Source organism: Lutra lutra, chromosome 7, assembly GCF_902655055.1.
Source record: "Lutra lutra chromosome 7, mLutLut1.2, whole genome shotgun sequence".
In the NCBI taxonomy this organism is placed as follows: domain Eukaryota; kingdom Metazoa; phylum Chordata; class Mammalia; order Carnivora; family Mustelidae; genus Lutra; species Lutra lutra.
The window spans coordinates 2153727-2297475 of record NC_062284.1 but is presented as its reverse complement, the minus strand read 5'-3'; the positions used below and the strand labels follow the sequence as shown (position 1 = coordinate 2297475).

The following is a 143749-nucleotide window of genomic DNA, read 5'->3' as shown; positions in this document are numbered from 1 at the left end:
CCTCCCTGTTCACCTTCTGAATGTGCATTCCTTTCCTGTGCTGTGCTATATATTTTCATGGGCTCCTTCTTGGTTTTCTCCTCTTCATTTATCCACAGATATTAAGAGAATTTTGTTTCCAGACTTGGAAGTAAAGTCTATTAATAGACCATGTCGAAAGAGCTCCATGTGTCCCTCTCTGCCCACTGGTACGAACAATTGCTTTAGTTCCACTTACCACCCTTCTAATTCCTGATTTCCGGGAGAGTCTCTATTGGTGTATTGCCAAAAAAAGGTGGCTGGTAGTCTGCAATTTTGAACTAAGGAAATAATTTTTTAAAAAATATTCCTAATATGAACACGCATTGGCAGTTTCCCACTGTCAACTCTTTCTTACAACACTTCATTTGAAAGGCACGGTCCTCTGAACATAGGCAGAGCCTGTTTTCCCTGCCGTCTGACTGCTCTCTGACATTTTGAAGAAGGGCAACAGGTAGCCCGCAGATCTCACAGGACGGTGCTCTGGTTATCCCACGGAAGAATGTTGCTGAATGGTGTCTAGACGCCATCTTTTCTTTACTTTTCTTTTCTTTTTTTCTCTTCTCTTCTCTTCCTTTCCTTTTTTCCTTCCTTCCTTCCTTCCTTCCTTCCTTCCTTCCTTCCTTCCTCTGTTTGCACAACTCTTGGTTTGGGAGACAATAAATTAAACCTTCCTGACTTTTTAGAAAATACATATTTTCAATTTCAAGAAACAAAAGCAAATTGTACTATTAAACAAATAGAGAGAGCTTTCTCATTTCAACTCCATATGCCAGGCTGTTGCCGTCCAGTTTCCCCAGATAGCAGTGAGAAGCCACAGAAGGCGGCCCTGGGGCCGGCAACCCACAGGGCATTCTGAATTATTAAATCTGGCTCTGCTTAGCAGACTGCCCCTTCTCCTTATGTGCCACTCTCTCTTTCTGGATTCCTCTTTTATGGACACTGATCTCTCACATTCAATTCCACATGTTTTCTCTTCCACTGATTTTCATCTCTTTATGCCCCCACCCCTTCCCCAAGTTCTGCAGAATTAAATAATGATGTGTTCTAATTCACTGACATATTTCTTGGCTTTTACAAAGTAGCACTTTGCAGGGAATATTGCCCAGGGCGAGCATTAGAAACTCTTGCACTTATTCCGGTCCTCTTAGGAACTTCTCATTCCCATCGAGTGCCGGTGGGTTGTGAATTAAGGTACCAAACTCCAAGCTCAGACCCAGGAACGTGCCTCTGACAATCACAGTACTGCATCCCAACGGACTTAGTGATATTTTCAGAGAGGGGTATGCGACATTTTCCCAGGCCAGAGTTTTCTCTGGGATATTTTGGGGGAACTTGAGTTTTTTTCTTCTCTTTCAGGATTATGAGCTGAAAGCATATAGGCCTGGGACTTCTGAAGACGATCTTGCCAGATACTCTGAAAGTCTCTATAGGGTAAGAAAGATCTGGGGCCCAAGTTAAAGAAAAGCAGAGACAAGTAGAGCTGCAGAATAGATAAAATGGATGACATCATATGCGTTTCGGAAACAGACCACACCTGACTACTTGACATGAAACTCATTCCATGGGAATATCCAGTTACGTGAGCCAGTAAATGCTTCGGGTTAGTCCACTCTGTTTCATGAAATCAAGAATGTTCGTTATTACATTTAATTTGCCATCATTGCTTGTTACAGTCAACTTAATGATAGATTTTCCTTTGTACTGGGAGCTCTGTACTGGTCTTATAGGCTTCCTTCTCCATGACTCTGTGCTACAGGTCCATAAGTGAACTGAGAGGTTCTTGAACATTTTCTTTCAGATTATAGTCTTTCAAAGAAAAAGTATATCCCTGAGACATCAGATGGTTCTTTTCTCTATTACTGAATCTTTTCAAATGTCTGTTCACAAATGGGTTTTGTTGCTCACTCAAAAATAGTGAGTATTGGGGCACCTGGGGGGCTCCGTCAGTTAAGCATCTGCTTCTGCCCAGATCATGATCCCAGAGTCCTGGGATGGAGCCTTGCATCAGGATCCTTGCCCAGTGGGGAGCCTGCTTCCCCCTCTGCCCGCTGCTCCGTGTGCTTGTGCTCTCTCTGTCAAATGAATAAAATCTTAAAAAAGCAAAAACAAAAGAGTGAATATTGTTTGCCAGGGTTAATTCAAGATGTGTGTGTGTGGTTTTGGGGTTTTTTTTTTTTTTTTGCAGTTTTTAACATTCCTATTTTGATCTTTTAAGGATCGATGAGAGAAATTTGGGGGGAAATCAATTGATGAAACTTCTAGTTTGTAAAGTCAGGGATGCAGTGGCTGGTTCAATCAAGAAAAGCGTTCCTAACACAGGACTCATGTTTTGATTATCCTTTCTAGTTTTTACTTTGACGTGCTTATTTCGGTAGCCCAGACTTACCTGAGTGCTACTCTGACTCCTCAAGCTGTCAAAATCCCTGCCTAGTAACTGGTGATTCTCTAGCCTTATTCAGCGTGTTTTCTATACACACTTCTAGCAAAAAGTGAGTACTATCAGTGTATTCCTGTTTTCATGGAGTTTGGTTCTAGGTGTCAGAGCTGTGTTCTCTCCATGCCCCTGTTTAGAAGCTGTCATTACCATCAGTCCTGGCCACCCCAAGAAAGGTGTGTTAGTGGGTGGCTACTGAGAGTTGCCGCTTATCCACAGTTCATACCTGTAGGATTGTAAGTGCTCTTGGGTGGTCCTTCTTGAGTCCATTCTTGGTAACAGTGCATGTATGATGAATTTTTTATTTTTCTGATATATGCATTGTAGCTGTTCTTAGAATTGAGTATTATTACAAATGGTTTCCTGTTTCTTCCATCATCATTAGAAGAAGAAGGAGAAGAAGAAAAAGAAGGAGGAGGAAGTGGAAGAAGAAGACAATGAAGTCGAAGATGAAGAAGAAGACAAACACGAAGAAGAGGAAGAAGGAGGAGGAGGAGGAGAAGGAGAAGAAGGAGGAGGAGGAGGAGGAGGACTGGGAGAAGAGGAAGAGAAGAATGAGAAGAAGAAGAGGAGGAGGAGGAGGAGGAGGGGAAGGAAGAGGGAAAAGAAGAAGATGGGGAAGAACAAGGGGAGAAACTTCTCAGTTGAAAGTCTGAAAACAATAGTAGCTACATATATTTGCAGAGGTTGCTGTCTTGAACCTGAAGTACTGGGATCCAATTTCTCATGAGCGGTGTGGCCAAAATTATAAAACACAGCAGCAGTTCACTTGGTGGATTGTTGTGAGTCACCTCCCCTTTCCATAATCTCAGGCTTGCATTTTAAAAAATAGGTCTTCAGGCCATTTAGATAAAATCATTTTTCTTCTCTACCTTCCCTGTTATTATTCTACTTTTTGAAGGCACGTATTTGTATAATAGTCATAAGGGCTTCATCACAGAAGGTGACATAATTGGCAACTTATTGAAGACATGGGAACTTTCTCTGGCGTGCAGAGTAATCGTTCCTTATAACAAGAAACACATGTGAGAGTTTTTTTTTTAAAACTATGTCTAGACTTGGGATCTTTCCCAAGAGAGTTTCCAGGTGTTTATCTAAGCATAAAGGGCAAAATGACTACATTTCAGAGGCTGGGAAATGGGAAGATCATAACAGAAGCCTAGATGTGGCAGGACAGCCTCATAATTCTAACATTAATTTGGAAATCGGAGAACCTTGAATGAAATTAATATCCTGGAATCGGGGAGGGGGTTGAATTTCATGTGAATTTCTATTTGTTAATCTCTGTCCATACTGTTCTCTCGGTCCCTTCACATTTGGCTCTGCTCGGTCACTTGGGAAATGTCAACTTCCCTAACTCGGTGCGAATGTTCCCCGTAGCTCTGTGTTTGCCAATCTCCAATCAGGTAACACAAATGCACTAGTTCAATGCTAAACTCAGGTTCGTAATACTCACTGAGATCCTAATTCAGAAAAACCTGAACATTCCCCAGGTGACGTCACTGCAGGACACTTATTCATAAATTTCTCTTTTCCTCCTTGAATAAATAAATTAAATTTTCGGGATTCTAAAAAAAAAAAAAAAAAAAAAAAAAAAGGCCGTGGCAGGCATTTACCTGTTATTGTCTTTTGCCCAAATCCACCTTTCTTTGCAGTATCTTGAGATGGGGCTGTGGGGGTCTGTTTCTTTGCCAAGTGACTTCAGGTTAAGTCTTGCCAGCAGGGGGCACTGGGGAGTCTGGGAAGGACAGAGGAAAGAGCCTTCTTTGTTCTTTCCCAAGAGCTGCCCCAGGTCAGCAGCATTTCTCCCCAACTGCAGTGGACTCTGAGAAAGGATCTGAGGATTTTGGAGGGGAGGGGAGTGGGAGGTTGGGTGAGCCAGGTGGTGGGTATTAGGGAGGGCACGTATTGCATGGAGCACTGGGTGTGGTGCATAAACAATGAATTCTGGAACACTGAAAAGAAATTTTAAAAATAAATAAAAATTAAAAAAAAAAAAGAAATTAGTTCTAGATTTTGACTCTGTCCAATACTCCCAAACCTTTATCATCGTGAACCTTCAGAGCTATTTCAGCTACAGCACAAAGAATCCTCTTCTCAGGGGTTTAAGTTCAAGTTCAGTGGGGTCCTGCCTCCAAAGTCATATATTCTGATAACCTCAAATGATTTCCTTCCTTTTCTCCACCCCCAACCCCTGCTTATGGGTGATAACTACCTTTTCTGTGTCTGTGTCTGTGTCTGTGTATTTTCTAGGCTCTCTTTCAGCCACACCAATTACGATGAAACGAATTCCTTTATTAAATCCCTTCAGCTGAAATACCTATTATGGTTTCGACTTACATGACTAAACCCTAAGAAGATACAATGCTAGGAAACAGATCTTCACGGATGAAATGCTGGTTTGCAGCTACTGTTCTGGAGAATCATTTCCATCCAATGCCAATCTGTAAGAACTACCAGAAGTTTTCTTTCATCTGGTAGGAACGAGAATATATATTCATGGTCTCACCGCAAGAGGATCTCAAATCTCCCAAAGCTGTCCAGTAAGTCCTCAGAGATCCTAATCTTCTTCCTGTCCCACAATTATGACCCTGGTCTCCCGCTACAACGACATCACACTGATGGTGGGTGATGAACAACAATTGGCAAGTTCTTTAGATGTCTTACTAAGACACATGCCAGCCAGAAGGTGGGGAAGGGGAAGCCATAAATATTCAGATGTCTGTGACCTCAGTGAAGTTAATCAAAGTACCTCAAGCAAAAAATGAATGTTCTTTGGAGTCTCTTAGAAGCAGCACTAGGAGAATCACAGTGAAGACTGTTACTGGTTTGGTTCAAAGCCATGCCCTCATTTGTAGACTCAAGAACTAGAATTCTATTTCCACTTCTACACCTAGGCAACCTTGAAGTTCTAGAAGGTGTCTTGCAGAATGGGAGTCTTTCCTCTTCCTTTTCACAAAAGTAGGAGTTTCTCTGATAGGCACTTTCTTAACAGCTCAAATGAGCATGAGTCCCTTGCTGCAGACTTGTAAGAAAGAACTTCTCTTGGTTGAGGAGTGATCATCTGCTAGTCTCAGCAAGTGCACACGTCCCTTTAGAGCCACACAAGTTCACCATCAGGACATAGTCAGTACAAAATATACATCCTCACTTCCTTTCGGTTTGCACAGATATTTTTACCCCAACAGTTTTTGGTGTATTTGCAAGGGCTTTCCCTGTTTGGTATTTTTCTGGGCGATTCAATGGAAACTTTAAAATGGAATTTGAACCGTTTTTCATTCAAACTGGTATCTTCTCCAAAGTGTGTGTGTTTTAATGGAAGGAAAGTCATAGTTTAAGGTAGTGATGCATTAGCTCTGTCAATGATGCTTTTAATGTATTAGGTAAAATCACAAGCAATTGTACAATAGAGTCAAATTTGAGATAAGACAAAAGCTGTTTTTGAAGCAAATATATAAAGTCCCAAGGTGTAGGCATAAACTTGTCTGTTTCTTGAGAAGATAATGACCACTGAAAATGTTACTTTTTTTACTTTTTAAAAGATAATTACAAATTACTACTAATAATTACCAATCAGTGTGCACATGCAAAATCTGACCATTCTACCGTTGCCTAACATCTGCCTAGAAATGGTGAAGTTGAAAAGTTGAAACATCTGGTTTTCTGTCTCCTTCCCTTGGGTGACCTTAAACAAATTCCTGTGGGTCTCTATGCCAGTAGTTTTGTTGTAAAAATAAAATAATTTTTATTTGGATGGGTTTCATGTGGGTTTATTTCTGTAGATCAAGAACTGTTCCTGGGGATTTAAAGTTCCATTTGGGGGCACTCGTTACAATGGGTGCAGCCACCAGATCAGTGCCTGTGGCCGGTTAGTCTCTTCTCTGAACTGAAAACCATCCTTAGGTTGTGGAGGGGATGGATAAACCTTTGTTTCCCCTGAAGTCAATGTGTCAATAAATCTGTAAGCCCTCAACTAGCACCTGTGTGTCCTCATCAATGTTTTAGTTACTTTAAAGAACACAAGTGTTTGTAAGAGACCACTCTACTCTCAAGAAGGTCCCAGTCTAGCCAGGAAGAAAGAGCCCGCAGCTAGGAACAAATATGGCGCCCGCCTTTTAGAGCCACAAGAACATGACGCTTATTGTCAATTTCTCCAGTCTGATTTCCTGCAGGTTCCTGCTGCTGCAGCTCTCATCCCCACCCAAAAAGGCTTTCAGATTCAACAAGTCTTCTCAGTATCTCCAGGCTTCTCCTAAGCACTTGGAGATGGTTCTGCTCTGTCAACAGCACTTTGAGAATCAGAGAACCCTCTGAAGCTCTTGAGGTGTATTCTGCCACAGATTTCTCCATACTGGATCAGGGCACTCTTTGCAGAGACAGGCTACCAGAGCCAGGACATAGGACTCCCTTCTCTGAAATGCACCAGAATCTAAGCCTGAAGTCTTCTGGAAAATCTGCTCTCACCACTGCAGTATGATGACTGTCTCCTGGTCTCCATGGTTGGGGAGTTAAGCTGGGACCCATCAAATATTCCAAATGCCAGTAATTTGTCAATTGCTTTTTATATGAACACAAACACTTACCAACCAAAGGCACCTGCCAAAATACATATATTTTTTTATATTCTCCCCACTGTTACCAGGTGTGACCTTCAAGGAATTACACATATACAGTGTGAGGTTTACTGTTCATGGTGCAGAGTTTAAATCTGTATTTCTAATTGTTTTACTAATTTAAAAATTGTTCTGTTCCCCCCCGCCAGGTTGGATTACATTATCATTTTTAAATTCATGAGGTAGCTGACAGCTCATTTTGGGAGTAGGGGATGTGTCAGCTCTGGTACTTTGTTTCTGTCTTGTGCATATATTATAGTACTATTTTGGAATCAAAGTTTCTTCCAAAAATCTTTTAAAGCCACCTGTCCATTTTTTTGATGATTGATTCAGTTAAATTTAAGACATAGAATTTAAACGACCGCTAAACCAGGAACGCAGAAATGATAATGCAGACATACAGTGAAAGGAAGTGTGAGGCTGTCAGACCCCCTCCTTGGAGCTGACCCCACACACTGATTGTGAGCTCATCAATGCTGGTACCTTTGTACAAGCAAAGCTAATATTTTCTTCTCGGGGTCTGCCTTACATGATCTTCCTTAGAGATCACTGTTCTCCACCACGAGGACCCTTTAAGGCCTGAGGTTTTGGAAGACAATAGCCTGTTCTCTGCAGGAGTAGCCTTTCCATGACATGACAGATAGGGTGACCACGAAGGAGAAAGGTCACAAGACAAAAGGAAGTTCTGAGAAGAGAAGGGGAAACACATCCCTGTATATAAAGATGCTTTCTCACCCATGTAGCATTGCCATGGGTGACCAGAGGGCTTTCCAGACAAGGGGGACAGGTGCACACAGGTGCTGGACTAGGTGTTATCAGGTCGTAGAAAAGGATGGGGTTTCTAGGCGGGGGTATCCTGGGAGTTCCAGAAGTAAGACCCTTAGGATAAGGAAGTGCCACACTGGAAATCAGATAGAGAAACAAGTATCTGGCGCATTTGTGTAAGACATGGGATTTGTGTGTGATCTCCCCATCTCCTTTACCCCATCCATTAAAAATGTAACACTAGGGACTGCTCTGATTTTTTCCTACATAGGTCTTCAATCCATCCGCTGCTCTGTGTCTCCATACCGTCCCCAGATTCCTGCCCCCTCCAGCCCGTATCACCCAGGTAGGGAATCCCCTAACCAGTCTTCTAGCTCAAACCTTTGCCTCAAAGAGTCCCCTCTCCCTATCCCTCCCCCAGCTCACCTCCCACTCTGGCCTCCTCAGTCAGTTCGGTTCCTGGTGGCCCACACTGTCCCTGCCAGCACCCCAGGACTCGGTCTCTTCTGCTGTGTGCCGGAAACACTCCCTACCCTGTGTTCCCCAAGTCTGAACTCAACACCATTTCCTTCGGGACACAATCCCTTCATCCCTGAATGGAGTCAAACGCCCTATTATGTCCTTCCTGCCTACCTACATAAAGCTGTTGTCAGAGAAAGATGCATGGTCTTCAAAGCCTTTATTAATAAATGAAGGACATTTATATTAAAATACAATTTAAGCATTCAGTTCAGGAGGTTAGGAAAGGAGGGATATGGTTGATGGTGTTGTGACGGTGTTGCATGGTGACAGGCCGTAGTGTCACTTGCGGGGAGCTCACAGTAATGTGCGTGGTCATCACACCGCTACGTTGTACACCTGAAACTGTGTGACACTGTGTGTAACTGTACATACCCACGCATGTATGTACATACAAAAGACATGATAAAATAAACCCAAAGAAGGCAGAAGGATGGGAAGATACAGGCATGTAAAAAAAAAATTAAAGAACCCATTTGTAATTCCATGCAAGGAAACGAGAATCCCCATGGTGATTTCCCAATAAAATCTAAACGATAAAAACCCACCCTAAGAGAGAAATTACACCACAATCAGAGCTCCTGGGGGGCTCAGTCGGTGAAGCGCCTGCCTTCAGCTCAGGTCATGATCCTGGGGTCCTGGGACTGAGCCCTGCCTCAGGCTCCTGGCTTGGCGGGAAGTCTGCTTCCCCATCTCCTTCTGCCTGCTGCTCCCTGACCCATGCGCTCTCTCTCTGAAATAAATTTATAAAATCTTTTTTAAAATAAAGAAAGAAAGAAAGAGAGAGAGAGAGAGAAAGGAAGGAAGGAAGGGAGGGAGGGAGGAAGAAAGAAAAATAAATTACACCACGATCAATTACCAGGCAAAAAGTGGAAAAAGCTTCCTAAGAAATAGCCCCCAATACACATACCTTCACAGGAGAATTGCACGGGTGTTAGAATGCTGCCTCTAGCCCCTGCCGAGGTGGTGGTCGGGGTGACGGAGAACAGCCCCCCAGCACCCACAGCCACCTGCCCCCACACAAACACCCTTTAAGAATCAGATCGCTGTATTGTTGGCTCCTTGAACTCCAGCTCAGTACCTCTCTTCTACATAAAGTGACCATGTATTCTGAGTTTCTAAAACAGTTCTTTTTTTCAGAGTTTTCTAGGAGCAGTTAGATTTTGATTGATCATAATTAAAAGTAGCTCGATTTAACATATATATACATCGTAATTATATGCATAAAGTCATTAGATATTGGGACTCCTTAATAAATGGTAATTCATAAGGTAGTGACTACGTGATTACTAAAACTAATACATGTGCAATGATCAAGGTTGGATATGCTATTTCTATTTTTTTTAAGATTTTATTTTATTTATTTGTCAGAGGGAGACAGAGAGAGCACAAGCAGGAGGAGCAGCAGAGGCACAGGGAGGAAGCAGGCTCCCCACTGATCAGAAAGCCTGATGTGGGGCTCAATCCCAGGACCCTGAGATCATGACCTGAGCTGAAGGCAGAGGCTTAACCCACTGAGTCACCCAGGCGCCCCTAGATTTACTGTTTCAATAGCTAAAGTCCATGAAACTTACCAGCTGGTACCTGGATCTAAGGAATTGTGGCCTTAGGGCAGGAAAGATGTGCGCACCAGTGGTGCCAACAAGGGAATTTTGGCACACCGTATTACAATATTACGCTGCCAGAGCTCCAAAGTATTTGCATGGTTTGAAAATACATCACGACATATTCCATTTTCATGTCAAAATGACTATAAGTGATAACTTTAAAAAAAGATTTACTTTTTAAAATCTTTACCAAAAGAACTGCATTTGTTAGACGAGACATGACAATTCATCTCTTTGCTGGTGGGGAAGCCTGACTCAAGGCGGAAAATGGGACAACATGTTCGATCCCAGGGGCTGTCTTCACTGCTGATTCCACTGCGTCTGGCGCTTCGATGGACACATTTCTTAAGATCAAATTCAAAACAAGATTTGTTACAAACAAAGTGGGTAATTGTACATCACCCTGCAGGACCCATCCCCATCACTGATCTCACTATTGTACTCAGGGCTGGATTGGTAAGTGTGTGTTAAGGGGCTTTCCGAAAAGACAGTCTCGCAGTGTGACAAACCAACCCTGAAATATCGTGAAATACATTCTTACTCAATAAGATCAAGATATTTTATATTAGGAACTGGATGACATTTCATCTTTAACAACTATGAAACATCTACCTAGCCACAAAACTAAATATGTTCATTTAAAATGTTCATACAGAAGATCTTAAACACCGATAGGTTAACTGTGTGTCAATAACAAGTTGGACTTTATCAAATTTAATGTAGGTGTAATTTTGATAACATTAATTTTTTTGTAATTTAGTAGTTTCAGTTTAAGTTAAATTTATTGCTCAGTGTTTCCATGTTCCTTTTGCCCCAAATGGAGGGGCACAACTTATTAGTCCCAGTGCCTTGTATAAATACTTACACTTACTCTAATATTTAGAATATAAACCAAAAAAAAATCTATGCTTTCCTCACTTAGTTTTCTCCAAATAAGGAAGAAAATTGAGGGAAAATGTTGCATTTGGAATCAGCTTCAGCAGGTAAGTGAAAGTTCGACTTTTGAGTCTCCTGGAATCCATCTTATGGCCACACATTCCTGAGGGGTCAAGGGGCTCTGTTTGAGAATCTGTACGCATGTCTCTGAACGCTTCTGACCCACTGACGTTGGAAGCTCTTTCCTGTGTTATCAGTATCCGTAAATTTCTTATGTCAGAAATGGTCTTTTTTATTCAAGCTTGAATATGCTTTCTAATGTACTGCTGTGGTTCTTAAAGGTAAATTTGATAAACCTCTCTTCTTTTTTTTTTTTTTTTAATAGGATTTAGTTCAAAATAAGACCTTGAGGGACACCTGGGCAGTTCACTGAATGAAGCGACTGCCTTCGGCTCAGGTCATGATCCCAGGGTCCTGGGATCAGGTTCCCTGCTCAGTGGGGAGCCTGCTTCTGCCTCTCCCTCAGCTCATGCTCTCTCTGTCTCTGTCTCTGTCTCTCTCTCAAGTAAGTCAATAAAATCTAAAAAAAAATAAATAAATAAAATAATAAGAGTTTTAGTAGACTTTGCCCGAGGAAAAAGGAATTTCAAAAATGTGCTTCTTAATCTGTCATTTCTTTACTCATTCACCCATAAATGCACTTGTGACTCACACGTCCCTCTGCATTCGGCGTGCGGTCACTGACCCACTGCCGGCTGCCGGGTAGGGAGCCGGGGCTAGGGACACAGCTGAGACCAGATGGCCCAAGGCCCATCCATCCCTCTTGTGCTGCAGACGGACTTGTGGGAAGAGAGGCCGTAGCCGCCGGGTGGTCACGCGGGGCTTCTCTGAAAAGGGCTGGCCGGTCCCGAGACGTGCGAGAGTCCAATCTGGTGTCCTCCTGCACGAGGAGGATGGTCTTCCCGGACGAGTCCCGTGTAAGCCGCCCCACGAAGGCTGGTGCTTCTCCTTCAATCCTGTTTCCATTAGCACCTCCCAGGGAAATAGGCAAGGGCTGGTGAGCGTTAGACACCACGTTTTTATAGGATGTCACCAATCTGCTAGAAATACAGGCTGGTGCAAATTCCCCCACTTATCAGAGAATAGGGTCTGGTCTTGACAAGTGATTTGTGTTGATGAACGGCTCTCGAAAGTCAGAGGAACCATCAGTGACCATCGGAATGATTTTGTAAAACCTCTCTTGACAATTCAAATAATTGCTCACAGTCACTTACAAGGATGTTTGGAGAAATTGAGATGAAGGAAGATGGCTTGAATTTTCCCAACAACATTGTCAGAAAGTTCAGAAATAGGTCAAAGAGGTAAATGCAATGACCTTTCCCCTTGTTACCAAAGCCGTGTTTTAATTAAAAAAAAAAAAAAAAAAGTCGGGTATGCAAATAAACAGAAAGTAGAAAACAAAACTCTCTCTAGGTTCCACACTAAGAGATAAGCCCTGTTTCATCGGGTCAAGCTCTCCAGATTTGTTCATCTGTGTTTGCTGAAGGCGGAAGAAATGTGTCCCCGAGGACAGGTGTCACTCCACTGCCCTCCAGTCTTGCACAGGTGCCCCAGGTGTTGTGCCTTTCTCTGCCGCACTTACTTTCTCTATAAAAGGGGATACATTGTAACTGCATGATAGAGTTGTTGCCAAACTAACTGCTTTAATCCATGCCAAGTGCTCAGAATCCCGAGCTCCCTGTGTGTTCGGGCACTCAGACGTGCTCCCTGATTCTCTTTCTCTATCAGTGGGTTTCCAGCTGCAGGTTTTGAGTCATTTTAACTAGACATGACCATGATCTAGGTCTTGTGACAGACATTAAAAGGGAAGAGAAGAGACAAGATAGTAGGGATTCCACAAAGCTCTTGGTTCAAGGGAGAAATATGGAATGATAGGAGACAGAGCTTTACAGAATTGTTCCTGCAAGTGTGTGTGTATTTGCGGTGGGGGGCCGTGCACCGTGTCACCAATGTGTTTCTCAGGATGGAGCCCCGCCAGCCAAATTCAAGAAACACTGACCTTGTCCATCACACGGCCTCTGCTTTGGAGCCGCTTCTGTTGTCTCAGCAATCAGTGCACCACGGACACCCCTCCGTGCCATCAGAATGCTTCTATTCAATCTTAATGGCTGTGTAGTATTTACTTATATGAATAGAGCTTAAACTGTTTAATCAATACCCGATATTTTGGCTCAAATAGGGATTTTTTTTTTAATACAGAAGATTTCAAATAATTTATAGATTTTGTAGTCTTTAAAAAGACAATTCACTGAGTGCGTTACTATACCAGATTTAAAGTGTATGCTCTGGAGGGAACTCTGTTCAAGTGTCTTCGCAGATCAGAAAAAAAAAAAAAAAAAATATATATATATATATATATATATATATATGAAACCATTTATTTTTCGATTGAGACTCCAGAGACTCAGAATAAATAAGGTGTTTAAGATAGAAAAAAGAAAAGGTTGGGCAAGCTTTGTTTAGCTACTGCATTTGGAATAGGTGGGAAAAAAATGAAGGTACAATGTTTCCTGTTGGAACACAGAGACACGGAGACTTCTTACAGCCTTGCCGTCCTACGCGTTAGGATGTCTCCTGTGCAGTGTGTAGATGAATGCAGTTAGCACGCCAGCCAACTTTGCTTCAGTGTGCTTTCTTTTCCCCCTTCCTCCTCCTCCTCCCTTTCTCTCTTCCTCCCTCTCTCCCCATCCCCCACTTTAAAAGTATATTTACAGAGGAACAGTCCTTTCTCTACCCCTAGATGAACATTCCAGCAATCTCAAGACTTTCCTGCTCCACTAAGATAAACATCAAGCAAACAATAAAAAAGGACAAAATCTTTTGGTTCCTTATGATCCTAAATATAATCCCAGTTTAGTAGTTCCAATGTCTATTCTTATGCAAGAATCAAAACTCCAAACTAGAACCATAACGGAGCCTTCTCTGACCTCCCCCGCCGACCCAGCGGCTCTGCAAGGGTGGCGTAGAGTCATCCCCTCTTTACCCACAGTCCCCCTAGAGCCCCACTTCAAGCTTCAGGCCATCAGAGCCGGCGAGACCTGACCACGCCTCACATCCCGGGTCTGCTGGCTGGAGGGCTTCCCCCGAGAGTCTGCCTCCCCGGGGCACACCGTGAATTTGACTGACACACCTTTGCACATTCTTTTCGTTTGTTTGTTCGTTTGTCTGTCTATGTTCAGTCAGCCAACATATAGTTTCACTCCTGTGTAGAACATGAGGAATAGCGCAGAGGACCTTTGCTCATTCGTGATGTGGCTGGGTCACGCAGCCACTTTCCTCCGTGCTCCTTGACGCTGCCTGTAGTGTGAGGTTACGGGCATTGATGTGGCAAATAAAGGCAAAAGAAAAGTTATTGGATTTCCTTACTATGTACAGCCCATCGACAAGTCCTTGAAACAGGCAGAGTGACTTTCCGCTAAGGAGTCAGCTGCCTCGATGTTGATGCTTTGCCGAGGTAAGATTGAAGACAATCTTACCCTGACCCCCAGGATCCTGTAAGTCGACTTCAACGTATAAAAGTTCCTTTAGAAATTTCCTTTGTCAGCAAGTCCCCCAAGATATGTGTTGGCCATCATCCCCCAAGCATATGGCCCCCTGGAATACATTGAGGGTCTCATGACTAAGGTTTTATTAGACGGTAATAAATGACCTTTTCCCAACAACAGCTAGCCCCCCTCAAGGTCCTGGAACCTTTGCTCCCAAAATCCCTTAGAGACCTACGCTCTCTCTAACCCCTTCCCAACTTGAAAGTATGTAACGGGCCAGTCCTCATGACCCCAGTACAGCTCTTTCTGCCCCCAGGTCCTGTCCCAGTACTTTGAAAAAAAATCACTTTTTTGCACCAAAGACATCTCAAGAATTCTTTCTTGGCCATTGGCTTTGAACTGTAACGTTTTCTCCTACATCAGCCTTGTGTCTCACGTTGACTTTGGCAGTGGTCAGCATATCACCTCAGCTAAAATGGAGAGGGAGAAACCCATCTCAACACACCACAAGACTGGGAAGAAATATAAATGAGGGCGAATGGAGAGTTTGGGCAGGGACAGGGGTGGTCCGAGAAGTCCTCCCCAAGAAGAGGAGAATGGAACCGAGTAGACTCTAGCAGAAGTGAGCCCCGTGGACAGCTCTGGGGAGAAGACTATAGACACGGGGAACTATATGTGCAAAGGCCCTGAGCAAGGGTGGTTGGGAAGACACCAGGAGAAGAGTCCACAGGTCGGAAGGCAGGCCCCAAGTGAGAAGGAGCGTGAGGAAGCAGATGAGTCACAGAGAGCGACAGCTAGCTCATAGACGGATTCATCGTGTGGTAATATTCCTTAGACTGTGTTTGAGCCACAAGAGAAGCCTTTCTTCTTTACTTCAAATAGCAGGAAAGCCCAAGAGAGGAACTCTACCCCTGGAACCAAGTATAAAGCTTAGTAAAATGCACTACGAGCCGGGACATGAGCCCAGTCCATGAGCTGGCCACTCGGAATTTGTTCCAGCAATCTCATTAGCACATAAAAGAAACTCTTGACACAGGAACGGAGTAAGCAGGTGCTGTTGGGCTCAGGTGACGTCCTCTGTGGTTTCCCTTTAGCGAAGGAAGATCTTGTAGGGAGGCTCCTTCTTCTGACTTTATATGTTCTCTTCCCTAAATAGAGGCTACTGTTCTCTCATGCCTGGGCTGTCTCCCTCTCCTGAGCATCTGAGTCCCAGGCAAAATGAGTTGTAAGTGTTCAAAGCTTTTTTTACTAATGTGGGAGTAAATGTGGACGTGACGGAGGGGACCCAGTGGCAGGCTGGGGTGGCCAGCACGTATGGTCCGCACAGAGTGTGTGGCGAGGTGTGGGGGGATGGACAGGGACACTGCCCAGGGGGTCCAGCCCCAGCCGCTTGTGGAGCCTCTGCTACCTACAGAGCCCACGACACTCTGCCCGCTGGCCTCTCTGAGCCTGGCTCTGAGGACCAGCAGCCGCATGAAGGCAGGTTCAAGGGCGTCCATCAGCTGGTTCAGTCACGGAGGTCCGCCACGCCGTAGGGCTGGACGAAGAGAACACCAGCGTGGGAAGTCGCCTCCAGGACTGGGAGGAGCCCCATTTCAGCTGTAGTGAGGGGCCAAGAGGGAGGAAACAGCTGGTGGGAGCAGCAAGGGCAGATTATGGGAGTCTGTGCTTTAATCTAAACATGCGTCCTCAGGTGTGGGGCGGACATGAGCCGCGTCTTCTGCATTCCTGTGAGGGACCCGTGTGCACAAGAGGAGGGACCTGGGACACGCACGCGGGGTTCTTGACCGTGTCCCACCCTGGCATCACCTGCCAGCTGGGACCCACCGGTGCACGGTCTCCAGCCCCAGAAATTCAAACTTCACCAGTCTGGGGTGCAAGCTGACGTTGGGGACTTTTTGAAGCCTCACAGCTCATCCTCGGTCTCGGTCAAAGTCGGGACCCGCAGCTCCAGAGTCTGCCGGTGGACTTGAATATCGTTTGCCAGCTGTGTGCTGAAGGCACCCAGCAGAATGCTCAGGGCCGACTTCTCCATTAGGCACCGTGGGCGCAGGGCTTACTGCTGTGACCATCTTAAGGGGCACGCAAAATGTTACAATTTTTTTTTAAGTCAGAAGAAGAAAAAGTGAATAGGGTTAAATTTGCCTTTATACCCACATAGCTGTAAAATATAATTTTTAGGATCTTTTTGATGGAGGAAGGGGCCCATGCAGGAGAACGTCCCTAGAGCTCTCCAAAGTCCTGACGCAGCCCGTGTTGGACCTCACCTGGCAGATCTGTGAAATAGGTTAGCACAGAACCGCCGACCCCACAGTCAGCTATGAGAATACACAGCGCGCTTCTCCTCTCTTTCCTTCCCTGGCACAGGGATCTGTCTAAATCCAACCGCGCCCCTTAACAGCTGCTCTACCACTCTTTCCCCCAAGATCGCCTTGAGGTCGTACAAAAATACTTTATTCTTACAGAATCTTTTACCTTGTATGAATTTGCGGGAGACAGAAAGCAAATGCCACGCAGAAAAGCCAACCACAGTGCTCTGTGCCCTGCAGATGTTCAAGCAGCTTTAGTTCTTCTGAACTGGGGAGGGGGGGCCCTGGGACGAACTCTCGAGATCAAATCTCCACAGCCCGTGTGTTGCCAGCAGATGTACGGCAGGCCGGGGATGGCAGAGCTTTCAAAGAACATCTTTCTGTTGTCCCCAAATCTGTATGACCAGCAGGTGCACCTGGGGAAGCTCAGCCTAGAACCAGGTCTCCTCCATCAGCACACTGCAGAGCTGGCTGGACCCGTGCTAAGCCCCAGATGTGCGCAAGCATCAGCCACACTTGGGAACCACTGCTTTTTAGTGTCCCCCGTGCCAATATTCTCCACTGACACCTGCAAGCCCCCTCTCGTCCCCGCTTCTCTGTCCTGCTTAGCATTCCAGAGGCAGGCTCTTAGCAACGGCATGAGTGGGCTCTCTTGCCCTCTGAGGTCTGGGTGGGTCTGACCCAGGCATGCACTGGCAGGGAGGGAACAGGGCCTGTGCCTGGGCGGGAGGGGGAGCCGAGCCTTCACCTCCCTGCCCCACCCCCACCCGGTTCCACTTGTGCCTTCAGCTCAGGACCCCACCCCTCCAGCTGGAGCTGTCTCAGGTTCTGGCCAACATGCCTCTCCTTGCCCCTGTCAGCAGCTGGATACCCCGGGGATCCCCTCCACTCCTCCACTGGGCTCCACGACCTACAGGCACCTTTGTCAACAGGCCCCTCACCAGTCTCACTGTATCTGCCTCTTCCGGACGGTGCCAGCGTTCCCCCTGGGACTCTGCGTACCTTCAACCTATAGGGTAACCCCCTGCAGGGAGCCCCACAGTCCTAGTGGGGTCACCCTCTGGGCTGGGAGTGCACACAATTACCAGCACTTAGTTTTCATTATTACACTCTACTCTCAGCAGATTTTTCTTTCCTTTAACTCACATGTCTGCTCTGCTTTCTTGTACTGCTACCGTCTGTCCTGCCCCAACAGCAACTGTGGAGATGGTTAGCGGCAGCAGGAAGATGTTAACGTGCCACCGAAGGAAGGTCTCAGGCTTCAGGTGCACGGCAAGTCCATGCTGGAGATGGCTGCTCCCTCGCCCCCACCCCGTGATGATTCCTGGTGCCCCGGGGGCTGGGGGGCGGTGCATGGCATCCCACCTGGCACCTGGAATGTACTTCTCACCAGCTGGCTCACTATGGCTTCCAGATCAGAGTCTGCCTCAAGGGTACCCTCGCCTTGCTTCGAATTCTGAGTAGGGCTTCATTGAAACAGTATTTTCCGTGCGATCGATGGGCCTGAAACCCCTGCCATGAATCTGGGCGCAGCCAGCTCTTCTCGCTGCCAAGGCAGCACCATGAATACCGCGTGCCGCCACCCCAGAGCGGGAGTTTTCCAGGAAAAATGCTGGCTTCTACTTAAGTTGCATGGGGAACTCCTCTGGAGAGCACACAGAACTTTCCCGGCTGAATCCCCAGAGAAACCCAGCTGACCGAAAGCACATCATCTACTCCAACAGGTGAAGGGGAGGAGTGGTTCTTTTGGGAGAAGTGGTACACTTTTCCCTTCTCTGTAACTGTCTGTGGGCAGACAGGAGGGTGGCAACAATTACATCCCTTTCCAGGAACCGTGAGTAAACCCGGATGTTGACCCACAACCTGGTCCTTTCCGTGTTGCACAAGAAACACCGGACAGGATCTCCAGTCTGCCTCGCTGCCTTCCTTCGCTGTCCTCGGTCCCCTCATGCAAAGCTTGAGCCAACAATGTCCACTCCAAGGGAGGCCAGAAGGATTGCTCCAGGTAATCAGAGCGGACACTAGCTTTCCCATGCACGATCTCTTGGACCACATGATTAAAAAAAAAACTTTTGTGTTGAGTTTTCCTCTTTGATTCAGATCACGTGGACCTGGTCCCTTGAGCACGTTTCCGTCTTTCCCCTCCAAGTACACGATCCCAGGGAGGCTGAGCCCGCATCTTCGCCCAGTCCAGTTACTGGGGGCTGATGTCAGCATGGCACACAACTCCCCTCTTATGGGCTGTGTGACCGGGACTGGCCTTTTTTTTTTTCAAAATTTGGTAAGCTCTTCAAAATGAGGATAGCAGAGCCGGAAACAAAGCATAAACGGGGTGCTTCTGAGTGTGGGGCCCCGTGCGCCTACACGTGACCTTGTGCATGACTTTGAGGAGTTCGGTTAGGTGCTCTGGACCTTGTAAGTGAAAGGAGAATGACTATCAGGGCCAGTGGGCCTAGCACAGGCCTTGGCACAAACAGAAGTTCCTAACGCAGAGCTATTCCTCCATCATTCATGGTCCTTGCTGGTGGTGACATTTGGCTCCGGGTTACAAGCAATGCTGAACGTCCCCCCCCCACCCCTCAGTTTATTTCTTACATGAGTCTCTAGTCCTAGCACAAGGAGCAGTGGATTCAGTAGGACAATGGGACACTAGATCCAGATGGGGTGGGCTTGGGGTAACTGCCATTGCCAATGTTGATTATTATGAACACTTAGGGCTGAGTCCATGATAACTAGCATAAGAAATTAACATAGGGACACCTGGGTGGCTCAGTCCGTTGGGCGTCTGCCTTCAGTTCAGGTCATGATCCTGGGGTCCTTGGATCGAGTCCCACATCAGGCTCCTTGCTTGGTAGGAATCCTGCTTCTCCCTCTGCCTGCCACTTCCCCTGTTTGTGCTCACTTGCTCTCTTTCTGACAAATAAATAAATAAAATCTAAAAAAAAAGATTATCATAAAAATCCTTTTTAAAATGAGTTAAAGTGTAAGAAATCTAAACAAACAAAGAAGCAAGACATAACCTCTTTGAGCGTCACATTCCCAATGGGCAATGGCAGGTCACCAGTAACCAGCAGTTTGTAAAGTACCCCTGCTACCTGCTTTTATAAATAAAGTTTTATTAGAACACAGAACATGCATTCATGTACACATTGCCCGGGGCTGCTTTCACACTACAACGATAGGGCCGAGTAGTTAAAACGAGACCATTCGACCCCCAGAGCCCGAGACAGCTGATCTGAACATGCACACGAGGACTCTGCCAAGCCCTGCTCAACACCGTCTTGGCCGCGTGGCCGTGTGCACGGACAAGGGGAGAATTAAGGTGTCTTATGAAAGGAACCCCGGGCACAAACACAGGAGTCAATGGGTTCTTAACACTGACCCCCAGGCTGCTGGATCTGCTCTACGGCAGCTTCCTGCGTGAAAAAAATGAACACTCAGGATGTGAGTAAGTGACCGACCCGTCAACACCTTCTTGGGCACCACAGGCGACACACCGTGAGACCTGTCACATCAGGGATGCCATTCCCGGTTCCCTTTGCCGTACCGCTGGAGACCCATGCCAGGGCTGCTGGGGATAAAACAAAGGAAAAAGAAAATCAAGGGAAATGGGAGCTTCCTTCCAAAAAACCAAACCTTGTCAATGTCTTATTGTAGTTTCTCCAGCTGCTGAATAGTTAAAACCACAACTGGGCCTTCTGGGGTGGGGTGGGGGTTAGGAGATGGGGGTGGGAGTGGGTGGGAGGGGACGTCCCAGTGTTCCCAGTGCTCAGGCAACACTGCAAGTCTCTGACCCTGGAGCCCTTGCAGTCTGGGGGTGGCGATGAGGAGGCCCACATTGTCCTCCACCAGGAAAGGTTAAATTTCCAAGCTGCACTTTTTGGAAGGGCATGTTTAATGTGGCTGCTCGGCCCCAGAAGTGCTAGAATCCCTAATCAAGGTAAATCATGTGTGGTTTTCCAGCTCCCCCCCAACCTCCACCCCCTGTGTGCTTCCCTGTTGAGCTCAGGGTGAACATTCCATGGTGCACACAGAAGCCAGATTGCATGAGCGAGATGTCTGCTGCGGGGCTCTGGGCAGCCTTCCTTCAATGTTAGGACCGGCAGAGCCCCGCGGGGCGAATCACCACAAGGAGGCTGAAGCCAGGGTTTCCACCCAAAGTACCTCGAGTTCTTCCATCTCCAGTCACTTGACCACCACTGGCCCCTTCATCTGCACATCTGGCCCCCCCGCACCCGCATAGTCCACCATCCTGCCAAGCTCAAGTCACCAGTGCCAAAGCAGCTGCTGGTGCTGGATAAAGCACACCTTCCTTGTATTTCCTCTCTGGGGACAAAGCTACGAATGGAAACCTCCTTTCATCCTGAGAGGGGGCTGCGCCCACTGACGGTGACAACTCGCTTCTGAGTCTCTGTCAACGTATGCAAATGAGACGATTAAATTCAGGGAGAGCCACAAAAGTGATCGCCTTTGTCACACATCTTACAATCCTGTCTCAGTGATGATAGTCTCTTGTATTCAAGAATACCAATCCCTTCTTTGAGACTCTGTAGACCTTGGAGGCCCCTAACCCACCTTGCTATGTCCCCGATTACTGTAATAAATCCCCACCTCTCAGGAGAGGGCTTCTGACCTCCATGGACCTCCATGGACTTCGTCTCTCTGTCAAGGTCAGATGATGATAGCCACTTCCTGCTTGTCTTATGAGGATGCTATAAACACACATGAGGTCATGTCTCTGAACGGAGCTCCAGAAGTGAAACTCAGAGCCTGTTTTTACCTCCCCTTCTCCACTCTCTCCTGACCTGTTTTTCTCACTTGTGCTCCCGGAAGTCCATTCCTACTGAGCAGAAAGTCCCCAAGGCCATCTCAAAAGGCTTCCACAGGGCAGGGACCCTGCATCGTTTCCCAGGACTTGTGCACTGTAAAGCAAAGTTGCGCCCCGGCCGGAAGGCAGGAACCAGCACTCGCATGCTTACCCCGAAACAGGAAATCTTTGCTCTTAGCCGTCTTATTCATTTTCTCCAAAGCTACCCATCTGGTTGTGTCTTTGATTCTAACTGGAACACCACCAAATACATTGTGTCCTGTGTTCTCGGAATCTTAACCCTATCCCTCCCCACTGAGCCATCCGTCCGGCTTACAAGCAAGCTATGAATATGCACCTGTGCTTGCCCTATTCCCACAGCTAAGCCTGTACCAGGACCTTCTGGAAAGTTACAAAGCTGATTTAGGAAAACAACGTGAAGACGTATTAAAACACTGAAAAGGGGGTACATTTGGGGTTGATCATACTACCCGATAGAAACACATGTTCTAAAGCAGTAACACCTGTCTAATAAGACGACCCTATAGCCCACCAAAACTGTCAATGAATTGCGCCAAGTGGACGGATGGCTGTCCGTTGATACAATGTAATGAATTAGGAAGAGAATAAATGTCGAATCCGTTGTCACTATTAAGGTTGCTGGATAAAGCCAGATCGCATCTGATTGCACACAAAAGTAATTCTAAATGTGCTGACGGGATAAATTCTCAGAATGAAATTATAGAAACTGCAGAAAACAGAATACTTCCGAACTTTTGAAAAGATCAAATTGACCATCGGATTTCTAGGAACAATAGAGAAATCACAAAGCTAGAGCTCTCTGGGGTATGTTTACATAAAACTAAACTATAATCTATTAGAAACAATGAAAATTGACAAGAAAATTGAGGTAACTGAATATAAGACATATAAACAAACAAGACAAAGAGAATCCCGTACATATCATGAATAATTTTTGTTTCTTTGTGTCTGAGTCGAGTTACTTTATATGCTCTGTAAAGCCGATGGCTACATTACTCACCAACATTTTTACATTTTCCTTATTAATTTGTAGGCACTTTTAATAAGTACACTGAATCGTTGTCTGCCATATATTTTACAAATATATTTTTTTGTTATTGGAATATATTTTCAATTTTTTTAAAAATTACTTCATGGTTCTTTAAATGATTATGAATTACAAATCTGTGGGGTGCCCGGGTGGTCAGCCATTAAGTGTCTGCCTTCGGCTCAGGTCATGATCCCGGAGTCCTGGGATCGAGCCCCACATCAGGCTCCCTGCTCAGTGGGGAGGCTGCTTCTCCTTCTCCAACTCCCCCTCCTTGTGCTCTCCTGCTGTCACATAAATGAATAAAAAAATCTTAAAAAAAAAGAAATAAAAACCTATCAGTCATTTTGTTTATGATTTCTGCCTTAAAGCCCTGCCTTACTTCATTATTATATAATTCACTTATGTTTTGTGATTTTGTCTAAACTTTACTTTTAATTATTTAATATATTATATCGTATTTTCTCTTGTTGCGCTATTGAAGAGACACGCGGCTTCAGTCTTCCCCTGCCATCTCTGGCCTGACGTTTGCTTTGCCTCCCTGCTGTGAAATTCCATCTCTAGCCCAAGCTGGACTTCACCGACACACGCACTCAAACACTCAGACGAGTCTGATTTTTAGGATTTCCGTCCCGATCGATTGATTGATTTCAGTGCAGGCACAGTTGCTCAGTGTTTGAAGCTTGGTGATAAATTGTGACACCCCTCAGGGAAAGTTCTACTTTATCCTGAACGCTCATCCATGCTTACTTAGCAAATTGAGGTTCATTGTGTAAAATTCCTCCAAAGATTCCTTTAGGATTTTGATTGGGATTATGTGGATTTAACGGATTAAGTTGGGGCAGAACTGAAGAGAACGAGACGTGTTTATATGTTGTCTGTGAGTACAGGACTGGCTGGATTTTCTGGAGTCGTCCTCAGCACTGGGCTCAGCCGGGCTTCCCCCAGTGTGGTGGGAGCAAACTTGGGAACAGGAGCTTGCAGACCCATGGCCCCGTGCGTCTTCATTCCCCCTCCCCTTCCACGAGGCCAGCTTGCCTGCAGTAGGCACAAGACCGGGCGCCTTCATTTGAGTTTGCGGACTCAAGCAAAGACCCTGACCCATTTTTGAGGAGAAAAGACTAATTGAAAAGTGAGCTTCTGGAAGTTTCAAGTTTAATATTAACCCTCAGTTCCAACCCCCTCCTCTCCCACCAGCACAGATGACCTTGCCCTCCTACCTCCAGCCTGCTGACCCTGGCAAGCAGATGGACCTGGGAGTCCCGTGGGTCCTGTTCAGAGACCCGGCAGGCTTGGGATGGGGTCCCTTCTGCCCTCACGGGTGAGCCCCAGGGTGGTTGCCCTGGGAAGCTTGGGAAGTGGCCAGAGAGATGTGCTCATACTCATGACCTCCTGTGGTGTGCGGCTGTCACACTCAGCCATCGATGAGGCCCATCTCCTTGACCAGAGCATGGGCTTCCGAAGGGTAGGGTCCAGGTTGTGCGTCCCTCCCCAGTGTCTCTGTGCCTACAGACTGCTCGCTCGGAGAGCCGAGTCCTTGTCAGTTGGAGAAAGGGGCTCTGCCACCAGACTTCCTGGTCTGATGCCCCCACTGCAAGGTCCTAGCTGTGTGCTCCTGAGCACTGTGCTTACCTACTCTGAGCCTCGATTCCTCATCTGTAAAATGGGCTGAGAAGACAGGGCTGTGTTGCGTGCTTCTATTAGTGTTTGTTCAATAAATGTTCCCTTCTTATGAAGACTGACAATCTAGATTTTCTCAGGTCAGTGAGAGTGTGTGTTTGCTACTGCCTCATAATTAACGAATGGCTAGCAGGTTATTTCCAATGTAGAGAGGATACGATGAGTTTTATTATGTAAAGTACAAAGGACAGTACTAGGACACAGGCACTGAAATTTATTCACTCATTTATGACTCAGACAGTATTTACTGGAGAGCCACTGGACCAGCCTCTGGGGTTAGGACACCGAAGAAGCAAATGAAAGCCTCTACCTTCAGGAAGGCGTCATTTGGAAGGGGTCGGGGGTGGGGCTTGGAGGGAGAAAATGAACAGGTAAGTTAAGCACCTATACTGTTAGATGGACGCAAGTGCAAATAAGATGAATGTCAGGGAAGGGGAAGAGCGTTGGGGGTCCAAAGACAGAAAGGTCTGCTTGGAGAGGCAGAACTCCAGCAGTTGTATGCAAACCCTCCACGCAGCCCAGGCAGCCTGCCATTGCAAGTTCAAGGTCACTGCCTCCCTGCACCTCCTGACCTCGGATGAGACGTCCTGAGTGAGTCTCAGCTTTTGCATGCACCCAAGCTATGCCTGTAACTTGGAAATTCTTAGAAGAACATGGCTTCCAGGCCAGGATGGGCAAACCAAAGGGACCCAATCTACAAACTCCTTTTGGAGAGGAGATCTTCATCTCAAGTGAGAAGACTAAAGATTCCCCCTGGGGGCGACTGCTTACTGAACACTGCAGGAGGAAGGGAGAAGAGGGCCAGAGCAGAGGCTGCCCATGACCTCCCCACAGTGCTTGCACTGTGCAAAGCCCCAGGTGCGTGGGAAGAGGGAGACTCTGGGCACACGGAGCACAGTCTGCCGCAGAGTGCACTCAGCTTCCGAGACTAAGAGGAGCCACCCCTGCTGTGGTGACTGGCTAGCTCGGGTTTATTTATGATTATTTTTTACAACTCACACTAGGATCCCAGCTTGAGAACCTCTGCTGTTTGTGGTTGAGACTCAGAGCTTGTGGGAGGGGAGCCTGGTTGTGGATGGACGGGCTCCGAGGAAGGGCTGCTTGCGCTGGTTGGGGGCGGGGCACACGGTGCTCTCCCCCAGCTCCGCGACTGGTCCCCTCTTTGGAAGGCTGCTGAGGAAAGACAACAGCAGGACTGGAGCAGAGGTTGGGGGCTCCCCTCCACAGAGGTAAGCAGAGCGACCCCCCAGTTTGGCAGAGATAAACACCAGGTCTATGTCACCTAAATCATCAATTGTGTCTTCCTCTTTGAGAAAGCACAAAATTATCTTTTGAACACATGGAGCATATTTGTATCTTGTACCTTTAAAAGCCATGAGGAGCTCTGGCTTCTAGCCAGGTGTGTTGGTGGCAGAGAAGGAGACACAGGGCTCCCTGGAAGGACCTGGAAACTGGGACGTCACTTGCCTCGGAGACTCAGGAGGTTTCTTGCTGTTTTCCTGGCCGGGTCTGCCATTGTCTGTGAAAGCTCAAATTCCGTCCAAGGTAGCAAAAGAACTCACATTCCTTGGTTTTCTTTATAGCTTTTTCTTTGATTCAGGAACTCTGCATGGGATTCCAATTTTCTCTAGCCAGCCAAGTAAAACAAAGCCTGCATCGCACCTGCCCCTGCTTGTGACCCCTGCACATCCCCTGCACCCTCTATCATGAGGACCTCCTGCAAGGATCCTTCAGAAACTCTCGGGGAGCCCACAACCAGCCCAAAGCCGGCATATCCTGGACACGGCCTGGGATGGTTCACTCTGTATGTCAAGTCAGTTGGGCCACAGTGCCAGGTACTTGGCCCACTATTATTCTGCCTGTACCTGTGCAAGGGTTCTTTGGATGAGATTAACGTTTGAATTCAGCAGATTTTGAGTAAAGCAGATTGCCCCCCGGAATGTGGGTGGGCCTCACCCAATCAGTTGAAGGTCTGCGTAAAACAAACACCTGCATCGTCTGAGGAAGAAGGAATTCTGCCAGCAGATGGCCACTGGACTTGCTCTGTAATGTCAGCTCTTCCCTGGGCCGCCAGCCGGCTGGTTTACCCTGCAGATTCTAGATCTGGGCTTCTATAATCATGTCAAGCCAGTCTCTAAATTTCTCTCTCTCTCTCTTTCTGCAGTATCCTGTTGGTTGTGTTCCTCTGCAAAGTTTTTATAAAAACGGCACATCTGCTGTGAAGAGTCAAGAAGGCACATGGAGTACACAGGAAAACATCACAGGTATGTGTTAATTTTCGGCGAGCACCGTTCCAGACTGTTCCACGTGGGAATCTGCTCTCACTCACACACACGTGAACCACAACTTGTAAGAGGCCTCCCTGTGTGCTGCTGTTCCGGAAGTTGTTGCACTGAACAATGCACGAACCCCTTGCCGTGATGTCTGTTACTTTTTATCATTATTTGAGTTTCATTTAAAGAACACATAGATTTTTTTTCTAATTTTTAACTATTAAAACCCAATTCCGCGATGACCAGCTTTTCACATATGCCTCTCACATTCGTGTGTTTATCTGCTTAGGGGAAACTCCCTGACGTGGCTTGACGGTCACATCACGAGTGTATACATTTTTTTTTTTTTTAATTTTGAGGCATGACACCAGACCATCCAGGAAAAAAAAAAAAAAAGTGATGGTTTATACACCCACAAAGAGTACAGAATGCCAAGTTGTCCACATACTTTCTAACACTGGATAACTTTGATAAACCAAGTAAAGCCCGTAACTTGTCCCGTTATCTTTACACGGTCCCCTCCCTGCCCGCCACCACGCACACCCACCCTCGCTCTGGGCTGCAGCCCCTGTCCATCACTCCCCGTTGACCACGTGCCACCCCAAATGTGACTGGTCATTCCCCTTGGCCTGTCTTTACTGTTCTCCCCTTTTCAAGATCTTCTCCCCACTTCGAAACCCCCCAGGTCAAGGGAGGCTGATGAATGTCTCCTGACTGTGGCAGCACGGGCGTGTTCTCTCCTGGGTCCTCCAGCTCGCTCTCTGTTTCCATATTTGATCCTGGGTTTGCAGCCTCGTTCTGAAAACTTCCCAAGGGTGGAAGCCTGTCTCCTGGACCCAGAGCTTCGGCAGCAGCTCCTCCCCGGGCCAGGGACCAATGAATATTCAGCGATTCATCTTGATGGATGCCTGTCCCCAGCAGCCCATGCAGGCGTTGGAGGGTTTCTGAGCTGCATGAGCGGCATTTTTGGTGGGAAGAGTGGGGGCAGGTACAGGCTGGGGAGGGTACAGCTAAGCACACTCTCGGGAGAGTGGAGCCCCGTTCTGACCTTCTTCCCTTTGCCACCACCACAGGAGTAACTCACCAAGTCCCCAGAGTCTCTGGGCTGTCCGTGCAACCCAGAGATTTGGTCTGGACTCGGTCTGTGGTACGTCCAGGGGTCCTGGCACCACCCGACGGAAAGCGCTGAGTCTGAGACGACTTCCCAGTCGCGGGGCTTGCCAGGTGACCCCCAGCACGGGCCCTACTGGATTTCCAGGCATATTTTTGGAAACCACCAAAGAAGATAACCACTCCAGTGTGGAGGTAAATTCTGGCAGACGTCCCCGCCCCTCTTTAAGGGACAGGAAAAGAAAACCAGTTAATGAATGAGGCAAAACACACTACGTGCTCACCGAGGGCATCAAACTGCAGCTGGGAAGCGTTCGGCCATCAAGACAAATCTGATACTTTGAAGGACCCTGGAAAGCGAACATCACCATCAGAGGTGGCCCCTCTAGCTGGAGGCTCCAGGGGCGGGGCGAGTGTCCCCTCCAGGGCAGCTATGGGCCAAGCGACCAACCCCTCTGTGCAGGCCACTGTCCCACCTGCTGACACCGTCGTCCTCTGCAGAGACGGATTCAGGCTTCCAATGACAAATGCCACAAGTCTGGACCCAGTTCTGCATGTGGCCAAGCTTCCTTTTGACTATGCAAATGCTGTCCTCTGGTGGGGACTTGTGACAACACAGGACACAGGGCACCGTCTCTGAAACCTCCCACCTTTGTGTTTATTCTTGGGATCCTGTCCCACCCTCTCGCTGCACAGCTGAGGGAACAGAGGCCCAAAAAAGAAGAGTGACCATCCCAGGCTCACACATTGAGTGGCAAATTGGGGACAAAAGTGGACAGTTTGATGGCCACCTTGTGATCTATACCACCCTTGGTCACAATGAACGAAAACGTTCTCCTGAGGCAACTGCACATTTCCTGGAAGAAAACACTCTAGAAAAGGCCACAATCCTTTGTTTTGCTCCATCTCAGCGGGAAGCCTCTGGGGTTTATTGCCTCTGTGTGTGTGTGTGTGTGTGTGTGTGTGTGTGTGTGTGTTCACGTACCTTCGGGTGCAAATTCTCTCTGTGAACATCATGGTGCTTTTGCTGAGTTCTTCAACTACACGCTCGATTTTTCAGAATACTAATTTCTCATCTTTACAAAAGCCATGAAGGGTTTTCAATAAATAAGTCACAGTAAGCAAAGAAAACCGTATCACCAAACACACTTGATTTGTGAAAGTCACCATGGTTCAGTGTCTAAGGTTCGGGATTCAGCCAGCGTCATCCGAAGCAGGAGAAAGCAGAAGTCGGTATCCCGTGGACTCTTGTCTTTCACTTTGCTCCTTCATTTCCCATCACGTGTAAAGAACAATGGAGACAAGCCAATTCTGTTGTTGTCGCTTATCTTTCCTGCTGCTCTGCGGAGGTGCTGGGAGCAGAGGGACCCTGCCTGGGCTGGGAGCAGCGGGCTCCAGAGAAGGAAGGGGAGAGCTGGCTGGGTCTCTGTCCCACTCGCCCCAGCCTGGAGGGGCCCAGTCCCGGCTCCGGCTCCCCCTGCCCAGCTCGGCAGCGCCCCCCCCCCCCACCCGTTTCAAACCACAGGGCAAAGGAAACAAACCCCCGTCCTAAACCTTCTCCCCGGGTCTTGCCAGTGTGTTCAATCCTCTGCTCTCCTTCTGGCTCTTCGAAATTTTCTCTTCTCCGCACCCCCCCCCCCCCCGCACTAAACCACACCTGGGCTTTCCCTTCAGGATTAACAAGTCCCTCAATGAGTAAATGCAGAAAAGCAGAAAATCTACATCCAGTTGATTTTGCTTCAGAAAACCAGCGAAAACTTTTCTATGCCCTTAGGAAATTGTAGCTCCAGATGAGCTCTTAATAGAAATGTTGGTGTCATTTGCCAATTACTGTTTCCCAGGTTGGATTAGCAGCTTGGAGTTTGCAAAACACATTGGCGTGTGACTGGCCGGCACGCCTTTCACTGTTTGTTCTGGAGAAGTCACGTCTATGGAGCCTTCTCGAGGTCTCATCCAGAAGGCAGTGTCATTGGCTCCCTCTACAGGGTACCAGGGACTAGGACTAGGAGGCGTCCAAAGCCACATTGCAAGTATGTGGGAGGCCTGAGGTTTGGGCCAGCCCCGCTGCGTCCCTTCCTTCTGCTCCCCCAGCTCTGAGTCTGCCCGGACACCGAGGTTCGGAGTGCACCGGGAAGGGTGTCAGCATTTCCGTTCCACGTGCTGGGAAATGAGTGTTCAGAGAGTCTGGATCTGCCGTCAGACCTCAGATTCCCATTTGCACCCTTGTTTAATCTTTCATGAGCAACTAGAGCTGGAGATGCCTTCTCTGGGCCTCCCCACGCCCAGGCCAGAGCTCCCACCCCGCCCCAGGGAAGGGGGCTGAACACACAGACTGGCCTCTTGCTCCCCCAGAACAGGAAAGGGGAGTCTATTAGGCACAACCAGCCTTACTCACAGCAAGGCAGAGACAGAATTGTGGGATTTCCCCCCGTCCTCATTGCAATTCTGGAAATTCTAACCTTAGCAGATGGCTTCAGGACACAGCCAGCCTTGTATATGCTTATCGCAATGCAACCCCAGTCTCTGTCTTTTTTTTTTAATGGTTTTATTTATTTATTTGTCAAAGAGAGAGAGAGAGACAGAGACAGAGAGCATGAGTGGGGGGAGGGGAAGGCAGAGGGAGAAGCAGACTCCCTACTAAGCCAGGAGCCCAATGTGGGACTCGATCCCAGGACCCTGGAATCATGACCTGAGCCCAAGGCAGAGCCTTCACCCACTGAGCCCCCCAGGCGTCCCTGCAACCTCACTCTCCTGCAGCTTCCTCTCCTGTAAACCACGCCATGTTTCAGGGGAAAAAATAAATGTTGTTCATTTTTTGTTTGGTTTTCAATCCAGCATTTTCGGCCTGCTGCTGTCTTGTCAAAAAGAAAACTCTATATTTCTTTGTGATTTTCCCCTATGTTCACTCCCTCGATCAACACGTCTTCACTGAGCTTGTAGAGGTGCCTGTATTTCTTGCCATAAGTAAACGGGAGGTACGATTTTGTGATCTCATTTTGTTTGTTTGCTCCGTATGTTGTGGACACATTTCTCTGTTGTTAAATATTCTATAAAATCGTTGTCATGACTATATATCATTTGTTTTTACTCATGTTGATAATATACCCCATTCCAAATGATTAGAGAGTTGGATTATCTTTAAAAGTGGCCCTTACAGCAAGCCTTGTGAAGAACACCGCAGGGGTAAGACCTTTATGCACCTATTGCTTGCACAAGAACAGTTTACGTGTGACATGTGTGTCCTCAAAGGGTAAAATCAAAGGCCAAAAGGATGAAAATTCAATACATTTGAATGCACTCATAAATTCTTAGAATAGTTATATTAGCTGGAATAGGGAGAGACTTTCTGTGAACAATTCTCAAGAAAGCAAAATTAAAGAAAATTTTGCTTCCAATGAATACATAAAAATAAAAAATGTCTTGGGGTTCTTGGGTAGTGCCTGCCTTCAGCCCTGCATTGGGCCCCCTGTTCAGCAGGGAGCCTGCGTCTCCCTCTCCTCACCAGTCATTCTCTCTCTGTATCTCAAAGAAATAAATAAAATCTTTAAAAAAAAAAAAAGAAAGAAATTTGGATTTGGCCCAAGTCAAAAATGTGAGCAATAAACGGGGTCAAGTTTTTCCAGCCATGCAGGCCAGGCTCAGGTCATGATCTCAGGGTTGTGAGATCAAGCCCCATGCCGGGCCCCACACTCAGTGGGGAGATGCTGCTTGAGATTCTCTGTCCCTCTGCCCCTCCCACTCATGCTCCCTTGTTCTCTCTCTCTCTCTCTCTCTCTCTCTCTCAAATAAACAAAGAAGTCTTTTTAAAAAAAATAAAGCAGGTAATATAAATATACTAGCAAGTGATAAAAATGATATAATTTCAAATAGCCTGAAGTGTTGTGGAGATGTTTAAAAATGAGAATGATGTACCATGTTGGTTTGGGGACTAAGGTTATCACTGGCTGGGAGACTTTTGTCTGTGGTCCCCAGCAGAGTTCATATCGAGCTTCCAATCCTTACAATCGGGATGAGTTTGTCCTGTTTGGAGCAGATAGAATTCATACCACAGTGAAAAGCTGAGTGTGATAGTGTCATATGTATCCTCCTACTGTTATACCCTTCAATGTAAAAACAGTTGCATTTCCATGAACAATAACAGGTGGAAAAAGATTCTAGTCTATATATGGCTACCTAATTTAGTTTACTTAAGTATACTTCTACATTTAACAATCGCTCTATAAATTACTTAACACATTTGTTAAGTTTGAATAATTTGCTTCTGCTTTGGATTATTGTCTCCCTCACAACTTACAGAAGACGTTCTGTAGAAGGGCCTTATAGGTAACTCTTGACTTAAGGATCTTTTGTGGGAGGGAAAAAGTCCTAGAGGAGGAATTGCTAGATCAAAGAAAATTCCCAAGTTGAAGGCTGTTGGCATACATTGAGAAACTACGTTGGAGACAGTTCACAGCTATCTGCATTCCCTCTGGGAATGAACTTGATTGCCCATTTCCCTTAGTGCCGTGAAAACATCCAAACTATGCTCAGTGTGATGTGGGTAGATGTTATCTTTCACATTTTAGTTTCCTTGCTTTTAGTTCAGGTGAAATAACACTTATTTATATGTTTATTTGTATGTCTCCTTCTGAGAAATTTCTTTTTAAAGTCTTTGCCTAGTGTTTTTATATGGTTATTGATTTGGAAGAGCTCTTTACATATGAAAGATAGTAACCTCTTGTTTTCAAATATTTTCCCCAGTTTGTCATTTCCCTTTCATTTCTATTAATGATGTTTCTCAACAACAAAGTAAGTTTTTTGTGCAGTTAACCTAAACTGTTTTTATCATGATCTCCACCTTCGATGTCATTTGTAGAAAGAACTTTCCTAAGTAGATTTTATTTTCACCTAATATTTTCATTATAACTTTACCTTCTATTTGAATATTCTTTAAAAAAGGACTCAGTACTCTTCTAATTTGGGCTGTTTTTAATCATTTGTTATTTGAGATAAGGTTTTGTTTTCCTTTATTTTCAATTTCCAAAATAATTCTATTAAATTGTTAAATTTTTATTTATTTCTTTATTTATTTATTATTAGAGAGAGTGTGTGAGTAGGGCTGGGGGGAGAGGGGAGGGGCATAGGGAGAAGGAGTGAGAGAATCTTGAGCAGGATCCACACCCAGCCTGACATGAGGCAGGATTCCAGGACCCCGAGATCATGACCTGAGTAGAAATCAAGAGGCAGGCATTCAACCAACTGAATCACCCAGATATCCCTGAAATTCTATTTAAATTATAGATTTCTTTGGAGTGGATTGAGATCTCTATATAATCTTCTCAGGCAAAATGTCCATATATTCTGATCTTCCACATTCCTCAGTGAATTTTTTTTTTCATAAAAGCCCTACAGTTTTCTGTCAATGTGACCACAAGATGAGATTTTTTTAATGATTCCTGAATAGAATCCTTATTCCATTATACTTTTCAATTACACATTCCTGACATATAGCAAGTATATTCTTTTTGTATGTTCTTTTAGTTTCTTTCACGACTTTCCCTTTATTGAAATTTTTCATCAGTCTCCATCAATTTTATAGTAATTATTTTTAGTTTTCTATGCAAATAAGAACACCATCTACACAAATGTAATTTTTCACTTATTAAACATTTTCTATTATTCATTTTCCTTGTCTGATCACGAGGGACTGAAATTCCAAACCCATGTTAAGTGATAGTATTCACCAGGAGATATTTATACCTTGTTCTTAATTTCAGTGGTAACCCCGGTGGTTCTTACTATCAAATAGGGAGCTGACTCAATTTAAGACAGACCTCATTTAGGTTATAATGAGAGTTTCCTTCCATTCCTACTTTATCAAGAGCTTTTAATCAAAATGAGCTCTGAATTTTATAGTGTTTTGGGGGGAGAGGTGGTTTGCCTATCAAGCTAATTGTATTATTGTACATCTATGACCTTCTAATCTGACCCATTATATTAATCTTGTGAAGCATGTTTAAATGTTCCTATCCTGGGGCAGCTGGGTGGCACAGTTCATTAAGCATTTGACTCTTGATTGTGGCTCAGGTCATGATTTCAGGGTTGTGAGATCGAGCCCCACATCTGGCTCCGTGCCCAGCAGGGAGTCTACTTAAGATTCTCTCTCCCAGGATGCCTGGATGGCTCAGTGGGTTAAAGCCTCTGCCTTTGGCTCCAGCCATGATCCTGGGGTCCTGGGATCGAGCCCCACATCGGGCTCTCTGCTTAGAGGGGAGCCTGCTTCTGTATCTCTCTCTGTCTGCCTCTCTGTCTACTTGTGATCTCTGTCTGTGAAATAAATAAATAAATAAATCTTTAAAAAAAATATTCTCTCTCCCATGCCCTCTACCACTTCCTCCCTCCCACTCTCTCTCTCTCTCTCTCTCAAATAAATAACTAAATCTTTAAAAAAAAAAATCCTATCTTCATAAAATAAAACCTACTCAATCATGGTTTCCTTTTTTTTTTTTTAATGAATTCTGCATTCTATGTGATATTTTATTTAGGATATTTCTACATTTCTTTTTTTTAACACATTTCAATCTTTAATCCATTTGGAATTTGGTGTAAGATATGCAGTAGAAGAAAACTGTGTGTGTGTGTGTGTGTGTGTGTGTGTGTGTGTGTGTGTGTGTTTTAATAAAAATGTTTAGTCAACTGTCCAAAAACCGGGTACTCAATAATCCAAACTTTTGAAATACCAGATTTTCATGGAATAAGAATGGGATTGCCTTAGTTTGGGTTGCCATAATAAAATAGCATGACCTGGGGGCTAAGACAACAGAGATTTATTTTCTCCCCATTCTGGAGAGCAGGAATCTGGGATGGAAGTACCGACATGATTGGGTTCTGGTGAGAGCCCTCTTCCTGGCTCGTAGATGGCCACCTTCTCGCTAAGTCCTCACGTGGCCAAGAGCTCTCTCCTCCTCTTCTTCCAAGGCCAAAGTTCTCTTAGATTAGGGCTTCCCCCTTATGACCTCATTTAACCCTAATTCCTATCTCCAGATAGTCACAGTGGGGACTAGGGCTTCCCACAGAGGAATTTTGAGGGGTCACATTTCAGTGCATAGTGATGAGGTGATGACGATATTTGGATCCAAGTCATAGAAATCTGAGTTAACAGACTCCTCAGTCCATGACACATTGTCATCAGGTCTGTGTGTGGTGACTCTAATCTTCGTCTTTTCTTACTTTTGGTGCCATTTCCCCAGGCCTAAAGACACACGAGCTAATATGTGTGGCTAATCTTTCCAATGCATATTCTTTTTTAATACAAATATCTCATACTATCATTACTTAACATTGGCTTAGAATTCCCTTGTGATTAGACAAGGAAAATGAGTGAGAGATAAAATATTTAAGAGATGGAAACATTACCAGTATTGCATACATTATCGTCTACATGTTTGTTGTGTATCAAAAGTATATAAACATGTAGTATCAAAGACACTACACATCTCTAGGATATGTGTGTATGTTTATCAAAGACGCTATATATCTTATAAAATGTTAGATTAGTTACATATAAACATGCTTCTAATTAATTTACATAAATGGTATTAACTTGTAGATCTTATTGTGTTCCTTATTTTTTGAATCAACATTAGGTGATCAAGAGCTTTCCATTTCAATAAATCTAAGAAGAATTTACTGTAGGAGACATAAGGAGTAAGTTTGAACATAGAGCATCATAATCTTTATTACTATCTTAAAAAAAAAGGTGAAGGGAAAAGAAAATGGAGAAGTACATCTGTATTAACTTGGAATGGAAATGGACTAGCCAGCATGGTAACCATTAACCTCATGTAGTTATTTAAATTTAGATACAATAAAATTTGAAATTCCCAAAACATTACATTTTTTAAAAAGATTTTATTTATTTATTTGACAGAGAGAGATCACAAGTATACAGAGAGGCAGGCAGAGAGAGAGAGGGAAGCAGGCCTCCCGCCGAGCAGAGAGCCCGATGCGGGACTCGATCCCAGGACCTGAGATCATGACCTGAGCCGAAGGCAGCGGCCTAACCCACTGAGCCACCCAGGCGCCCCAAAACATTACATTTTTAATGCAATTCCTTAGTCACACCACCCACATTTCAAGTGCTCACTCATCACATAAGGCCAGTAGCTATCGCACTGGACAGCTCAGAGCTAAGACTTTCCTTATCGCGAGGCATTCTACTGGAGAATTAGGGATCGCTCTACCTAGACAGCATCAGTGCCGCGGAGATGGGGAGGAGGACAGTGTGCAGAACATGTGTTTCATTGTCAGAGATACAGTATCTTCCATGTCATTTTAAATTCAGAAAAAAATAGAGAATTTCTCAAGTTTATGTCTTTAGAGTCTGTTGGCTGAGTTCCCATGTATGCCTTTATTTATCCATTCACTCATGACAAATATCTGGGTTCCTGCTCATTTGAGGTCTTCTTCTGAGCACCTGGACCAGGCAGTGAACTCGTCAGGGAAAAAAACCCGCTCTGCCTGATGCCTATATTCTACTGAGAGGAAACAGGCAGTGGACAGAGAGACCAATGACAGAGTGATTTTAGAAGGAGATTAAATGCGATGGAAGCTAGCAAAGGGTCAGTAGATGCAGAGTCAGTGTACGGGGTGAGAGGGTCTCTCCCAGTCTGGGACAGGAAGGGTGCTTCTCTCTGCCGTGATATTTCCAACGAAGCATGAGTGATGAGGAAGTGTCCATAGGTGTGGGACCGCTGGGGACATCTCAGGGCAGAGGGGACTGGAAAGTGTGAAGGGCTCCAAGTGATAGGAAGTAGTGGCTATTGGGGAATCCACAATGTCCAGAGGGACTCAAACCCGGTGAGAACAGAGAAGACCAATGGCCAGTCACACAGGGTCTTGGAAGCCACGAGGAGGAGCATGGATCAGGTTCTTACTCAGTGGATAGAATTCCTGTATGAGTTTAATAAAGTTCCATATAGAACCCCTTCAGTTTGAATTAATCATCTTCAAGTTTACACTGAGAAAGAAATAAATAACGTGGTTTGAAAACTAGGAGAGACCATTCTGACCCAGATAAGAAATCCAGAGTGATCAAAGAACAATGGGCAAATTTGGTCACATGCCTTTCTTAACTGTGAAAGTTCTTGTACGCAGTTGAGTGTCTCACGATAACATCTTAGACTAAAAAAACATTTTGACCTTTCCTCTCATGAAAACCCGTATCACCATGGAAAGGGGCCCAGCCCTGGTGACTGGAAAACACTCGGGAGATGTCATTCACTCCAAGGCTATTTATTCTCTCAAGCCAGGCCGTCCTTGAAGGGAGTGATGGCCAACCGCGGTCTTGCTCTCCTGGGACTCTACATCCAATGGTTACCAGTGAAAGCCAGCCCTGATGAAGAAATATGCCAAATCTCACAGGACGCCCCGGGGAAGGGATTCTGCTTTAGACTGGTGGTCGAGAAAAGCCCTTCTGAGCCCACGGCATTTCCTAGAGACCAGTAGGATGAAGGAACCTAGCTGAGAAAACACGTGAGGGAGATGGAACAACGGGGCAAATTACCAGACCATGAAAGGGCTCAAGGGCTCCAGGAAGCAGAGCGGGGCAAGTGTCCTTATGGCCAAACAGGTGTTGAGGGGTGCCTTAAAGAAATGCCATCTCAGTAGCAGTGAAGGATAGAACATTGCTTGTTCTTGGTCGACACCGTGGTTTCTCAAATTTGAACTATGGGCATTTTGAGCCAGATGATTTGTTGTTGGTGGGGGGGAATGTCATGGGAATTTTAGGATGTTTTGCAACAACCTTGGCCTCTACCCTCCAGATTCTGGTAGCATCCCCCTTGATATGACAATCCCAAATTATCTCTAATTCTAAACATCCCCTAGGGACCGAGCCTCCCCTGGTTGAGAATCACTGTACTGGAGTGTTTTAGTCTTTCCCTTCAAGGTCATGGTATTGGCCCACACTGGTCTATGATTCCGGTGGGCAGCAAAGCTGGCAGCACACTTGCCCTGTGGCCGGCAGTTGAATTTATTTCTCCTCCTTCACTTCCCTGCCGCTGGGGGACCGTTGTAGCACATGCCCGGACGAACCAATGTATTTGGGCTGTTAATCTGCCATTTTAGAAGAAACAGTAAAACTGACCCATAGCAGGAGTCCACTGGTGTGGCCTGAGTCGGAGACCCCGGTCTACATCCCCAGGAGGCTGGTTCGGCTTCTCTTTCTTGACAGCACCCTTAGGAACCTCGCATCAGCTAACACACAACTATGGGCATAGAAAGGGGAGAGACCATGAGGCCCCTCTCCGGCTGGTCTTCTTACAGTGGCAGTTTGGTAGAAACCAGTGATAGTTCATTTCACTGACACAGGATCAGTGCGATGTTAATCTGATGTGTCAGCCTAGCTAGGTCACCAGGTGCCCAGACATCCCGTCCAACATCATTCTGGGTGTGTCTGTGCAGGCATGTCTAGCTGAGTAAAGGAGACCTCCCTCCCCAATGAGGGTGGGCCCCATTTAATCACTTGAAGACCTGAATAGAACCAAAAGGCTCCCCCACAAGTAGAGAAAATCTCTCTTCCTGACTGTCCTAGGGGTTGGCCATCAGTCACGCCTGCCTTCAGCCCAGACCCAGGGTGGAACTTCTACCAGCAGCCTCCTCCTTCTCAGACTGTCCACTCTGGATGGAATTATACTCTTTTCTCCTGCATCTCCAGCTTGCCAAATGCAAGTCTGAGGTCTTCTCGGCCTCTATAATCTCCTTATTATATGTATATATACTATATACACACACATATATACCTATGTAATAAGTCTATTATAGATAACATAAAAAGCAAATGTAGTATATAATATTCATATATGAAATATAGCATATCTATTTCATATTGTTATATAAATATTATATTTAGTATATTTTATGTAAATATTATATATCATAAGATATTATTATATATTGTTTATTATATATATATTTTTTAGAGATTTTATTTATTTATTTGTCAGAAAGAGAGAGGGAGAGAGAGAGAAAGAGCAGCAGGCAGAGTAAGAACCAGACTCCCCACTGAGCAGAGAGCCCGATGAGGGACTCAATCCCAGGACCCTGAGATCATGACTGAGCTGAAGGCAGATGCTTAATCCACTGAGCCACCCAGGTGTCCCTATTATATATATTATGTACTAAATTATGAAAGCCCTAAGGTCATCAGTTGTCAACCTGGAGACCCAGGAGACAAGATAGTTATTATACATATTATGTAATTAATAATAATATGTAATTAATAATAATACATAGTAACTATCATATATATAGATATGTATATCTATAGATGTATATATATATCTATAGATATATATATATATGATAGTTACATATTACGTACATACATATACATATATATGTATATATAGATATATACATATACAGATATGTATATGTATATACACATATATCTATAGATGTATATATCTATATATATATGTATATAGATATACGTATATATGTATATAGATATACATATATATGTATGTATGTATATAGATATATATATATATGCCCTTGAAGGATGTATATATCTATAGATATATACATCTATATATATGATAGTTACTATGTATTTTATATATAAATATATATATATAAAATAAACAGATATATTATATGTAATTGGCTACTGTTTGGGTTTCTCCAGTGAATGAGATGTAGATAGGAACGGAACTTAGGCATTCAAACCCACAAAGAACCACATAAGGGACAGACTAGAGCACGTTTGTGGCAGAGTCTCATCTCTGAAATGTGGACACCTTTGTCCCTGTCCTGTCAATAGTCCCTCCATCTTTATGTTTTGCTCCCAGTGGGATTATTTCTTATTATTCCTGAATGAGACTGTGACCACGGAAAGAAAGAGCTAGAAGTAGCTACTGTTTGGCTTTGATATCAAAAACACAGGTCATGGGAGACCAGGGAAAGAATGAAGGACGAGACAAAGACTTCAGGAAAAGCAGGGTCATACAGGAAAGACAACTGTCTGTCCTCTGCTCACGCCCTCTACACGTCCGAGCATGTACACACAACCCCCTGCCCTTGAAGGATGGGAGTGAGCCAGGAGGCAGGAGGAGACAGCAGGGTCTGGGTCAAGGAACACACCAACCACAGAAATGGGGTCACTTTACAGATTGTGGTGGTGAGAGCCCCGAGGCAATACCCATTGCCCTTGCAAAAGGCGTCCCTTCGGTGGCTGCCAATACTTGGTTCACTGGTTATCACGCAAGTCGGATGCCCTTTTCCACCTAGCCCTTCAAAACGCGTGGCAACTTCCCAGGACACTTATGGGTCCACCAGAGCCCATGACGAAGGCCCCCAAATTCAGTGGGGTTTGCACTGCCTACACACCCTGACGCAAGGCAAGAAAGAGGACCCAACACTCCTAGAGGTCACAATGGCTACTCGGAGCCTGCTGTCTGGGCTTTCCGTAGACTAGAAGCCCAGCTCTGAATAATCCACTTCTTGTCAGCACTAAGGATTTCGCTGAGGCCCTGGAAAGTACTGCCTTGGCCAGACCCCCTCAGTGGCCGACTGTCTCCATCACTCCCCAGCTATGCTGCTGTGACTCCAGGCTGCTCAGGGGACAAGGTAGTGGCTTCTTCTCTATGTGTGGGTCCTACGGAATTTCCCTATGGTCTCTGGCAGATGGATGAGAGTTTCCCCTCTTAACTACTTAGACTGATTTTTCCCTCATATTTTCATATTGCTTTGGTCATTTCAATGGAAATTTGGAAGGGAGAGGTCTTACTCAGGCAGACTGAATTACCTCTCTTGAAATTCTATGTGTTATCTTTCCCCAGTGTCATCTTAACTTCAGTGTTTGTAAAAAGGTTTTGCTGTTTCTGGAATTCCAATGATGCTACAGACTTTTCCTCATGGTCATTTTAAGAAGAATGTGTGAGGAGAATGTATGTATAGGTATATGTCCTCAGGTTGCTGTGTTTTTACCAGATCAACAGATTTTTTTTTTTTTTAATTCCAGCTCCAAGTTAACTAAGTGTGAAATCTCTGTTCTGGGATTATTTCTGCTGTTTTAGGCATAGCTCAGGGATGCTTTATGGGGGATTTTGACAAAAGAAGGAAGGAAGGAGAAAGAGAAAAAGAAAGAAAGAGAGAGAGAGAGAAAGAGAGGGAGGGAGGGAAAAGAGAGAGGAAGAAAGAAAGAAAAAGAAAGTAATGAAGGAAGAAAAGGAAAGAAAGGAAGGAAGGAAAGAGAGAGAGAGAGAGAAAGGGAGGGAGGAAGGAGAAAGAGGAAAGAAAGAAAGAAAGAAAGAGAGAGAGAGAGTGAGGTCCTCTAGTGTACTGCCAATCCACACAACTGCCTTCTTAATTTTCCCCAGTGCTGAGCAGACAGCACACCAGCATTTTTCCTCCCTCTGAACCCCCTTCAGTTCTTTAATTTTCTTTATTGGCAGTTTACATGAAAGAAAATGTAGAGAGTTAAAAATGCACTTTAGGATCTTTTCCTCTGCCAAATTTGCTTGCAAATGTGGCTCCCGCTGGAGGATAAAATGGAACACTCTTGATGTTGCCAATATCCTTGACTGTAAGATCACTTAAGATATTACTTTCCACCTTAGCAATCCCTGAAAGTTGTTCTCCTCTGTGATTTGATACCGACCATTGCCAATTTGCTCTCTCTTTTTTTCACTTTTCACATATTTCATGCAATCTACACATGCCAGTGTGCAAACCACCCAGGATTATCCGCATCCTAAAATGCATTTCCGCCCGCACCCCTCTCGCCGTGAGATGGTAACTCGGAACGCAATGTTGGGGAGAAACAGAAAAAAACCCAAATGCAGACAGATTGTTTCCATTTGTCTCCAGTGACTCTGGGGTCCCAGTGAGGACCTTACAGCGGGCCCTGCCAAACACACCAACCACCTTGATTAAACGGTGGGACACACAGGCCGACCCTGAGCAGGACATTCCAACGAACACTTGGGAATGTCAGTTTGAGGGGCTGAGATACCCCAGAGCCCCTGTCCTGAGTTCAGCTGCCAGAGCCGGCGTTCTTTCCTACATCCTGACGAGAAGAGGCCCCAAGGGAGACGAAACAGACTCTTAGCGGGCTTAAGGGATTGGGGAATTGGGACTCTACAGAGGGCTGACCGCCATTATGGGGGTGTGGGGGTTGGGGACACTGGGCAGGGCCTCATGTCGGCCTCTGAGTATCTCAGAAGCTGAGGTAAACCCCAGAGGCCCAAACCTTGGGAAGCTCCCAGGCAAGAGAGGTCAGAGGTTATGATCCTCTCGCTGGGGTCAGCCCTCTGCCCCCCCATAGCCCCACCCATCCAAGGGCGGCTCACCACAGACTTGATAGGACGCTTGGCTGCCTTCCCATGGACTCGTTTGCTTTCCTCAGTCCTGTAGTCTCCAAAATTCATCGCTTTGGCTTATTTTAGGGGCCCTTGGCTCCTGCTCAGGGAGGTGACCTCAGTCAGATGCTGTGCTAATGGCCTCCATTCATGATCCCCTTGGATTCTCACCAAGCCTCCCCCCGCAAGGAACCTTCCTGATTCCCGTTTAATAAATGGGGACCGTGGGAGGCAAGACTGGGAGGCTGGGGCCACCCCGGGGAGGAGACAGCACAGCCCCTGCCCTCCACCCAGAGGCCTCCTGGCTTCTCAGTGTGGGATCCAGATGCTGCTTTGAAGGCAGCTTAATGGGTTTTCTCTCATTCAGGATTCCAACTCCTTTTCCTCTCTCATCTTCACAATCATTTAAAATTTGTGTCTATTTGTTCCTTAAATATTTTATATCTTATTATTTACTGTGGGATAATTGAACACGGACATGACTGTCCCGTCCTTTAATGTCTGAGCTTTAATGGCTGGTAGCAAGCACTTTTCCTGCCACATGGAAAGATCGAGATTCACCGTTTTTTGAATAACGAGGGACCGTCCAGCTTTCGTTGTTTTGATTTGTTAATCTGCTTTGTAAGTGGCCTTTTAATTATTTATCTTCTTTTCATTCTTATTAGTCACACTTTTTGTGGTTGAACTTTGACCTAATGAGATCACAGCAAGTTCTGAGCTAGTATGGTGGTGGTCGACTATGATGGTTTTAATGTTTCCATTGATTGTTAATATGTTTAAATTTTTTTTATTTTACCTTTCCAAGGGCTGATTGATATTTCTTCTGCTCCCTTTAATCTCCTTAGACTGAACCCCTAAATTCTTGGACCTCTGGTGTTCTTACACTTTGATTTTCTTTCTTTTTCCAGGTTGACCTCCTTACGTCTCATCTTTTTATTTATTCATCTTTCACTGAGATTTTTAACTGCTTCATTCTGAAGATGGTCCTCAAGCTGATAATTTTAGGAGTGGGAGATGAAATGTGAGACCTCCATGTGCTCCTTTTTATAGGTTCTCTCAGTCCACTGAATTCCACTGGTGGGAAGGAGGGACGGATGGAAGGAAGGAAGGAAGGCAGGAGGGAAAAGAGAGAGGGAAGGAGGGAGGTGGAGAGAAAGGGAGAGAGAGAAAGAAGAGAGGAATGGAGGGAGGGAGGGAGAGAGAGAGAAAAAAAGGGAAAAAAAGAAAGGAGGAAGGGAGGGAGGGAGGGAAGAAGGAAGGAAGGAGAGTCGTAATAGCAAAAGGATAACTAGATGACAAGTATATACATATCAGGATGAACCTGAAACACATTAACTTTCAGACTAGACTCAGGCACCAGGCTGTCGGCTGCCCACCACCTGCCAGGCTGCCCTGGGGGGGGGGGGTTACCGACAGCCATTTAAGGACGTGGAACCCAACTCTTTTGGCCACAAGCATATACATTCTTTTTTTTTTTTTAAGATTTTATTTATTTGTTTGAGAAAGAGAAAGAGAGAACGAGCAGGGAAAAAGGCAGAAGGAGAGGGAGAAACAGGATCCCCGCTGGGCAGGGAGCCTGATGTGGGGCTTGATCCCAGGACCCTGGGATCCTGACCCGAACTAAAGCAGACGCTTCACTGACTGAGCCCCCCAGGCGCCCCAAGCATATGCGTTCTCAAACAGTATATGATTTAGCTTTTCCACTTTAAAACAACTCATTATAAATGGATTTATAGACCATGCATTGGTTTATGACAACCTTTGATTGACCAAGACTAAGCGCCATCCCTGTTCCTGTCCATAGCCATGGTTTACCCGTGATTTTCGCTGAATCCTATCTCCCACCGTGTTCATTCTCCACAGTATATTTATCTGGCCTATTCATAAAGTATACATGGATTTTCCTCAGTTGTTGCTTTTTGGGTTTGGTTTGCTTGGTTGTTTTCTGCTAAGCCATGGATGTGCTGATTCTTGTTTCCTGATGTCCACTTCCAAGAGCGTCTAATTGTCTATCCAACTGGACAACTAGGAATGGAAATGGTGTTCAGATTGGGTTTCAGCCATCTACCAGTCCTCCAGCACACTTACACGTTCTTATTTTTCCACGGCCTTGTCAACGTTTGATCTTACCCATTTAAGTATTTTTGCCAACGTGATAGGTGAGAAAGGAGATATCATCATAGTTTTGCTTTGCTTTTTCTGAATCACAAATAACATCACACAACTTTTCATGTGATTTGTTGTTCATTCATTTCTTCTATGTGATGCCTGTTGAAAAATTTTGCCAATTTTTCTGCTGAGCCGTTTTCTTTTTCTAATTCATCAGTTAAAGTCATTTAGATAGTCAGGATATTATACATCGTCTCCTTTTACTTATGGGTCTTTTGTTAAACATACATTCTTAATTTAACACAGCAAAATTTATCAGTCTTGTTCTCTGGAGATTACCTTATGCGTCTTGCTTAAGTATTCCCCCCATGTGCCAAAGCCATAAGCATATTCTCCTCCAAAAGTTTTATAGTTTTATCTTCCATAGTTAAGGCTTCATCTATGAAAGATCTAACTTTTGACCTTGCCCATCCCCTCTATTATATGTTTTATTTCTGCTACATTAATCTCTCCCTTTCTTGTATAAACACTGATAATCCTAATCATATTTAGGGAAAAAATGAGCATATGCATTAACAGATTTTTTTTTCAAATTTCACAGTAGTCATTTGTTGGAGGACATAAAGGGGCGTGTCCTAATACACACACATGTGCAGGTGATACCTCTCTTAATTCTGCAGACCTCAGAGAACTATCAAAACCCATCAAAGCTTTTGATGGTCAGAACTCTGGCTGAAGTAGGTGAGATCGTGGGATTCTGGACGATGTTGTTGACAACAGGAATTTAAGAAGAGGGGTTAGCTAGGTCTTACAGGGTGTGAGGGATACCAGAGGATGGGTTTAGGATCAAGGTTCAGTTTTAATCTTAGTAGAGTACGTGGTTAGTGACTATTAACTGAGATAGGGAGTATCATAGATGGAATGTTTATGTCACCTCTAAGATCCATATGTTGAAACCTACTCTCGAGTGGGATGGTATTTGGAAGTGGGGCCTTTGGGGGTGATTAGGTTGTGAGGACTAATGGGCTTTGCGCCTTATGAAAGAGAACCTAGGGAGCTCCCTTGCCCACTCTGCCCTGTGAGGACACAGTGAGAAGTCAGCCATCTATCTCATCGGAAACCAAATCTGCCAGCATCTTGATATTGGACGTCCCAGGTTTCAGAGTGTGGGAGATAAATTTCTGATGTTTATAAACCACTCAGTCTACAGTACTTTTGTGACGGCAACCAGAAGGGACTGATGGAAATCCATTCCCAACCTCACTTTTCTCCCATCCTTCCTGTCTCTTGCTAATGCTCCCCATTTGCCAAACCCAGGTGGGAGTCGGAAAGAAGGGTAGCTCTGACAGAGACCGAGCTACATCTCCCCGGACACAGGGCGAAGAGCGGGAGCTTAGGCAGTGCCCTTGAGGAAACAATCAGATACAGTGCCGCGCTAGAGGCCGAAGGCAGTGCAAGGAAACCCAATGGAAACATAAACAAAACAGTCTGGCAAGATTGTTGAAAGCCATGGGATGAGCTCTTCCCCAGGGCTGGTTATACTCCTCTCTGCGCTTTTGTGTATGCTGGAAATTTTTAGGACTAAAGAAGTAAAGGCAGAAGAAAAAGAGGAAGAGGAGGAGGAGGGGAGAGCTGCAATTCTAGCAGGTTCCATTAAAAGTTAAAACCCACACATACATCAATTTGTGTTTTGCTTTCTTGCTGTGGGAAGCTCCTGTGAGAGCACAATGAGAACTGTAATAGCTGTGAGAGTGGACAGGCAGCCTCGGAAAAGGTGTGGGAAAGCAGAGACACCACGGAAGCTTGTCCATTAGATTGCCGGGGAGCAGATGGGGAGGAGCTGGCCCGCAGAAGCGGGGGCGACCAGCAGCCCCGTTGAGCAGCTCGGCTCTCGCAGACCAGGTCCGAGGGAAGCAGAGAGACCAGTAGGACCAGGGACTGGAGAAGAGCAGCAGCCACAAAAGGTGCCATCCTGCGCTCCCAGGTAAGAGATCCCGTGAAGCTGGAGTGACAGTCCCTCTGGTAAGACTCCCCAGGGTTGTCTTCCTCCGAGCCCCTCACACCCACCCTCACGGGTGAAGCCTGGAGGATCCCACTGTCTCTCATTATTGTTTGGCTTTGAACATTCCAAAAGCTCCGCTCTCTCCTTTAAGAAACAGGATGCAGAAGCCGGGGTTGTCTCAACATCAGTTAGGAGTCGGACTGCACTGAGATTGTGTTCTGAGCTCTCCGGGGGAACGTGGGTCCCTGAGGTCCAGGTCAGACTCCCAAGTTGGTCAGGCTTTCCCCAGCTGCACATGAACACGCACCACTGCTCGTTCCCTCGCTTGGCCACTGTGCCCGCAGGACTTGGTGTCGGACATATGTGGTTGTAGGTTCCCATGACGAGCCATCGGCAAGTTCTTTAATCGGCTCGGAAAAGAAAGAACATCATAAATATATACGTACTTTCCAGAGCTGTTGAAGAGATTAAATGCAGACAAAGATGCAGGATACGGTTAAGACCTCCGTGGATATGAGCTACGATTCTATTTGCCGATAGCCTTGATGCCAACCTCCCAAACACTGTGCTGGGCATTGGACCCCCGTGTTTTTGTTAGTCTTCACAAAAGCTGCTGAATTACTCTGAATTCCATTAATATTCAGGGGATGGAGTTTAATTTGTGAGCTAATCTCTTCCATGATCATCCAGTGAGTAAATGCGGGGACCGTCGTTTAAATCTGGGTTGATCTGGTTCAGAAATGATGGGGAATTTTCGCGTCCCCGAGGCTGAATTGTGTTTCAGAGATCTCACTTCCGAATGAAGCAGTTTCTAGAAAGGGAGTGATTGATGAGGTATTAAGTTCAAGTTCTATCTGCATATCGGTTTCACTGCTTGGTCCTTTGATAAAGACACATGTTTTTAAAGTAAAATTGAGTAACGGGGTGGTGGAGGGAGCAAATCTCATGGGTTAATACACAAGCCAAGTGAATACAAACTCTTTAAAACATATTTTTATTAGAAAATAGTTCAGACCTTCAAGAGATACAGAGAAGAATATGCTCGAGTACCTATACCCAGATTCAATGCACGTCAACGATTTTCCATATTTGTTCTTTTTTCTACCCCACATTTTCTTAAGAAGCAAATATTTCCAATGGAGTTGAAGCCCTAATCCCGTTGTCCCTCCCACCATTCTTCCCCAGTGGGAACAACCCGAACTTAGTACAGATCCTTGTGAAATAGGATACAGAAATAACAATACATAATATTTTTTCCTTGATTGGGATGCCTGGGTGGCTCGGTCGGTTAAGCGTCTGCCTTCAGCTCAGGTCATGATCCCAAAATCCTGGGATTGAGCCCCACATTGGGCTCCCTGCTCAGTGGGGACTCTGCTTCTCTCTCTGCCTCACTCCCAAGCCACTTGTGCTCAGCCTCTCTTTCTCAAATAACTAAATAAAACCTTAAACAAAAACTTTAAAAAATATTTATTCCTTGATTTTAAATTTCGTATGAACTCTACCATACCGTACCTGTTCTGTGGCTTGCTTTCATTTGCTCAGCAGGGTTTTATAGCTCAGTATGTTCTTCTAGGTCATTCTAATTGTAGTCCTTTTGTAACCTAAGGAATTTTTTATAAAAATTTTTTTATTAATCATTTTTTTATTTATTTTCAGCATAACAGTATTCATTGTTTTTGTACCACACCCAGTGCTCCATGCAATCCATGCCTTCTCTAATACCCACCACCTGGTTCCCCCAACCTCCCACCCCCCACCCCTTCAAACCCTTCAGATTGTTTTTCAGAGTCCATAGTCTCTCATGGTTCACCTCCCCTTCCTATTTCCCTCAACTCCCTTCTCCTCTCCTTCTCCCCATGTCCTCCATGTTATTCCTTATGCTCCACAAATAAGTGAAACCATATGATAATTGACTCTCTCTGCTTGACTTACTTCACTCAGCATAATCTCTTCCAGTCCCGTCCATGTTGCTACAAAAGTTGGGTCTTCATCCTTTCTGATGGAGGCATCATACTCCATAGTGTATATGGACCACATCTTCCTTATCCATTCGTCCGTTGAAGGGCATATTTTTATGATAATATCTGTATGAAAACATAGTATATTCAGACATGATGCTACAAAGTAATTTATCCATTCTATTATTACTGCCCTTTGAGGCAGTTCCAGTTTTTGCTGTGAAGAGCAGTTGCGGTGAGCCCCTGGGCACATTCTCCTTGAGTCCGTGTCTCCGAGCGTTGGATTTTAGAGTCTAGCCCTCTCCAGGCTATCCGAGGCCTGTCCTGGGTGTTGCAACTCTGTTCCGGTTTTCACCCTTACAAAGAGAATTGGTGACGTCTGTTTCCATGCATCTTTTCAATGATTTTAATTTTGCTTCTTTTTCTCCCTACCTACTAACTCTTCCCAACTGTAGATCTGACTTACTCCTCTTATTAACTAATAATATCCCGTGTTCCATTGGTACCACAGTTAATTCAACTGTCCTCCCTTGGATGAGAAGTCAGGTTGTCTCCATGTTGCATTTGACTGCGACGTATAACCTTTCAATGACGTTCTCGTTCGTATACCCTTCATATGCCCTTCATATACCCTTGTCTGCTGGTACTGTTGGTCTCCAGGTTGGGTCATTAGGTCAGAGGCTAAATGGAATTTTTAGATTTTGATACAATTACCTCTCAGCAGGGCTATAGAAATTTTCTTTTTCCATGAAGTCCCATTTAGTATTTTCTCTCTCTCTCTCTCTCTCTCTCTCTCTCCCAATTTATCTTTTTTTTTTTTTTAAGATTTATTTATTTATTTATTTGACAGCTGGATAGAGAGAAAGCACAGGCAGGCAGAGAGGCAGGCAGAGGGAGAGGGAGACACAGGCTCCCCACCGAGCAGGGAGCCCATGTGGGGCTCAATCCCAGGACCCTAGGACCACGACCCAAGCTGAAGGCAGCCACTCAATTTATCTTCTTTACTCGGTTTTCCATTGGACTTTTTCACTTACCAATTTGAAGGAGTCTTTTCATATTAAAAATATTTACTCTTTATTTCAGCAAAGATGGTAGTTGTCGTAAGTAGGAATTATGTCCCCTAATCACCCTGCTCCCCTCTCATAACAGAACCCTGAATTTCTTCGGTATCAACTGAGAACGTGCTTGGGCCCAGGAAAGGACTTAGGGGAGGCCAATCACCCAGCTGGGGAAATCTGACTACCAGTTTCCCGTGACTGGGACTTACGTCTTACCATGCCCAGTTGGACATGAGTCAGAGTTTACGGGAGTGGAGGCCTTCCATGCAAGATGGGCTACGTACCTCCTCCATGAGAAACAGACAGAGACAGGGATGTGTGAATCCATCTTGGGGACGGGGAAGCCTGCTGTTTGCAGCTGGAATCGTCCTACCTGATACATCACTGACACTCACTGCGAACATCTCCTGGGCTCTGGGTGAATGCTGCTTTCCTTCCTGTCCTTTGTTGTGCCAAAAAATTGTGTTTTTGTATTTTCGAATAGGGTTATATTTCTCATTCAAGATGTTGAGCTTTCCGTATTAATTAGATGGTTTCTCTAATACCTAGGTTACAGAACAGTTGCTGTTGTTTTACACTTAACGTTTTTACAATGTTTGGAATTAATCTTTTATGAGATGTGAGATAGGGATTCGATTCCTTTTTTTTCCCCCAGAGGAGCAGCAAATTGTGCCAACATTATTGAATATTAAATAACCTCTCTTTTCCCACCGTAGGCAGAGTGAAGCCACTCCGTTGAGTTTTTATCATAATACTCAATACATATGTAAATCATTTGTTATCATGTAGTCTAACTAAACAAGGGGAGAGCACAGAAAACTGACCAGGGGAGCCATTGTCCCTTTAAGAGATCCTGGGCAGGGTTTTTCCTGGGAGGAACACATTGTCCCGCCAATTTAGAAAAATGACCATGGTTAATTCCACTGACATAATTGATCTTCAGATAGTGGTATGAGATTTCACTTGAGGAAATCAGAATGTGTCGCGGGCCCACTTTTTCCTACGCCTGTGCCATCTGTGTGCTGTTGAACATGTTCTAGATTGGGGCAAAGTAAAACAGAGACGCCCCCGTGTGAATTTACCCCTCACAGGCAGCCTGACAGCTCTGTGCCTGCACAGCTTAATCTTCTGGTTTCTTCTGGAGCCAACCTTCCACCCTGATAATATGTACTTTCAACTTTATTAACAGGGGTGACTTACCAAACAAAAGCCTTCCAAGAGCAGTAAAATCAATGGCTTTCCCTTCACTCTGACTCCTGAAGGCTGACGGAATGGACCCTGATTAATTATGCTCCTACCACGTGTACTTCTTGGAAACGCCGGCAAGGGGTGTGTCAGACTGATCATGGCTATTAGGGAGAGCGAGGGCGGGTTTCATTTGCATACATCATTGATGCTAATGGAGACATTTTCTGCGCGTGCATTTAGCAAAAAATAGGTTGAACTGTACTGGTGAGATGGAGAAAATCAGGACATCGCTATGTGGCACTTTGCTCTCCTGCCGTTTCAGGTTTGTCATCTAAAGATCCGAACTACTTAACGATGACGGAGTGCATGCCATGTTGCGAAGATAATTGCTTTTACTGCTAGCATAAAGCCTCCTCATGGGTGGACTTCTTACCAAATGACTTCCAAATGGGTATTTAAAGTCACCGCTTGCCATGAACTCTGAGTCCCCACTTTGTTGCGGCCGGGGGATACGAGAACCCGTGTTTCTCCTTCAATCTCCTTAGTCCGTCACTCACTGATCGTTTTTGGAAAAATCTAAGAAACATCAAGAATTACGGAAATGAAACTTTAAAAGTATGAAATATCATCCCTAGGGTGATTTAAAATTTTTAGGTTAAACAAACAGAAAATTGCTCACTGGGTCAGATACTACGAAAGTTCGAATTTTGGATTCTGCTGTGATGTCCTCGCGGACCAGTGACAAGTAGTTCGGGAGGGATGCTCTTCACAGAGCCATCCTGGGTCGTGGCACCGTCCTAGATGATAATTTATAACAGAAAACCTGCAACTTCCAAGTTTCCTCTTCGTTCGAAAGTGCACCCTGTCTTTGTCTAAACTGCAGGGGTTTGTGGGAACCGATAATGGGGCTTGGATTCTATTTCTGAAGAGCTGACCCAGAGAACCCAGGAGTCCGGGATTTTCTCTTCAATCACATCTGGTTAGCTGTCTGAGCATGTGAATAAATCCCTTTAAGACCCTGTTAAAGAACCAGAATTTAGGAAATAGCTTCCTAAGGACGCTACTCTCAGGGTCCCCAAAGGACATCTCCCCAGGCAGCCGGCTTCTCTCCCTCCCAGCTGCCATCGCTGGTCTAAACGAGCACCATCACGCCCTCACCTGAACTTCTGCAAAACCCATCCCCCCATTCCGCTCAGCTTCCCTTCCCACTCCTCCCATGCTCATGTCCCTGCCGTGACTTCCCACCGCCCTCTTCATATCAAGGTGGCTAACTATGGTATAACGTCTTGTCTCCCCAGCATCTTCTTCTCACTCTTTCAACCCTCTCTCAAAACACGATCATGTCAGAAAACCTCAGAAGCCAACTGGTAAGAAGTTGCCCTTACCAGAGAGGCAGGTTTGAGCAAGCCTGGGAATTATAACCACAGTAGACCGAAGCGTGCGAAACGTATTTAAATCCATGTGTTCACAATAAGACTTTAAAGATAAGAATCTTTAAAGAAAATAATAATACTTTAAAGATGGTCATTTTTGGAGGGTCCTAGGGAACAACTCATTATTCAGAGAACCAGCCAGTAAAGGAAAGACAAGCATGTGCCCTCCCTTGGCTCTCCATAGCTATACACAACTATACCTCAGAACAATCAAGTCATTGACGAGGGGGATTTTCCTTAGAGAATTATTCCAGCTGCTAGATGAAGGACGAATATCGGCAGTTGGCCACTCCCAGCAGAGTAACAATCTAGGGAATAATGAGCAGTGGGAGTATCCTTGCTAAAAAATTTAACCCAAATCTGAGCAAGCTTCTAGATCCAACGACGCGTTTCAGGAAACGTATGAGGTAGTGAATTATACTCTGCACATACACCGAGGAGGTGGCCGAGAAAATCTGGACCTCGGGCACCTGGCAGGATGAACATCCCAGTTTCCCCAGCAGATAACAGGCAAGGGAAAGACAGAGACAGGGAGCTGGTGATTCATAGAGTGAGAGCACGTAGATGGCGGATCAGCCGAATGTCGTTTGTCAACCTGGCTTGGCTTTTGATTTGAGTCCACAAAATCTACCTATCTACACACGAGATAATTAAGAAATTTGAGTCTTTAGTATGGGTGTATGACAGTTCCATGAATGTGATAGTAGTAGAGGGGCTAGATTTTTAAGACCCTCTACCTTTTAGGGATGCATAACGAAATGTTACAAATAAAATTATGGAATGTCAATGTTTACTTCAAAATACACCAGTTGGGGAAGGGGGCTTGTATGAGAATACAGATGAAACTTGATTGATCAAGAGCTAATAATCGCAATTTGACGGTGGGTCTATGGGGTCCACTGTTCTATTCCTTATAATATTACGTTTGAATTTTCATGATAAAGTATTTTTTATTAAATCATCTCTCATTTCAAGATCCAGAGGTATTAGTACTTTTCTATGAGGATTTATAAATATAGACATATAATCATGTCTAATTTTATTTTAAAAAGAGACAGTTCAATTGCTATGTTTCCCATTCTGCCATTGGTGCATAAATAGTACCTCATGAGAATTTTACGTATCATTAAAGAGTCCTCCACAGTGTTATTTTAATGACTTCAAAGGGTCATTAAAATTACCATTCTATTATAGTATATTATAAAATTCTATTGTAGTATATTATAAAATTACTGCTCTATTATATAGAGTAAATTTACTATAGCTGCTTTCTATGGTTTTGATCATTTCTGTTTCTCCTCTGTTGGTATTCTAAGGAATGCCACATAGAACTTCCTCCTATGTTGATTTTTTTTTAAATTCTCATTTTTTTAGGAAGTATTTCAGGTAGGCTGAAATAAAAGATATGAAAGTTGAAGAGACTGCATACTTGTCCACACGTGGCCTCTGTGCCCACTCGCATGTGCCCATGCCGTAGGCGGCAAGTGTGCTCCCCTCGCCTCTCCTCCTTCGGCAGGAGGTGCCATCAACTTCAAACAAATAGAGAAAACCTTTCTTATGCTTAATGTTTACTTTAATCTGGTGCAGAACATTCTCCGCGGACAACTTTCATTCTAGTAGGGACTTCAAGGGGGGAAGTCCGTGGCCAGTTATTTCCTATGGAAACTTGTCATGCAGCAAACTTTGGGGCAAACCACCTCCGGAGTGCTCAGAAGTAAAAGAAGCTTCCAGATACACTGCAACACGCCACAGACTGTGAAATGCGTCTTGATCTGCAAGACCAAAACGTGTGGACATGTTGCACCTTACCCTCAACCCTTTCTACCGGGACCGTATTTACTGACCCAGTTACTTAGCATATAATCCCCTCACTCGGAAGTGTTTTTCCAAGCCCCTAATATTCATGGTACTGTTGAGAACGGACACGTAAAGATAGGACAGGAATGGATTCTGCCTTCGGGAAGGCTGGGATGTGTACAATTCGATATCCCTGCGCGAGATCAGAGTTAAACAGGAGATATTATAGGAAAAGAGAAATTCACTCAATTAGTATTTTTCTGGGGAGATTGGAAGGCATTGGTGGAGAGCACGCATGCCACCTGCCCTTGAAGAAGGAGCCCATCTGTCCGGGCAGACCCAGGCACACACACGAGGCACACATACCCGGTCCCCGACCTCTGGTCCCAGCTCCCGACACCCGCGCCCTGCAGAAAAGTCTGCCATGGTTAGGTGGGGCTGAAAGGACTGCATTTGTCTTGGCTCCAAAAATTGCAGAAGCAGGGTTTCTTGTTTTGTTTTTTTGTTGTTGTTTTTTAAACGTCTGAGGAATTCAGGACTACAATGTATGGCCTCTGATGCCAGAGTGAGAATCTAAAATCAGTACAAAGATTTGTAAAAGAAAAAGTGTGTACCTAAATCTGCCCTGGGGGGATAAATTAAGTCTCTTTTTAAATTACCTGGACTTGGGTCCTTGAAGTTCTGAAGATGTGGGGCTTTCTCCCCCTTCATTGTTCTCTATGTTTAAAGTCATGGCTTTTTTTTCTTCTTCTGGCATTTGAGGAAAAGTCCTTGGGAAGGACAAATGAGGCAATAAAAAGCGCTCTCTCTCTCTCTCTCTCTCTGCCTCTGTCTCTCTCTGTCTCTGCTTCTTCCTTTCTGCGTCTCTCTCTGTGTGTGTCTCCAGTGTCAGAGCTGACTTTGCCGGAGTGAGAGGCTCAGACATGATTTCACTCCGATCACCTGGAGAATTAAGGCAAGTAATCATTTTAAACGGTTAAAGAATAGAAAGCAAGTAGCCATTGGAGAAGACAAATAAGAAAAAAAGCCACAGACCAAAAAGCCAACCGTACACAACATTCATAAAGCAGAAGAAAGGTGTCTGGAGCAAATAAGGACATAAGATAAAACCTTACACCAAGTGTTTGTTGTAAGTGATTATTTAACACGAAGATGTGAGCAGAGCTTTGAAAATAATCAGATGCGCTCCTGTTAGATGCAGCTCCCAGCCCCACACCCACTCCGGCTTCCGTCCAGTAGAGACGAGTGCTGTGAACCAGTTGGCATAAATATGTCGGCGTTTTCTGTTTCCCCACAAGAAACTACACCACGTATACGAACACACCGCCATGTGCTAACCACATCCCCTGTCCCATTTCCTCCCGGGTGATGCCCGCCTTTCTGCGGGAGGACCAGGACTTTCACGAAGGGAGCAAGCAGGAATAAGTCTCCCACCGGGGGAACGGCAGGCAGAGTTGGGATTTGGAGTCTGCAGCAAGGCGAAAGTTTGTCTGTCGTGAGAGAAAATACCTTTGAGACTTCGAAATGTCATTAACATTCCTGATCCGACCTCATCGCTCTCGAGATAACCGTTCCAGGACCCAGGGGAGAGGGAGCACAAGTGTGCGAGCACAGTCCCACACTTGTCCTGCAAAACCCTCTTTCCTTTCCCAAGGGCAGGAGATCAGACTCCCACCCACTGGTATTCCTACTGGAAGGAACCTTATGGGGTGGGTCACGGTCATGGCCACAGAGTGAAGGAATCAGGAACAACGAGACAGAGGCCTCATTCCCGTAGGCCACACTCCTTTAGGAGTGTCCTTTGGCTTGAAGTCGCATTCGCACGGCTGTCCCAGGTACATGGTCAGCAGAGCCGGGACCAGGCTTGCGCACTTGGTGCGTAGATCTCGAGGCTTCCCGGTGCCCCAGATTGGAGGTTCTGCACAGGGGACAAAGAAGCCCCAGGGTTAGGGCTTTGGTGAAAAAACACCAATGGCCGGAGCGGTGTTAGACCTAAGATGGGGGTCCGGCGTCACAGGCGGCCTGCACACGGGGACACACCGACCTCCCAGCAAAGCCCCCTTCACCCACTCTGCTCCTGCATGCTGGGCTCCCTCTTGTCGTGGGGATGGGGCGCCACTCTGGCTCACCCCGAGTCATGGGTTCCCTTTCCCTGCCGGCTCACAGAATTTCTCAAGCAAGTGCATCACGGCCTCCAGGACCCAGGGGTCCCCTCGGTCTCCTGATCCTCCTACAGACTCTGAGCACTCGCTTGGCTCTGGGAATAAGGCCTGGTGGCCCAGGTGGGGTGTGGTGTTGTCCCTTCGGGGCTGGGGGCATGTGTGACTAATAGACTGCAGTGACTACCAGGTATCACGTGCTCAGCCGTGCCCTTAACCCTCGGCCAGGGTGTCCCCCCCACCAACCCGGGGAAGACCAGGTGTGAAAACAGTGCACGCAGCCGTCCTTAGCTCAGGGGCTGACCCCGGCCTCCACCCCAGCCTACGGCACTCTCTGCCGCCCACTGAAACCACAGCCAGAATCCGAGCACAGTCCGGTCCCTGAGGTCCCCCATTTATACTGGGGTCCAGGACGGAATCTCACATGACTGAACATTTAACCAAAAAAGAGGAAAATCAGTAAAATTCTATTACCTTCTTGACCTGCCCCCACTACTCAATAAGAGTGGGACATTCCTATGAAGACTAGATCAAAAATTAAAGTAGTTCAATTTTTTCACTGCAGATCTGAGTGTGAGTAACTGTGAGACCTAATACACACACACATATACAGAGCCAGTCTTTTAAAAATATCCGAATAACAAATGTAAGCAGATTAAATGTTTTTTTTAAAGATTTTATTTATTTATTTGACAGACAGAGATCACAAGTAGGCAGAGCAGAGGCAGAGAGAGAGGAGGAGGCAGAGCTGAGCAGAGAGCCCGATGTGGGGCTCGATCCCAGGACCCTGGGATCATGACCTGAGCCAAAGGCAGAGGCTTAACCCACTGGGCCACCCAGGCGCCCCAGTTTAAATGTTTTTTTTTAAAAAAAACAAAACCCATGGAATGGGGGAAGGAACCCACCTAAGTTCATGCTATTTAAAAATGAATATTTAAAACCAAGTAAAACAAATCAATTTAGGTTAGACACATGTGTCTAACATTTGACAATAAATGTGAAAAATGATATAAAATGATGTCACAGAATGAAAAAAGGAGCAACTGACATGAGGCGCTATTGTCACAATCCTTTATGTAATGAATGACATATTCCTAAAAAAAGAAAAAAATTTTTCATTTTATAAAACATTCACACAAAAATGGGATGTCTTGATTTTACTCTTTTTCCACAGGAAAAAAAAAAAATTCCCAAAGTATGTTTCCTTCCTGACATCTGCATGTTGTGTGTGTTTATGTCCTGGGATGTTTCTGTCATTTCCACGTTCTGTTCTTAAACGTGTTCGGCCCCAGCTCCAGGCCCAGTGTTTTCTCGAGAATCAGTGCATCACGTAAGCACAGTTGCTGAGCTCCAGGCCCTGTGCCCTTTGACCAACACAAGGGGAGGACACGGAGCTGGGGCACAGGGAGATGCCGGTGGTCGGAATTCCTCTGGGCAGTTTCCCCTTGCTATTGTGCTATCCCTGAAATGGCGGAGCCTCTCTGGTGCAGGAAGAGTCCCCCTTTACCTTGGATCTGTGCCACCACGTGTCCAGCTTCACAACCAAAAAAGTCTAAGTGTCCATTGACAGATGAACAAATTAAGAAAATGTGATACACACACGCATGCGTGCATGCGCGCGCACACACACACACACATGCGCGCGCGTGCACACTGGAATACTATTCAGCCATTAAAAAGACGGAAATCTTGCCATTTGCCACAACTTGGATGGGCCTTGAGGGCCCTGAAAAAAGAAAAGACAAATACCCTATGATCTCCCTTATGTGTACATCTACAAAAAACAAACAAAAACTGAATTCATAGATATGAAGAACAGATTGGTGTTTCCCAGAGGCCGGGGACAGGCATGGGTGAAATGCGCAAAGGGGACCAAAAGGTACAAACTTCCAGTAAGAAATAAGTAAGTCCTGAGGATGTAACATACAGCGCGGAGACCAGAGTCAATAACACTGGACTGTTGGTTGGAAAGTTGCTAAGAGAGCAGAGCTTGAAAGTTCTCATCACGAGAAGAAATTTTTTATAAGGATCTGTAGTGGTGGAAGTGACTGGACTTACCGTGGTGATCGTTTTGCAATATAAACAAATATTGAATCATGTTGCCGTACGCCCAACACGGATACGATGCCGGACGTGAACTGTCTCAATTTAAAAAATAATAAAATAAAATGCAAGGAATCCCGGGCCCAGCAATCCTGATTCAAGAGGGAGCTGAAGCTGCTGCATTTTTTGATAACCAACCCGGGGTTTAAGAGTTTTGGGTCTTGGTTCTCAGCCTGGGCAACACGTCGGAATCGGCTGGGAAAATCTGGGGGGACTATTCTACTGCCCGCATCCTTCTTCTGGAGCTGCTGAAGTTCTGGTGCCCTTGGGTGTCTAGGACATTGTGATTTTTACAAGGTCTCGAGGGAGTCTAATGTGTAAGCAGGGCTGAGCACTCCTTCAACAAGCTGGTGCTTCTCAAAGTGTGGTCCAGGGAACCACAGCTCCAGCGTCACTGGGAACTTAGTAGAAATTTAAAAACAACGCCAACAGTAGCAACAAACCCAAGAGTCTCTTGGAAACCATTCTCAAGAACCATTGCAGTGGCTTCCCCTCGTTCCCAGCTCTTAGCGCTTAGTCCTCTGATCCCACTCAAGAAACAAATAGAAATGATCAAAGATAACATGCAAAATGCACAACTTCATTGAATTGAAGAATCATACAAGATTGAAGAGGAGAAAAATTGAGACTTTTGCTGGAGGACATAAGAAAAAAATTGTGGGGGAAGAAAGGAAAGATTTTTGATATGGATATGGAATGGTATGCTGTAATCCTGTGTGGGATAAGTCAGTGTTTTTAATCAATTCCCATTTTCAAAAATCTATCAATTAATGCAACTCCAGTCATCTTCTCAGGTATTATTTCTTGGGGGGGTGAATAAAGGACAGAATGGAGGGAGGTCACATACAACGGTTTTTACAAAAAGTGAAATAATTGTAGAATTGTTAACAAGGCAACAGAAAAAGGCAGAAATTTTAAATGAAAGAAACTGAGAAAGCTATGACAAGGAAATACATAGAAAAGAAAAGAAAAAGGCTAGGACTGCGTTAAAAACATTTCAAGAGAATTTAATTTTCTGAGATAAACTTGAAGATGAGGATGGGATATTCATACATCTTTGAGTTAAATGGACTCACTTTCAAGTGCTCCCTCCCTGAGATTGCTCCCCAGTTATCGTGATGGCGGTTGTGTGTGTCTTGCCAATTTCAGAAACGTGGTCAAGGGCAGTCTTTGGTTTGGTTCCCCAGCTGACTAGCAATCTCCAGTGTGTATGTGTGTGTGTGTGTGTGGCTTTCAGTAGTCCATACCCAAATGTTGAGGAGGTCCCCCCCCTTTGCACTTGCAGTTACTGACAACCGGTGTAAAGTACATTGGTTTTTTCCAGAGTGCCGTTGCCTTCATGGAATGGATTGATCGATCGATCAATAAGTCAGTCTTTGGAGAGTGTCAACCCAGGCTGCACGGCGTCTCTATGATTTCTTCTGAGTAGGAAGAAAGGAAACCAAGAGGAAAGATGGCCAGATCTGGAAATCAGTTCAGCAGCGCCACAGTGACACCGCTGGGTTAGGACAGTGCTGAGACAGGCCAGAGGGAGTCAAAGGAAGAAAGGACAAAGAGTTATCTGGGATTCCTGGGGAGGGGACAGCTTGCAGGCAGCTGGATCCTCTGTGTAGGGGACACACACAGTGCCTTTAGCAATTGCCATGGACCTAGCCCTCTTTTGCATTATTGAAACATGCTCGGACAGTTGTTATTGCTGAAGTATTGGACAGTAGTGGACCAACTTGCTGCAGGAAATAAAAGCATGAAAAGGGAACAAAACCCACCATATCTAGGTTAGGTGATCACTTAGTTTTCAGCACAAAAAGAAAAAAAATCAGAACAGTGAAAGAACCATGCTGGTCTTTTCATCCTTATTCTGCCTTCTGTGGATTCAGCCATCTCTAAGAGTTATTTCAAGAACTGTTTTCACACATCCACGGATTTTGTTTCTTTTTTTAAGCTTTCTGGAAGCAAAACCCAAGCTGTCGATTGCAGCTATGGAGATAAACAGAAATCTGAAAGCCATAATTTTTTGAAGTCTTCTTCTCTTTTAACTATTCTTAACAGGATGGAGCTATGCCGACTGCATGATAGATCACCTGGGGAGCTTTTCAAAAACTCCAGATGCTCGGGATACATCCGAGGCCAATTAAATGTGAACCTTGTGAGGTATGCACTAGACATGGCTGAAACGGGTGCCTCCTGGAAGCAGCATTGTCTTGGGACCCAGATTCACAGCTATTTTTTAGGTCATCGGAATGAGGCTTCGTTTAAAACAGCTTTCGCTCCTCTCGCAAATATTATCTCAATTAATTCTCACCACAAGCTGCAGGCTGGGTTTCCTTCTCCGCGTTTTACCAATGAGGTGATTAACGTTCCATTGCACCTGTAAATGGCAGACTCAAGTGTGTAACCCAATAACCTGAATCCAAGGACAAATGACATCTTCTTGAACTAGGCCCTCTCCCTGTGACTTAACCCCCATTGCAGAAATCCTGTAGCAGAGAACATCTGCATTCATATTTTCAAAAGTTGAGGAGCCCTGGGGAAGGCTACCCTTGTCACCCATATTGTTCCTTTTCTGAGAAGAGTCCTATAACTTGCAGGGAGCATTGATTTACTAGTATGATTATAATTCCTCATACAATGGGAATTGTATGGGAAATGGTATAGGAAATATTTAGATTCACACAATCCTGTGAGATAATAGAAAATGCATGTTGATTTCTGCCCCCAGCTCCTGACATGGTGTTCCTGAAACCCTTGTAATTTCCTGGGTGATAGAGATATCTTTTATTCTAGTGAAGTGATTCTGGGTGGTTCTCAGATGTCTCCTGGGTAGGGACTGGTCACAGGAAAGATCCAGCCATGATCAGAAACTTGGAATGTTCAGCTCCACTTCCCATTCTCTTTAGAAGGGAAAGGGGCTGAAAACAGAGTTCATGACTAATCATGGCTACGTAGAAATCCAACATCAAGCCTCCATAAAAATCCCCAAAGTACAGTGCACCCCTCCCCACCTCTTACCCTATGCATCTCTTCTATCTGGTGATCATTGTATCCTTTATCAAATCCTTTAATAAGCTAGTAAATGTCATTGAGTGTTTCCCTGAATTCCGGGCCACCCCAGCAAATTAAGCAAATAGAGGGGTTCACTGGAACCACTGATCTCTAGTTGGTTGCTCAGAAGGACAGGTGACAATCTGGGCTCGTGGTTGGTATCTGAACTGGGCAGTGCAATCCTGGGGACTAGGCCCCAAACCTGTGGGATCTGATGCTATCTCTGGGTAGACAGTGTTGGAATTAAGCTAAATTGTAGGACACCTAGCTGTGCTGCAGAGAATTGCTTGGTGTGGGCCAAAACTGTACATACCTGGTGACCAAAAATATCAGAAATGAGGTATCTATGTAAAGTTAAAGGAGCCACAGGAAAGAAAAACTGGGTAAATTTTTCCTTAACAAACTCACAATTTGGGGAAAGAAAAATACGCAAAATTGAGAGGTCTTCAAATCATCATGTAGTCAGACAGGATCTCAGTAATGTATACCATTATGTCTTATGATAAGGCAATATGAGCCGGATCGTGTTTGGTCTATTTTAGTAGCTGTAAAGCACTGTTAGCTTTATTATGATTATAGATATGGAAGTTACCTTTAAAAAAATCTACCATTTCTTTGTCAACATTGATTCAGTAATTGGTCAGACAGGTAGAACTTTCCTGCATAACCAAGTGCTTGTTTGCATGATAGAGAGGTGTGTCCTGGATCGAGGAGGAGGATTCTTGGGCAAGAATATTAACATTGAAACCAATCAAAAACTTGGATGGTTCTTAGAATGATAATATGAGACACAAGTGGGAATGATTAACTAAAGAGCTCTGAACACCCCTGCCATAAAAGCAATGACAACATTGAAAAAGAAGTGGAAAAACCAACTTCTTCAAAACTCTAGAAATTAACCAGAGGCTTGCCGTACACTATTTACTCAAGAAAAATGGTGGATGTTACCCTGTATGTTAACTAATTGGAATTTAAATAAAAACTTAAAAAGAAAAAATGGTGGAATTGTGGTTAAAAATTGTGAGCTATGTGACATTTTAACTTGCCCTATTACCATGACCTTCTCTTAAACTCCATGGTGCCCTTGAAAACCACAACAATCGCAGTGAAATCAGCAGCCTAATCAGAGACCAGAAGGGCCAGACAGGGTTGGCTCTCTTACAAAATACCATTCTCAGAATTACCACTCTTTGCCCCATCTAGAAAGTAGCACACAGAAGGCTTGTTTTTATTTGACTTGCCTCTGAGGTCACCTAGGGCTAATAACCTCATGCCCAGTGGCATTTATTTACTTTTTTTTTTTTTTTAAAGCAACAATTGTTTCACATTGCTGCTGTTTGTTTAACATTGTTACTGCCCATGGTGGTAATAAAAACTGAAGCAAGGAATAAGCAGGCCAAAAACTTGAAAGGAAGAACTAGGGAGTGAGAGATTTTCCTAGGATGCTTTGAAAAACTGTGTCGCATTCCTGGGAATCTGGAAAGCCTTTCCTACACATAGGGCTGTGTCCAGGCCCCCCGTGTGCACCTGCTCAGGAAAGACAGAAGAAGGTTTAAGCTCTCACATCTGGCTGCCATCGAGGCTCTGTGCAGAGAGGGAAAGAAGGTTGAGGTGGAATTGTGAGCTGTGTGGCTTCCTTACCACGCATGCAGAGCTCTCAGCAAAGACGGGAGACTTACTAACTCAGGGAATTTAAGGAATCTGTATCCAGTTACTTAGCTGGACACTAAACTAGCCAAGCAAAAACTTCAGTGATCACATATGACAAAGCACCCAGAATGAGTTCAGGAGAGATTTAAACACACACACACACACACACACACACACACACACACAACAACAACAACAACAACAACAACAACAACAATGGCAACACAACAAACAGCAACAATATTAAATACTAGAGAAGGGGAGAATCTGATTTCAAGAGTTACTCTTTATTATTTAAAACATCTGGTTTTTCAACAACAAAAAATATGGGATGGGTCAAGAGACAAGAAAGTTTGACCCATACAGAAGGAAAAGAAGACAGTCAACAGAAATGGTTCTCAAGGAAGCCCACGTACTGAACTTACTTCTTTAAATCTTTTATTTGAAATATGTTCAAAAACTAGAAGACAGAAAAGCACAGTCTATGAAAGAAAAAAAAAGTTTGTTAAAATTAAAACTATAAACACATTGTTGAGAAAAGAAAAAGACAAGTCATGCCCTGGGGAAAATATTTGCAAAATATAGACCTGACAAAGGACGGCTGTCCAAAATACAAAATGATTTCTGAAACCCAACAACAAGAACATTGAATTTAAAAAGTTTTAATTTCTAAAATAATTAAAAGATGCAAACAGACACCTCACCAAAGAAAACACACAGATGACAAGCAAGCATATAAAAAAACATATGTCATTAGGGAACTGCAAATTAAAACAACACCGAGATAACATTGCACAACTAATATCACAACTAATATGAAAAGCTAATATGCTCCCATTAAGATCATGAATAGGGCAAGGATGCCTGTTCTCACCACTTCTATTCAACACTGGGCAGAGGTTCTAGCCAGGACAGTTAGGCAAGGAAAAGAAATAGAAGGCATTCAGATTGTAACAGAAGTAAGACTGCCTCTTTTTGCAGATGACATGATCTTGCTTATAGATAATCCTAAAGAATCAAGAAAATATATGTTAGAGCTCATAAATGCATTGAGCAGGCTTAGGATACAATATTAACATGTAGGGACACCTGGGTGGCTCAGTGGGTTAAGTCTCTACCTCCGGCTCAGGTCATGATCCCAGGGTCCTGGGATGGAGCCCCGCATCGGGCTCTCTGCTCAGCAGGGAGCCTGCTTCCTCCTCTCCCTCTGCCTGCCTCTCTGCCTGCTTGTGATCTCTGTCTGTCAAATAAATAAATAAAATCTTTAAAAAATATATATCAACATATAAAAATCAAATGTCCTTCCATATGCTAGCAATAAATAATTCAAAAATAAGAGGGCAAACAGTTCTATTTAGAAGAGCTTAATAAAGAATACAGTGATTTAGAGTGAATTTTTAAAAAGTGTATTACTTGAACTCTAAAAACTATAGAACATCATTGAAAGAAATTAAAGAAGCCTGAAATAAATGGAAAGCTACCTCATGTTCATGGATCTGAAGATTTAATATTGTTAAGATGGTAATACTCCCCAAACTGATTTACAGAACAGTGCAATCCCTAGCAGAATTCCAGCTGCCTTTCTTACAAAAATTGACGGGTTGATGATAAAACTCACAGGGAAATTCAAGGGACTCAGAAGAGCCAAAACAGTCTTGAAATGAATATGAGGATAAATTTGGAGGACTTACAGTTCCATGTTTCAAAACCTACTATAAAGTTATAGTTAAACAAGACTGAGTGCTACTGAAATAAGGATAAACATATGATCCATGAGGTAGGATTGAAAATCCAGAAACATACCCTTACGTTTATAATAAGTGGATTGTTGACAAGGACACCAAGACAATCCAGTGAGGAAAATTTCAACAAATGGTTTGAGGATAACGCAAGGGCACAAGTTAGATCCCTACCTCACACTGTGTACAAAAATGAACTCAAAATAAATTTTTTTAAAAAGCCAAACAAAATGTAAGAGGTAAACCTACAAAAATATTAGAAGAAAACATAGACGTAAATCTTCATGACTGGATTAGACAAGTAGATCCTTAGATACGACACCAAAAGCATGAGCAACAAAAGATTAAATAAAAAGATAAATCAGACTCATTGGACTTCTTTTTTTAACTGAATTGCACATTTTACAAGAATTATATGGTATGTGAATTATTTCTCAATTAATAAAAAAAAAAATTATACTGCTGAACAAAAGAAACCAAACACAAAACTTCCATTTGTATCAATTCCAAAAGGGCAAAACTACTCATACTTGGTTGGTAAAACTATTACCAAAACACTTGTGTTTCAAAGGACGTTATCAACAAAATGAAAAGACAACCCAATAGGAGAAAAGTATTTGCAAACCACATGTCTGTTAAGGGACTAGTATGCAAAATATATAAATATCTCTTACAACTCAATACGAAGAAGACAAACAACCCAATCAAAAACAGACAAAGAATTCAAATAGGTATTTATCCAAAGAAGACATACAAATGGCCAACAAGTGCATGAAAAGATGCTCAACATCACTAGCCATCTGGGAACGGCAAATGAGCCACCACAATGAGCTACCTCTTCACACCCACTAGGACGGTTAGACTCAAGGTGATTGATGGTTATAACCAAGGATGACCATATGATCCAGCAATGCACACTCTGGTTTACACCTAAGAGAAATGTAGCCATACATGTACACAAACACGTGCAAAAATTCACAGCAGGATTATTTTTCATAGTCAAAGCGTGGAAGCAACCCAAATAAATGCCCATCACCCCACGAATGAGTAAGGAAAATGTAGTTCGTCCTCACACTGAAATGGTACTCCATCATAAAAAGAAACAAAGTTCTAACACATGTTACTGCAGGACGACTTTGCAAACAGTATGTGAGGACGCTTGGGGGGCTCAGTCAGTTACGCGTCTGCCTTTGGCTCAGGTCATGATCCTGGGGTCCTGGGATCATCAGGTAGTCTGCTTCTCCCTCTCTCCTCCCCCTCTGCTTGTGCGCGCGCTCTCGCTCTCTCTCTCTCAAACAAATAAATATTTTTTAGAAGTGAAAACAATGTGTTATGTGAAAGAAGTTGGACGCAAACCCATGTACGTATGATTCCACTTGGAATAACCAGAAGAGGCAGATTCACTGGGACAGAAAGTTGATCAGTAACTGCCAGGGCTGGGGGAGGAGGGAATGGGGAGAGACGCCAAAGGGTACAGGGTTTCTTTTTAAAGGAATAAATATGTTCTAGAATTAGGCTGTGTTGACGGTGCACAGCTCTGGGATGATCTGAAAAACCACTGAATTGTGCACTTTAGATGGGTTAGTTTCATGGCGTTGGATCATTCCTCAATTTTTTCAAAAAGGAAAAACATCATGGTGAGCAAAAGAAGTCAAACAAAAAATTCCATTTATATAAATTTCAAAAGGCCAAGCAAAACCATAGGGCCCAAGAATACATGCTTAGGGGGCGCCTGGGTGGCTCAGAGGGTAAAGCCTCCGCCTTCAGCTCAGGTCATGGTCTCAGGGTCCTGGGATCAAGCCCCACATCGGGCTCTCTGCTCAGCAGGGAGCCTACTTTCCCCCACCCCCAGTCACCACCTGCCTCTCTGCCTACTTGTGATCTCTGTCTCTCTGTGAAATAAATAAAATCAAAAGAAAAAAAAAGAATGCATGCTTAGGCTCTAATGAAAATTTTCAGTGATTATTATAAAATCTGGGAAAATGATTCCTTTAGGGGTTTAGAGGTTTTTGGTTTGAAGGGAACACAGGAGAGAGCTAACGGGTGTGGGTAATGCTTTGTTTTGGGTGTTTACGGTGGTTCGATAAGGTGTGCCTCATGCTATGTGCACCTTTTCTACTCCATGCTGTTTCACAGTAAGCCTTCTTTACTAGGAAAAAAAAAACATGAATTAGATGCAATACAGTTTAATCATTGCCATATTGTTGACATTTTGATGACTTCCAATTTTTCGTGATTTGTAACAACATTGCAATTAACATTTTTGTGCAAAAATCTCTTTCCATAGTTTTATTAAGTCAGGATGGATTTGCATATGTGGGGCCATAGAGGCAAGGGATTCCAATATTTTGTAATTCGTACTATGAGCCATCAAATGTAGTTGTTTGGGGGTTTTTCTGATGTTGCATGTGGTTTATTTCAACCCAGCGTTCCAGTTTTCCAGGGCCTTTCTGAATTCCGATTCTGTCCCTACATACGTTAGCGATCCCCTACCCCTCGGAGGCATTGCCATCTTCCTCTCAATCGGGCTCACCTGTCTCCCACTGCATGCCCGGATTTTGGCCGTGAGCTCGCTTCTGCCTCCTCCTGGTTCACCGTATCAGTGCGGGGCACTGCGCTGAGAGCCCTCCTGGTAAGGAAGGAGATCCTAGGCTAGAGATTTGTAGTCAGGCTCTGCTCTGTGTTACACTCCTAAAACCACGGTGCAAAGTGTCCCCATTGTCAAGTCACCACGTTCCTCTCTCTCACACAAATATAAACGAACACGCCCCTAACATTTTATGCAATTCAATTAATGAGGGACCAGTAGGCTGGAAACGGTGGTTCAAAGGGCAGTTTAAGGAATGAAGGTGGCTGGACTTGGTCTAAGGAACGCTGAAATGAATTTGCTAACAGATAGAAAACTGTTTAGTGTCCCACGGGATAATTAAAAAAAAATAGTCTTTGGATCTATCTTTTTACCAGCCAGTAATAGACAAGCGAGTCTGTAACTTCACGGTGTGTGTCCGTTCTAAATCAAGTGGTAGCAATGTCAGACTTCCCTGTGTCTGCTAGATAATAAATAACCTTTAGGGGAAGATTTGTGAAAACCCTGGCCCAGCAGGGCATTGGAAGGTCATTCCGTCATCCTTTGGCTCTGTTTCCAAGTGCGGCATTAAGTTCCCTGACACCACACTTTTCAGTGGCCCTGGGGGGGGGAGCACTGGCTTTTTGTCTTTTGCTATTTTGAACATACTGAAAAACTTAAGTAGCTTTCACTGTACAATCCAAGTCGCTGCACAGAAGACTTTTTTTTTTCCCTTAAGGCCAACTCAGTTCTATCTTTTATCTGAAAACTCACCAAAAATATCAGTTCTCTTTTGCCTGAAGCCGTTGCTGTTTTGCAAGCTGTTAAGAACTAGCCCGTCTCCAGGTATCCGCTGGGGGAGTGAACGCCCACGTGTCTCCTAAATTTGCCTTCAGGTGACGGGTACAGGTGCGTGAGTGCCTTCTGTCTAGAAAGGACATAAATGCTGGTGATCAAGAAGGGTTAAGTGGGGCTTCTGCAGCTCATCCCTCCACGAAACCAGCCTCCACAGGGCAGGTGCCTTCACTCTCCCCACAATGTCTTGCTGCTTTCTTTAAAATCACTGGTTATAAACTCGGCTTGTCGTTGCGTCCCTCCCACCCACCAGTCTGGGTCAGCAATAGCCTTCTCGGGAACATAAAGGGTGCCCTGAGTACCCGGCAGGATGAATCCATACATGCTCGGGGTCCCAGCGCCCGAAAGACAGAGCCACACAAAGGAGTCACATGCGTGTCTGTTCCATTTTGCAAAACAAACAGACAGGAAGCCTCACTGTTCACGAAGCAGGGCTCACTGTTCACATAATTCCTTTTGCTCTGGAGTTTATTTGCAGCCTTTCTTTATTAAGAATTCAAACACACCCTACCGTACCATTTGCATTATGCGAATATATGTTTAACATAAAGCTATTTCGAGATACCAAGAGGAGTTGATGGTAAAATTAGATCTCCTATGTCAGCTGTGAAAAAGTCCGGACCCCAACTCATAACAGGACCAAACCCTGATATGTCCGTCGCAGGTGCACTACACCGTGGGGCCCTTGGTCCAGTCCAAGACCAATGCCTCAGGCAAAGCCAGGAAAGGCCACTTTCAACTCCCAGATTTCACTCCAATTAGAGATGAGAGCTCCTGGTTACAGGAAGGCGTTGTCCCCATAAAAAGCTTTATATTTAAATACACTGTGAGATACTATTTTTACCAGAGTTTTTTGTCCCTATTTGAATAAGAGGGACAACATTGTAAGGGACAAAAAGGGGATAGGAAAGATAAAAAGACAAAAAGCGAGATTTTCAAGCTCTCTGCAATGCTGGGTAGGTAATATTTCACAATACACTAACAGGCTGTTTACCGAGGACCTCGTACGCGCAGATCCCTGAGCTTTAAGCCTGACAGACCTTTGTCCGAGTAAGAGCACTTCACATAAGATCGACCTTCTTGGCAAATGTTTGAATACGTTATACAGTATTATTAACTATGAGTGCTATGCCCTACGGTAGATCTCTTAAGATGTATTCATCTTATGTAACTGACAGTCCCTGCCCTTTGACTAATACCTTCCTGTGTCCCCTGCCCACAGCCCCCCGCAGCCACCATTCTACTCACAGCTTCTAGGAGCTCGACAATTTTAGATTTCTCACGTAAGTGAGATCAAGCAGTGTTTTTGTCCTTCTGTGTCTGGCTGATTTCACTCAGCGTGATACCTCGAGGTCAACCCATGTTGTCACAAGCGGCAGGATTTCCTTCTTTACGAAGCCCAAGTAGTAATATTGCATTGTACGAATACGCCACATTTTCCACTAAGTTCATCCGTCGATGGAATTTTAGCTGGTTTATGTGTCGGCTGTTGTGAGCAAGGCTGAAGGTGAACCCAGGAGGGTAAAATCTTTGAGGCTCTGGTTTCAGCCTTTGCCTACACACCCAGAAGGGGGCTTGCTGGGTCACGTGGTAGGTCTGGTTTTCAGAAGAGCCTCCATACTGTTTTCCATAGTTGCTGTATCGGTTTACTTTCTTATCAACGGTGCACGAGCGTTCCCTTTTCCCCACATCCTCGCCAATGCTTGTTATCTTTTGGGTTTTGGTAACAGTCATCTTAAAGGAAATGAGGCGTTGCCTCCTAATTTTTGATTTGCATTTCCCGATGATGAGTGATACTGGGCACCTTTTCACATAACCATTGGCCATTTATATGCCTTCTTTGGAAAAGTGACTGTTCAGATCCTTGGCCCATTTTTTAAAATGATTATTTCATTTTATTTTATTTTTACTATTAAGGTGTAAGAGTTCCCCATATATGGTGGACATGCACTATCAGAGTTTTGCTCTGAATGTTTTTTGCAGAGTTTGCAAATATTTTCTCTTATCCTGAAGGTTGTCTTCTCATTTTGTTAATTGTTTCTTTCTTCTGTGCAGAACCCTTTTTCATTTGACGCAGTCCCACTTGTCTAGTTTTGTGTTTGTTGTATGTGTTTTTGATGTCATATCCAAGAAATCATTACCAAAACCAATGTCAAGAAGCTTTTCTCCTTGGTTTTCTTCTAGGAATTTTACTGCTTCAGGTCTTGTATTTAAGTCTCTAATCCATTTTGAGTTAATTTTTGTGCATGATATAGGTAAGGGTCCAGTTTTGTTCTCTTGTATGTGGCTGTCCAGTCCTCCCAACACCATTTTTTAAAAAGATTTTATTTATTTATTTGACAGAGAGAGAGAGAGTTCACAAGTAGGCGGAGAGGCAGGCAGAGAGAGAGGGGGAAGCAGGCTCCCCACTGAGCAGAGAGCCCGATGAGGGACTTGATCCCAGGACCCCGAGATCATGACCTGAGTCGAAGGCAGGGGCTTAACCCACTGAGCCGCCCAGGCGCCCCACCCCCAACACCATTTATTGAAGAGGCCGTCCTTTCTGCACTCAGTACTCTTGGTGCCCTTGAATACTGGTGCACCTTTATCAACACTCATTTACATATATAATTTTAAAACCTGAAATGTGGATTAAAGAAAACAGGCTAATAGAGTACAGAGGTACCAGGAGTGGGCTGGGGGAAAGCTGTTTTGGCCAAATGGTCAAAGGCCTCACCAAGGAGGTCCCATGAGAAGAAGACCTGGGGAAGAACTTTCGGGGACAACTGTAAGTGCAAAGCCTTTGAGGTTGGACAGAGTGTGACATGTTCGAGAGACTCAGAATGACCAGTGGTCATGTTGGATGAGGCTGAGGAAGGGGAATGATGAAGACAGCATTTCAGGGTTTAAGTAAGAGAATAATGTCTCTGATTCATTTTTCAAAGATCACTCATACTTAAGAAATAGGAGGCCGTTGAGTTGATGCAGACAATAGATGGGTGTGGTCATCTTTCTGACCAGCATGCATGGAAGAAATGGCAGGTTCTGTTTATATTTTTGTAGAGGAGCTAATAAGAGTTTGATGCTGGATTGAAGACAGGGGGTGAGGTCTGGGAGGGGGCGGAGATGAATATTGAGTCAGGAAAGAAACTCTGTTCTCCCCTATCCCCTTTCCCATAATGGAAAAATGAGCATGAGATATCAAAAATTCACCATACTAGCCAAACAAGTGTCCCAAGACAGTGCAAAACATGTTCCACATCATGAATAATCAAGTAAGTGAATATTTATATATTAAAAAAACTTGTCATTTGGTTTGCCCAATTGGCAGAGTTTTAAAAGATATATATCAGGATTATCGAGGAATGTAAATGAATCCAAACACTCTACAGAGAGATTTGAAATGTATTTTTTTCTTCTTTTAAAAAAATTATTTCTTTATTTATTTGACAGAGAGAGAAAGAGAGAGCACAAGCAGAGGGAGCGATAGCAGGCAGAGGGAGAAGCGGGGTCCCCGCCGAGCAGGGAGCCCGATGCGGGACTCGATCCCAGGACCCTGAGATAATGACCTGAGCTGAAGGCAGAGGCTTAACAACTGAGCCACCCAGATGCCTCTGAAATGTAATTTCAATTACCTTCATAGTACACGCTTTCTCTAGCAATTCTACCTCTTGGAAAAGAATCTAAGGAAATAACCAAATACGAGTTAGATTTATATTTAAAAAAATTAACTACAGTAACAATAAAGGGGAATTAGAAACAATATAAAGGTCCAATGATTAAATATCAGATGTTCCCACTGGGTATGCTGTCATTAAAATCATATTTTTGAGTAAATGGGGTAATTATAAAATGATCATGATGTAAGCAATATTGAGTTGAAAAATATGAAAAATTAAAAAAATATGTAAATATGTAAAAAAAACTTTACATGCAAAAATATGCCCATACATGCAAATAGCAGGAAGGAGAAAGTGAAGGTTAATCATGTTTTTTTTTTTCACAGTGGCCAGTTGATAGCTGATTATTTTCAAAATCTCCACAATGAACATGTATTATTTCTTTTCCCCAGCTTTATAGAGATATGATGAACAAATAAAAATTGTCAGTTTCAAGGTGTACAACGTGACACTTGATAAGTGTACACACTGTGAAATGACTGAACTTCCGTCATTACAAATTCTACAAACCCTAAGAAATCCAGGGAAATTTCTGGGCTCCAATATGTGGTCCCAGCAAGATGGGACAGCTTGGGAACATTGGTGGGGTCTCCTGGGAATTCCCTCCATCTACTGTTGTGTTGCATTTTCTTTCTCCTGTAACTTACAGATTTGTGGGACTTTGCCTTCATCTGGTCTTGGCTACGCAAGGTCATCCTCAAATGTCTAAAGGTTGGAGGTCTGCTTCCTTCATGACTGTGCTGGTACAATACTTCCTCCTGCCATGTTCCTTTCATGATTGCAGTGGGAATGCGTGAGAGGTGGAGTTAATTTGCCAAACACAGAACCCTTGGTAGCCGGGGATCCCATATCAGCCACCTTCCCACAAACCAGCAGTAGGAGACTAGAAGAGGAACCTTCCAGTTTACAGACACTCAAGACCAGTAGGGCTCCATTTGAAAGGCATCCAGTGCACTGAGTTTTGCCTCTCTCTCTCTGGGTTATCCCACCAAATCTGGGTGCCTTTTCCTCTAAGTATGTGTAAAGCCAAGAAACGAATAAAACCCGAGATACACTAGCAAACTTTTTTCTGTCACAGTGGCCACATCTAGCCAGTTACAGAACTCGAGCACACTGACTAGTTGGTGTCCAAAACAACAGACTGACTTGTCAACCCATTGTGGATACAGAGTCTGCCTTCCAGGACTGTGAAGGTAAGCTGGGGGGTTTTCCCAAGGGTCGTCACATTCAGGGACTCTGATCGTCATTATACCAATTCTCAAATTTTATGTAATTCCATTTTATGAAAGTCTTTTATGAAAAATATTGCTCACATGAGTGTTGTGTCCCTTGTGGTTGTGTTGAGGTTCGGCAGGGAGAGGCAGTACTGGGGAAAGGTGGTTGCTGACGGGTGATTTAATCAGCAAGCTCATAAATTACACGTTTGCCATCTGATTTGCATAGAGGGAAATGTCTGAGGGCAGAAAAAGTGTCTTCCCCATTTTAATTTGATTTCCAGACCTGATTACTTTTGCTTAAACTCAACACACTTGTGATTTTACAAGGAGGACGGTTTCAGCTTTTTAAAATGTCTAAACTTGATGCTCTTTCCTAAAAATTAAACTCCTGCTGCAGTTTAAAGATCTAGGCATCAAAAGGAACTTATTTTGATTGCATATTAAAAAGAAGGTAAACTCATGACCTGATCATGTAAAATGTAGCCAGAATTTTCAAAGACGAGCAGTGGGATAAGAAAGTGCCTTCTGTCGAACTTTCCAGGTATCCAAGCTCACACCTTCTCCCTAAATGTACTAGTTACAGCAAAAAAGGTTTTCAAATCCCGTCTGGGTTTTTTTTTTTTTTTTTAATGCTTTACACAGTTTTCTAGACCAAATTTGAAGTCTTTTTTTGGACAAGACTGAAATACCACAGTCTCTCACTCTCTCTCTCTCTAGGCCGCCACCTACCGATCTATTCAACACTTAACCGCCACTTTTATTATATAAATTACCCAGCTGAAATAGTCATAATTATCTCCTCAGTCAAACTCAAGCTCTTGAGACTGATAGGAATGTAAAAATAAAAAACAGCAATAATTATATATTAAGAACAACTAATTTCTACCGAGCATTTACGTTCCAGACGCTTTTCTAGATGTTTCGCCTGGATGTAACTTACCAGCTCTCCCCACAGGGTGGGTAAGGCGATGCCCGTCTGCGGGGTGTAGAGATGGAGGCTCAGACCAGCAAGGCCCCGGGCAGGAGCTGGGGAGCCGGCGTCCTTAGAACCACCTGTTACCCAAGGCTTGAAGGGGAAGCCAGTGGGTCGTGTCAGAGAAGCAACTGGAGTCTTCATTATAAGCAATGAATATAGGAATGGATGACCGAGGAGCCTGGTATCAGAAACCGTGCAGCATCCGATGCTTCTGGAAGCCACACTGATCCAGATGTACCCCAAGAAGAGAAGTAGAGTCAGCACGGCGACTCACTGGACAGTCCTGGGCCAAGCCAACAGATTCAAGGCTTCAAGGAAAGGCGGAGAAGTCATGGCGCCGTTTCCTCCAGGGCCGTCTGCACGTGCTGTCTTCCTCCCGCTTGCGGCTCCCATCACGTTTACGCTGGAGGCTTCCCCGACGTGCCCCTCCTCGTCCTTCTGCATCCAGCATTCATTCTTCATAAACGATAAACTACGTCATGATTTACTGTTGATACTGTATGTAGGTAGGTTCGTATGCGCCTCCTCAAGGATTGAAAGATGGCGATTGAGCGTCACCATCGAGCTCTTTCTGTGTCCACACAGGGATTCCCTTTGCGGACGGTGTGATTCCCTCCCCTGACGGGCCCTGCTTTCGGAACTCAGCACGGCCTCATTCCTTCACTTCTCTCGAGGCCCTGGCTTTGCTCTGCTTCCCAGCGCCCCTCCGCAAGACAGGAGAATGGGACCTCCACTGCCATCTCCGGGGGGGAAGGTCCTGGGGGACTGACACCATCAAGAGGGTGCCTCAGGGCAGCTGGAGAGGGCGTGCTGGGTGGGGAGTGGGCACGGGTGAGGTGATGGCCAGCGCCGGGAGGGGGACCGTCTGTTGGGAGGTCCTGGCAAGTCCCCACACTTGCAAGAAGGGCACGTGAGAAGAGAAACCTCACGTCGAGCCCCTTCCCCCTGAGCTCCGGCTTAGGAAATGACAAACACCCTTAGAGCTGTGTGATTTGGGGCTGGCTGTTGCCGACAGCGTTGTTATATATTTTTTTTAAGATTTTATTTATTTATTTGACAGAGATCACAAGTAGGCAGAGAGAGAGGAGGAAGCAGGCTCCCCGCTGAGCAGAGAGCCCGATGCGGGGCTCGATCCCAGGACCTTGGGATCACGACCCGAGCTGAAGGCAGAGGCTCAACCCACTGAGCCACCCAGGCGCCCCCGACAGCGTCGTTCTAACCCACGGTCGACCACCTCTCCTGACACATAGGGGCGCTCTGTTCGCATTGCTTTGCTAACTTCAATCAATAGTTCGATGTGTAGTTTACGGGTGGGTTCAGATCACTCCACAAATTAAGAGAAATCGCCATGGGACAGTGTATGTGATGAGCTGTCGTGGAAACCGGAGTCTGATTTTAAAATCTTTTTTTTTTTTTTAAGATTTTATTTATTTATTTGACAGAGAGAGATCACAAGCAGGCAGAGAGGCAGGCAGAGAGACAGGAGGAAGCAGGCTCCCTGCTGAGCAGAGAGCCAGATGCGGGACTCGATCCCAGGACTCCGAGATCATGACCTGAGCTGAAGGCAGCGGCTTAACCCACTGAGCCACCCAGGCGCCCCGAGATTTTAAAATCTTTAACAAGGAAATGACCACAGTGCTACAAAAACGTCTCGCAAAGATAAAATACGGTGACCTATTGTGATTTTTTTTAGGTGTTATGGTGACAGAGTATGGATTCATACTATAGCCGTGAGTACGGGTGACAACCTAATTCAACACACACCAGCTTTACTTTTTCTTTTTTCTTTTCTTTCTTTTTTTTTTTTTTTTACATTTTTTTAAGTCTTAGCATACAGTCTTGTATTAGATTTAGGTGCACACTAGGGAGTCGACACTTTCGTGCGTAACCTGGTGCTGATCTCGAATTTAAAATATAGATTGTGGTGTCGGCGTGTTATCAACTGCAACGATATTTCCCTAATAATTAAGCTTTCAAAAACCGTTTTATATCTACATCAGGTTTATTTGTTGATTGTTTCATTGTGTCACGCCCAGAGTCGTCCGTTAGAAAAATGAGGAACTCTAGGCGTCCCTTGTGGAATGAACAAAAAAAGAGGACGTGAGTGTTGCTAGGTTCTCCCGTGGCTTGAAATGTAGCTCTTCAACAGCTCTATTTTTGCCAACCTAAAACAGGTCAGATATTTTTTCACGAATGTCTACAAAGACCGACCCCCAGTTTGGAGGATTTTTTAAGGATCTGAGTCAATGTTTCCAGGTTAGCTTTCTAGCAGGGAGGTTAAGAGACAAGCCCGTTTATTCCCCAACTAAACTCACAGCTTGGAGACCAAGAGCCCTCGAGGAATTCATTCTACCTTTAGTGTCAGGGAGCCACAGCTCCAGCAAAGGGACACATACTCCGTCTGGCCTGACTTCTGGAGCATGCAGACACAGGAGAGCCCACCTGTGAGGAATGCACGGCTCAGGGGGCCGAGCCCTTGCGAGAAAACCGTCATGGGCTCAGTTCTCTGTGGCCGGCGTGAACTGTCTGAACTCTGAGCCGTGCCGCCTGCGGGGACCGATTTTGCACTTTCTAGGTCTCGGTGGAGCAGGGGAACATGTAAGCCAACACCAGGAACTGTCCTGCTGAGACCATTCTAAGAGTCAAGGGTAAAGAGAGGTCAAGGCACTCGGCTGTTTCCAGAAGCTCAGGTTATGGTTCAAAGAGAAAAGTGGAGCAAAAAAGGGCAGATCCGCAGAGCCCAGCCTGTCCCTTGCTTGTCCCAGGCGGGGCCCGGCCAGGAGAGGCTAGTGCGACTCTCCTTTTGAAACCACTTCAAGGAAGTGAGGATTAAAGAGCCTCTGGCAAGGACCTGCTGATGCCCTTACAGTGCACACGGCAGACTGTGTGACTGTTCCGTGAGACGACATGTGGACACCACATGGACGGCCCAGCAGGTGTCTGCTCCGTGTCTTCGCTTGCGGGGGCGACCACAACAACACAGCACAGCCCGGCTGGCTCAGCGGGCAGAGGAGTGTTTTCTCAGGGTCCTGGAGGCTGGACGTCTGGGATCAAGGTGTTGAGATTTGGGGTGACTGCCGTCCCGCCAGCCCTCGGGGGGTCTGTGCCTCGTGCAGACCCTAACCTCCTATTTCTGGTTAGCTAAGCTAATTAAGGTCATGCTTTAATCACCTCTTTGAAAACCTTATCTCCAAATACAGTCACAGCTGGAAGCAGCGGGGGTCAGGACTCCACACAGGAATGGCGGAGGTGGGAGGAGCACAGATCAGTCCATACCAAGAAATGAGAGACACCAAAATTAAACATGCTGTACAGAAATAAAAATCGTTCCGTGATGGGCATCCGTTCATGACAAAATAGACGCAGCTGGCCGGGGACGTGTCCGTGAGACTTGTCCAAATTGCCCCAAATCTGTTTCTTTTTTTCCATCGTCATTTCATGAGCTAACTAATTTAAAGATCGTACTGGAATATATAGCGTTTTTGTTAGTGTCGGATGCTGGTGTGTTGAGGCAGTTCCTTTTCTTTATATCTGATGATTGAGTTTTTCAACACCTAAGCCCGTGGTGCATTTCTCGTTAACTGTACGTTATTGCTTCCGAGCCTAATTGTGCTGTGGTGCGACAACGTACGCTGTATGGAAATAATTACCTTAAGTGCTTCTAAATACATTGAGGTTTGCATTGTGGATGAAGATTAACATCCAACTGTTATAAGCATGCCACGTGTATTCGAGAAAAATTGGATTCTTTGATGGTTAGGTACTAGCCTCATGTATATGCATTACGTCTACCTCATTAACTGTATTATTGAATTTTCCAGTTTGGGAGACGTGTGCACCTGTGCATGTGCGTGTCTGTGAGTGTGCACCTGTGTGTGTGTGCGCGCACCTGCGTGTGTGTGTCTGTGTGTGTCTGTGTGTGTGCACCTGCGTGTACATGTCTGTGTGTGTCTGTGTGTGTCTGTGTGTGCACACCTGTGTGTGCATGTCCGTGTGTGTGCATGTTTGTGTGTGCCTGTGTGTGCTCACCTGTGTGTGCGTGTCTGTGTGTGTGCCTGTGTGTATGCATCTGTGTGCGTGTCTGTGTGTGTGCACTTGTGTGTGTGTCTGTGTGTGTCTGTGCATGTGCACCTGCGTGTGCATGTCTGTGCGTGTGCATGTGTGTGTCTGTGTGTGTCTGTGTGTGTGCACCTGTGTGTGCGTACCTGTGTGTGTGTGTGTGTGTGTTTGGCCTACAGTTACTGACATGGGTAGTGAAATTTCCTAATATAATAATAAATTGGTCACCTTCTCCCTGTGTGATTAGTTTCGTATATTTGGATGTGATTTTAGACAATTGTGTGCAGAACTGTTCCCCTGACAAAGTGAGACTTTTATCAGAATTTAGTAATTTTATACATTCATGGATGGTTCATCTCAAAAATCATTTTTTTTTAAAAATGATTTTATTTATTTGACAGACAGAGATCACAAGTCGGCAGAGACGCAGACAGAGAGAGAGAGGGAAGCAGGCTCCCCGCTGAGCAGAGAGCCCGATGCGGGGACTCGATCCCAGGACCCTGAGATCATGACCTGAGCTGAAGGCAGAGGCTTAACCCCCTGAGCCACCCAGGTGCCCCTCACAAATCATTTTGTTGCTACTCTAGAAACACCAGCTTTCTTTTGATGAGTATTTGTCTGGAATACGTTTTTGCAGCTTTCACTTTTGGCATTTGTGTCCACTCTCTGTCCTTATCTAATACATTAGTCTCTCATAATCAGCAGATGGCTGAATTTGGTGCCTTTTTAAATCTTAGAACGTGATTTGTGCCCTTTAACGCATGTATGGGACCAGTTGTCTTTTTGCATTATCAATTATCTGATTGTATTGATCTGAAATCATCTCGTGCTATTCCAGTAAGTGCTTAGCTTGCCGTGGCAGGAGGTTTTGGAAAATCTAGACCACCACTGCGATGCGAGTACAAGTTTAAAGAGTATTTTTAAACATATCGGATATCAAATTTGATCAGGTACATTTTTCTCCTCTGTGGAGAGATGTTTTCTCTCCCTTTTCACTTACTAATTAACAATATTCATGGAGGGGGCGCCTGGGTGTCTCAGTTGGTGAAACGTCTCCTTTTGGCTTGGGTTGTGATCCCGGTGTCCTGGGATGGAGCCTGCTCCCCTGCTTGTACGCTTGCACTCTGTCTCTCTCTGTCAAATAAATAAATAAAGTCTTAAAAAGAAAAGGTTAAACTCTTGTTAATAAAATATTTTTTAAAAAAAATAGTATTTATGGAGATTTTACAGTATCAAGGCAGTCTGCAATGTGGTTTATAGGTTTTATCTTTTTTTTTTTTTTAAGATTTTATTTATTTACTTGAGAGAGAGACCCAGCGAGAGAGGGAACATAAGCAGGGGCAGTGGGAGAGGGAGAAGCAGGCTCCCCGCTGAGCAGGGAGACTGATGCGGGGCTCCATCCCAGCACCCGGGATCATGACCCAAGCTGATGGCAGACGCTTAACAACTGAGCCAGCCAGTGCCCCTTTATGTTTTATCTTCTCTGGTCCTCAAACCACCCTGAAAGCACCCACGAAGATGCTACTTTCCAGTGACAAGAAGGGCCTCCAGGAGTGCCTTGGCCAAGACCTTTCTCCGGCAGTAATTCACACCATTCAGTGAAATATCGCTTGACATGGGCAACCTGTTATAGATGATATTGTTCAATTATGTTTCATTACAGTATTTAATCTTTTTAAGCCTCAGTTTTTTTAAATCTGTGAAACAGGGATAAAACCAGTGTCTCCCAGGGGCACCTGGGTGGCTCAGTGGGTTAAAGCCTCTGCCTTCAGCTCGGGTCATGATCCCAAGGTCCTGGGATCGAGCCCCACATCAGACTCTGCTCAGCGGGGAGCCTGCTTCCCTTCCTCTCTCTCTGCCTGCCTCTCTGCCTACTTGTGATCTCTGTCAAATAAATAAATAAAATCTTTAAAAAACAAAAACAAAACAAAAAAAAACAGTGTCTCCCAGAGAGGGTTGTGTGAGCTGAAGTGCGAAACATAATAAGTGTGAGAGAAGGAAGCAAAGGGCTCGGAGCATACCCACCCGTTCATTCAACAAATATTTAATTAACAAGTTTTGATTAATCGGGTACCACGCTAAGGGCTAGGGATGCATCGTTGAACAGGTGCACACAGCCTCTGCCTTCAAGATGCTTCAATCTAAGGGAGGCGACTGAGAGGCCAGATGATAAAGCACGCAGCTCACCACTTGGTTCTGATTTTGATCCACTGGGTGAGGGAGAAGTCGCTGTGAGAGGACAGAGGAACCAGAGCTGATCCAGAAGTCTGAGAAAGCTTTCCTGAGGTGCTAGCATGATCTCTTCCAGTTCTTCGCGAAGCTGCATAAAGATAATGCAGTTTGCAAGTACGAGACTATAAATACAGCCGAAATTCAGGGACCCCCCCCCCACTTTCGAGTGAGTGACTTAGTGTCAATCCCACGTGGTTGTACAATTCTGAATAAAATAGCAGATAAACCTGAGATTATGGCAACTTCATTCTGCTCTTTCTGAGCCTGGACTTACTAATTCTCATGGAAATTGTGTGCTCTTAATGTTCACCAGCAGGACTCCTGTGCCTTGGAGGACTTTTTTCTTTTAAATCACTATTCAAAAAATGTCCCAGGGCCTTATCACTGAAAATAATATCTTCTTTTAGATTATATACAATCCCCTCTTGTTATACACCATGTTTATCTAGGGCATAGTCAGTTGTTGGTATTTATATAATTTTCTCTGCTAATGGCTTTGATCCCAAGCTCTATTCTTTAACCAGATTTCATAACCAGAAGAAAATAGAGAAATGGACCCGCCTATCGGTCATAATTCACGCATTCATTCACCCGTATCAAACTGTCCACCCCGGGCCACACTCTCTTCTAACGGTTAACCAGTAGGAGCCCGACTGAACACGTTTCTGCCTGCTTTGACCATGAACTCTAGGGAGGGAGGGACACTCATGAGTTAGAGGAGACTTTTCCTTTGGAAAGTGCGAGGTGTCTGTAAGCAGAGAGATGAGAGAGAGCGGCCGGAAGTCGTTTCGGGTAGAACGGTCAGGGAGGTCTCTCCAGTGCGGTGACGTATGACCCGGGAGCTGAGACAGAGCCAGGAGATGAGCTGGAGACCTCTGGGTCTCCAGACGAGCCCTGGGGTCCCACTGCAGCAGGAGTCTCAGGGTTTCAAAATGAAAGCATCAACTGTAGGATTAAAGGGGTTGATATCGCTGGGGGAGTGTCGGGACAGGACCCAGGCTTCCCCAGACTGTGACGTCCTGCCGAGGGCTGCAGTATAGTGTGGGGGTGGGGACACCACTGGTTTCTCCCAGCAGAACCTGTCTCTACGATCAGCTAGTCACCGATGGAGAAGGTGGCTTGAGCGGTGGCTGTTGGTGGGAACTGTCAGTTCCCCAGGCAGCCCAGACGCACCTTGTCCTCTATCCATTTAGGGGACAAAGTCCGTGTGCATCTCTGCCTGCAGGGCGATGCTATCAGATCTGCCCTGAGGTTCCTGAATCGTCTCCTGGCTTCTGTTTGTTTCTGTGACAGTTTCTCTGCTTCAGTTAAAGTCGGTCGCCTTCGGCCGCTTGAGAGCCCACAGCAGAATGTGGTGTCTCCAAAGAGAGCGAACCACAGAACTACGGTCCCGTAGACCTTTTCCGTCCCTGCTTTCCCAGCAGGTGGCTTTGTGTTGTGGACTGAACATGGAAGTTCTGTGGTTAACACGTCTGGGAACACGTGTCCAGATTCCCCCCCGAGACGGCCAGGGACTGTGTCCCTCAGTGTCTCCTGCGAGAGCACGAGGCTGGCGTGTCTGCACCAGAGATGTCCACCGTTGAGGGTGGGTCACGGCCCCGGGCATCACCAGGACTCCCGTGCCTCCCTTCCTGGAAGGGGGTCCCAGATGGTGGCTTAGTGACTTGGTTTTGCCTGTCTCCGGCCAACAACGCAAAGGCTCGCCGGACCTGGGATTTTGGTTCTTTGGTGCCATCTGGAGGTTGGATGTTAGAGTCACATCCCATAACTGAATTCTGCAAACCATGTGCAAATGTGGGGCAAAGAGAATGAGTAATGATTCACCAATTAAGACTCTTGTCTGCATCCACAAATGTGCAGTACGGGCTGGAACCGAGGAGTGAGGTCAGGCTGGACGGAGGCCAGTGACATTGCTTCCGAACCCGGCTGCTGGAGCTCGTAGCTGCCCGTGGTAGTCACACCAATGCTATTATAGTCGCTTCAACCCTCGTGAGCCAGGTGCTGGGAGGTGGGCTAGATCTGGCCCTCCCGGGAATGGTCTCCGTGCTTTCCAGTCTGTTGGAGACATTATACCAGCACATGCATAACCCGGGCTCGGTATGGAGAACGTAGTCACCAAGGCACAAGGACAACTTTGTGGACACGTACAGGAGGGAACTGAATCTCCAGACTCGGGAGGGGAGGTAGGGAGGGGGTCATGCTCTCCGGCACGCCGCCGCCGGAGAGGGAGTGGGCGCAGCGGGGCTGAAATGTGCCCCACGAGACCTCGTGTTCCTTTTTCTTCAGGTCACCCTAACATCCCGCAGGGAAGCTGAAACGAGGAAGCATTTTTGTTAAGTTAACTGTTATTCCCGCGGCATCCGTCCTACCCCTGCTAATGACGCGGCGTCTTATAGTTCATCGAGAACTTTCACATTCGGGAGAACGTGGGGGGGTTGATCTTTTTGTGCATAGTGAGTTGACGTACGTGAACACTTTAGATGGCACTGGACGCGTAGACGGGGCTACAGAAATTACCACCACCATCATCATCATCACGAGAGGCAGCCGCTTCCGAAAAACACAAGTGCAGAGATCATGTCCTCGGGCCCTTACTCGGAGGCTGGCGTAGGAAGACGCCACTCACCTTGGTGCTGGAAAGTGTCCAGGAAAAGAATTTCACGTCACGAATAGTCCCGGGAGCTCTCCAACCAGAGTCACCCACGAGAACCCGAGAGAACAGAAAAATACGTACTGTCAAGAGTTAGGTTGGCTGCTTCCTTCACAAGAAGCCTGGAATATATCCAAGTTGAGCAAGAAAACATCTAAAGCAAGCAGAGAAGACCAACGATGTTCTCCCAGTAGAGCACGTAAAAAGCATTGCCCGGGGTCCGCATACTCTGGGGGCCATGCACGCGGAAGCTTAATTAAAAATAAAAATAAAAATACCAAAGCTGAGCATATCCTGAGGAATCGTCACCCATACTCTGAAGTCACATGACCTGCGTCAGCTGCCTCTTGTGCACCAACTTCTCTTTTCCACATCAAGGAAAGAAGAAACTCCAAGTCATTCACACACATTTGAAAAGTCAACTATGTTACGAGGTTTACCGTCCAGGAAAGGCTGCAATCTCTGGGGCTTCTCTGTCCCCCTCCAGGACGAGGGACGTGGTCCAGGATGGAGGACGGCCCTCCTCCCACAAGCAAGGAAGTGGCCTTGCGGGCCCCGAGCTGGTCTGAATTACAAATTACTTCAAGTCACCATTCCTGAACACAACATTAAAATCAGGGGGTTGGTAATAGCGATGCTTCACGCCCGCAAGGGGACACTCCTCGTCCCGGACGAAGGTCCCTTCGTCCGGGACGAGGAGTGTCCCCCCTCACTGCTATATCCCACTGGGGCCGTAGCAGAATGGATGCTGGACAGAACCACGCCAGCGTCTTGGCGACACCTTTCTCAAGTCCCCTTCAGTTCCTCCCTGGAGCGACCCAGATAATAGTCCCCAAAATATCCACGTCCTAATCCCTGCCACCTGCAGAGGTCAAGGATGTGATTATGTTAAGGATCTTGAGAGGGGAAGCCTCTCCTGGCTTTTTCAGGGGGGGCCCTGAGTAACCTCAAGGGTCCTTGTGAAGTGAGGCAGAGAGAGACGAGAACACGGGTCAGAACGGGGCCGTGGGTGGGGGCCGCCCCACCGGCTCTGAAGATGGAGGGCGGGGACAGAAGCTGGGGCATGCTAGGAAGGGGGCTCTGGAAGCTGGATTCGGGAGGGAAGGGTCTCCCCGGGGCCCCGGCCGGGACCTGGACTTGGGCTCCATGGAAGCGATTCTGACTCCAGAATGCTGAGAGAGTAATCACGTGTTTTTAGAAGCCACCAAGTACTCAGCGATTTGCTCCAACTGTCACAAATAACTAACGCTCTCCCCATTCCCTGATTATTATTATTATTATTATTTTTGATCTAACACTCAAATCTCTGCTCTGCTTCAGCTTCCTAACCCACCTGCCGTCTTCAGGACACAGACCGTCCCAGCTCGGTCTCTAAGCACCGCGCCCCCCCGCCGCCCCGGCTCTGCGACTAACCCCCTCCAGGAAACGTCTGCTTGTGCAGCAGAGACGCCTCGGTACTGGTCCCACTGGTGGGGTTTGGAATATAGGGGAGGTTTGGTGGGGTGGAATCCGGAGCCAAGGATCAAAAAAGAATTCTTCAGACATCTTCGGTGTGAAGCATTTTGTTATAGAGAGGAACTTTTCGTAGATATGGGGGCCTCCCCATTGTCAAGATTGTTTTCCCCTCTAGTGAGGTATTAACATTAAGACAGTGGGGGAAATTCCTGGAAGAATGTCACAGCCTTCTCACCAGGGAGAGGGGGGCCGAGGTGGGGGGAGGTTGTATGGGGTCAGCTGAGGTTTTGATTCCGCCAGTCTCCTGCTCCCTCCCGGACACTGGGAGAGCCTCCTGGGTCTGCAGTGGGGGGAACCAGCTTTGCCGATGCAGATTCTCTGGGGACTGGCGTGAGCCACGGGCCCCGAGAGGCCATGTGCCGCCTGACCATAATGCTTGTATCTTGTCCCAAATGGCCAACGGCACAAATAAATAAAGGGACAGTTGTCCCAGTAATAAAAGGAAATACAAAACAAAGAAAAAGAATTGGCCGGTAAACCTGTAAGAGATTATAGGCTTAGTTTACCAGCAAATACATAAGCGTGACTTTAAATCACACCGTGATTGCGTTTTTCACCTATTGCATCGTCCAACATTAAAATAGTTGCTTGATGTTTGCTGGGTAAGTGTTCAGTTTCTAAGTGCTTCCCGGGGGGGGTAAATGGGGGCAGCCCGCTTAGGGTACAATTTGTAATTCTGTATCGAGTCTCTTTAAATGATGCGTCCTGCTGACTCCACAATTCCAACTTCAAGCCTCTGTGCAACGTTTGCCTGTCCCGGTAAGCGCGTCCTCAGCAGAATTCTTATAATAGTGAAAAAGAAAAGGCAACCAGAAGGTAGAATTCATGTAGGTGTGTCATAATTTATGCCGCATCCGTAGCGCATGCCTTGTCAGACTTGAACGCCAGAGGACAAGACAACATCATTTTCCTCACTGTCCTTCCCACGGGCCTATGTTCACCTTAATGTCTCAGTTCTCCAGCTCTTCCTTTCTAAACTGATCATCGGGATGCAGTTTAATGACATGCCCAATTTTGCGCTCATCCCCAAAGAAAGGTTAAAACCTGGGGTGGTCCACACAGGCTCACAGCATCATTGGGGAGACTTGTCCCCTGTCAATCCCGCACAGGTCTTCATGGAAGACCTCATGAGCCAACTGTCCCCTTGTCCGGTGGCCTTGACTGCAGGTCCTACCCAGTTTGCATGATTTGCCTTGTGACGTGTGCCCTTGTCTCCACTTCAAACTGTCTGTCTCTTACAAGCACGAAGGCCACCTTCACTTTTGATCCGACGTTGTGTTTTTCTCTTTATAAATTAAAGACGTTGTCGTACGTATGGCACATTTCGTTGGAGTTCTGTCGTGCTACTCTATGGTACAGTTGCTGTTCGATCATTTTAAAAAAGCCTTTAACCACATGTGTGTACGTGTAGGCTCCCGGGTCCAGTTCTCTCATACCTATAACAGTTTATTTGTAAACTCCAGTGCTTACCAACATAACATTTTTTTAACAATGTTATTTCTTGGTTTGTTTAGATGGTATCACCATGAATGGGGATGAATTCGCCAGTTTCTTTTTCCTTCCCCTGTTCTACAACCACGTTTTCACTTACAATGTTATGTCTCTGGCTGGATTTTGAACTGTTTCCTCGGTGATCGCTATGCCCAACGTGGGGCTTGAACTCACGACCTTGAGATGGAGAGTCGCACGCTCCACCAACTGAGCCAGCCAGACGCCCTGCTTTTGGACTGTTAAATGATGTCATTACCTGATTTATTTTTTTTAATATTTTATTTATTTATTGGACAGAGAGAGATCACAAGTAGGCAGAGAGGCAGGCAGAGAGAGAGGAGGAAGCAGGCTCCCCGCTGAGCAGAAAGCCCGATGTGGGGCTCGATCCCAGGACCCCGAGATCATGACCTGAGCCGAAGGCAGTGGCTTAACCCACTGAGCCACCCAGGCGCCCCATCATTACCTGATTTAGACTAAGATTTGGTTGACGCTTTAAACAAAACCCTTTGGCTCTAGCTTTTACACAACAGTCTCATTGATCTGCCCGCCTCGACTTGCCTTTCCCTCAGGTTCTGTTGTTCTGTCATCCCTGTGTCACCATACGATGGTCCGTATGTTCTGCTCTCAAACCCTCACACCTTATTTTAGTCTTAGATCTACGATTAAGGGCGTTTCTCGCTCTTCTCTGGCCTTTCCGTGTGTCTTTTTTCACTGGGGTTCCGCCTCTGAGAGCTTTCTGCAGAGTCTGAGCTCTTGCTGGCTCAAAACCAGGTCTGCAGGCTTTGTCCTCGCAGGACAATTTAGGCAGAGATAAAACCCTTAGATTTGCCTTTCTTCTGCTGAGTATCCGCAAGTGTTGTTACATTATCTTCTGGCTTTAAACGTTGCCGTGGAGACATCTGAAGCCCGCCTGGCTTTCTTCCATGCGTTAAGTGAATTTATTTTGCTTGGACGCTTGAAAGAGGCTTTCTTGGGGCACCTGGGTGGGGCAGTCAGTTGAGTGTCCTCAATTTTGGCTCACGTCTGATCCCACGGTCGTGAGCTCGAGCCCCGTGCTCAGCATGGAATCTGCGTGAGTTTCTCTCTCCCTTTCCCTCTGCCTCTTCCAGCTCGTGCTCTCTCTAAAATAAATAAATAGATAAATATATGTGTAAAAAGGAAAAAAGAAAAAAGAAAAGAAAAGAAGAACGAGTCTTTCTTCATCTCTGAGATGCGCCACATTTATTCCGAGATATACTCGTGTTTTTGGCGTGAGGTCACTTTTCCCTGCCGCACCGTGAGTCTTTGCAGGGCGTAAACGCAAAGACTCTTTAGCTTCTGGAATGCTTTCTTCAGTCGCGGCTTTAAATACCAGCGGTTCTGCTGATTTGCTTTCCTCACGGGCGACCGTCCCCGTGCATGTGTGTGTCGTCTTCCCCGTGTTCCCCGTTTGTCGTCTTCTCCCCAGCCCTGTGCTTGGGCTCTGAGTACCCACCGTCCACACCCCTTGTCCTGGGTGTCCGCCGTGTTTGCACGATGCCTGCTTGTCCCCGCCGTGCCCTCTTCCCCGTGGCTCCTGGCCCTCGAGCCTCGTGTCCGCTGTCTCTCCGGGTCCCCGCTGCATGCCTGCACTTGTGTTCTTTACTTTTCATACTCTGTACTCCTCTCCATCCCCCCTTTTTTAAAGCTTTTATTATTTATTTATCTGTCAGAGAGAGAGAGAGAGTGAGAGGGACAGAGAGGGAGAAGCAGACTCCTGAGTGGGCAGCCTGATGATGCGGGGCTCAATCCCAGGACCCCGGGAGCATAACCTGAGCCTAAGGCAGACGCTCAACTAAGCCCCCCCAGGCACCCCCACGCTTCACCTCCTAACAGCTCACTCCTGCTTCCTCCCATGGTTTCCTCTCCTGTGGACGCTCCCCCGTTCCTTCTCTTCTCCTCATAAAATCATTTTTTTAAGACGAATTCTTCGATTTCTGTACTCTGTCACTACTCTGTCCCCGGCTCTGCTGCACCAGGACGGGCTGCATCCCCGGGGCCGAGGCTGCCCTGGGTGCCTCCTTGAAACCCCCCTTCCCTGTGCTCCTCTGGAGCCGATCAAGGCCAGGAGAGCTCTAGCCACCAGCCCCCCTCCCTGCGGTCCTGCGCCTTGCCTACCACGTGGGTGTCGTTCATGCTCCAGGGACACTGCGGACCCCCCAGGAGGGATTCTTGCTGCTGCTTTCTGAGGCGGCTGTCCCTGGGCTGTCCCACTGCTCCCTCTGTTGCTTCTGTCTCTTCTGTGTGTGCGGCTTCTGCGTGGTCCTAGCCGCTTCTCAGATTCAGGAGAGCGGAGACACAAATTCCCCCTCGTCTTCCTTGTTTGTGGGGTTACTTCCAAAGAGATCTTGGTGAAATTTCTGGGGGAGGGGAGTCTGGTTTGCAAAAATGGTTTGTGCAAAAGAGCATTTCCCATAGTGCATTCTAGAGACAACTGCTTTATAGGGCGAAGGGCTACTTAAAATTAAAAAATGGGTCAGAAAAGTTTGGAAGATATTGGACTTCCTGACTGCAGAAAGTGCTCAGAGCCTTTCGCATGCTAATGAACCTGTCCCTCTCCAGGACGTACTGTAATATTCCCCCCCACACGCCAACACCCCTGATAAACCTCTAGGTATGATTTAGGAAGCCCTCATCGAAGACCTTTCTCTCCGATGTCACTTGACTTCTCAGCCTTCGACACAGGGGCTAGCGACATCTGGGGAGAGAGGAATCCATGCCTGAGAGAAGCTCCCTCCACCAGGCCCGCGGCCAAACCCCAGAAGAGTCCAGCCCACCATGTGGGACCGTCGGGGGCTGGGACAGCAGGGACAGGGCTCTTCTCCAGGAGCTGCCAGACCTGTGTCGCAGTGAAGAGAGCCCAAGGCAGGAAGTAATGATGCAGACACGGGCGTGGAGGGGTGACATCGCACGTGCATGTGGGGACAGGGCTGGTTCACAAGAAGCAAAGAGGGGCTCGTCTTGGGGTCTGAGTTCAAGGTCACAGAGTGAGGTGGATTTCGTGAGCAGGCTGAGCGCCCTACGTCCTCATGTTTCCTGTCTCCAGGAGCTTTTCCCGTGGGCGAGCGGGAGTCCTGACTACGAACAGAGAGGAAATGGGGCGACAGAGAGGAAAGCAGAAAGAGCTCGAGTCTCTCATTTCAGAGGCTCCAAACCCTGAAAGATCACACCAGGTCTCCGTGCTGGAGATTTCGTTCGTGTGGCCTCGTTTCACATGGGGACACAGAACATTCCAGTAAAGGACACACGTGGTTACGTGGAGACTATTTTCTCTTTGGAAAGAGGTGGTGGAAGGAGGCAGAAGACAGACCTGAGCCGAGGGGACAGGTCGCCCCGAACTGTGGAGAGGAGTGGATGCGGACAGCTGGGAGGAGGGGACAGAACTGAGCCGCAGAGGGGACGTCTGTGCTCCCAGTGCCTCAAAATCAAAGAGCCCCTAGAAAAGAAGAGCTTTCACGGGCGCAGGGCTGGCTCAGTCAGTGAAGCATCCGGCTCTTGGTTTTGGCTCAGGTCATGACCTCAGGGTCTCGGGACCGAGCCCCGTGTTGGGCTCCGCGCTCAGCGAGGAGTCTGCTTCTCCCTCTGCCTCTGCCGCTCCCTGGTTCATGCTCTCGTTCTATCTCTCTCTCAAGTAAATAAATAAAATCAAAAAATATTTAAAAAATTAAAAAAAAAAAAAGGGAGGGAGGGAGAAAAGGGAAGAACTTTCAACCATCTTGCTCACTTCTCCCAGAAGTAAAGCAGCAATTGGACGCCCCGTTCCTCGTGATCGAGCACTGGCCCTCGGCCCTCGGTGAGCCCTGCCACTTCCTCCCACACGCTGCAGACAGCCACGTGGACGCCTCCTCTTCCCATCCGTCTCTCGGGACCTGCCCCCTCCTCACCTCCTGTCTTCACCCGGAAGACCTCCGTGGTGAGCAGAACTCAGGGTGGGCCCCAAGATTCCGGCCTGCTGGTGCACATGGCTGGATGACCTTGGCCTTGAGCGTGGGCAGAGCCTGTGGGTTTATCGTGTCAGCGGTGATCAGGTGGGCACACCCCAGCTTCCATCACACTGGGCCAGTCTCTGTCTGAGCAGACTCCAAGGAGGGAGAGACTCTCCCACTGACCTCAAGGGCTCTGCCTGGGGAGGGGGCCGTGTGGCTGGGGACCGCAGGTGGCCCCTAGAACACAGCATTTCTGTCCTGTGGATGCAGGGAACTAGGTTCTGCCAGAAACCACAAAAGCTTTAAAAATGACCCCAAGGTAATACATTATGTTTATAAAAAATTTTTTTTAATTTAAAAAAAAAGGACCCCAAGGTAAAAAATAACAAAATAAAATAAAAAGGACCCCCAAGTCCAGGGGAGACCACAGCCCCACTGACACCTGATTTCAGCCTTGCGATGCCCTGAGCAGGAACCCAGCTGTGCCCACCTGGGCTTCTGTGCCCCAGACACAGTGAGGTGACCAGTGGGTGAGGTTTCAATGCCCTGGGTTGTGGTCCTTTGTGCCCCAGCAGCAGGAAACTGATGTAACTCTGATTGCCGGTGTAGCCCATATCCTGACAGAGCCACCCGCAGAGCCACCAGCCTGTCACCCCACACTTCCAGTCCCTGAGACCCTCGTGATCCCCGTGACTTTATCCCACGTGAGCCACCACTAACACAAGAACACCGGGGACCCCATCGCGTCCGGAACCTAATGCCCGTCTCTGCACTTTCCCTTGCCCTCCCGCCCTGTCTCTGTGGGGCCACTGTCACCTTCTAACCTGCCCTTCCGGTCCATTTCACAACCTCCCAGAGTGTCCCTTGAAGCACACGTTGCTTTCTCCTCTGCCCTCGATGCACTTCCCCTCTCCTTCCCCAGGTCAAGTTCTGTACCTGCTTCGGGCGGATGCCTTCTGCTCTAGAAAGCCCGCCTGACTCCCTGGCCCTTCCCAGGGTCCCACCGCCCACGTGCATCCACAAGCATTTCCCATCAGGTGCCCCTGTCCGCTTGTCCGCTCCCCACCCCCGGACTGTGAGCTCAGCACAGTAGGGACTGCGCCTCGCTCGCTGACAGAACTGCATTTCCAGCCGCAGCAGGCCCTGTCTTGGGCAGAAGTACAAAGAAATGTCTTTCCCCAGTTCGTTGTACTAGTTGAGATCCCCTTCCCAATGGAGTTTCACAAAGAAGCCTTGTGCTGAAGCTTAGCTGCCCCTCAGGCTGACTCTGCGGTTGCTTCATATCAATACTTCATTGCAGGGGCTCCTGGGGACCTCAGTGGGTGAAGCGGCCCCCTTGGCTCCGGTCATGACCTCAGGGTCCTGGGATCAAGCCCCATGCCCGGCTCGCTGCTCAGCAGGGAGCCTGCTTCTCGCTCTTCCCTGCTCCTGCTCTCTCTGGTTCTCCCTGTCTCTCTTTCTTTCTTTTTTTTTTTTTTAACTTTTTTTTTTTCAAAGATTTTACTTATTTATTTGACAGAGAGAAATCACAAGTAGGCAGAGAGGCAAGCAGAGAGAGAGGAGGAAGCAGGCTCCCCGCCGAGCGGAAAGCCCGATGTGGGGCTCGAACCCAGGACCTGGGATCATGACCTGAGCCGAAGGCAGCGGCTTAACCCACTGAGCCACCCAGGCGCCCCCTCCCTGTCTCTCTTTCAAATAAATTTTTAATAAATAAATAAATAAATATCTTTAAAAAAAAAAAGTTCATTGCAGACCTGGATTCCGCCACAAGATGGAGACTTCATCCTGGTCCTGGGGATTTATAGACCACCTTCATTAACGTCTAGCCCAGCCTCTGGCCCTACCTGGAAGACGGAAGACCTGAGTCGCAGAGAGGTCACAGAACCGTTGTCAGCCATGCCCGAGACTCTTATCATCCCTGAGGGTCAGAGTCTCAAAAGAAAAACGCTGCTGTGCGCGTCCTGTGCACACACACAGACAGGCACACTCCGGGATCACATCATTTCATCTCTCCTGCACAAGAGGAAGCCTCGCTAGTCCTGCCTTGAGGTACCAGGAGCTGGGGAGGAGCCAGAGGAGGACGGGACAAGGTGAACAAGAAAGGACGGGAAAAGACCTCCAGCGGCAGGGGGGGCGACTTCATGAGTCACGGGAATCTTAGAGGTCAGTGTTCTCCCTTTTCGCCCTCCAGGAAAGCAGCCGTGATCGTGCCCACTGCCTTTCCATGGTCCAGGGAGACGAACGGGTCCGTGCTGGGAGAGTGCTGGGGCCTCCATCCAAGCCAGTCTACGTGGATCACACCCACTCTATGACCCAGAACACAGTTCCGCGGTGCCAGACTCGGGACGGGGCCCGGGGCTCCCACAGAATGGCAGAGGCTGGAGGAAAAGTCAGCCGGCCACAGCCGAGGGGGATCCCACGGCCACGAGACTGTCTCCTAGAACTCGAGAGAGCACCACACTTCCAGCTGCAGTTTTAACATCGCAAAGGGCACAAATCAGAAGCAAAGGGAGACAAAGACGCATAGAGTGAGGTCTTGGAGGGTCCCAGCACGGAGCCTCTGCTGTGCTGCCCCCCAGCAACCAGACGTGTCCTCTCCTGGAACACTGACGTGTGACACTATGCCGAACATCACCAACCGGGAAAGCTCCCCCCGGCTTTGGCGTCCAGAGTTTTTACTGAAGTTTTATTATGTAGATGTGACTGACGGGATCATTAGCCACGTGGCTGAACCCCAACCCCAGGCTCGGGCCTCCCCGGAGATTGGCCCCTCCCCCCTGGCTCCAAGCCGCAGCCCGTGATGCTGCTGGGTCTCCCCGAAGGACCCTGTCCCTTCTTGAGTCACCTGCTTAGAATAAACTACCACATGGCGTCCCAGGGGCCCACCGTGAATGAACAACAAGGACACTCTTAGCATGCCGGGAATTCCAAAGGTCTGGAGGCTGCCTCCGGGGAGCTGGGGACACTGGGGGCCATACTCGCTGTTGCACATCAATTAAAATAACAAGGAGAGTAACATCAGCTGGTAGGGAGAAGTGCCCCTTTCCAATGTCGGACCACAATTACAGGGAGAGCAAAGGTGCTAAGACAGACAGTGTGGGCCTGGGAATGGGGTTTTGGGGACAGGCAGCTCAGGCCTAATAAGGCCTCAAAGGATGAAAGAAAAACGGGGGAAATCCTGCCTTCTGGTTTAAGGGACTGGAATCTTTGGACTTTTTCATTGTCATCTACCACCTTCCAGGAGGCCTCCCAGCACTGTGACCTCCAGATGGCACCCTTAGCTTTGCCCACAGTAGCTCGGTCCCCACGCACTGACCACCACGTCCAAACACAGATTGGGACACTCTGCATCTACCCAGCCTGGGTGGGAAAGCTCCTGCTTCTGTTCCTATCGGGTCAAGACTGAAGACTGTGGGGAGGATACTTTCTCCACTGGCATGTTGTCATGAGCTATGTCAAAGAAACAAGTTGCTTTTATTCTCCTATTACCAAGCAAGAACTCTAAGAACAAAGGAGTTCATTCACTTACTCTATTTCAACTCTTCCCCCTCGAGAGGGGTTCAATTCCACAAGCTGTGGAATGAAAGAATAGGTTGGAGACGTCGTTCTGAAGGACCAGCACCCTGTTCCAAACCACGCAGGCATTTCGTTTCTCCTGTAGATGACTCTCTGGCTGGCCCGCGTCACCAGCCCTCCCTATACCCCTGGTTGTGACTCCACCGTGCAAAGGGACCTGGCCGCTGGCTGGAGACCTCCTGGGACACAGAGAGGAGGGAGGTTACACTGAAAGGTTGGCTGTGGCCTGAAGATCCCATGCATTATTCCCTGGGAAGTCAGAACTCTAATATAAATTTATCATAGCTCGGTTCCAAAAGGAGCTTGGTTTGTGTTGACCGACCACGTCCATCTGAAACGGCTTTGTCGGGATCCCTGTTCTCCAGGCGCTGACGCTGTCATTGGAGCCAGGCCAGGCTGTGACTGAGGTTCGTGTCTTGTGTTTCAGTGAGGCCCAGGCCAAGGGCTGAGGGCTGCCCTGGGGAGGCACTTGGCTAGACGTCCAAAACCTCTTTCTCTGGGTCATCGCCAGCAGACACAGTAACTACCTTTGCTCCATTTCCTAGACAATATAGGAAGATCATTTAGCAGCAGGAGAGAGCAGAGGTCAGAACGTGGGAGGATGGCAGGGGAAGGTCTCGGCTGTCCCCGGGATGAAAAGGAACCAGAAAGGTCCACTGCAAGGACTGCCGTAGGGGTGTGAGACGAGGCTACAATCCTCTCCGTGATTTGTGATGCCTTGAGCCAAGATTCACTGGGAGATGTTATTTTATTTTATTATTATTAAAACCAAGACCACCGACCCTATCAATAAGGATGGCGTGATCACACTGTCACTGCACGGTATGTAGGTATGTAATACACCAAGTCCCGGCGTCACGGAGGTCAGCAGGGAAGACGTTATGATCAACACAGTGAAGGTTCCTTTGTGGCTCCCGTCAGATGCTGCTTGGATCCAGGGACCCTCCAGGGAAGCCCTCCTCTGTGCACACTTAGAGACCCTACTTCCTTCCTCCCTGCGGCCCTGCCATCTCAACCCGTGACCCCCATGGTCCCGGCCAAAGGGGACAAGACAGGTGGATGGGTCTCCCCAGCTGTCACATGTCTTGTTCTGCATATGACACGTTTTACTACCGCCCACACGTCATGAGAACCAGGCACAGGACCCGGCCGAATTGCAAAGGTGCTAGAAAATATAGTTTTCGCGTGTATCCAGGAAAAACAGAGGTGGCTGAGCCCGGCTGCCCCTTTCTTAGTGTCTCATAACTGTTGTCATTATCGGGATGATAATGGAGATATGCTAGTGTAGTTAGTAGGTGTAAGTAACCAGGTGTAAGTAGCCCAATTAAAAAATAGGTAAATTGGTCAAAGATCTGAAGCGGTTCCTCCCCTACGACACAGGAGGTCTTCAGTCCATGCTGCTGTTGTCTTTATTAGGTACCCCATGCCGCTAGTGTAAGCACGTAGTTCGAGCCAAAGAAATGTCATAAAAGCAGAAGCAAGAGACATTTGGGGGCACCTGGGGGGCTCAGTCAGTTAAGCGTCTGCCTTCGGCTCCGGTCATGATCCTAGGGTCCTGGGATCGAGTCCCGCATTGGGCTCCTTGCTCGGCGGGGAGCCTGCTTCTCCCTCTGTCCCTCCGCCTGCCTGTACTCCCTGCCTCACTCTCAGAGAAATAAAAACTTAAAAAAAAAAAAAAAAAGGAGACATCTAGAAAGGCATCTCAGAACTTTCTTTTTCTGCACTTGACACTATTATATTCTTAAAAATCCTTTATTTTAGAATACTTTCAGAAAGATGGATAAGTTGTGCCGGTAGTCTAGGAAGTTCTCATATAGGCCATACCCACTTTGTCTTGTCACTAGTCTCTTACATCTGGATGGATCATCTGTCACAATTAACGGACCAATACGGATACACTGTTATTAGTTAAAGTCCCTAATATATTCAGATCTTCTTGGTTTTCACTGAATGACCTTCTTCTGCTCAAAGATCTCATCCAGGATCCCACATCTTATTCACACATTATTTCTTTTTGGACTGCTCTTGGCTGTGATCATTTTTCAGACATTCCTTGTTTTTGACGACTTTGATAGTTCTAGGGGTTTCGGGTCAATGTATTATAGAATGCTCCTTCCCTGGGATTTGCCTAGTGTTGCTCACAATTACATGGGGGGCAGTGAGTTCAAAGACTACAGGAATCATTCTTATGGCTTATGACTCAGGGTAAGACTGCGTTCACTTTTGTAGGAAAATGTTGACCCATCTTCCAAGGTGGCTGCATCATCATGCGTTCCCACCACCAAAGAATGAGCATTCCTGTTTCTCCACATCTTCACCAGCAATTGGTATTGTCAGTTTTTTGGATTTTAGCCTTTCTAAAGGTTTTGGAATGCTATCTCATCATTGTCTTAACATGTGTTTCCCTACTGATGAATGATGTGGAGCATTTTTTCATACACTTACTTGTATAAACCATCTGGGTATCTTCTTTGGTGAGGAGTCTATTCAGATCTCTTATCTATTTTTTTAAACTGGGTTGTTTGTGTTATTATTGATTTTTAATAGCTTTTTGCATATTTGGGGCACAGATCCTTTACCACATATATGTTTTGCAAATGTGGTCTCCTTTCTGTAGATTATATTTTCCTTCTCCTCCCGCTGTCTTTCCCACAGCAGAAGCTTTGATTTTAATAAAGCCAAACTTAACAAGTGTTTCCATCCACAGATCATACTTTCAGTGTTGTATCTAAAAACTCATCACAAAACCCTAGACCATGTGTGCTTTCTCCTTTGTTTTCTTCTGGAAGTTTCATTGTATTGCATTTCACTCTTGGGTCTCTAATCCCTTTTGCATTAATTTTGTGAATGGTGTAAGGTGTGTTTCTAAGTTTATTTTTTTATGTATGAACACCCATCTGTTTCATCACCATCTGTCAAAAAGACTGATCTTTCTCCAGTGAATCGCCTCTGCTCTTTTGTCGAAAATCAGTTGACTTTGTTTCTGTGGGTCTATTTCTGGATGTTGTTCTGTCCCATTAATCTATACATCTCTTCCTTCACCAGCATCGTGCTCTCTTGATTACCATAGCTCGTAAGTCTGGAAACTGGGTAGAGTGAGGCCTCCAGTTTTGTTCTTTGGTGTTGTGTTGATTATTCCAGATTTTGTGCCTTTCTATATAAACTGGAGAATGTGTTTATTGGTACATATAGAACAGCTTACTAGCATTTTAGCTGAGATGTTGTTGAATCCGTAGGTCAATTTGGTAAGAATTAACATCTTCGTAATAATGTGTCTTCCAATCTATGAATATGAAATATCTCCCCACGTATTTAGATCTTTTATTCCTTTTGTTAGTTTTACAGTTTTTCACATACGATTCATGTATCTATTTTGATATATGTACACCTAAATATTCCCTTATTTGGTGCGATCATAAATGGTATTGTTTCTTCAATTTCCAACTCCAATTATTCATTGCTGGTATACAAAAACTCTTCTGTGTTTTTGTCATGACCTTGTGTCCTGCATCCTGGCTATCCTCATTTGTCAGTTCTCTGGCTCCAGAAAATAATAATCAGATGCATGGGTAGAAACTTTAGAACGATGATTTCAGATCCATATAAAGAAGGATTAATGATGAGGGCAATCTGCAGATAAGTGGACTGCGTTAGGAGAAAATGATCTTTTAGCCCCTGATGTGTTCAGGCAGGAGCCACAGGGTCACGGAGGGAAATGTTAATGATGTTCAAATACCAGTAGAGGAATTCCAGGAAAGGCTCCGAGATCCCATCTTCTCTGAAGACTGTACCTACCACACTGATGGAGAAGCTAGAAGAGAAAGGAAGGGCATGCTTACTAAATATGAGCTCACTTCCCAGTATCTGCTAACAGAGGGGGGACGGCACCATAATCAATGAAGAGGCACTCATAAGTTTACTAATATCAAGTTCAAACTCTTCGAAATTTCTCATTCCATTTCAACTTCAAACCCAACCTCTGGAAGGGGGCCAAGACTTTGTCCTCCTCCTTCCCACCCCATTATCACAGACCTAGAGATGCCTCTTCAAGAAACCTGTGTCTAGAACAATTTTCCTGCAATTCCAGGAATCTTCCTGTAGGTAAGGCTGGGAAAGGGTGCGATTGGTAGGGCTGGGGGGCTAAGCTGGGGGGATGGAGCAGGTGGGGTCATGAGAGAAACGGGGCAACAAAGGGAGGAGACATGGGGAGAAGGGCTCCCTTTGGGGTTCTGCCTAGATGGACACACTTAGAAGAAGACAGCGGTGAAGGGCCATCTGTGTTTGGTTATGCGGGGCTCCAGGAAAGCGTGGGGGACCCAGATCCCACAAGTAGAGGAGAAAAGACCGTCCTCGTGAGACGATCAGGCCAGCGGGTGAGGCAGCAGGGAAGAGACAGGTGATTTGGAATGACGGTCCAACTGCATAGACGGAGGGGACAAGTTTTGAGGCCCAAAGGGGACAGATGTCACCAGTTCCTGAATGGCAGACTGAAAAAGAGAAATGCTGGCTTCTTGTATTGGGGACGGCGGGGGCCGGGGGCGTTTCCTCAGAAGCGTGGCAGGACAGTCCAAGCTTAGGGCTCACGGTTGACCCAAGCCATGACTCCGAAGAACAGACACCAGACCCCAACACCAGTTACCTTGGATGGTTTCCCATCCCCCCGCGTTCCCCGGGGCTCACAAAGGGACTGGCATGCTGTCGATGTCAGGAAGTGCTGAGCACGGGATGAATTATTGAATGCGTGAGGCTCGTGCTTAATTGGCGAGTGAGGCTTGATGGCTTCACTTGACTTTCGTCCAACACATCTCCCGGATCCTAGGGACACACCAGGCGAGAAGTGTGTTAGGTTCCCTGGATTGCCAGACCTATACCGTGGACTCCAGCTCCTTCCACCTTTGTCTTCTCAGGGCCTGGGGTCTAAGCATCCATGCCCCCCCTGCAGGTGGTTAGGGGCCCAAAGGCATTTCAGTCTTGAATGGCTTATCCGTGTCCCTCTGCTGGCCTCCACCATGCCTTCAGCACAGGGATTTACCTTCCAGGGCCCCAACAAAGCAGCACTCCTTTCCTCTCTTCTACCCTCTAGAGTTCCAGGCATCCACCCAGCTGAGAGGGCGCAGACCCCGTCACTCTGAAATCGGCCACTTTGGCAGAGTGATCACTTTGAATCACAGGAGCTGGAGAAACCGCAGGTGCCAGGACAACCCTCTGTCCCCCATTTGTTCCCAGGTAAGACAGACATTGTTGTTTTGTCACCATTCCCGACCCACAGCCCAGACCCCTTTGTCTTATCAATTCCACACAAAGGTATTGCTTTTTTTGACTAAAAGGTATAAAAGCTTCCTTCTCTGATCACTTCTGCAGCTGCTCATTCTCCTGCAAAGATGCTTACATATGTGCAAAAATTCAGTCAGAGGTATAGGCTTTCCTCCTGTTAATCTGTCTTGTATCAGCGGAGTTCTTGAGCTGAGCCAAAGCCCCAAATTGCGTGAAGGGAATGTTTCCTCCCTCTGTAAAACAACTTACCATGCTAGTACTCCTGCCTGATCTGCCTGTCATCCCGCCAGGCCCACGTGGCTTTAACTAAGGAGAGGGTTGTGCATTTCTTTCTTTCTTTTTTTTTTTCATTTCACCCCCAATGGAATGCACGGGACCAGGCACAAGCCAGCCTTCAATGATGAATGTGGTCATTGGTTCCTTACCTTTCTGGCACCTTCGCTCATACTCCCTGACCCCAACGTGTCAGCTCATACCAGAACCGGTCAAGCTGGGACGTCTCTTTTGGCCTTGACATTTGGATCGGAGGGGACAGAGCAGAAAGGCTATGGACAAGAGGAGGGGACTAGAACAAGTTTAAATGAGGATGCCAGAGGGTTTCTGCCGGAAGATAGAAAGGACAGGAAGGGGTCAACCCAGCTTTCAGAATAAACCATCTCAGATTTTAGCCAGCCAAATGTTGTCCGTGCTTTCCTCCCATCTCTGTGGACGGCCGTCTCCACTTGGAGATCATTTGAAGTCCATTCCGTAATTGTTCTCTTGCTAAGCTTCCTTTATGCAGAAAAATGATAATGTAGTTAGGAGGCTTTCAAAAGTCCTGGGGGAAATTAATTTGTTTACAGGATGGTGTATCATATGGTTAAACCAACAAGGAAAAGCAGCCGGCCGTCTCTCTTCTCCACGGAGCTGAAGGGGGCTAAGTGGAGTCGCTAGGCACGTGATGTTCACGGGGTCCCCAGGAGACCCGCCATGGCTCTGTCTCCAACTGCCCCCACCAGACAAATGTCCCAGCGCCATTCTCTGGAGTGGGTCATTCTCCAATGCTCCCCACCACAGCTCCTCGCAGCTCCCCACCCCCACTGATGCTTGTCTTCCCAGCACTGATGGTTGCTGGGCAGACAGACGTCCCTTCTGCACTCAGTCCCGTTGCTTCCTGATCTGCACCCTCCTGAACCTTTTCTCTCTGCTCTGCCACCACCCAATTCCTGGCACTCGGGAGTTGTTCCTTCTCCCTGAGCATTGAAAGGGAATCACAACCGCATTCAAGCAGCTGGTGTGAGGGGGTTGTGTCTCGGTGCCCAGAAGGAAAACACAGTCAACGTCAATCAGCTATAGGCCTGTGTCACCGGGCTGCACCACTTACGGCTGAGGGTCTCTGCTTGTGACAGTGTTTGATGGCACACTGACACTTTCCATCCCATGTGCCGACATCATCACAGGTTGCAGACCAGCTGCGTAGAAATTTAGTAAGGCCCCATCGTAACCAGTGAGGGTCTGTCTCCTTTCTGAACTTCGAGAAGAATTACCACTTACCAAATTTCTCCTCTTCCTGCAATCAGGCAGAGACCACATGCTCGGTTTCACAGTCCCGGCCCGTTGGACTGTCAGCCGGCTTCCCCGTGAGCTCTGGGAAGGGAATCCCTGTGCCTCCGGGTCTTGGCTGCCTCCTCCCCTCGCCCACAGCCAACTGCAATGAGTGCAAACACCCGCTTAGACTCCGCACGGGTGATCAGCCTCCTCTCGGGCTTGTCTGTCTGCTTTTCAGAAGGAGGAAGGCATTTCTCAAAGTCTCACTCGTATAGACGGGTATACCGAGGGGAACACAGAGCATGCCTCTCCTGGAATTAACAAGTAGCTTCGCAATACACCTTACATGAATCCAGTCCATTGTCAGGAAATAAATAATTTTGACGCCGTTCTCATCAGCTTTCCTGCTAAAGTTAAAATAAGGTTGATGGTCGTGAGAACGACGTCGTAACAATGGTTCGGATAAAACAACTGAGCTCAAACCATTCCAGCCGAGCTTTCATAGTGGGGTTGGAATGATAATATGATCAGAGACACAACAGTAAAACCTACCTGTCAGTTTGGGGCTCTAACCACGTTCCAGGCACTGTGCTAGACCCATCGTCCACACGAGCATCTACAACCTTGCAAGGTTACTTCTGGCCCACAGGAGGGGACATAAAGGCTCGTGGACAGTCTGTGACTCCTCCAGGGTAACCCAGCCAGCCCACAGTAACACTGTTTTTAGTGACCAAAATTTGGTGCTCCCAAGGTCGTTGCAAATGATCTCAGTTGATGAGTTGGAGTCTTAGGAGAAACAGAACAAATGATAGACTCAATTTTTTCCATTCACACACGTTAGAGTAAACTCTGTCTTTGTTAGACAAAGATGTAATATGCAAACCTTTGTTTTCAGCTTTTGTGCAAAAGTATAAAATCCGTGATTTGTAAAGAAGACCCTCGCGAACGATGAGAACAGAACTCACATGTGAACACTATTTCTGGACACACATGGGGCAAAACCGAACTTTCCTCTTTAAAAATCAACAGAGATGTAGGTAGACCTGGGAAAATTCCCTTTAATCACAATGAAGGAAAGAGAGTTCTAGAAGAAAAACGGGGCGGGGGAGGGCTTTCAGTTTGTTAAGTCTTGCTTGGGGGAAGTAAAGTAAGTGTTAAGGGAGAAACTGCTTTGCACTTTAAGGAAAAGGACTTCAAAAGATCATTATAAAACAGGAAATGGTATGTCAAAACAGGATGAAAAGGGATGTCCGTGAAACTGAGGGGGAAAAAAATGGAGATCATTTTGTTAAGAAAGTTTGTAAGAACGCCACACGCAGGCCGAGGCAGGACCCTGGTTCGCCTCGTGGTTGGGTGGTGGGTGACAAAGATGCTCCGTCCGGACCTGCTCAGCTGTGTGGTCCTGGCCCGTCTACAGATGCTCTCGGGCCTGTTCTCTGCCGTCTGCTCCCCCGCATCTCCACAGGGACCTGGAGAAATGCTGGCAGGAGGCTGCCCTGCCCAGAGACGGCGTCCGCTGGGCTTTCTACTCGTCCCCGAATATTCGGGAGCTCGCAATCTGAAAATCATTAAAGAGGAATCACAGCCAGGTCTTAAGTGCCTGCTTGATGAGGGGCTCAGCTGCTTGCCTTCATCCGACGTTCGAGCAAGTTCGATTCTGTTTTTCGTGTCCCAGGACGGGGCATGCATTTAGATGGTGTTCTCTACACAAAAGCCCTTCTTTCCTCAAGGAGCCACGACCTCAGAGCAGCACGGGGGGCTCTGGAATTTGTGTCTTGACCGCCACCCGTCTGGCCATCAGCAGCTCGTCTGCAGGGAGTCTGTGGGGTGGGGACAGTCCGTCTTCACTGGGTGTGGGGGGCCACCGAGGCCAAGGCCAAGCCGGCCCCCCTCTGCTGTGTGAGGACACGCTCATCGGCTACATGAGTCACCACCCGGCACGTGACCCCGGATGGAAATCTCAGGGTGTCTGCTCAGTTTCAAACTCCTCCGCAGCCGCTGAGTTCGTGAGGAACTCAGCACCGACTGGCATCCGCTCGAGTCTGACAAATTCAGTTGTCACCCAGAAAATTGGAAACAATCGTTTCCTGAGGCCCTCACCTGAATCGCCTCTTTCGGACCCAAAACAGAGCTTTCAACTTCAAAGCCAAGGCTTCAGGGTTCCTGAAGCAATACCCTGGGGGTGTGGGTATGTCTCCGAGGTGGAAACGTCTCTCTTGGAAAATGCAGAGAAGAGGACTTGACGCCATTGAGAAGGGAGGCTGGCGTGGCCCGAGGGACATCTACCTTCCTCTGAGATGCGCTCAGGGGCATTACTGTCTCTGAATAGAACTCCCTTAGCGGGGGAGAGAATATCATTTAATCGATGACATAGGTTATGAACGTTTTTGTTCCTGTAAGCTAAGCCATCTGACCATTTCTATTAGGACCTCCTGGGATGTGTAACCAAATGATCTGGGCTCTTCCCCCGCCCCTGCTCAAAGGGATTTGTAGGTTCTGCAAATAGGTCTTCTAGGGCTCCTTCTCTCCCTCCGCCTTCATTACCTTCCTTTTGCCCCCACAAAATTCTATAAGCAGTTGGTCTAGAAACAATGGTTTTTAGCTCACTTTGACATTGGATCGTCTCTGGGGTTTCAGGTTTCCAACTGTGAGCATTTGAGGGGCTTGTCGTCCTTCTGTCTGTAGACGCCGATCTAATACCCAGAGCCCTTGAAACCTCTGATGAAATTGTCAGAGGGTGTGCAACACGAAAAAGGTGATTGATCCCCTCGCATTCTGGAAGCAGCAGCCCCCCACCCCCGTCTGCGCTTCCTCTGCCTGCCCCAGGGAGCCTGCAAGTCCTGGGGGAGAGAACCAGCATCCCAAGTGCCCGGCTGGTGTGGGGGAGGAGCAGCAATGAGCCACAGAACTCACTAGAACTCATCGCCAGGATAGGCGGCAGGTGGACCTCAAAGGGAGTTTTAAAAAATCAGATCATGGAAGCCAGAGGGAGACCACAGACAAATCTGACCACGTTAAAAACTCATTTTTACCGGTAATAATAATAATAAAACGTTAAATCCGCATACAGGGGAAGAGAGCAACTTCAGTTTGACAACATGACTGAATTTTGTAATGATACTCCCTTTGGTCCAGTCAGTTCACTTCTGCAAAACTAATTCTAAAGAAATGATGGGAAAAGCCCAAAAGTCATCGGTGGCAAAACAAAACAAAACAAAACAAACAAACAAAACACGTGGAGGGATAACATGATGTTTGAGAAATGGTGCAACGTTTGAGTATTTCATGTTCTAAATAGAATATCCCACTAAATATTGGTGAAACGCATTCACAAACAATTGAAAAATAACATGGAAATTGCTCTAGGTATGAAATTGATGGAAAGGTGAGAGATGCACATATATATTAAAACTGAAAAATGTATAAATAGTCGCAGCAACCAGGTGGCTCAGTGGGGTTAAGCATCTGCCTTCGGCTCAGGTCATGATCTCATGGTCCTAGGATCAAGCCCTGCATCGGGCTCTCTGCTTGACAGGGAGCCTGCTTCTCCCTCTGCCTGCCGTGCCCCATACTTGGGATCACTCTTTCTCTGTCAAATAAATAAATAAAATCTCTGGATGCCTGGTGGCTCAGGCAGTTAAGTGTCTGCCTTCGGCTCAGGTCATGATCCTAACTAAGGTGGTCGTGGGATTGAGCCCCACATCGGGCTCCCTGCTCTGTGGGGAGCTTACTTCTCCCTCTCCCTCTGCCTGCTGCTCCCCCTGATCATGCTATTTCCTTCCCTTTCTCTTTCTTTCTGATAAATAAATAAATAAAACCTTTAAAAAACGAAATAAATAAATAAAATCTTAAAATGTGCATGCACATGCGCACACACACGTATCTGTACACACACATATGCAGGGAAGAGACAAAATGCTCAAAATGTTAATGCAGAAGGACCTTCAGAAAAAGTAGGATGAAAAACATCTTTGAAATGCTCAGAAATAATCCCTTAGGTAAAGATCTTTAAAAGAATGCAAAAAAAAGAAGGTGGGGGAGAGGGTTGGGTAGAAATAATCGTATTACATGCACTATTTTGTCCATCTGACCAGTGCAGATGTTATGCGGTATTACCAAACAGAGCATCAGACCACATGGCCCCAGGCAAACTGGCAGACAAGCGATCTGGTCTCACAGGCACGCCCACCCCCCCCAGGGGACCAGCTGCCCTGAGCTCTAGGTCTGAGCACCCTGTCTGACAGTCCCTGAGCCTCAGGACCCTGGCTAGGGCTCCAGCTTGCCTTTGGCCTCCAGCCTGGGACAGACTTTTAAGAGGTATCTCAATTAAAAGAAAAAAAAAAAAAGAACGATCTAATTGATTTGCTAATGAGTCAATGGAGGAATCCATACAGGGGAGAAAGCAGCCTGTGCCCCAGCCCCTTGCCTAGAGCTGCCCATGGATGTGTCTCTTTCTCTTGCCCCGTTGTGTGACCCCCACCCACTCATTTCTCCCCCCACCCCGCATGCTGAGTCTCTAGGGCACCAGGCAGTCTGCTCAGCAGAAATGGACCTTTCTGTTCCAGTCCTGCGCCTTCTTGTTCAGTGAGTACAAACTGCAAACAGGCCCTTTTGTGTGTTAATCAGAAAATAGGGTTTTATATCATGAAACGGTGGGAAAATCCTGGATTTGGGGATAAATGTTTCGGTAGAGAATCCCAGTGAATGACTGGAGAGGGGGACGTGTGGGTGGGAAGGGGACTGGGTCCCTTTCTTCCTAGGAAAGCCGCCGATGTGTCCCCAAGGAGCAGCCCGAGCTGGGGCCCCTCTTACAGCAGCAGCAGGTCTGTTTTCGGACCCGGCATGAGCATCTGCTCTCTCCAGATCTTGTCTATGAGGCCAGGGGGCCTCGTAAACCTCCTCACCCCACGCCTCAGTGGGATTATCCTGCTGATTAACGTGGCCACACTTAGAAAATGTAAACTGTAAGAAAATGTTACTTTGAGTCTTGTTCATATCACGTTGAAATAGTTGGGGGGCGTGTCCCTATTTCTGAAATACGCTTATAAATGATGTTGGGGGGGAAAGTGAATAGATAGAAATAAAGCAGAGAGGGCAGAAGGTCAGTGACCCGTGGATCCAGGCTGGGAGGAGGCAGTACTTGTGCTGCAACCTGGGCGGGGGGGGATGTGGCTTCTGTCCAAGCGGAAAAGGAAAGCTGAGAAAGGATTTAAGTCCTCTCCTGGACTTTGCCTTGCGAGCACAGGCAAGGTTCTTACTGCAAGCCTCTTTCTTGAGTGGTAAACACGAGAGAGCAAAAAAAAAAAAAAAAAAAAAAAAAAAATCTGTGCCTGCATTCCATTTCGTGAGCACCAGTCACAGGAAGAGACAAAAGGCAGAGCCCCGCTGGGTGCGAGGGGTCACAGACGTGAGGATCCGGGCAGCACCTAGCGGTCCCTCGCTCAGCCTGGCCGAGCCTTTCGCCTTCGTCTGCCCAGACTCCAGCCAATCTGGGCTGCTGAGGCCACCTTAGCGTTACATACGTGCACGGGCCTCCTTGCCAGGGGACTTGCTGCAGACGCTCACTCCTGCTCCTGAGAACCGGCGAGAGCAGCACCGAGCAGCTCCCCGGCAGAAGCCTCCTCCGCGGTGGGAGCGGACCCCTGAGGCCAGCCCCAGAGGTCACTGGCAGCAGGTCAGCCCCCATGAAAGCTTCCAAGGCATGTCCGCGCCACCGAAGCCGGAGGAACACGGGCCAGCACTACTTGTACCAGGAGTCCCTGCTGCTCAGGTGAGTGGGTCCCTGCCCTCCGCCCACAGAGAAAGCAGGTGTGTGGAGGAAGGGGGGCCCGTATCCCCAGAGCCCTGCTGCAGCTGCCCAGAGGACAGAGCCCCCAACCCACTCCCCACGCCTTCAGAATGGACCCAGAAACTCCCTTCTCCGGGCTTTTGTACCGCGGGGCTGGCCACCTGCTCCTTGACCGGGGGACCCAAATCCAAGCTACCCCAGCCTGGCCGAGCCCACGGGCGTGCGCTCTCCGTGTCCTCCCTGTTGACTCGGTCGGCAATGTCAAGTGAGAGCCGGCAACCCATCCATCAGAGTAAATAAGGTGTCTGTCGGAGAGGGCTTCGGGCTAGGAAGAAGGGGGTGGGGGTAGTGCTGTTGGAATCCGTTAGATATTTACAAAGGTATATTAAAACCTCCATTAACTTGGAGAAACTGGAGAAAATTCTCCTATGAGTAAGTAAAAACCGTCTGAACTCCAGGAAAGGCAAAGGAACGATTTCGTCTCACTTGTTGAGCAAAGAGCACAACACTCCCCTCGTGCTGATCAGCCGTCTTCGGGTTAGCACGTTAATTGTTCCCAGGAATAGATGCATCTACGTGTGGAAAACGGTTCCCCTACACAGTAACTCTTGCCCTGTACTGTCCGCCACGTAAACCTGCTCGGCTGCATTCTTGTTTCTAGACACTGCTGGCCGTTCTGCCTCCACTGTCTCGGTTTGCGAGAATGGAAGTGGGCACGCAGGGAGGGTCTCTGGAGGGCAGCGCGTGGCTTTGCTTTCCTTTGCCTCCAGAGCTGGGGGACAGGAGGAGCCCGGTCTCTGAAATGAGCGGATGATCTCGATTGGCCTGAAACAGAGATTGCCCATCCGAGATGCAGCTGCTCAGGAATTGTTCATAAGCGCCCTCTTGTCTCCTTCTGTGATGTCCTCTGATGACACCTTTCCTCCAGGGAAACGATTTTCTTTCATCGACCCATCAAAGTGACAGACTCCAATGAGTGTCCTTCCGGGGTTGCCGGAGATTGCCAAATTCTCCCTCTGCCTCCCTGGGTCCCTCAACCCCCACGTGTACAAACCTCACACAGATGACCTGGGGCAGCGAGGTGCTGAACGTGCCCGGGGCAAGGTCTTTGCTGGAAGCAACAGCACTAATCAGATTTCCTCCTTCATGTCCCCATCCATTCAGCAACTTGGATGACAGCTTTAATGCTGATGAGGCAGGGGACAGCACTGATCCGGAACAGATCTTCCAGAATATCCAGTTCCAGAAGGATCTCATGGCGAACCTTCGCTGCAGACCCTGGACCATGGGACAGAAGCTGGGAGCACTGAGGTGAGGGCTACGACAGCCGTTTTTGATTATTGCAAATATGCTTCCCACGCAACCGCCCCAACCTGCTCACAGAAACGAGCACAAAGACCCACGTTAGAGTGGCGGGCAGGCGCTCTCGACCTGACTCAGAGAAGTCACAAGGGCCTCAGGGTGGCCAGGATCTCTGTGAGGGTCTGTGTATGTGTGTCTGGGTTGGGGAATATGTGTGTGTGTGTGTGTGTGTTGATGGGACTTGTGGTTTTCTACCTCCTTTCAAACACTAGATTTTAGCATCGTGTCTGGAGGGGAACAAGATAACCTAACAAGTCTATAAGCCGGGAGGGAAACATGGTAATTCCCCCTGCTGGGCAGTTACTCCTTCTGGGGGGAGCCGGATTCTATGGGAAACCAGATAACCATGCTACTGAGTCGCACTACAGAATCCGTGAGAGAATTCGGAACAGCTGAGGAGTGGCCGCTGGGTTGCCTGGAGCTGACCACCACCTCCCAGTCCTCAGCTGAGCGATGCTGGGTCGCTCTCTTAATTTCTCGGCCACTTTTTTTCTCTTTAAAGTTGAGGTGATGGGGCAGAAAGACACCTGCCGCCTGCTTCCAAAAACGTGTCCTGTTAGGCAAGCAGGCGTGTGTTGAAGACTCAGAACCCGGATGGCCCTGAGAGCTGACCCATCAGAGCGTGTGGGAGAGACGGGGCCCGTGTTTTAACACACATTCCGGTGGATTCTTTCACTTACTGAAGTTTGAGATCCACGGGGAGGTCCGAGGTTAAACGGATGAGCGGCGAGTGTGCCCCCACTGTCTCGGATATGCGGAAGTCATGCCCCTGCCCCCGAGTCCTGATGGGTGGGGCGGATGCCGGTCGCAGCAGAGGGAGTTCACTGCATGGTCTTAATGAGCTACTCTGACCTGCCAAACGGACCTTCCTGGAGAGACAGGCAGCAGCCCCACTGATGGGAAGCTCGTTAGCGCCCCTTTCCTGATGCCAAGCACACAGCCCCTCAGGCTTCCCATTTGTCTCCCATTAGATCATGGCTTTGTCGGCTTCCCCGGCAGGCAAGACGCAGCAGGCCCCGGACGGCTCTGCAGATGGCTAAGGGCACCTGTCGTTTCCAGTCTCAGCAGTTTCTGGCTAACCCTCCCTGTCTGGTGTCGGCTCCCACCCCGTGTGTGTTCCCTTGAGCGGGGACGGCAACTTCAGATGGAAGACTGATTCTCAGAGATGTGAAGTGACTTACCCCAGGACACACAGCCTCCGAGAGTCAGCCCTGAGCTTTATTTAAAGCCAGGCTTTCTGACCCTGACTCCGATGTTCTATTGAAACACTGGAACTCAGCCGAAGGAATCATGGGCACAATTTATCCTAAAACCAAAAAAAAGTCGTGTGTTGTATCAGAATTTTTTTTTAAAGATTTTATTTATTTATCTGACAGACAGAGATCACAAACAGGCAGAAAGGCAGGCAGAGAGAGAGGAGGAAGCAGGCTCCCCGCTGAGCAGAGAGCCCCATTCGGGGCTCGATCCCAGGACCCCGAGATCATGACCTGAGCCAAAGGCAGAGGCTTTAACCCACTGAGCCACCCAGGTGCCCCCAGAATTTTTAAGAATCATGCAGAAATGCTCCTGCTGATTCCTGATTACTGCCTAATAGGAGTAATCAGTAATTACTAATTAGTAATTAATGATCATTAATTATTAGTACGAGACTGAGTCTTTTCAACCTGCAGGCAGAGCACAACGAATGATAACTTTCCCATCAAAAGGGCAAACCAGGCCTTTGGGGCTGATGCCTGGCCAGAGGCTCAGCCTAGGTGACAGGGCCCTCCTCCCCACAGTTTCCCTGGGCCAGCAGTCAGGCTTCTGGAGGTGGCTCGTCCTCTGAGCACCTCCGTTTATCATCCCCTGGTCCCCATATCTCCTCCCTCATCACCTTGAGAAGCTACTGGAGCAATGCCTCCCTCATTGGACTTGCTGAGGCATCTGGAAAGCACGGTGACCACTGAAGCCTGACCGTGGGGGGAGCCAGCGAGGGGGGCCGACGGCAAGGAAAGCAGGGAGCCCACGCTGAGTCTGGAGCGACAGACACCTGTCTGGGAGGGCATGGTGCTGGTTCATGGCCCTTGCAGGGAAGCAAGTGGGCGGGACCCTTACATCAACATGGGTCTGTGTGGAGGTCTGGGGGAGGTCGTCCTCCCTGGTACCCCAGGTCCAGGCCCACCCTCGCTCATACTCTAACCGCCGCCACTCTCTCCCAATACTGTCACCTCGGGACCCCTTCGCCCTATTAGCTATGGGCTCTTTCTGTGCAGCAACTCTGTCTATGTCCCTCTGTGTCCTGCTCTGCTTGGCCCAAGTCAGGGCGCAGAAAATGTTTGCAGAAAGAGAATTGTAGACAATGAGATGAAACAAATTATTCCGCCTGTGTAGGTCTCTGCCTTTTAGCTGCCGGGCAGGGTAGGACGTCAACCCTCACCCTCACCTGCAATTTTGGTTCTGACCGGGATGAAGCCAGGGCATGGGCGAGGCCGCGGAGCTGGGATAATGGCAGGGAGGGCACAGCGCCCCCAAACCCAGCAAGCACTCTGATGAGCTCACGTCTCACTCAGGGGAAGGGAGTCAGCTAGTTCCTGCATCTCTTAGGGAAAGACTCAGCAGTGGTGGGTATTGCTAAGAGGCTACTGGGGTGCACACGTAAGACCTCCCTTGCACGAACGGGGCAGACTTTAGATCGAGGGGCTCCAAAGAACAAAGTCCTTCAGCACTGAGCATACTCAAGTGGAGGGGGGCTGGCCACCCGTAACGAGGGTCTCATCAGCTCAGTGTCCGAGGAGGTCGCCTTGAAAGTGACATTCACCTCTAAGCGCCCTTGACTGCTGTCCACCCCCCCCCCCACTGGTGCTGACATTAATTGTCTGACCCTGCTATTCCTGTAGGTGTGGATTTAACCACTTATCCCAGTAAATTCAGTGCATTTCAAGGATCAGCTCACCAAAGCGGTCAGTTAGCCAAAAGAGTGGGTAGGATAAGATTGTGCTCACTGTCGTGTTTTTGTCCTCTCAGGCGAGCAAAAGAGATCGTGCTGAAGTTCGAAGGGAGGCTGACCAGGACCCGAGGCTATCAAGCAGCAGGTGCAGAGGTGAGAGCCTACGAAGCGGGCACCCCCACGCCCTCTTGTGGTCTTGGGGCCGGGAAGTTGCGAGACACTGTTCCTGTCACTGCACACGGGCTGCACCATCAGTCATAGCAGAAGTGCTGTGAGCTGAGAGGTCCCACGTCCCAGAACCTGGAGCTTAGTCCCAGATGTGGTCACCTACCAATTGGGCACGGCCCTGGGGCAGCCTAGCTCATCCGAGAAAGGGCGTCTTCCCTTGAGAAAATGATCTAGCGTCCTTCCTGACGTACTCCCAGCCATACGTGTAGGCTTTTCTTCTCACTGCACATCTTGTAATGAGAAAGTTCCAGATATATCCCAACGCTCACTTTATAATCCAATGCTAAGGTTTTTGTTTGTTATTTTTTCCATTCAGTTCCTTGAAACTAAATTTTAGTGTATATTGAAGTTATCTGTTTGGAGAGATGCTACAATAATTTTCATAAATGTTTAGAAGGCAAGGAAAAAACATGCCCTTAGTATCTTTTTTTAAATCTCACATTCCTGTCACTGAATATACAATTTTCACGGAGAGGATGTGTAGTATACAAGCCTTTCTCTTGTTTCTTTTTTCACTTAACCCCACACATAACAGAAGGATTTTTCCATGTTGCTCTGTATTGTTTACACATAACACTTTTCCATGATGGACAAATGCATATTAACTTAATTATTTGTCTGCTGCTGAATATTTGAGTTGTCTATAGATTTTCATTATCATTACTAACCCTGCAAAGAGTATCTTGGCACATATTGCTTTTCCTACCTCTTGTTTATTTAAAAAATATATTTTAGTTATTTATGTGAGAGGGAAAGAGCACAAGCAGAGGGAGAGAGAGACCATGATCGGGGAGAGGGGCAGAGGGAGAAGCAGGCTGCCCACTGAGCAGGGAGTCTGACTTGGAGCTCGATCCCGGGACCCTGAGATCATGACCTGAGCTGAAGGCAGAGGCTTAACCCACTGAGCCACCCAGGCATCCCTGTAATTATTTTTAAACTTTTTTTTTAAAGATTTTTATTTATTTATTTGACAGAGAGATCACAAGCAGGCAGAGAGGCAGACAGAGAGAGAGGAGGAAGCAGGCTCCCTGCTGAGCAGAGAGCCCGATGCGGGGCTTGAACCCAGGACCTGGGATCATGACCTGAGCCGAAGGCAGAGGCTTAACCCACTGAGCCACTTAGGCGCCCCTAAACTTTTTTTTTAAAAGATTTTATTTATTTATTTGACAGAGAAGGATCACAAGTAGGCAGAGAGGCAGGCAAAGGGAGAGAGGAGGAAGCAGGCTCCTTGCTGCACAGAGAACCCGATGTGGGGCTCGATCCCAGGACCCTGAGATCATGACCTGACCCGAAGGCAGAGGCTTAACCCACTGAGCCACCCAGGAACCCCTGTTTACTTATTTTTTTAAGATATTATTTATTTGAGAGAGATAGCACAAGCATAGGGAGAGGGAGAAGCAGACTCTCCACTGAGCAGGGAGCCCAATGTGGGACTCAATCCCAGAACCCTGGGGTCATGGCCTGAGCAGAATCGAGACACTAAACCGACTGAGCCACCCAGGCGCCCCCTTTGCCTACTTTTTAAAATTTCTCTCCTAGGATAAATGCCAGAACTATAATCACTATAGAAAAAACATAAGTCATTTTTTGGCTCATGATAAATATTAATAAATTATTTCCCCAACGCTTGATAGTTGATCTTGCCATACATGACAAGTTTATTACTTTCATAATATTCTTTCAAATACTGGATATTGTATTTTTTTTTTTAACTTTGTTATACTCTAACAGACAAAAGCCGACAGAAGCCCTTTTCAGATTTTCTGAAACAAAGAATGTTCTTCCTGAAGTTTTCCTTAAAGCTGACCACAAATTTTACATACCCGAAAAATTATAAAATCTCAAAGAATCCCGAGGTTCTGCCCTGGCTGTCCCCTCACTTTCCACAGACCCTGCCTTAAAAACTCGAATCTAGTCCTAGGACCAAGAATACCCATGACTGCTCACGCCTGTCCCACGATGATGGGGCTTATGGATGAAATACAGAAAACACAATTATCTTTTGAATAATTATCATATGTGCCCCCTCTTTATTCCCCTACATAGTATGAAATGCTATGGGAAAACTGGAAGGTCCTTCGGTTGGGTTCAGACAAACTGTTGTATATCAGAGTGAAAGTTACCGCCACTTTTGGTCAGTGAGACCGGTGTCTTCACACTGTGCTCCTCCCCCGCCCCACATTCAGAACTGCGCTCCTCCACCTTCTTTTACACTAGAAATGCTAATATTTTTATATGAACTTCTGGGGACCAGCATCCGCTCCCGCTGCTGGGTAGAGAAAGCCGAAGGCGTCTAGCCAGCGGCATACTGCCTGCAGCCCATCTGTATATCATCCTCAGTTTATACCCTGAAGACGGTTAACTATTTTCCAAATAAGAAATTTTGTGAGGTCCCCTTTCTCCATGACTCCCAGCACCGAGATCCCCGTCCCCACTCAGAGCGGCCACACAAGGCATCCTGGGGAGCCCTCCCCTGTTTCCAGCCCACACCCCCTGTTCACGTGGGTCTCCACTCGACTCCAGCTCGTTAGGGACGGTCTCTCTTTGGCACTAGCATGTGTCTGTGCTTCTGAAGGAAGCCAGGTGTGAGTGTGTGAGACCACTAGGATCGGAGGAGTCACACTGGCACGAGTCAGGACACCCAGGTCCCTCTGCCATTGGTTCCCTGCTCTGACTTTGGCTTTCATGTTTGATTCTCAAGGTTCCTTCCGGTTCTAGTAGTCTGTGTCCTTGTGTCTCACACGATACCAATGAAGGAGGTCACTGTTCCCAAGAGCCTTAGTGATGCGATTGGACACCTGCTCATGATGTCAGGTCCCCTGGCTTCCACGTACCATCTCCTGCTGTCCAGTCTCTTCCACACAGGAGCATGGTAGCTGAAACAGTGACCTGCTCATGCCACCCTTACTTAAAATAATGATAGATGAGAGAGAGAGAGAGATACAAAGATACAAACACAGACAGATACATGGATACATAGATACACAGACAGATACACAGATACATAGATGCGCTTTCATCAGAATTAAATTAAGAATTAAATCTAAGTCCTTCCCATGACCCACCTGATCTGGCCATTGCTTACCTATTGGATCTCACCCCCTCCTCCATCCTCTACTGTAAAACGCCCAGCGCGTGCTAACTCACAGATGTGACTGGGCTGCCCTGCCCTCCTGGACAGCTTCTCTACCAACTTATTCTTCTTTGAAACATCAATTCCTTTTCATTCAAGCCTCAGCTCACATGTGACCTCCCCAGATGGACCTCGCCTGATCCCCTGGTTTAGAAGAGTTTTTCCTCCATCCTGATGGACCGTGTCCCCCTGTGGCACTGACTTATCTATTGCTTCCTTCCCTCCACCTGGACGTAAGCTGTGCAGCAGCTGACATCTTAGCTGTCTTGTCCGTTTGCATTCGCGGTACCGGAAACACACATAGGTGCTCGGTACATGCTCTGAATGAACTCGTTTTTCATAAACTGTAGTACGTTTTGTTAGAGCATCTTTATTCCAGGCAAACGTACAGGCCGTTCCAAAAAGGAAAGAACGAGCTTATTCTTTCTGGTACCCAGTAACCCGGGCCCACAATTAAGACCTATTTCCTCCAAGCCCAGCTTTTGTTTTGTCTTTGCGTTGCTCTTAAAATCTCAAATCATTTCAGAGTTTCAGGGCTTTCCCTGGAGATGCGGGGCAAATAGCAGAGACGTGTGTTTTCCCTGCCTTACTGAGTCTTGCCATCAACAAATCACGTTTTTCGATCTCATCTACCTCCAGGAAGCTCCTGTAGGAAGCCAACGTAGACTTGCTTCACCAGCATGAGTGTTGAGGGTTTGGGGCCCTGGGAGCTGAGTCAGGGCCCCCAACTTCCTGCATGAGCCCCAAAGGCGGGGGAGGAGGTTTTGCATATCTTACCTCCAAAAGTTGCTCTGCGTTAGTATGCTCGGGCATTGACATTCTCATTGAAATTTAACCAAAATTTAAACTGAATGAGGAGCTCTGCCTACCTCTGATGGAATCCTGCTTTTCATACAGACGAAGAAATTGAATCCTAAAGAAAGAAAATCCCTTTTCGCACAGTAGGATAGCAGTGGAGCTGGAGCTGGAACTTGGGTATGGGGCCCCCACCCAGGGCACCTGACGGGGCGTTGTTCCCAGTGGGCCAGAGACTCAGAGCTCTCCAATGCCAAACCCGCCCCCACGGGTGTCTGAGCCCCCGCTTCTGCGTGCTACAGGGCATGAAAGAGCAAAAGCTTCGGTGTTCCCCTGCATCATAGCGCGTGCCCTACGGGGAAAATCCCAAGGCGACGTGAGGCAGGTTGTGATCAACGTAACAGGGTTGTCCATGTGGGGGGGTTTACAGGGAGAAGGATCTAGTCCTGTCTCCCGAGAAGCCACGTGAAACCACCATGCGTGTGGCTAGGTCTGAGCTGGGTCTGGAATCCGGCTTGGAGGACAAGCAGTTGCGCGGTCTGATAAAACTCGAACAGCTTCTCATTTACAAGCAGCTGCTCCGGCCTGAGCAGACACATTCCCGAAGGACAGAATCACGCGTGTCTGCCTCAGGACCACGTGGCGTCTCTGGGTTCAGAATGCTGTAATCACATTTGCGAGCTTTCCTTCAGCAATGAGATCATTTGCTTTCAACACAAACCCAGATTGTTTGTGTGTTAAGAACGAGCAGCCTGCCAATATTGTGGGGAGCTGACCCAGTGAGGGCACATTCTGCTTTATTCTCCTTGGAGGAAAAAGAAAGAAAAATAAGGATTTTGAACTCTTGGCAAATGCATCTTAAACACACAAGATGAATTTCCAGATCTCACCGCTGGCAGCAGTGGCCGGGAGTGAGAGTGGGAGACAAACACAGTCACAGGACGAGAGGCACATGAGGGGCTCATATTCAGGGACTGTTCTAGACTCCTTGTCCCCAAAACAAGGCACTGTGATCCCAGGGTCAGTTTGCTGGTCACGTGGATTCCTGGACCCCACTCCTGAAGCGGGGTCAAATGGGTGCATTTGGACATTATTCCTCAAGTAATTTCGGGCACTTGTTTTCATGCCCAGAGCAAGAACAGGAGGAATAAGGCAGGTGTGACCCTAGAGTGTGAGCGCCTCGTACAGACAGCACAGCCCAGAGCCTGAAGCAGGGGCCTCCTGCACAGGGGAGATGAGGAGGCTGCTTTGGCCCTCGTATTGCCCAGAGTCCTGCAGAGGCATGATTAAAGGCATCAGACAGTGTGTCTGGGAGCCTGTGCTCCACTCGGCACCTTAGCATCCCAGGGTCATTGCCGTGTGGACCGCTGTGAAGTTCTCTAACCCTGCTCTCTCCTTTTCAGCTCTGGAGGAAGTTTGCACGCCTGGCCTGTAACTTCATGGTCATCTTCATTCCCTGGGAAATGAGGATAAAGAAAATTGAGAGTAAGTGTGGGAGCTCAGAGGAGTGTGGCGGGGATGGGGTGCCGGCAGCCTGAGAAGGAGGGGCCGGGTGTCCCGGTCACTGCAAGGCGCCACGGGGGGTCACGCGGACATGATGTGGAGTGCGGCTGGACGTGGCACGGTGGGGGGTGGAAGACATCTGTCCCACCGCCGCCGCCAGGACGGCAGCGGCCCCACATCCCTACGGCTCTGCTGTCCTGGCCTTTCCTTCCGAAGTCGACCCGGCGCGGACCCCAAAGGATCAGCTGAGAAACCGCAGGAGAGTGGGAGGGTCTTATGTGAGCCACAGCCAAGCAAACCCGCAGCAGTCCGCGTTTTCTCAGACACTATAGGGACAGCTCCGAGAGCATGTTCTGAAAAATAAGTAAGTCACGTTCACAGTGTAGTCACGAACGTGTACACACAGCACATACACACATAACGCACAGCGAACGAGGCCAGGGATAAACCCAACAGTGAGCCTACAGTGAAGAAAACGGGAAAACTGGGCCACGGGGTGTTTAAAAAACCTTGTGAAGAGATACAGGAGGACATAAGATTTGAAGGTGTGGGTTCTCTCAGTTTGTAAGTTTCATGCAATTCCAGGAGAAATCTCATGTAAATTTTTTGTTCTCCATGAAATGATAGTTGAGATGTACACAGAAGAAGCCCATCCAAAAGACTCACCTAAAAAAAAAATCTTTTTACAAAGAATAACACAAATGAACTTGCATAACCGAAATGTTCAAATACATTGTAAACCCTAGAGCTGTGGAAAGTGGAGCATAGCATGATAGATGGTTCTGGAACAGGTGGTTTCTCTGTTGGAGTGAAACCCTTCACCGTGAGGTTCTGGGAGCTGTTACAGGAGATAGGGAGCCACTCGGAATTACAGGAAATGACAGAGCACGGAAAGCGACCCTGTCTGACTGTGAGAGGAGAGGAGGACATCACCAAGGAAAGTAGCACTGTGTTTAGTTACCTATAGAAGAAATCGTGCATACCTAGAACAACAAAGCTAAAAGCCCACAAACAGAGAGAACACAATTTTCAGCATTTCAGTGGAAGTTAGCAGGTTTTTTTTTCCTACACAGTGGGTGGGAATGCAAATTGGAACGCATTTCTAGGGGAAAGGTACAATTTGTAACCAAAGCCTTCATAATGTTTGTGCTCTTTGATGAAACCCTTCCACTCCCTAACAACAGAGAGAGGAGAACCACAGCAAAAGCAGTGCCAGGACCCAGTGGGTTCCCCACCCAGATTTCTTGGCTGGTCTGGCTGTTCTCGGCTGCTCTGGGTGTCGATGCTATGACTCACCGCTGTCCCCTTCCCTGGAGAATGGTCCTGGGCCTGCACTGTTCCAGTGGCTGGGCACAAGTCAGCTGCCCCGCCTCCCGGGGCAGGGGGCCTGAGGGAGGACCTAGAGGGAGGGAGGACCTGAGCAAGAGGGAGTCAAGTCGGGTTCCTCGTGCAAAGTGGGCCAACTGTGTTGTGCAATTTGCCTTCTGGGGTTCCACATGGGATCTGGTGAAGCCAGGTCCCAGCAAAGACCACATCCTTGCACCCGCCCTGACCCTTCACCTCTCCCCCTGCACCTGCCCTGCCCCTTCCTCCCTCCTGCCCCCCTCCCCACTCCCTTTCTCCAGAGAGCACTTCCTCGGAGTGTCACGTGAGCTGGGTCCCTCCCTTAGGCTCTGCTTCTACGAAACCTGCCCTTGGAGGGAAACTCTTTATTGCAGACATATTTAGCCTAGTGAATCCCCTACCTAGCGAAAAGTCAGAGGCTTAAGTCTCAAGCAGGTTAAATAAATTATGGAAAATTCAGTTGAAGAAACAATAAAATTTATTTTATAGAATATTTTTTGCATGAGAAAACACGTACAATATATTAAAAACTCAAGATACATATCTAGAGAGATGCTGATTTTATACCAAAGATCTATACCTACAGAATAAGAATGGGGGGGCACACTAAAAGTTTACTAGAAACTCATTCTAATAGCGATTTTAAGTTAGTGGGCTCAGAATAGGTAATTTTTGGTTTTCTTTGTGATGCTTTGCATTTTTCTAGTTATTATACAAACATAAGCTAAATTTGAAGTAAAAATTCAAGAGGTTTCTTTTTCTAAGGATGGTACAAATCACCCACATCCTCATCTAATCTCTAGGCTCCCTTAGTTTCTTAGTACAAATTTGGTCTCGAATACACTTTCTTTGTTTTATTTGTTTATTTATTTTAAAGATTTTTTTTTTAATTTATTTGACAGACAGAGATCACAAGTAGGCAGAGAGGCAGGCAGAGAGAGAGGAGGAAGCAGGCTCCCCGCCCAGCAGAGAGCCTGATGCGGGGCTTGATCCCAGGACCCTGAGATCATGACCTGTGCTGAAGGCAGAGGCTTAACCCACTGAGCCACCCAGGCACCCCACTTTCTTTGTTTTAGAATAAAATAGATATATAGAAAAGTTTAGCTATATAGAAAAGTTGCAAAGTCCCTGTGATTCCTTCTCCCAGTTTCCCCTAATGTTAACACTTAGCAAATTGCTCTATTTCCAAGTAAAAAATTTAAGACAAAGTAATTCGAAGAGAAATCCTTGAAATTCTCATAAGTACATAAAATAAAAAAAAGCACGTATCCAGTTCTCAAAAAATGCTGATTCTTCTGAACAAAAGTGAAATGTGAAATTTGACAGGTATTTTAAATGACTGTGTCATAAGGGAAATGATTAAATTAGGGGCTGTTTCGTGTGCTTATATGTGGAAAGACTCATGAGCCTCTTGACCCCCCCCATAAATGACTAGTTGGGGGGATCACCCCGATTGGTACAATCATGGCGTTCTCTGTCTTTGTCCTGATACACAAAGGATCGCAGGGCTGCGGTGCAGAGAACTTTGCTCTGTGCGGATTTTATACTGTTCATTCTGTTGTTCTTATCTGTTCTTATCTGTTGCTGTTCTTTTTTTTTTTTTAAAGATTTTTTTTTTTATTTATTTATTTGACAGAGAGAGATCACAAGTAGGCAGAGAGGCAGGCAGAGAGAGAGAGGGAAGCAGGCTTCTTGCTGAGCAGAGAGCCCGATGTGGGACTCGATCCCAGGACCCTGGGATCATGACCTGAGCCGAAGGCAGCGGCTTAACCCACTGAGCCACCCAGACGCCCCTCTGTTGCTGTTCTTATCTGTTCTTATCGACCAGCCTTTTTTTTTTTTTTTTTTTTTTTTTTTTTTTTTTTAGGTCATTTTGGATCTGGTGTTGCCTCCTACTTCATATTCCTCAGATGGTTGTTTGGAATTAATATTGTGCTGACGATAATGACAGGCGCTTTTATTGTCATTCCAGAGGTAAGAACGAGTTGGGGGGAGATAAGGAGGCCCTTTCATTCGAAATGGGAGACAGGCATGCAGCCTCGTAAAGCGATCGCCCCCACTATCCTCGTGGGAAGGATGACCCGTATGTTCAAGCAGGACATAGCCGACCTCTTCCTTGAAGGGCCGGATGCAAACAGGGGAGGCTTTGGGTCCCACCAGTGCTGTCCCCCTTGCGGCGTGAAACATGATACACGAGCGCATGACGGTGTCTGTGTTCCCATCGAATTTTATTTATGAATATTTACGGATACAAGTTTGACTGTCACATCATTCCTAAGTGCCCTGATGTGTTCTTCTGCTTGTGATTTTTTTTTTCCAACCCATTAAAAATGCAAAAACAATTCTTAGCTCTTGGGCCACGCAAGAGAAGGGGATGGGCCGAGTTTGGCAACCGGGCCAGCTCACCAGCACCGTGATAACATGAAAGCCGCTTCTCAGCTAAGCTTCATCCTCACAAAATAAATGGGGCTATTTCCCGTGCAGAAACCCAGTGACCTCAGAAAGCCACCTGTAGAAGCCCAGTGAGAGGACACCCGGGTGAGCTGATCAAGCAGGAAGCTCGGCCCACGCAGGATGACTCTCCCCTCAGTGACGATCTAGCAGAAAGGCAGCCGCTAGAGACCTGGGCCATGCAGGGCCTTCCCAGGCCGTGGGGATCTGGGGATCGGCCGCCCCTTTTCTTCTGGTCCCCTCTGCCCCAGAGGATCACAGGACATCCTGTTTTCTCTACCAGCTCATCGCAGGCCAGCCCTTCGGAAGCACGGCCAGCAAGACCATCCCCAAGGAGCACGTGGCATCTGCACAGGACCTGGACACCGTCTGGTCCCTGGGGGTGAGGCTGAGGCTTGGCCGCGCTCTTGTCTCGAGGGAGGGCTGACCGGGCAGTGAAGTTCCGGAAGTGAGGGTGGGAGGTGACACCGGGCGCTCTCTTGGCAGGGTTACCTGCAGTACTCCGTGCTCTTCTACGGCTACTACGGCAGGGAGCGAAGGATCGGAAGGGCTGGTTACCGGCTGCCCTTGGCCTACTTCCTGGTGGGGATGGCCGTGTTTGCTTACAGCTTCATCATCCTCTTGAGAAAGTACGGCTACTCCACTTCCCTCCGTATGCCAGGGACGGTATGCATGATCTCAGTCTGGTCAGTAACTTGTACGGGTCAGCCATAGCTGTACCCATTCTGCAGATGAGGAAACCGAGGCTAAAAGAGATATGCTCATTTTAACCAACACGTATCCAACGTTCACTCCTTTGCGCCAGGTTCTGGGTCGGGTCTGGAGAGACGAGAATCACGTGGGCTTAGCAGCTAACAAAATTTCAGGCAATTTAGTCACTGCACTCACAGACAGGAGCAACGTGGTCTCAGTGACCAGAGGCTACAGAAAGCAAAACGTGGTCCTTTGACTGTACGTATGCCTGCAACCTAGCTACAAGCCCTGCAAAGGCCAGGCTTCTCTGTGCCATGATGGGGTTTGCACAGCCCGTTTCTCACCGAGAGGAGGCACAGCAGGAGGAAAACAGAGTGGCTGGGGCCAGGGCTCAGGCACCATCTCCACCATGAGACCTAAGGCAACTCCTGTCCCCTCCCTGGGCCTCGTTCGGCCCCAACGATGGCCCAGTTTCCCGCTGGCACTCACGTTCCGGGCTTCTGTATTAGAGCTGGTTAATTGCACGGACGGGCAGGCTCCGAGCGGGGGACCAGCCCTCCCTGCCTGTTTCGCTTGCTGCTTCTGTCTGCCTCCTGGGTGTCTCCATCACCCGCCCCGTGGGGCATCTTAGCCCAGTGCACATACAAGTGCTTGGGGTAAAAAAGACCATTAGCATCATCATCCCCATCAAACCACAAAATTCCAAGGAGGTACACGGGGTCCTGGGGGCCTTTGGTTCACAAGAATCTTTCTCAATTAGCTTCGGGGGCGGGTCTCAACACCCCACCAGCAAGACGGACTGTTTGCTACTGTTACAGTTTAGGGACAGACAGAGGCAGGCTCAGGACAAAGAACTACGGAGGGAGAGGATAACCCTGGAAAGACCGTCTGAAAGACGGGGAGCTTCCACCCGAGGGGGTGCAGAGCCCTGCCTTCTGGTGCATCTGAGCAGCACCCTGGGCTGGAGGGACCCGACTGGCGCCTTAAGGTGGGGTCGCTGCCCCTCCATGGGCAGGGCCTCCAGGAAGGCTGGTTCAGCTCCAGGAGAGTTTGATTTCACATCCAGGCTGCACGGAGATGGGATGGGCTGCCCCCCCCCACCCCGGGCGCACACACCCCAGGGACCTCCTGGCCACCACGGCATCAAGACCACTTGTCAAATGGGCTCACCCCACAACCGTCCAGTGCCGTTTCCCCACAAGGGGGGGCTGAACCCAGCCCACTCGGTCTCCTTCACACCAGGGCCCTGCACGGATGGGCGGCAGCCCCGGGAGGACAGGACCCAGCCTGCCCTGCTCTCACACACCCGGCCCGGCCGCTCTTTCGCAGGATGGCTAAGAACTCCCGCACCAGCCTGGCCAGTGCCTCCGGTGAGGACTACACCTTCTGCTGGCGGGTGTTCTGTGCCTGGGATTACCTCATCGGCAACCCAGAGGCCGCCGAGAGCAAGACCGCGGCCGTCGTGAACAGCATCAGGGTGAGTGGGCACCGTGGTGGGCCGGGGATGTCAGGGATCCTGCCACCATGGCTGTGGCCTTCCCTGCGGAACCACGGGGCTGCTGCGGGCGCCGGCGGTCCTCCCCTGGCGCTCCCTGGGCAGGGCACCGCCAATCCCATGGAGCACAGGAGGAGACACTGAAAAACTCCTTCTTTTAATTCTTTCACTCCATCCCCCTAAAATTTCAATTGGTGTATTTTTGACACTTTGCATAATGGGTTGGGACCATATCGCAGGTAACTTGTGGGAGACGGACACGGGTAACATGCTGGGGACGTGAGCTTTACCTTTAACTCTGAGGACGAGGTCACCAGACGCACCCGAGGACGTGGGTCTCCTGAGCAGCACAGATGGCTAAATGCTGCCCCTTTGAGGGAAAAAAAATCTATATTATTTCACTTATATAAATGATGTGTCCTTTCTCCTCCTCTGCTCAAGCCCCGATTTCTTCTGCATCCACTTATCGTTAGACAAAACACTGATGTCAATAAAAATCTCAATTAAAAATAATAAGTCATGCCTTACCGTGCAATGTTTCTGAAGATTAATGATTAATGGCAAGGCTAAGCGTTTAATTCCGTTGTGTCTTTTCTTAAAGGAGGCAATCCTGGAAGAACAAGAAAAGAAGAAAAGCAAAAACCTGTATGTATGAACCCTCCCCCTCCCTTCATTCACTGATGCGCTATTTTAGTTCAGTGTAAACCTTACCAGACGATCTCCATCTCGTTCCGCACATTCTCAGGCAGCTTTTTTTCTCCTTAAATCGGTCCTTCTAGTAAGGTGATACGTGGGAAGCCGGTAAAGGCTAGATATCGGTATTCAGGACTGGTTCCTCCCTCCGTCCATCGATGGGCAACAGGGTGAGAGCTCTGAAGCTGACCAACTTCTTAAACTCAGATGATAAAAGAGGTATTTTGGGTGCCATTTTCTAGTTTGCTAAATTAAGCAAAAGTACTTTAATTAGCAACAGATCCCTGAGGGTGTAAGACGCGAGTAGCATCCAGTTCTTGCTGACAAGCCTTCCAAGGTGATGTCTCTGATCTGAACTCCTGCTCCGGGATCTGAGGACCGCCTTGGTGAGGCGAGTCCCTTCCGCAAGAGAGTCGATGACACGGAAGGGCTGTTCCCTGGAAGGGACGGTGGCCTGTCCTCATGGGACAGCTGCGTCTGCCCTCCGATGTCCTCACTGGTTCTTTAGCCCCTGGATCAGTTCCTGTGATGCAGAACCTGATGGAGCAAGACAGCGGACATGGGGCGAGGGGGCCATGAAGAAGCAGGGTGTGGGGACTGGAAGGACTCTCCACAGGGACATGGATGAGAGTCTCCAGTTCCCCTTTGATCATTAGCTCCCATGACCTGGGAAAGTCCCCTGGCCTTTCTAGGCCCCACTTCCTCCCCCGTGAAATGATGATGGGCTCCAGCCGTGCTTCTCAGAGGGCGGAAGGGAAACGGGGACCCGAGTGCACGACCTGCCTGACCCTACCCATGGCAGCGTGGTTGGGGACAGGAGGGAGTGAGGAAGCCCCGGCATGGTATTAATGGGCCTCGCTGTCGCTCCGAATTTCCATCTCCGGGCTCCGATTCTTTAGGTAAAACTCTCCCCAGAGAGACCAGGTGATGCTTATCTCTTCCTTTGGGAGTGAGCTTCCTCCTTGAACAGAGAAAGGCCCAAGAGAGGTCATGACCAGCCCAAGGTCACCCAGAGGGTAGACTTGGGCTCTGCGGGCAGGATGGTATGTCTCTCCTGTGCCCTTCAGATCCTCCTGGCCCCACCTGTTCCTCTAGTCCCTGCTGCCCGGGGGGCCCACTCACAGGTCCCTAGCACCCCTGGCCAGTACCTGCTGCCCCAGGACACCCACCAAACCCCCATCAGCCCCGTCAGTGCGCACGCATGCAAATCAGGGTGGCGGGAGCAATGCGGGGGTTCGTGCTGAGGGAGGTGCCCTTGACCAGTAGGGATAGGAGCAATGACCAAAGCCTCCCTGCTTCTCTGTGGGCGGAGATGAAGCTGTCACTCCCTTGGAAGGCCCTGCCGTTGCCTCCAGCAGGGGCCGTGTCCACCACACACCCTTGTCCGGACCGCTGCTCCCCCATCTGGCCCCTAGACCTTCTGGGATCATGTCCCAAATACAGTACTTGCACACAGGCCATTGCCTGAGGCTCTGCTTGAGGGGAAACCCAATGTCAGATGTCCTAAAGGTCAGCGGGTTGGCGTCCGTGAGATTTCCCCAGCGTGAGGAAGGACAGGGCAAGCCCCCGTTCCAGCTCAGAGGCTCGCTCGTCTGGACCGCAGCTCTGATGCGCTCGTATGTGGCGGGCCTATCCTAGGAGCTGAGCCTACAACAGCAGCCCCCCCGCCGCCGCGCGTGAATCTATGTACGGTGTCGGGTTCAGGGCGCCAGCTTAAAGTCCGACCCATGGTAGCTGGTCAGCTCCCTGAGGAAATGAGTTTGGACCCGGGTAGAGGAGGGGGTGGTAGGGAAAAGCACAGACCCTCAGGAACCAAGGATTCCCGCGACAGAAGGCAGGTCCCGTCGCTACCTGGCATCCGTGCATCTCGGGGTCCTGAGCGTAGCCCGGCGGACCCGTCCTCCCGCTGCCTGTCCCCACAGGGCGGTGACCATCTGCCTGAGGGTCGTTGCCAACATCCTGGTGCTTCTCTCGCTCGCGGGGAGCATCTACCTGATCTACTTCGTGGTGGACCGGTCTCAGAAGCTGGAGCAGTCCAAGAAGGAGCTGACGCTCTGGGAGAAGAATGAGGTACCCACCCTGTGCCCCCCACATGCCCTCCCAGAGGGACATGAGAGCAGCTCGCCCTCTCTTTCATGTTGTGTCACAGTGGGGCTAGCTGGACGTGTCTCCCTGGAAGGACTGAGTCCTCTGCTCCTAGAGCACGAACTACAAGGGGTTTGAGCCAGAGGGACGACCCCAAGACCTGGCTGACCGGTTTTACTGGTCCCGATCAGGAAGGTTCTCATTCAACATGGCCCTCATGCACTCATCCCACTGCTTGCCTTTGGGTCTTGCCAACGGCTTGGTTGTTCTCCCACAGTGCCTTTCCAGAAATAGACTTCACCTGCTATGGTGCCTGGACAGTTTCCATGGCACGTGCCACAGATGACCATGGGCCAGCTCTCAGACACTTAAGTCGTTTGTTTTTCTGAATTACAAACAATGCTTTCCAAACCATCTCAGTTTGCTAAAAGAGCGCTTCCCTTCGTTTATGGGAACACCCCCACGACGGGAAGTGGCCAAGAGGAGAGTTGGGAGCAGTCTTACAATTCTTAATATTTGCAATAAGACGGCTGTGCTCATTTTTCCCGCAAAGATCTGAAAGGCAGACGGAGCACGGAGGCCATCTTGCCCACCACGGAGGTGGAAAGGAGCATCCTTCATGAGATTTGTAAAGCAAAGCGTGTAGGGGACATGATGCTTGTTTATCCCCAACGTACGGTGGTTGTTCAGAATCTGAGGCCACGTTAGGTTGCCTTTTCCCAGACCTCCTTGTATTTCACGCCAGTTAGGTGGTTTATGTAAGGACGTGCCTGTGTGTTTGCAGATAGGTCAGGTTCTTAACGGCCTGTCCAGGAATCCATCTTTCTTCAGCTCGCGCCTCCCAGTTACCGGCAAAATGTCCTCTTTCAGTTACCAGAAGGGCAGACACACCAGAGCCAGGCATAATCCTCTCGATAACTCTCTTCCACGCACAGGAAGAATATTCCACCCCCCGTCAGCCCGCCCCCCTTCCCTGTGTGTAACAGTTGGGGTCCCTCCATCTGCCACCTGAAGTGAGCTGGACGACAGGGCGGTGGGGGAGATGGGGCCAGACCACTCCTCCTGAATCTCAACGGCCGGTGGGAGCCTCTCGGATTCCGGATGGTTTCCGGCAGAAATAAACCCAAGACAAAGTGGCGGGGGCCTCCGGGCAACAGCTGACTGGCTGTTTGGGGGTTCAGGGGAGGTTTTCAGTGCTGCCCTCGGAGCACCCACTGACCAAGAGGCCAGCGTGAGGGAGGGGAGGGCAGACTGCGAAGCCAACACTCAGGTGGGCACGCACTCTCTGGGCAGGTGAGTGTGGTGGTGTCCCTGGTCACCATGCTGGCACCATCGGCCTTCGACCTCATCGCCGCCCTGGAGATGTACCACCCGCGAACCACGCTGCGTTTCCAGCTGGCAAGGTGAGACCGCCCCGTGGGAGCCGCCCATGGTGGGGGCCCCTGCGCGTCCGCCCCGCCGGGAACCCACATCCCTGGAGAACCATGCTTGCCCCGCTGCCCCCCAGACCTAGCATGGAGCTTTCCTCAGGATGCATCGTAGGGATGACAGGAAGGCAGGATGCGGCAGGAGAGAAGGGGAGAAGGAAGATAGAGGGGGTTGTGGGGAGAGGAGTGGTCGGAGGAGGGACCGGACAGCAGGTGGCGCTGGCGGGCCTGACGGGATGGCCTGAAAGTGGCCCAGGAAAATCCGTCCACAAGGGGCTGTGGCCATGTCCCTTACAACTTTATTTACAGAAATGGGTAAGGCTAGCGTTTGGCCTGGAGGCTGCCCTTTGCCCCTCCCTGAAATCCGACCGTCATTTCAAAGGCAGGTAAACAGGACTAGGAAGAGCCAGGGGTCTGCAGAAGCCCAGGCCCTGGGTGGCTTCGGGCTGAGATTCTGGTCAGCCCCAGCTGGAGCCTGGGTGCTCCTACTCGCTCCGCATGACCTTGACCTGCGGGAGAGCGTCTTCTTCCTCTCCTCCCTCACCAGCACACACGGGAGGATCAATTCTGTGACTGCACTTGTTCTAAGGGTAACCCTATCGCAACAGACTCCTCTCATCATTCACATCTAAAACTGGAGAAAGGGAGGCGTCAAGAGACATGCCCCAGGTGACTGAGGGCTAATTCTGAGCCAGACATATTATTTTAGTTCCATTAAGTTCCACTTAGTCCACCCACAGCTCGTGTCCCTTTCTGTCCAAGACAGTGAGGACCAGAGCAATGGGAGAGCTGGGCAGGGGGTGGCGGGGTGGTGGGGGTCATCAGGGAGCATTTCTGAGCACACGCCCGGGGCTCAGGGACCCCGAATGCAGAGATGGGCAGTCCCCCGCTGGGTGAGCAGGGAATCACGGGGAGAGCCGGGGCCGGCCGCAGCGGTGCCCCCAGTGCCCTCTGCTCGCTCACACACAGGTGTCAGCCCTGCCCTGGAATGTCAGGGCCTGTGGGCACCAGGGGCCACACAAAGCTTCACCTTGGAGTCTTGTCCTTGGGATAAAGCTGCTCTCTCGTTGTCCTCCACCTGTATTGGTTTCCTGATGCCCTAAGTTTGCATTTAGTGTCCGTGGGGGGCTGTTGGTGAATCTGCCGCTGTCCTTTCCCACCTCGCTGTCCCAGATATGTTTCTAATAAGATGCAAGCTATGTCCTGGGAAATTCTGTGATGCTTCCAAAGCCGTCCCGCTCCAGGGAGACGGCAGCAAGTCTTGGCTCGCTGGCCAGCGGCTCCCACCGGCTCACAGCTGTTTGCAGCCCCCCTGCCTGCTCAGCCTGCATTTCAGAAGCAGACCCCGAGATCCTGGAATTGTGTCTGCCTCTTGCAAACCTGAGAGGCTGCCTGCATGCCCCCTGCCCCCATGTTTCAATCTCGTCCATCCTCGGGGGTTGTCATCACATGTGCCTCCCAGAGCCGTGAGGGTCAAATGAGATCCTGCCTGGAAAATCACTTCAGCCACCAGAAATCAAGGGAAGAGCCGAGGCTGGCTGCCACGGTGCCTGGTATCCTCAGCTCACCCTTTTTCTCTGACAAAGTGATTTTAAAATGCTGAGCCAAGCATGGGCTGCAGCGGGATCTCAGGGGAAGGCTAGAAAGGGGTGCCCAGACCCCCTCCAGCCTGAGGATAACAGAATGGGTTCTGGAATCCTGTATTTTTTAAATGCCCCACCCCCCACCGCCATGATTCTGAAGGAAACCAAGTGTGGTGGCCGCTGGCTTAGCAGGACCCTGAGAGTCCCCCCGACTGGTGGCACATGTGTCCCCCAGGGCTCTCCCACGTGGTCTTGTCTCTCCAAGCGGGCTTGTGCTTTCAGGGTCCTGGTGCTGTACCTGGGGAACCTCTACAGCCTGATCATCGCGCTCCTGGACAAAGTCAACAGCATGAGCCCCGAGGTGAGCACTCCCCAGCCGCGCGGCCACACACGAGTGCACACACGTGCACACACACACTTGTGCACGTACCCACACCCACACAGGTACACGCACGTTCACATGCATACATGTGCACACACATACACGCAGGGCCATCCTTGTGGACATCCTCATGGCTCATACTCACGCTCCACACATCATGTTCCAAACTCAACTCAGCTGTGGTGGTCTCGAGGTGAGGAGAGGAGTGTTAGCCCCACTTCCAAGGTAAAGAAACCAAGGCCGGGGTTTACGGCGAGTGAGTGACCCTGCTGGGAGGAGAACCGGGGTCTCCGGAGTCCAGTGGCAGGTGAGGGCACTGCTCCATTCCCAGCAGCGCCCTGGGGGACAAAGTGTCCGCAGTGATCACCAGTGATCCGAGGACAGGAGGCAGGCTGTGGGAGTCTTTTAGCAAACTGGGAGAAAATGAGCGCTGATGGGGAACAGCTCGGAGTGGATCCCCCATCCCACCCCGCAGGGGTTTCGGCTCCCATCCTAGGGAAAAGCAGCCGGGCCTGTGTGCACATCCCACGAGGCGGGGACGGGGCAGGGAGGGAGGAGCAGGGGGTTCCCAGGGGTCTCGGTCCATGCCGCACTGCACCCTCGTGTCCCATCCCAGAGGCTCACAGGGCAGAAGAGACGGTGCAGACGGCAGTTTTGTACCCGTGTGTCGCACAGCTGGGCCTCACTGCCGCCCCCTGGCAGACCCCCCTGCAGTGGTCCCCTCTGCCAGGCCGAGCTTCAGCCTCTGCGTCTGTGACGAGGGATGATGGGTCGGACCGGAGGCACTCGTAAGGGTGAGAAGAAACAGCAGGTGTTAACCTAGGGCCGTCCCCGACACTCACTAGGGACCAACAAATGCTGTCCATTAGGACACTGTGTTCATGGTCAGAGACAGCTGCAAAGTGACCACCCACCGAGCGGAGACAGAAAGATCCAGTGAGCACGATGGAAACGGGGAGAGAGAGGTTGTTCCCACGCAAGGCAGCGGTGCCCTCGGTGGCTATGAAGCTTGTTCACGAATACATGGACAGCCTTTTTTCTTCCTCCCTCCCCCCACAGGAAGCTGGCACCCCAAATAACACGAGCCACTGGACAGATCTCATCACCTTCTCTGCCACCAGGACGGCCCCTGAAGAAGAGACATGGTCTACACCCGGGCCGGGGCCGGGGCTCCCGAGACACAGCACGTGGGCCCTGGAAGAGACCAGCATTCCAGCTCCCACCTTGCCCTTCTCCGAGGCAAACAAGACCAGCGTCTACACCCAGCGTCCGCAAGACCAGTGCTGGGAGACCTACGTCGGGCAGGTGGCTCCCTTTTCTGCCTTACGAGGCCCCCTCCTTCATCCCCGTCATCCTTAATTTGGGAAGGTCGTCATCTCTGTTTTGTAGAAAAGGAAAAGAATATCCGGTGATGGTTTATGGTTTCCCCAGATGAAGAGTGACCATTGGCACAAGGGCCCGCAAAGTGTGAACAACATGTTGGCCCTAGTTTTTGTTTTGTTTTGTTTCGTTTGATTTATTTATTTATTTTGGGGGAGGCGGGAGCAAGCGGGGACAGAGGCCGAGCCAGTGGGAGAATCCCAAGCAGACTCTGTGCTGAGCAGAGAACCCGATGTGGGGCTCAATCCCAGGACCCTGAGATCACGACCTGCGCCGAAATCAAAAGTCAGACGCTCGCCCCAGGGGCCCCTGCCAGCCCTATTTTAAGAGCTTAGTCCTCATGAGAATCCGAGCATCCTTCTCACAGGCACAAATGGGGAAACTGAGGCATAAGAGGTGACGTGAGGACACAGACGGGAGGAGCACAAGGAAGGTCTGAGCCCAGGCACCTGCTCCAGACCCTGTGTCTGAGTGGCTCTGCTTTCCGCCTTCCACACGGGATCTCGTGCAGAGAATCTCTGACCCTGAACTGGAACCACTGACCCCACATGGTCTCCGGTGGCTCGGGCTCTCTCCCGGTTTCGTGTAAAGTTGGCCTCAGACATCAAAATTCAATTCAAATTAACAAATATTTGCTGAGCCCCCGTGATGTGCCACACGTGAAGACGCCGTGGGTGGGACCGTGGAATTGGCAGAGGAAGGGGCCCCGCAGGAAGGGGGGGGACGGTGGCGAGCGGGACGTGGGGGCACTGAGGCCGCTGTGTGTCCAGGAGATGCTGAAGCTCTCCATCATCGACATGCTGTTCACCGTGGCCAGCACGCTGCTCATAGACTTCTTCCGAGGACTCTTCGTCCGGCACTTGAGTGACTACTGGTGTTGGGACCTGGAAAGCAAGTTTGTAAGTGAGATGCAGAGTTCCCCCCACCACCCAGGGGGACGGGGGGGACGTTCAGATGGCTAGATCCCCTCCCCCCTTTGCTGACACAGCTGAAACTCAGGCAGGAGCAGGGGAGGGGGCACAGAGCTGAGTCTTCTTGTTCTGACCCTGCTTCCTGGGGCAATCTCTCCGTGGCTGTGGGAGCAAAGGGTCCTCTGCCTGGGATTATCAGCACCTGGTTTGTGCAAAGAACCCCGGACCCTTTCTTTGATGAGGTTCATTTTCTCTTGTAGCCTGAATATGGGGAATTCAAAATAGCGGAGAACGTGTTACATTTAGTCTACAACCAGGGAATGATCTGGTAGGTACCGCAGCTGCTTCTTACCTCTGCTTGCATCTCATCTGGGCTAAGATTTTGATTTACTTGGTCTGGACGGGACATGCCTGTAGTCAACAGCCATAAGAATTAGGGAGGACGTACACTGCTCCTAAGGAAACCATTTTCTTGTATGATAATTTAGTAATGGCTTTCCAAGCATTTTGAGGAAAGGAACAATGAAAGAAATAATCTGGGTTTAAGCCACTATAGGTCATAGCCGCCCCCACAAAAAAACATCTGCACAGGAATCATTCAAATAATCATTCTGAGTAAGAATCATCCAGAAGCTTCTAAGCTTAGACCCTCCCCAGAAGCTTATTCAAATGATTCCTGTTACAGGCACGTCCCATCTATGGTTATCACTGTTTTATTATGAATTATTATGAATTTGTTAATTTCCTACTGTGCCTAAGTTACACACACAACGTTAATAGGCATGTAGGTGTGCATAGGGAGAAGCAGTCTATAAGCTTCAGCTCTGTTTTTCCGGGCATCCACCCGGGGTCTTGGAACAAACCCCGTAGAAAAGGGGGCACTGTTGTACCATTTTGTAAAAGCAAAAAATGCCAAGATCCTCTTTGGATTTCTTTCGATTAGCGAGAACAGGTAGGAGGTCAGTGTGCTGTGAGTGGGGTGGGGTAACGCAGCCTCTCAGACTGGCCTGGGCGGGGGAGACGCAGGGGCAGAGGGAGAGACGAGCTCGGGGTGCACAGGTGCACACGGGGTGCTGGGCGAGGGGACCCCGGCTGGAGGGCTGGGGCCACCCACCTGTCTGGGGCTTCTCTAGCTCTTCAGGCATAGGGAGGGAAGCCCAGAGTCGCAGACGCGCGGTGGGCGGGAGGAGGCCTGACGCTAACCGGCCTCCCTCTGCGGCTCTAGGATGGGGGCCTTCTTCTCCCCATGCCTCCCGGCGTTCAACGTCCTCAAGCTGATCGGCCTCATGTACCTGCGGAGCTGGGCCGTGCTGACCTGCAACGTGCCGCACCAGCAAGTGTTCCGGGCCTCCAGGTAGCAGGGACCCCGTCCGCCCCGCGCAGGGGACCTAGGCTGTGCGCACCCTCCTCACCTGCGCGGCGGCCTCGGGCACCGGCTCTCCCAGCGGCCTGCCCCCGCCCCCGCCATGCTATCCCTTCCGGAAGCCACTCCAATGCCCACCCTCGGATCAAATCATGACTCCCCTTTCTTTTTTATTTTTTTTTCCAACTTTTTACTGGTTTAATAACCATTTAGAAAATGCACGAGGCATAAACGTCCATCAGGATATTCACAAACCAAAGATTGTAACCAGCGTCCAGATCAAGACACGAAGCAAGAATAAGGCCCAGAGGCCCCCCCTTGGGCTCGATCCACGAGCTACCAATTCCCCCCCCCCTTTTTTAAGAGATTTTTAAGCTTTTTTATTTTATTTCATTTATTTATTTTGACACAGAGAGAGAGAGACACAGAGAGAGAGAGAGAGAGAAAGCACACAAGCAGGGGGGGTGAGCAGCAGCAGAGGGAGAAGCAGGTTCCCCTGGAGCAGGGAGCCCCATGCGGGGCTCGATCCCACGACCCTGGCATCATGAGAGCCCAAGGCAGACACTTCACTGACGAGCCCCGCAGGCGCCCGGAAGAGATTTTTTAAACTATAGTAGTATACAATATACATAAGTTTAAGAAGTTGAATCATAATAAAATAGACCTTTTTATGCAAAACTGAGAGCTGCCCAGATGACTCACGGGCGGAACCCGGAAGATCAAGGACTTTGGAAATAGACGGGAAAGAGAAGCATCTCCCCAAAGGCTTCAGCTTTACAGTGTTTTACAAACAAGTTTCTCAAACTTCTAAGAAACCGTTATTTCCAATCTTCATAAGCAGTTTTTTAAAGCCCGGAAAGGAAGGCAAGGAGAATCCAAATGGGATTGAAACTATTAAAAAATGAGGCTTTTAAATTAAAATTTGATTGAGACTATGAAACAATGAGACTATTAAAAAAGTCAGCTTTGAATGAGGATTGCCTCCTAACCTATGTGCTCATGCTACTATCCTATACACTCCTAAAAACACCGCAGATTTATTGTCTCACAATGCTATTTTATCTATTAGGTTTGGAATTTAACTCTTCGTAACCACCTGCCCTCATTCTTGAGGACTGAGGACCACTCAGATGTAAACTTAACTTTCCAAAAGATGCTCTTTGCAGGGCACATGACACACTGAATAAGAGATTGATAAAGTATGGCTTTCCCTGAAGAATAAAATAGTTCAAATTTATACTTGTTCCAAAAAAATTCTACGGCTTCTTTCCCATAATTGTAGAAATCTAGCAAGGCTTTTTTTTCTTTCTTTCTTTCTTTCTTTCTTATTTTCAGAAGTTCTGAGTATCTAGTTAAAGCATCCAGGTCTGTCTTGTCAAAGATCACGGAGTCACGACCAACTTGAAAGGCATTAACGGTCCGCAGCTCTTCCCCGTACTTAAATGGCGGTGCACACACTCTGGGCCCTTCCGTCCCAAGCTTCTCCACCTCAGCGTTGTGCTGGGGAGACTCAGCTAATGAAGGAAGACCCCCCAGTGTCTGTATCCGTGCCCCTGCTGGCGGGCGCATGGGTCACTTGCTATCACAGATAACGCTGCCTTGACCACGCTCCTCAGCGTCTCTGCTGGGAACACACTCAGGGTACGGCTGCGGGCTCGGGACATGCATGTGCTCACCTCCCCACACAGTCCCAGAAAGGTCCTCAGAGTGGTCACGCCTTTCGTCCCTTCTCCCAGCATTGTGGGAGCGTCTCGGATGTCCCACAACCTTGTCAACACTTGTTCTTTTCTGTGTTTTCCTTTGAGCCACTCTGGTGAACTTGTAACACAGTTTGAACACGTTGGCTAGAGCCCCATTGTTTTCTTTTGATGTAAGAGCTACTTACGCGGCTTTACATTGGTGTCTTTCAAACTTTGGATCATGAACTGCCTACGTGACAATGTTCATATTTATATTTTATCTGGTGACCAGGACACACATTCAGGCATACGCTCGTACATATATGTATATTTATATGTTTTTATAGTCTCGCATGTACATGCATACATATATTTTATGTGTATACACACACACACACACACAAATCAGTATAACTGTCGATACACGCCCTGTCTGTGTACACACTATGTGTGCCCACCTACTGCGCTCCTCATACTTACACGTATGTGTAGGACACAGAGAAAGGTTTCACAAATGAACAATCAGTGTTCACCCGCTTACTCCCTTGCACAAGCTCTGATATTTTCTATTCACTTCTAGGCCAGTGTCTTTCACTAAAGAGAGAGACACACAGAGCAGCAAAGGGTGCTAGCTGACCATCTCTACACTGACCGCTCGCATCCTCTTTCCAGAACTGTGTGCAGGGCCTCGCACACCAAACAGACCAGAGCCGTCCTCTGGGACGCCCAGTGGGGGCCAAGTTCCCTGATACCAGTGTCCAGGGCTTAATCAGGCAGAACAGTCACCCTGAGCAGCCAGGACCAGAGAGGATAAGAGACTGGACACAAACCACATCCCAGTGAGAGAGCCAGGAATCGCCCCAGAGGACCCTAACTGTCCTTAGACAGAGGAGGCAAGTTCAAGGCTGGGAACACGACGGGGCAACCGCCAGGCAGGGACACAGGTGGATGGATAAAGGCACTAAGATTTTTCAATGAGTCGAGCTCATTCAGGGAAGACCGAGGGCCCCCCACTCTCTTGGTTTGAGGGGGCAGGTGCTCGGCCAGTGTGGAGCAGAGGACCGGGCGGGGCTGGACAGCCTACGAAGTCCCTCTGGGCGCCCAGTTCTAGTTCGCTAAGCTCCCTGCTACCTCATGACAGACCCTTTCTAGGTAACCGAGGGAGGAGCTCTCTGTGTATAGTCAGAGCTACGGCTCCGGGGTCGGTCCTCCGGGCACATGGGTCCTCGGCAATGGGCCACGGAAGGGACTCAGCCCGCGGTGGTTCCTCTGCAGATCCAACAATTTCTACCTGGCAATGCTCCTGTTCATGCTCTTCCTCTGCATGTTGCCGACTGTCTTTGCGATCGTCCGCTACAAGCCGTCCCTGAACTGCGGGCCCTTCAGGTGAGTTATTTTGGATCCTTCTGCTCCGCCCAGAGCGACGGCCAGATCTAGGGGAAGGGCCCCCGCACGGAGATGAACTCTCCTCCTGACCGACAGAACGCGTCCGCAGCAGAGAAAGCTCTAGAACCCACTGCTGGTGAATCCAAGACCAGGGCTCCTGCCTTGAAAGCAGGTGGCCGTCAGAGAGGCGCGCCTCGGGGCTCATCTTGCAAAGCCGAGCTCCACTAAAAGCAGCAGGGACCGGAGCAGAGCTCCTGGGCTGCAGAGATATTCCAGCTGGGCACTGTTCCCCTTCCAGAACTCGGGAAGCTTTTATTAAAAGATAACCTAGGTCGCTTTTGATACATTATTTCTCGAACGGTATCAAGGCAGCGACTTCTAGACTGTCTCCTCCTAGCGTTTGCTTCAGGTCAGTTTCAAAACTATATACGACATTTGGAGGCTGGGTTTTATACAGCATCAAACACACGCACACGCGCACACACCGGGATCACGGACGCCCCCGTCAAACCTGGTGTTAATCAGACAATCAGCTCCTGTAAGATCTCCTTAGGAGCCTTACGGATCCTTCCCGTGGTGGGGTGTGTGTGCCCTGCCTCTGCACCTGATGTTGAGGGCCGGACCTCCAGCCCCGTGGCTGTTTGGTGACGGCTTTGCGGCACCCTCCCGCCCAGAGCGATCCGATCTGGGGTTTTGCCTTTCTCACAGCGGACAGGAGAAAATGTATGACATCGTGTCAGAAACGATCGAGGACTTCCCCGCGTGGTTTGGCTCCGTGGTGGGCTATGTCAACAGTCCTGTGGTTATCCTGCCCGCCGTGCTCCTGCTTTTGTGAGTACTGCCCACGGCCTCCTGGCCCGCTCCTGCCAACAGAGGAGCACTGCTTTCCAGTCATTCCAGAAAACCAACGAGCTCATCGCCAAGTCGCGTACAGAGCCTCATGATACAGGCGGGGACTGGATCACACAGGAGCCGGGGAGGTCTGGGGTCCTGATTCGTCAGCCGCGTGTGGGTGATCGCTGGGACCACGGTGATGGGGCTGCATGTCATTACCATTGTCCTATCTGACTGAAGTTAAAATAACCTCGAGGAGTTTCACAAGCAGCTGGGTAGCTTTTGTTTGTTTTTGACTTAGAAGAAACGCAGCAGCGAGCAGGTCCAGCACTCCTAGTGCGATGCTCTGTACAACCTCTCCCCCTGTCCCCACCCCGGCCTCCTCCTTATGACCCTGCAGAAGTGAGGGTCAGGGGATGTCACTGGGGAAACCAAGAAGCTTTCCTTCTAAAGCAGCACCCTCCTGATGCTGGCCAGCTCCAGCACTCGCTCATACCTCCCTCCCCGGGGGCAGGGTGGGAGGTGGTGGGGGCCCCTGGCTCCTGCCCACCAGCCTGGCGGGGAGCCCCTGAGCCCTGACCGCGGGGAAGGGGGCTCACTCACGGCCCATGCTCTCTTCCAGCATGCTCATCTACTACCTCCAGAGCATCGCAAGGTCCTTAAAACTCAGCAACCAGCAGCTCCGAATGCAGATCCAAAACGCAAGTATCACATCATCTTTGCTTTGTCCCATGTGAGGGCCACATGGCAGGTCTGGCTAGCAAGGGAATGCAGGTGAGGTCCCGTTTTCAAATCACGATGGGTCTTGGCCGCCCTCAGGGGACATAAGGCCATGCCTGCCCCAGGCTCCCCAGAGTTATTTCTAAGAACACCCAGGTACAGCCACCATCTGCCCAGGAACTAGCGGAGTCCGGCTTTTCCTGCCCCAGGGCCCTTGCTGATGCCCTGAGCACTTTGGTGCCCTCTTGTGGCTGTACCAAGGCTTTAGGGTGTGGCAGGCAGGGGGAGAATTGGGCTTCCCAGGTCTGTGTCAACCTGGACATCTGAGCCCACTCTGCTTGGACCCAAAGACGCACCTTTCTCATGACTTAGACTCTGATAGTCATTATCCTATCTCCCATCTGGGACTTCGCTCTGGGAACGGTCAGAGGGAGACCGACAGGTCCAGTCTCTGCACACCGCGGGGGCCCCTCCACCCCACCCCAGGCCAGGACGGGGACAAGGGAGGCACCTGTCCTCAGGCTCGCACTGACCCTGACCCACGTGCCTGAGAGTGGGTGCGACCCTTTTCTCACCCCAGTCCCAGAACCCCGTGTAAGGAGAGATGCCTTTTTCAGCTTTTGTAAACATAACTCCATGAATAATCAATTCACATAAAGAAACAGTTCCAGAAGCAATCAGAGAAGAAATGAATTTGGAGCTGCGAAGGGCATTTTTGGGGAAACATACATTTCCCATGTTGTCGATCTATACTTTCTCTTTTGTGTCACAAAGTTTCGGCAGAGTCTAAACATGGTCTAAAAACAAACCTTACAAACAAACAAACAAAAACTTCCTAGGTAAAACGTCAGCTCTGGGTTTGAGCATTTACTTATTCAAGTAGCAGGTCTGAGTCCAGAGTACGCCGTCCCCAAGTGACAGCAGGTGTAGGGTCATGGCCTACAGCATGAGGGATGACATAATTCCCCCTCCCCACCCTCCACCCAAGATTAGTATTATTCTGTCTTCCTGCTAAACCCAAAACAAACGCACACTTATCATTTGTATTTTAGGCCAGATCTGAAGATAAGAAGAAGGTTGCCCAAATGGTAGAAGGTAAGTATAAGCGAAGGTGTCAGGTGTCTCGGTCATGACTGTGTTTAAAAGAGGGGCAGCTTACGGTACGCCACCAATGGTGAACCGTGGTTGTCACAGTTAACCAGGCACAATAAAATAAAATCTACGGTTATAAATATTGGTTTAAATCGACAAGTTTTACATCATATTCAGGCCTGTGAATAACACCGAAACATGTCTGAAAAGAGAAGGAAGTTTTGAGGTAGGGGAGAAAAAGAAACCCAAAAATCTGGAGAAAACCCCCAAGAACACCCTTGCTCATTTTTTGTCTACTTCTCAGTGGCTGTTTCTTCCTGGCAAAACCCCTTCCCCAGGTCTCCACCCCAGGGTCCAGCCTCCGGAGGGCACGCCCCTTGGGTCCCCTCCGGCAGGGCGATGCCTGATGGGCACACCCAGCCACCCACACAGAGGGCACACCTGCTCTCCCCAATTCCCCAGCAGCACCTGCAGAAACTTGCTCCCACCCAGGCTCCTTGAGGGAAGAGGAAAGAGCCTCGTGGAGAAAGAAGGAAAACAGGCTCGTGTGGCCACAAGGGAGGCAAGGGGGCAGGGATAGCTTGAGGGAAACTGCCCCTCCCTGAGGGGCCACTTCGAGACCACATCATATATGGAGCTGGAAGGATCAGCCGGCAATGTTAAAATGACAGACTGCATCATTTTATGAGCTAATGGGAAGGGGGGCGTGGGGGGGAGGCCTGCGTTGGAGCCACACAGAACAAGGGTTAGGTTTGCCCCACCCCCTAGCAGGAAGGCAGCCTCTGCACAGAAAGGGACTAGAGCTCACGCCATCAAACCCCACTGAGAGTCATAGGACATAGTCAAGTTCAGCTCGTGCTGTCTTCAAACCCAAGCGTCTCCGGGACCTCTCTCAGGATGGCAGGACCAGTGTCCGATGGTGCTTCGGTCTACATGTCCTCTCAGAATGCTCTGTGAACCACTTCTAAAAATAATCCCAGTTGGGCTCTCTGCTCTTCCCCGTTCGACAGACAGCCGCATCTTCATGTGCAGTGCCAGCCGCGTGCCGGAGACACGATGGTGAAGGTCGGAGTGAACGGATTTGGCCGTATTGGGTGCCTGGTCACCAGGGCTGCTTTTAACTCTGGTAAAGTGGATATTGTCGCCATCAATGACCCTTTCATTGATCTCAACTACATGGTCTACATGTTCCAGTATGATTCTACCCACGGTAAATTCCACGGCACAGTCAAGGCTGAGAACGGGAAGCTTGTCATCAATGGGAAGTCCATCTCCATCTTCCAGGAGCGAGATCCCGCCAACATCAAATGGGGCGATGCTGGTGCTGAGTATGTTGTGGAGTCCACTGGGGTCTTCACCACCATGGAGAAGGCTGGGGCTCACTTGAAGGGCGGGGCCAAGAGGGTCATCATCTCCGCTCCTTCTGCTGACGCCCCCATGTTCGTGATGGGTGTGAACCATGAGAAGTATGACAACTCCCTCAAGATTGTCAGCAATGCCTCCTGTACCACCAACTGCTTGGCTCCTCTGGCCAAGGTTATCCATGACAACTTCGGCATTGTGGAGGGACTCATGACCACCGTCCATGCCATCACTGCCACCCAGAAGACTGTGGACGGCCCCTCTGGGAAGCTATGGCATGACGGCCAAGGGGCTGCCCAGAACATCATCCCAGCTTCCACTGGTGCGGCCAAAGCTGTAGGCAAGGTCATCCCTGAGCTGAATGGGAAGCTCACTGGCATGGCCTTCCGTGTCCCCACCCCCAACGTGTCTGTTGTGGATCTGACCTGCCGCCTGGAGAAAGCTGCCAAATATGATGACATCAAGAAGGTGGTGAAGCAGGCATCAGAGGGCCCCCTTAAGGGCATCCTGGGGTACACTGAGGACCAGGTTGTCTCCTGCGACTTCAACAGTGACACCCACTCCTCTACCTTCGATGCTGGGGCCGGCATTGCTCTCAATGACCACTTTGTCAAGCTCATTTCCTGGTATGACAATGAATTTGGCTACAGCAACCGGGTGGTGGACCTTATGGTCCACATGGCCTCCAAGGAGTAAGAGCCCCCTGAACCACCAGCCCCAGCCAGAGCAAGAGGAAGAGAGAGGCCCTCAGCTGCTGGGGAATCCCTGCCCTAACTTACCCCCCAAAACACTGAGAATCTCCCAATCTCCACTATTTCCATCCCAGACCCCCTAAAGAAGGGGAGGGGCTTGGGGAGCCCTACCTTGTCATGTACCATCAATAAAGTATACTGTATCCAGCCAAAAAAAAAAAAATAATAATCCCAGTTGTCCCATCGGCTTTCATATATACCTGGGACAGATCAACCATCAGAGCCCCAAAGCTGGGGAGCGACCCACTTTCTCTCTAGGGGGCATTCGATGGTGCATGTGTAAAGCCTCGGGGTTCACGCGAGTCCACGCTGCCTTCCTGTTCCAACCGACCGTGAAGAAATGATTTGAGTGGCGGGAAGCTCGTTGCCGGTGGGAGGGGCGTCTCTGCAAAGTTCACGTGATTGTTTGCAGACCCAGCAGCTGGAAGTCAGCCCGCGCTGGCCGCCTGGTCAGCTTGAGCCTGTCACCCCCTCTTCTCTTCTCCCATCCCACCCTCTCCCTGCAGCCCGAATCCAAACCCAAGGGGAAAGCATCAAGAGGCTTCCAAAGAAGAGTGACCTCAGCATCCAGCTGTCCTCGGCTCACTCGGTGACGCCCCAAAGCAACGGCACCGTGGTCAACGCAGGCTCCTCCAGCAGCAAGAGTGGCAGGATGGAGACCATCACCCCGGGCACACCCCCGAGTCCCCGGCCAGACCTCAGGAGCCCCAGCTCGCCTCTTCCTGGCACCTTCAAGCCCAGGCCTGAGCAGGACCCCAACAGGTGAGCTGACCCGCAGCAAAGCAGGAAACCTGCCTACCTGGCCGGGACACCTGTCGGGGAGGGCCCAGGGCCATAGAGCTCGGGACAAAGAGCCCTTAGGGATTTGAGGGCCTCTGCGGTTTCAGGGGGGCGGGGCCATCGAATTCCGATTCTGCCAGAAGGCCCCGGGGCCAGCTGCTACTGAGAAGAAATGGGGGGTCAGACCACATCGGACGGGGCAGTCTACTTCCTAGGCTTTCTGCCAGATAACCTCCAGGCAAACATTCCTGCCCACCTAGGGTGTGTGTTTCTATAGCCCAAGGGGGGGGGATGCCTTTTGTAATTGTTTTGTTTTTTATTTTTTAACTTCACAATGGCCATATTATTGCCAAGATCTTTTATATTTTAGTTCTAGGCTGTCCCGAGTTAGTGGCAGGATCAGCCTGCCGTGATCGGACACGGGGTGTGTTGTCTCAGCCTTACTTGCCTGTTAAGACAGCAGCGGAACCCTAGATCTCCTTCACGGAGGAGGGGCTTCTGGAAGGATGCAGGGCCCCTAACCTGCCTGGAGAACTGGATCTGAGTGTAACACAGAGAATGCCACACGGATAAGATACAGGTGGATGGAGGGTTGGCGTTCTGTTCTGGCTTTTTTGTTAAAGCCGATGGCTGGGTTAACAAAGGATTGGAAAGCTTGCTGTAGGAGGGTTATCTATGCGTATCCGCGGGGCCTTGACAAGGAGGGATTCCATTCTGGTGGGTGGGCCCCAGGCCGGCCACGTCCGAGATGCTGGACAGCTGGGCGCCTGGCCGAGGGGCTGAGGGGCGACACCCCTAATAGGTTTTCCACACGTCAGTCCCACTACGTGCTCCTGGATGAAAGAGGGCTCCCTCACAAATTATATTAGCACGCCCTCCGTGGAGGGTCACTGGGCATACCATTCCGTGAAGGGCTCTAAGAATTCCAGGAGTAAAGACATCTGTGTAGCCGCATCCCCAGACCCTCCTGCGTGCCACCGGCAGAACTGCGCTAACACTTAGGAACGTGGGTCAAGGAACAGGCGGGGAGCGCTGCTGCCCTCGCTTCCCGCACGCGGGAGGCCTGGGGCTCAGAGGGTACCAAGGGCACGGGAGACTCACCCCCTGCCTTACAGGTATCTGTGTGGTCAGAGTGCGAGGGCAGGTGACCAGCACAAGAACAGGTCCTACTCCCCGGGGACGCGGGCGAAGCACACGGAAGATGTCCACTCACGGCCGCTTTGCCGAAGAGACTTCCAGCAGATCGAACCCCCTCTTCGTGGAGCGGGGCTCTTGGCCGCGGTGCCGCGTGATCCCTGGTCCTGTGCCCCCAGATACTACATCGTTAATGAACGAGACTCTCGCCAAAAAACCCATCCCACTTTCTGGCCAGAGAGACGTTTCAGGATGGAAGCCTCGGGGGACATTGTGGAGATGTGCCCCAGGACCCCGCGAACAGGTGTGTCCTGGGCCCACCAGCAGAGGCCCTCTCTGCAGCTGAGCGAAGAAGAGGAGGGTGTCCTGAGGAGAGAACTGGTCCAACGGTCTCTCTACCCCCTGTCCCTAAGAGGCCTCCAAGGGGCTCCTCATTTTTATGTTGGCGACAGGTCAGAAGGTCAGAGCCCGGCTCCCAAGCGCCGGGGAAGGCCGCACTTCAAGTCCCTGGATGATGGCTTTGGGGCTCCACTAGACAGGCCCACGGCTGGGTACAAGAAGCCGCGCTCCCGCAATCTCCAGTCCACACAGCAACCCCCAATGGTCAGGGGCAAGCCCGAGGCTGAGCCATCCCTCTCCGAATCCGATTCCATGTCAGCAACGTCCACCAGCGACCAGCAGACCAGCGGCAATGACCGGCACCTCCAGATCACCCCTGGCCAGCCCAGATTCCCCAGGTCTGTGAGCCCGCCGGGCGGGAGGAAGGCCGTCTCCAGGCAGGAGCTGATCGTGGATCTGAATGACTTGATTTGTTCCAACGTCTAGGGGCATCTTCTGGTGTCGCCGTCATTGCACGGGAGCCCTGCCAGACCACCAGCGTGGTCTGACACCGAGTGCTCCCCGGCCTTCTGGAAGGAGATGCAAACATACAGCCCCAAGACAGGACCACACCTCCCCCTTCTCCAGCAAGTGCCTGCCAGGGAGCTGTGTCCAGGGGGTTCTTTGTGACCAGTGCCTCTGGAACACGAGGCTGTCCTTTCAAAAACATCCGTCCCCTTCCTCCATTCCGGGTGACCACAAATCATAGGCAAGCCAGATCCCTCATGAAAACGGGTGGCAGGGCCCCTTCCGAGATGTCCGTGCCCAACCTTCATCCCAGGTGCGCTCTGTTTGGACCGTGCTGCCTGGGACTCGGTCCTCCCCAGTAAGCACCCGGGACCGACGTACCCACCCTTCAAGGTCTCACAGGGCTTTGTTAGTTCCCATGAATAATCGGTTTTTGGGATGACAGCTGTAACTAAAACTGGGGAGCTGATTATACTGGCTGTGTGCACGTCGTATTCATGAGCCAGGACAGTTGGATCCCTGAGGCTTACTAGTTCCTTTAACTGGAAAGGATGGGATTCAAGCCGGTTTCAGGCTTGGCTGGACCTGGGGGTCCAACACCTTCAGGATCCTCTGTCTTCACCTGTCAGCTCTCCTCATCTGTTGCCCTCATTTTCCCCTGACAACGACAGAATTCCTCTGGGTGGGAGGTGGAAGAGGAATTCATAGCCGCAGAGAATGGCGGGTTTATGCCACCCAGCCGACGAGCCCAGGGGAAGAGCAGAGGGGTCCTGCCCCACCTGGTGCAGTCTTCACCCATCATGGCTGGAGTCCCTCCCACCGGTGCTGGGCAGGGTTCTGCAGGAGCGTGGGAGGGTCTGCTGCGGTCAACCGAAGGGCACCCCCTTATTCCCATCTCCAGGATCCCTCTTCCTGCTGTAAATTGTGTCTTTCCCGTTTTCTTTCCTCCACCAGCCCGAGTGCTTGTGGAACAAAGTGCCATCTGTTCCTTTCTGCGTCCCCAGCAAGCGACACATAATGCGTATTGTCCCTTTCTACTGCTGCGCGATATCATCTCGCACTTCGTGTGGGTGGAGGGCAGACCCAGCCCGGCCGGTGCTCTCCTCGGGGTCTGCTGTTGCCCTGCATCCCCTCTGAGGTGATGGGTCCCCTTGGGAGCAGTGCAAGGGCTTGTTGGCAGATTTCATATGCCTGAGGCTGTGGAGGCCCTGTGCTTCCAGGCTCCGTGGCCCGTCCCCAGCACGGCTGCCTTCCCCTTCAAGCCAGCAAGAGAAGGCCCTCTCAGCTCTGACTCTGCTTTTCTGGGGAAATCCTGGACACGCTTATAATAGACCCACCTGATCAGGTCAGGCCCACCCAGGATAATCTCCCTTTTCATTACTTCAACGTTACCCGGTCAGGGACCTTAATGACATCTTCCCAAATCAGTTCATCTGGACCACATAAGAGAACCGATCACGGTAGTGAAATCTCATCCCATTGGCCAGGCCAGCACGCTCAGCTCAGCAGGTGGGTACACAGGGAAGGTACGTCAGGGAGCAGGAATCCTGGGGGCCGCGTGGGAGCCCTGCCTAACCAGACACCTGTGGAATGTTGCTGGGTGGGTGAGTAAATGAGCGAATCGCAGATGATGGCGTGATAGGATTACAGTCCAAGATCTGCCAGTTCCGACCAGAAAGGAGAGTTCAGTGCAAATAACACCACTCTGAAAGCTGACACACAGAAACGTTCCTCCCCCAAATTCGTGACGAGGTAGGCACCTATTTTTAACATACGTTATGGGGTCGCCGTCCGTCCGCTCCGGAGCAAATGTTCTGCAATGCCATGGGAACATGTGCTTGTGAGAGGGGCACCCACTGCTGCGGGACGT

General features: G+C 48.2%; 2 protein-coding genes and 1 non-coding gene across 3 annotated transcripts; 2 read left to right on the top strand and 1 right to left on the bottom strand.

Moving 5' to 3' along the window:
* Positions 1 to 85580: 85580 nt before the first annotated feature.
* On the bottom strand, positions 85581 to 85653 carry TRNAE-CUC (transfer RNA glutamic acid (anticodon CUC)). The gene has a single exon. It is a non-coding gene; the product is annotated as a tRNA-Glu (tRNA).
* Positions 85654 to 105436: 19783 nt separating this feature from the next.
* TMC3 (transmembrane channel like 3) lies at positions 105437 to 142436 on the top strand. The gene is made up of 22 exons (XM_047738451.1): positions 105437 to 105522; positions 106705 to 106851; positions 109906 to 109981; positions 115388 to 115469; positions 118699 to 118805; positions 119566 to 119664; positions 119769 to 119911; positions 121305 to 121452; positions 122072 to 122115; positions 124086 to 124233; positions 125542 to 125651; positions 127541 to 127619; positions 128700 to 128945; positions 129791 to 129919; positions 130192 to 130259; positions 131157 to 131285; positions 134249 to 134359; positions 135068 to 135190; positions 135816 to 135894; positions 136966 to 137008; positions 139626 to 139881; positions 141015 to 142436. Exons 1-22 carry the CDS (start codon positions 105437 to 105439, stop codon positions 141856 to 141858), a joined length of 3297 nt encoding a protein of 1098 aa, XP_047594407.1. The 3' UTR covers positions 141859 to 142436.
* LOC125105222 (glyceraldehyde-3-phosphate dehydrogenase-like) lies at positions 138020 to 139266 on the top strand. Its single transcript, XM_047738452.1, has one exon. It carries the CDS (start codon positions 138062 to 138064, stop codon positions 139061 to 139063), a length of 1002 nt encoding a protein of 333 aa, XP_047594408.1. The 5' UTR covers positions 138020 to 138061; the 3' UTR covers positions 139064 to 139266.
* Positions 142437 to 143749: the final 1313 nt, after the last annotated feature.

Excerpts from the sequence above, each read along its gene's own strand:
- TMC3 (XM_047738451.1), top strand. The coding sequence starts at position 105,437 with ATGAAAGCTTCCAAGGCATGTCCGCGCCACCGAAGCCGGAGGAACACG. Across the intron at positions 115,470-118,698 it reads GAGGATAAAGAAAATTGAGA|GTCATTTTGGATCTGGTGTT; the intron begins GTAAGTGTGGGA and ends TTTTTTTTTTAG. Across the intron at positions 129,920-130,191 it reads GGGACCTGGAAAGCAAGTTT|CCTGAATATGGGGAATTCAA; the intron begins GTAAGTGAGATG and ends TTTCTCTTGTAG.
- LOC125105222 (XM_047738452.1), top strand. The coding sequence starts at position 138,062 with ATGGTGAAGGTCGGAGTGAACGGATTTGGCCGTATTGGGTGCCTGGTC.